Source organism: Vitis vinifera, chromosome 2, assembly GCF_030704535.1.
Source record: "Vitis vinifera cultivar Pinot Noir 40024 chromosome 2, ASM3070453v1".
In the NCBI taxonomy this organism is placed as follows: Eukaryota; Viridiplantae; Streptophyta; class Magnoliopsida; order Vitales; family Vitaceae; genus Vitis; species Vitis vinifera.
Genome location: NC_081806.1, coordinates 10,593,447 through 10,733,756, shown reverse-complemented (window position 1 = coordinate 10,733,756; position 140,310 = coordinate 10,593,447). Strand labels below are relative to the sequence as shown.

Here is a 140,310-nt window from a genome sequence, read left to right as displayed (position 1 = left end):
AACTCAACGTTTGAGGTCACTTGATTAATCATTTTCAATACTTGGAATAAGTTTAAATTTTTTCAAGTTGAGTTGGGTTTGGGTTGGAGTAGGGCCAAGATTCGGACAATCTAACCCTAATCCAAATTTAATTTAATATTTTTATGATATTTATAATGTATATTATCCTATATAATAATATTTGTTTTTTAATTTAAAAAATATCATTTTTTTTTAGAAAATATTTTATATATTAATATATTAAATTTTATTAAATAGAATATGTGGATGAAATTTGAATCATATAATCTGATCGACCTAATAAATCCATGTCTAACCTAATCAACCTCAATGTGAAGATTCTTCACATTCCTCATACCATTTCTCACATTTTTCATATTTTCCTCAATTTCTAACTACTTCATCTTTTAAATTAATTTTAGGATAATTTTCATTAATTTTAAGTGTAAGTAATATGAATAAACAATATTATTCATTTGAGGTGGAGAAAAAAATTCTTGAAATTAAAATATGAAAAATTTAGAGAATACAAAGAATATGTGGAGTGGTACGAAGAATGTGAGACTCGCATTTTTCATACCTTCTTTTTATTCTTTGTACCATCTTATTTTTTGGGGATAATTTTTATCCATTATAAGTGTAATTAGTATGAAAAAAATAATATCATTGCTATTTGAGGTGGAGAAAAAATTATTAAGACAAAAAATGAAAATTTTGGAGGGTGTGAAAAATGTGGGGAAGGGTACGAAGAATGTAAAGATTTCTCCAATTTTTAAGTGTTTTAGTTTTTTAATTTTTTGAAGATAATTTCCATTAATTCTAAGTATAATTAGTATGAATAAACAATATTATTGCTATTTGAAGTCGAAAAAAACTTTTTAAAATTTAAAGAAAATGAAAATTTTGGAGGATTCCTCTTATTCTTCATGTCATTCCTCACATTTTTGGTATCCTCTTTAATTTTCAAGTGTTTTATTTATTATTTTTTATGATATTTTTTATTAATTCTAAATATATTTGATATGAATAAACAATAGTATTGCTATTTGAAGTAGAGGAAAAAAAATTTAAATTTTAAAAAATGAAAAATGTAGAGAGTACGAAGAATATGAGGAATCCTCATACACATTCTTCGTACTCTTTCTCACATTCCTTACATCTTTCATATTCTCTCCAATTTTTGAGTTTAATTTTTTTTTTTTTGGAACTATTTACATCAATTATAAGTATAATTAGTATGAATAAACAATATTATAGCTATTTGAGGTGGGGGAAAAAATTCTTAAAATTTAAAAATTGAAAATTTTGGAGGGTATGAAGAATGTGAGGAAGTTTATGAAGAATGTGATGAATTACCCTCTCTAATTTTTAAGTGTTTTATTTTTTGAACTTTTTTGACAATAATTTCCATCAATTCTAAGTATAATTAGTATGAATAAACAATATTATTGATATTTGAGGTGCAGAAAAAAAATCTTAAAATTAAAAAAAAAAAAAAAAAAAGGAAATGTAAAATTTGGAGCTCACATATTTCATACCCTTCCTCACATTCTTCACATCCTCTTCAATTTTCAAGTATATTATTTGTTTAATTTTTTGAGGATAATTTCCATCAATTCTAAGTGTAATAAGTATGAATAAGCAATGTTATTGTTATTTAAGGTAGAGAGAAAATATTATTAAGATTAAAAAAAATGAAAAATTTGGAAGATACAAAGAATGTGGGGAAAGGTTCGAAGAATGAGAGGATTACTCTAGTTTTTAAGTGTTTCATTTTTTAATATTTTTTAGAATAATCACCCTCAATCACTACACAAAAAGTAAGATATGGTCACGTAGTTTTAGGAGAGGTCAGTAAAATTCACAATGAAAGAGTATATATAGTTGTATAATAATTTGAGTCCTAACTAATGAAATGTGGTGTGAGTCCTATATCTGCAAGAATAATTAAGTCATAGTGAAAAGAATTTCTTGTGAGACCTATGCTTGTGAGATGAATATCTTGTCGGGCCTACAGTTATGGGATTAATTGAGTTGCAGGTAATGACATGGACTATGGTTGTGGAAGTGATTAGAAGCAGTTATAAAATCCACTTTTGAAGTAGGAGAAAGGTGGCTACTACTATATATGGCTTAGTGGACCTGTTGTCATAACATCACTAGGTATACTTCTTAACTTGCATTTTTCTTTCGCTTACCCCACTACCAAACCCATTTCTACTTGCTTGCCAAAACCATTGCTAGTGCCAATGCGAGATTAAGAACTCTACATTTTTGCTTGCTTGGTATTTTCTTTTGATTCACTCATTGTTCTTTCTACCAAATATCATTTTATTATTATTATTTTTTTTATTTAACTCTCTGGTTTCTCGCTTCTCACCTACCATAGGGTTTTCTAGGGTTTTAAATTGTTAGGGTTTCAAGCAAAGGATTATGGCTTTTAGTTATGACTTCTCCATCAACTAAATATTGCTTTTGTCATAACCGATCGTCTTGCAATTATGCGTATTGTTCAAACTTGTTTTGGGATTTTTTAATTTTTAGTTCACCTCTTTTTATGCGTTTAGTATCAAATGCTTGTTCAAAAAACTGTATGATGTAGGATACTAGTACCTTGCAGAGATATTACTAACAACATGTATCCAACTTCTGATTATATGAAACCTTGGTTGTACTTGGAGGTTGAGAATTGTCTGTACTCTTAGGGTGTTGTTTTGATATTGATTCCTCCAAATATAGTTTTTTGAGGAATTGTGTAGTATCTAGGATTATGGGTGTCTCATTTTCCCATTACTTTATATGATTTCTAAGAGAATGGTGTATCACCATCCCAACCCAAAGTAGCTCAGATTTCCAATTAAAGGTCATGGATTTTGAAGGATTTTCTTCTTTATGCCTTGGTACTCTTAGAATAAGAGGAACTCTCTTTCTTTCTCTGAGTGACCCATGCTTGAACCAAATTGACTACCCACATCTGCCAGGCTTTTGTCTATTTAATCTAAAATTTCAAAAGAATAGTGTATTTGGTAATTTGTTACTAAATAATGTAACGGTTCTTAGAATTTTATTTCTCATTAATTGAAGCTCCAACAAATTTAGGAAAATGATGGTGTATCTTGATCTCGAGTCATACCAACTAGTTGAAACTAAAGAGAAACTAGTAGTAGAAATTAAATAACTTAAGAATGGAAAAGCAAAAGGAGTTTCCCAGATTTACATATACAACAAAAGCCAAAGGAGAAAAAGAAAAAGAAAAAAAAAATCAAAATCCTTTTGTCCTTCAAAGCCCTTTAAGTTGTCCAACTAGTCCAATCAAGGTTGTTCATTTCTCAAATGTTGTGGCCAATGACAAAAGCTATTTTGAAGGATTCCACATCAATTCTATTACTGCAAAATTAGAAAACTACAAGTTAGGGCCAGAACATCAATCATGGTTTTTAGGGTCTGTTCATTCTAGTCTTTGGTCCAAAGGCAAGTTCAATATTCAAGAATCAAGATATTAGGTTGGCTACAAATTTAGAAATTTGGGCCCTTGAATGGAATAGATTGAAGTGTATTTTCCAGCCCTTATCTTATTATGAGTTATGGGATAACAAATGGGAAGAAGTAGCATATGATAGAAGATTACTTTGAAAACCTGATAATCTATTTGTTGATGAGTTGCTACAAATATGTCCAAATTAGTTCAATTTAGTTTGTTAGCTTATTTTTGAATTATGCATCGGTTAGCCTATTTATTAGGAAGCTTGTTGGTTAGTTTATTTTTCCTACGTTTTCTTTTGCTTTAGTAATCTTGTATATTATCAAATAATGTACTAGTCAATTAATTAATGAGAATTATTCAATGTAGTTTTTTTTATCGACTCATTCCTTACGTTAGCTTTTATGTTATCAAAGCATCCTTGAATTTAACGCGAGTTGAGGGAGACAATGGTCCAAATGGCCATGATTGGAGAAAGTAGGGGCGATGGCTTAGAGGTTACCTCTGGAACCTCTAAACCAACCCCTAAAAATGGTCCCACTGCGACATCAAAACACGCGTCCCTTCAAATAAAAATACATAAGTTGAATGGAAAAAACTTTCTTCAATGGTCTTGGTCTATACAGTTGGTGATTCATGACATGATAAGCTAAGAAGATCAACACGTGTGCCTATTAGAAATCCAAGGTACGTGTAAGGAGGACAGACTGTGCATGGGAAGATGGATGTGCTGTCAAAGACTTAGTCCAAGTTGTTCTCAATGTTCACATATTTGCAAAGGAGTGGAAGGAGTGGGTCATGCAGTTATAATTACTTATTTGCAACATGTTGAGTAGTTGTTTCCTTATTTGTAGGAAGTGGTTGAACTTTATGTATTTAAATTCTATCAGATTCAATAAGAAGGCAACAAAGATTTGATCCAAACTCTGTGGTTTATTCTCACCCGAAGAGAATTATATTCTAGCTTTGACTGGGACCTATCATTGGTATCAAAGCCATACATCATGGCCACCAACAAAGAAAGAATCGAGAATTTAGGAAGTGGGTCTTGGGGGGCTTCAAGCTAATTTGAGCAGAATGGAGTTGGGTGTTAATGACAAACTACATCAACTAGAGAATGCTATCAGTAAGATCTCTGAAGTTTTGAGTACAAGGCAAGACCCAACCTCTAGCAACGTCAATGAACGCAGCGGGCAGTCTTCTTATGGTCGTTCTCGTGAAAACACAGAAGGACGGCGACCAATGTTTTCCTCTAAGTTGGCCAAGCTTGAATTTCCCAAGTATTCTGGTGATGACCCAACAGAATGGTTTACGCGTGTCGACCAATTCTTTGAATACCAAGGCACTTTGGAAACACAAAAGGTGTCTTTGGCTTCCTTTCATTTGGAATGGGAGGCAAATCAATGGTGGCAGTGGTTACGCAGGGCTTATCATGAGGAAAGGAAGGAGGTGACGTGGGACATTTTTGTAGAGGAATTATGGTCTCGCTTTGGTCCAACAGATTGCGAAGACTTTGACGAGTCTTTATAAAAAATAAGACAAACAGGATCCTTGCATGAGTACCAAAGAGAACTTGAGAAATTGGGGAATAGAGTTCAAGGGTAGACTCAAAAGGCATTGATTGGCACATTTATGGGAGGTCTTAAAGCTGAAATAGCATATGGGATTCGGATGTTTAAGCCAAAATCCTTGAAGGAAGCCATCAATTTGTCTAGTATGCGAGATGAGCAGTTGAACAGTCATAAGACGGCTACACGTCCATTCAGTAGGACCACTATTGGCTCTTCTCCAACGAAAATAAAGACCCTTTCACCAATGAAACGACTCACTTGGGCTGAGATGCAGAGGAGGCATGCTCAAGGCCTTTGTTTTAATTGCAATGAGAAATTTGCACCAAGGCACAAATGTAAAGGACCGCAGCTACTCTTGCTTGAAGGAAACTACGACGAAGAGGAAAATGACGAAGCGGGAGCTCACACCCACCTTCGAGGAGAACCTGAAATTTCACTTCATGCTCTCACTAGGTGGTCAACAGCTAGAACCATGCGAGTCTCGGCTAAAGTGGGACCCTATGAATTGATTGTTCTTATTGATGTGGGTCAACCCACAATTTTATCAATGAGAGGATAGTTGAACTATTGCAATTACCAATGGTGCCAACTGAACCCTTTAATGTGAAAGTGGCTAATGGTGATCCTCTAAAGTGCCAAGGGAGATTTGAAAATGTTTTGGTCCTATTGCAAGGTATTCCATTTACCTTAAGTACTCTTTATTCATTACCATTGATTGGGTTGGATATGGTGTTAGGAGTCCACTGGCTTGAACAATTGGGCACGGTGGTTTGTGATTTGAAAATAATGACAATGGAGTTTTCGTGGAAGGACCAGTGTCATCAACTAGAAGGAATTGACAACCAACCAATTCAGCCTACGAAATTCAAAACAATTTCAAAAGAGATAAAGCAGGGAAACTTCATATTCGTCGTCTGTCTACATGCAGCCATGGAAAAAGTGCCTCAAGGAATTCAACTAGAAATGCAGCAGTTGTTACAAGAATTTGAGGACATTTATCAAGAACCAAAGCAGCTTCCACCAGAAAGGGAGATAGATCACCACATCAATCTCAAAGAGGGGACTGAGCCAATTAATGTCCGGCCATACAAGTATGCCTACTTTCAAAAAGCTGAAATAGAAAAGAAAGTTCATGACATGTTAAAATTAGGGCTCATAAGGTCTAGCACAAGTTCATTCTCTTCACCTGTTCTGTTAGTAAAAACAAAAAAAAAAAAATGGAACTTGGCGTTTTTGTACTGACTATAAAGCCCTTAATGTTGTAACCATCAAGGATAGATTTCCTATTCCAACCGTTGATGATATGCTTGACGAACTATATGGGGCAACCTTCTTTACCAAACTTGATCTCCGATCAAATTATCACCAGGTATGGGTACACCCATTAGACATTCACAAAACTGCCTTTCGTACACACAATGGTCATTATTATGCCCTTTGGCTTGTGTAATTCTCCTTCAACTTTTTAGGCTACTATGAACTCAATATTTCGGCCATATCTTCGAGAATTTGTGTTAGTTTTTTTTTTTTTATGATATTCTAATTTATAGCCCCAATTGGATCATGCATATTGAACATGTTAAAAAGGCTTTTGAAATATTAAGGCATCATAAATTTTTCATCAAGCTTGGAAAGTGTGCCTTCGGCCAGGAAGAAGTTGAATATTTGGGTCACATTGTAACTCCACAAGGTGTCAAGGTGGACCAAGGGAAAATTAAGGCTATGCTTAATTGGCCTAGACTCACTAATGTTTCTGACTTGTGAGGATTCTTATGCCTTATAGGTTATTATAGAAAGTTCGTCCGCAATTATGGAGTTATAGCTTGGCCACTCACCAACCTCTTAAAAAATGGGCAATTTAGATGGACGGAAGAAGTAGAGGATGCATTCAAGGCTTTGAAGCAAGCAATGACTTCTATTCCTACCCTTGCTATGCCTAATTTTAATGAACCATTTGTCATTGAATCTGATGCTTCAAGTGCTGGCATTGGAGTAGTGTTAACTCAACAAGGGAGACCCATAGCATTCATGAGCCGAGCCTTGGGAATCACTAAGCAATCATGGTCTACCTAGGCCAAAGAAATGCTTGCCATTGTTCAAGCTATTCGGACTTGGCAGCCTTACTTGTTGGGCCGAAAATTCTACATCCAAACTGACCAACGCAGCCTCAAGTATTTAATGGAACAACGCATAGTGACGCTAGAACAACAAAAGTGGGAATCCAAATTGCTGGGGTATGACTATGAGATCACTTACAAACCGGGAAAGGAGAATTCTGCTGCTGATGCTTTGTCAAGAGTAACAAGCGGCCCCAGCCTTAATACTCTTTTTGTCCCTCAAACATTTTTGTGGAATGCAATCAAGAAGGAAGCCAACGAGCATCCCTACATGGTCCGAATTGGCAAGCTTGCCACTACAAATCCTGGAGCACCCTACAAGTGGCAAAATGGTTTGGTATGTTACAAAAACCATGTAGTAATTCCTCCTAATTCCCAACTTGTCAATCAGTTATTGCAGGAATTCCATGACTCACCATATGGAGGACATTCTAGGGTATTAAGAACATACAAGCGATTGACACAACAATTCTATTGGCCATCAATGCATAAGGTGATTCAACAATATGTAACCTCATGCACTGTTTTCCAAAAGAATAAAGCAAAAACTTTATCTCCAGCTGGTCTTCTTCAACCATTGCCCATCCCTTGCCAAGTTTGAGACGACGTCACCATGGATTTTATTGAGGGATTACCACCATCTAATGGCAAAAGCACTATTTTGTGGTAGTGGACCGCTTGAGTAAATCAGCTCATTTTTTAGCTTTTTCACATCCTTACACGGCAAAAATGGTAGTTGAAAATTGTGGAATGGATTGTCAAGCTTCATGGCTTGCCAAAATCAATTATTAGTGACAGAGATCCCATTTTCATAAGTCACTTTTGGGGTGAATTCTTCAAAATGTCGGGTACTAAGCTGCACATGAGCTCTGCCTATCATCCCCAAACCGACGGTCAATCTGAGGTAGTTAACAGGTGCGTCGAGCAATATCTTCGCTATTTTGTTTCTCAACAACCTCGAAAATGGAGTTCTTTTCTTCCATGGGCTGAATTTGGTATAACACTACATACCACTCCTCTATTGGGATGACCCCTTTTCAAGCTCTTTATGGGAGGCCACCACCAAGTATTCCAAACTCTCAAGTTGGAGCATCTTCTATGAATGAGGTGGACCAAACATTGGTATCTCGAAATGCCATTTTACAGCAACTTAAGATCAATTTACATGCAACAATTAATCGAATGAAACAAGTGGCAAATTAAAAAAGAAGGGACATAGAATTCCAAGTGGGGGATTTGGTATTCCTTAAACTCCATCCTTATTGCCAGCAAACTATCTATAGGATGGCATACCAAAAGTTAGCTAGTCGCTTTTATGGCCCATACCAAATTGAAGAAAATGTTGGAAAGGTAGCTTACAAACTCAAGTTGCCTGAAGGTTCCCGAATTCACCATGTTTTTCCTATTTCACTGCTTAAAAGGCAAGTAGGGGAGACTAAGGCCACCAGCACTAAGTTGCCACCCCTAACTGATAATGGTGAGATTATTATGGAACCTAAAGCTATTTTGAATACTAGGCGAGTTAATAAATGGTCAAGTTTTGTTGAAGAAAGCCTTATCCAGTGGAAAAAGCTTCCAAAAGAATATGCTACGTGGGAAAATACCCAGGAGCTGCACAACAAGTATATTAATTTGAACCTTGAGGACAAGGTTCGACTGAAAAAAGGGGACAATGATAAGCTAAGAAGATCAACACGTGTGCCTATTAAAAATCCAGGGTACATGTAAGGAGGACAGATTGTGCATGGAAAGATGGATGTGCTGTCAAAGACTTAGTCCAAGTTGTTCTCAATGTTCACATATTTGCAAAGGAGTGGAAGGAGTGGGTCATGTAGTTATAGCTACTTATTTGCAACATGTTGAGTAGTTGTTTCCTTATTTGTAGGAAGTGGTTGAACTTTATGTATTTAAATTCTATCAGATTCAATAAGAAGGCAGCAAAGATTTGATCCAAACTCTGTGGTTTATTCTTACCCGAAGAGAATTATATTCTAGCTTTGACTAGGACCTATCATGACAAAAGAAATATAGGCTATTTGGATGGCACTTTTTGGCAACCTAGTATTGATGATCCCTCATACCAAACTTGGGATGTTCAAAATTTCACAATGATGGCATAGTTGATCCATTCAATGGAAAACACTATTGGTGACACATATCTTTTTTATCTTTCTGCAAAGGGAATTTGGGACACCGTGAATCTGACTTATTCGGATTTTGAAGATATGTCTCAAGTATACAAATTACGTAATAGAGCTTAAAACTTAAGACATGGTGAACACAACGTTACTCAATATTTCAATAACCTTAAGAAACTTTGGCAAGAATTGGATCTATTCCATATCTATGAATGGAAAGATCTCGAAAATGTTTCTCTTCATAAAAGGATGTTGGCGAAAGAAATGGTGTATGACTTTCTAGCAAGACCAAATAGAGAATTGGATGAGGTTCGTGGAAATATTCTTAAAACAAAGTTGCTACCTCCAATTAAAGAAGAATTTGTCAAAGTTAAATGAGAGGATAGTAGAAAACGGGTCATGCTTAAAGAATTACCATCTTTATCAACCAAGGCCTCGACTATAGTTGTTGCCCATGGATCTGACAATTGTAGAGACATATGCACCAATAAAAAGAATCAACATAGTGTGACCATTGCCAAAGGTCCTACCATACAAAGGAAACCTACTAGAAGATAAATGGTAAACCTACCAATTGGGTTCCCAATCGACTTTGAGAACGTGATGGAAAAGGGTTCCAAGACACCACTATTACAAAGTTGAAGGAATGTGGCAATCATGTTACTCTAACAAAGGCATTGGAACAACTTTACAAAATCCTTTCAAGACCTTAGACCTCAAGCACATCCTTGGTAGCTAAAAAATGCATCTCTTTAACTACATTTAATGACTTAACGGAGAAAGGTGAACCATGGATTATTAACTCATATGCTTCTGATTACATAACTGGTTGTGAAATCTTTTTTCATCATATATCTCATGTCCCAGTAGTCATAGAGTACGAACTATTGATAGGTCATATTCAGCTATTGTTAGTATGGGTACAATGAGGATTAGTTCGAATATTATTCTCAAGGATATGTTTTATGTACCAAATTTACACCATCCACTTGTGTGTTTCAGGATTGGACTTCGGGAAAGAAGATTAGCAATGCTAAGTGTTAGCCCAAGGGTTCTCCTAATTGCGTTTTGATGATAACAAACCATGGTTAAGTTTCTAATTGGTTTGAATTATAAAGAATTTCAGGTGTTAGTTTGAAAATTCATCAAATGACACAATGGATGCAAGATCAAGACAATTGGAAGACCCTTTAATAATAGGAAACATATGTAAGATGAATGCATGGGTGCACTTAGGATTTCATATCTTTTCATGCATCTTTAAAAACTCGATTTATGCATTAAAGTTACATTTCCATCAAAACCCGAGTTTTATCAAATGAAACTTAGGCAAATCGTTTCAAAATTGGCATATTAATTTACCTAAAGACCTTGCCTACCTGTTCGAAGTGAAAAAAACAAAAAAAAAGATAGGTTTTCGGGCAAAAAATAGTGAATTGGTCGAGGCACTAGCCAACTGGCTCAACTGGTTAGGGTACCGGTTGACCAGTTATACCTACTCGATTAAGGTCCGGTACGGAGATGCAAAAAATTTCTCTCTCTTCCAATAGCCTTGCATTCTCAGTCGATGGTTTTGCATTCCTGGTTGATGGTTATGCCTTCCCGATCGAGGTCGGACCAAGGTCTGGTTCAGGCCTAACAATCATCTATCGTGCATTTATTTCCAAACGGCTAGTAAACTAGTTGACCTCCAGCTCGACCAATCAAGGTTGTTTTTTGGAATTTTGGCTCCCAAGGCTAGAAACCTATAAATTGAGAGCTTCACTTCATTTATGAGCAAGAGAACACCTGGATTTATTTGTTTACCTACTTGTTCTTGACTCAAAAGCTCTCATTCTTTCCTTGGTCATTAAATCTCCATTTACATATTCTTTAATGCACCTTTATGATTCATCTTAGCATTTGAGTTGTATTTGAGCCATTGTTGAGCTAAGTTGAGATATTTAAATTTGTTATTTGAGTATTAGAAGCTTCAAGTGAGTAGAGACTTGAAGGGATTGTGTCAGAGCTCATTGAAGTCAAAATCCAAGTGTAAAGGTGTTGGAAGCTTGGTTGAAGCTTTAAGTATAGTGGTACCTTCACTCAAATAAGAGCTTGAGGAGAGTGGATGTAGGCAAAGGGTGTCGAACCACTATAAAATCTGAGTTTGCTTCCTCTAACCTTATCTCTTTATATTTGTGCTTCCTTTGCTTGAATTTGTTGTGTTTGAAAAAGATTTTTTAAAACCTAATTTAGTCCCCCTCTTGTGTGTTTTTCTTATTAAAATTAGCCTTTATTTTCTCACTGAGGAATTTTTTAGATTATATTACTTCGAGAAGGCTCTCTCTGCGAGTGGTCATGTTCAAACGTTTGTGAATGATTTTTCGCCTTCTTGAGAACAACAAATTATGCTCTTTCACTTTAGGCTAGGTTATCCAAATTTCATGTACTTGAGATATTTATTTCCTTTTTTTGTTTCGAAATAAGGATTCATTCCAATGTGAAGTCTGTCAATTAGCTAAACATAAGCATGTTTATTTACCACCTCAACCATATCAAGCCTCGAAACCATTTTTTTTAGTTCATAGTGACATTTTTGGTCCATCTCATGTGAGTAATATTTCTAATGAAAAATGCTTTATTACATTCATTGATGAATATATCTTTTTTTTTAAAAAAAAAAATTGAGGCCGTCAAGTTTTTCAAAATTTCAATTTCATGATTAAAAAGCAATACAATGAAAACATTAAAATTTTGTGTATTGACAATGGAATGGAATACTTTAACTCTATTTTAAACAATTTTCTTAAAAAACATGGCCTTATTCATCAAAGTTCTTGTGTTCACACGCCATAAAACATTTGTTACAAATTGCCCGTGCACTTTTGTTTCATTCAAATGGTCCAAAGTGTTTTTGAGGGGATGCAATTCTCATAAAATGCTATTTAATCAATTGTTTATTGACACAAGTTTTACAATACCAAATGCCCTTAGATTTTTTGTCAAAATCTTATCTTTGGGTGTTTTCCGTTTGTTTATGTCCATGATCAAAATCATAGTAAATTGGACCCTCGTTCTCTCAAGTGTGTTTTCTTAGGGTATTCTACTACACAAAAGGGTTATCGGCGTTATTCCCTTGACAAAAGAAAATATTTTGTGTCTAGCAATGACACCTTTGAAAATCAACCCTCTTTTTCAAAAGGCATCCACAAAAAGATCAAGATTTTTGTCCTGCTATTTCTAGCCCAAATTCTAATGACATCAAGATTGAGCCCTCAAATTCAATTTTCATAAATTAGGAGCATTTTTAGGAGCCCTCACTACAATTGTAGCTGCCACCTAATCTTTTAATTTCCTCAAATTCAAAATCAAATTCCCCACATTTGCTCTTGCGTGACCAGCCCATACTTACAACTCTTAAAAATTAGCAATCCTTAACTAAGATTTTTGAACTAACCCAACCAAACCTTATTCAAAATTCTAATTCAACCACAAAAAATTAGGGTCAATCTCCTATTCAAAAGTTGGTTGTAGCTTCACAACATCAAGATAACATTCCCCTTCAAAATTCAACTGCAACTCCATAAAATCAGGTTCCATTATCTCTTCAAAATTCAACTATAGCTCCAAAAACTCAAACCCCAAATCAAGTTTTATATTTGGTGTTTGACCCAAAAAATAATGTCCAAAATTTATCTTCTACTTCATCACCCTTATCAATTTCTGCTCCTAATATTCAGGCTCAAAATGGCATCCAAATTTTGAATGATTTTCTTTGCCTTACTCTCATGCTGGATCCCACAAAGTCCTCTACCAAAATTCTTTCAAAGATTCTACCAAATAGCATCACAAATTCCTTAAGTCCAACAAACTTGGCTAAACCAATTCCTAAAGGTCAGGAGCTCCAATTGGCAATGGGAGATCTAAGTCAGCTAATTCAATTGTTTCCCTTGATTTGCTCTTGTAAGAGAAATTCAAGGAGTGAAACAAATATGAGAAATCCTACCTATCAAAATTCTGACCCAAAATTAGGTACTACCACAACTCTTTCTGATCTAGTTGATTTAGATGTACTTGTGATAGTGAAAAAATGTGTGAGATTGTGTACAATTCATCTAATATCCAAATTTGTAAAGTATGATCACCAATCGAAGGTAGTGCAAGCTCTTGTTACTAATTTTGCAAGAACAAAAATCCTAAAAACTATACACGAGGCTTGGCAAGACCCAATGGGAAAGAAGACCATATTAGAAGATATGCATGCATAGGAAAAAAAACCAAACTTGGGAGATTATATAGAAACAAAGGGGAAAAATATTGGTTGGATGCAAGTGGGTATTTACAATCAAGTACAAAGAAAACGGGTTTATTAAACACTACAAGGCGCGATTGGTTGGGAATGGGTACAAGTCGACTTTTGGGATTAACTATTAGGAAACCTTTGCACCGGTAGCAAAGATCAATGTAATCTGGGTTCTCTTATCATTGGCTGCTAACTTGGACTGGCCACTTTAACAATTGGATGTCAAGAACACCTTCCTAAATAAAGATTTTAAAGAAGAAGTGTTTATGGATTTACCTCCAAGTTTTGATGAAAATAGGAAAAATGGAAAGGTGTGTTGCTTAAAGAAGTCTCTATATGGATTAAAGAAATCACCAAGAACTTGGTTTGATTGATTTACCACAACGAACTAACAACAAGAATACAAACAAGCTCATAGTAATCATACACTATTTTTTAGATAAAAGAGTAGGAAAATCACCATTCTCATTGTCTATGTGGATGATATAATTCTAATTGAAGATGATTTGGAGGAGATGGAAAGACTGAAGAGAAAATTTGCATCAAAATTTGAAATAAAACACTTGGGATGTCTGAGATACTTTCTTGGTATGGAGTCGCCAGAAACAAAACGGGGATTTCAGTGTCTTAGAGAAAATATGTCTTGGATCTGCTGGAAAAAAAAAAATCGGAATGATGTGCTACAAGCCAGTGGACACTCCAGTCAATCTAAAACATTAAACTTGGGATGAATTTTGGAAATCCAGTTGATAAAGGAAGATACCAACAACTTGCAGGGAAACTAATCTACCTGTCACATACTAGACTAGACATTGCATTCCCAGACAGTTGCATAAGTCCATTTATGCATGCTCTTTCAGAGAACCATGTGAAAGTGGTACATCGGATCATAAAATATTTGAAATGAACGCCTAGGAAAGGCTTATTCTTAAAATAAATAAATAAAATAAAATAAAAATCATACAATAAAGGCCTTCATAGATGCAGATTAGGCAAGCTCAATCAATGATTGAAAGTCCACATCTGGATATTGTTCATTCATTTTGGGAAACCTGGTGACTTGGTGAAGTAAGAAACAAATAGTCATAGCTCAAAGCAGTGCTAAGGCGGGACTAAGGTTGGTAGCACATGGCATATGTGAGGCGTTATGGCTAAAGTAACTTCTAGAGGAGTTAAAAGTGACTGCAAAATTGCCATTAAAATTATTCTATGACAACAAGGCTGCCATCAACATATCACACAACCTAATCCATCACAATTGGACCAAACATGTGAAGGTCGACCAACACTTCATTAAGGAAAAAATAGAGGATGGAACAATTTGCACAACATATGTGCCAACTTCAAAGCAAACAACCGATCTCTTAATTAATGAAAGGTCACTTTAAACCGACGTTTGAAAAATTAGTTGACAAACTGGGAATGTACAATTTGTACAGTCTAGCTTAAGGAGGAGTGTTGATGAGTTGTTACAAATATGTCCAAATTAGTTCAATTTAGTTTGTTAGCTTATTTTTAAATTATGCATCTGGTTAGCCTATTTATTAGGGAGTTTGTTGGTTAATTTATTTTTCCTACGTTTTCTCTCTCTTTAGTACTATTGTATATTAACAAATAAAATACTAGTTAATTAATAAATGAGAATTATTTAGTGCAGTGTTTTTTATCAACTTTTTCCTTATCTTACCTTATACTATCTGATATTGATAATGACATTATGTTAAAAATTCCAAAAGCAACATTAGGCTTTAAGAAGATATGGATAGAAGGAGATGTTTTTTTTTAGCCTCATGATAAAATAAATGTTATGTCATAATGTAAACTTAGCTGTGGATTAATTCCAAAATCAAATGGAAGTTATAATAACCAGGTATTTTTAGGTCACGTCAGAATTTCAAGTTTGAAAACTCTTCTAATTGGTGATGGTTGAAAAATAAAAAAACAATTTGAGAACATGTGTCAATTTTGGATTGGCAGAATTCGAAGGATTTTAGTGGTCAACCAAGTGAGTTGAATTTTGTGTCATGTCAGCTTTATAGCAGGAACTTTTTTAAGATTATGGAAATCGAAATTTACTAAAAGAAAAAAAATGAAAAAATAAATAAAAATTAAATAATATAAAATTAATAATAAATTATAGAAAATTAAAATATTTTTGGTTTGTGTTTGAAAATTTATTTAGTGAAGTGAAGTTGAAAAAAAATGAATTAAAGAAACAAAATGAATTGAGAAAGAAAAGAAAAGTTAAAAAATTAAAAAATAAAGGAGAAAGTGGGAGTTTAGGGTTGACTTGGAGTAGGAAAGTGTCGCTCGCCTTCGATTAGCCATTTCAACCGTTAAACAACCTCAGTTTTGCGTGAATTTTTAGAACACTCTACTCAACATGAGGAACATTCATACTACGTTGGATTTTGATTTCAAAATGTCAGATTTTTCGATTTGTGGTAGGGTGGTTTAACCTTAAAACCTCTATTTAATGTTTTTTCTTGGAAAAAATTATAGATTTTGTTGTTGGGAGATAAATAGGTAGTATTTGTGGCATTTGAATGTGATTATTGATATGAGAAATTTTATTTGGTGATTTATGGATTTTTCTTTGGAATTTTTGTGATGTTGGGATTATTTAATTGTGGAAAAAAATTGTTGTGTTGGGTGTCTAAGATTATCAACCTTGTTAGGAATAAAGGAAGTTTATATGGTTGTGGTATAAATTGTGTTTCTTTTGATATATGGATTATTGGGAATTTTCTTTGATGTTGGTGGTGATTTAATTGTAGAAAAATGCTTGTGTTGAGTGTTGGAATTATTGAGCATGTCTACATTTAATAAAAATTGTCTTGGAATAATTGTAGATAATGATATGTGAAATTATTGCATTTCATATGCATCATGGTTGTGTGAGGAAAAACAAACATTATTGAAAGGTTGCATGAAATGGAAAAAGCAAAAAAAAAAAAAAAAAAAAAAAATGATGATAAAAAGTAAAGGCTCATAAAAGGTGAATTAAGAAAGAAGTGAGATCCCTAATATGAAAGACACAAAAGTTTACCCCTGGAAGACTCCAAATAAGAAATGTATTTGGGTTTGGACGCAATCCTTCGGTGAAAGCCCGAGAACAACAGTGCATTGTATGACTATGTGTCACATTCTCACATGAATTTTATTTAATCGTTGAGAATTGTTGAAGTGATATAATTATATCAAATAAAATGCTTGGGTTGTTTATTTTATGGTTGGATGTCTTATTTTGTGTATCCTTGAACCTTAGTAATACTAATTAACCCCCTGGGGCATAAGGCACCCTATTAAGCAATATGGAAATGTTCATCATTTTTTTATTGAAACTTTTTAGATGTAGATATTACTCCTAAGGACCAACAGATACAATAGGGAGGACTTCAAAATGCCTTAGGAGATTTTGGAGCAGCTTAGAGGGTTTTTAATATTGTTGTTATATTTGTTTATTTTGGAACTTGTACTAGTAGACTATTAAACTATATATTTGTACCTAGACTTTATTTTAATTAAATTTGTTTAAACTATGGATTTTTATTTCAGACTTGGATTAAAGACCTTGATGATATTTACTTTCTCATGTTGCTCTTGAGTATTGGTTTCTATATTGGTGAATTCGAACCTCAGTTGGAAGAAGTTTTGTTTTGATTTAAATTGTGATTTATTTCCAAAAAGAAAAGAAAAAATTCTAGGCCATTTTGGTTGACTGCCAACTTGGACTAGGAGAAACCCTTAGGGTCAAACCTTAGACCTAGGGTTATGGGTCAAGTTTTGGGTTGCCCGAAATTTGGGTCGTGACAAAAATCCATTTAACTAGTCATTAAGACTTCGACTTTTGTTGCTTTTGAGTAGATTTCATGTAACAAATATGTAAACTAGGTGAGAAGGAAAAAACAAGAACACATAATAAACTTTTCATTTGGTGAATTTATTGGACATCTTGGTTGTTGAGAGTGAGTTAATCCAAATGGTTGCCCTGCATGGGAAAGCATGATGTGTACTACTTGATTATCGGGAAATTAATCTCATATTTATCTTGGCCCTAGCCTAGTGAATATCGGCTTAGATAAGTTGGTATACAACATAAGGAAACTTTCTTGGAGAATTGGATAAAAATTGAACAAGTAGTTAAAAATAATTCTTAGTTCTTCAGAATGTAACTTGTGTAGTGTAATTAAAACTGAACCAGTAGCTTTACAAGGTTTTAATTTAATTTTACTTCAAAAAATACGACTAGCAAGTGTTGCATGAGATGAAAAATGATGAAGATGGTGCCTTGGTTAGGATTAGACTAAGTAATTGGTTGCCTTAGTGCATGATATGGAAGAAAATCCAAGTGCCTCCTGTAATATTTAACAACCCCCAAAAAATTGATTGTGGCAAAATATCAATTGGAATTCCAAGATTCTCTTGTCAAATGTCAGTAGCCACTCCTTGTTGTGACCCATTTTGTTTTCAACCATATCCTATAGTTGCACTAAGCCTTCCTTTTAGCTGAGATCAATGGCCCCAACTAAAAACTCATCTTTTTGTAGTGAATTCTAAGTATAATTAGCATGAATAAAATATTATTGCTATTTGAAGTGGAGAAAAAAAAAATCTTTAAAATAAAAATAAAATAAAAAATAAATAAATAAATTGGAGGGTACAAAGAATGTGAGGATTATGAGGAATTGTTTCTCATATTCTTCATATCCTTCCCCACATTCTTTATACTATTTCTCATATTCTTCGCACCCTCTCCAATTTTTAAGTGTTTTATTTTTTAAAATTTTTTGACAATAATTTTTATCAATTCTAAATTTAATTAGTATGATTAATAAACAATATTATTGCTATTTGAGATGGATAAAAATTATTAAAACTAAAAAAATAAAAAATTTGGAGGGTATGGAGAATATAGGGAAGGGTATGAAGAATGTGAGGATTTTTCATATTCTTAGTACCCTCTCCAAATTTTAAGTGTTTTATTTTTTAATGGTTTTGAGGATAATTTTCATTAATTCTAAGTTTAATTCGTATGATTAATAAACAATATTATTGTTATTTGAGGTGGAGAAAAAAATTATTAAAACTATAAAAAAAAAAACAAAAAATTTGGAAGGTATAAAGAATATGGGAAAGGGTATGAAGAATGTGAAGAATCTTCACATTCTTCATGCCCTCTCCAGTTTTTAAGTGTTCTATTTTTTTAGGATAATTTCCATTAATTCTAAGTATAATTAGTATAGATAAACAATATTATTACTATGAAATGAAGAAAAAATTATTCAAATTTAAAAAAAAAAAAAAATTGGAGGATACAAAGAATACGAGGAATCCTCACATTCTTCATGCCTTCTCCAATTTGTAAGTGCTTTATTTTTTAAATTTTTTTATCAATTTGAGGATAATTTTCATCAATTCTAGGTTTAATCAGTATGAATAAACAATATTATTGTTATTTGAGATGAAGAAAAAAATATTAAAATTTAAAAAATGAAAATTTTTTAGGATACAAAGAATGTGGAGAAGAGTACGAAGAATGTCTCTTCAAAAGACACATTTCCACAATTTTTTTATCAATCATACACGTTAAAAAAATTGAATTTATACTTAAGTGTCTTTTGAAGAGATGTCTTCCACAATTCCACAAAATTGAATTAATACTAAAAGTGTCTCTTGAAGAAATACTTCCTACAATTTTTATATCAGTCACACAGTGAAAAAATTTGAATTTATACCTACAAAATTGAATTTATACAAAAGGTGAAGAGACACATTTCTACAATTTTTTTATCAGCCATACACATCAAAAAGTTGAATTTTTGTCAAAAGTGTCTCTTGAAGAGACACTTTCCACAATTCCACAAAATCGAATTTATATTAAAGGTATTTCTTGAAAAAACACCTTCCACAATTTTCAAATTAGCTACATAGTGAAAAAAATTAAATTTATACTAAAAATATATTTTCAAAAGACACCTCCCTCAATTTCACAAAATTGAATTTATACTAAACATGTCTCTTAAAGAGACACCTTTTATAATTTTCATATGCCCAATAAAAAAAAATGGATTTAGTGTCTCTTCAAGAGACACATTCTACAATTTCACAAAATTGAAATTATATTAAAGAATAGACACCTTCCATAATTTTCATATGCTACACAATAAGAAAAATTGGATTTATATTAAAGGTGTCTCTTCAAGAAAGAGACATTTTCCACAATTCCACAAACTAAAGGTGCTTCTCGAAGTGACACCTTACACATTTTCATATTAGTCATATAATGAAAAAAAAATATTGAATTTATACTAAAGGCATTTCTTTAAAAAACACCTTTCACAATTTCACAAAATTAAATTTATACAAAAGGTGTTTATTCAATATACACCTTTTCCACAATTTTTTACGTAAGAAACCAACATGGTACAAAATGCCACAAAATTGGAATTATTTTTTCATATGTTGTTGTTTAAAAAATTATTTTTAAAAGTTTGATAATTTTGTCAAAAATCCCTAGTTAAACATTAATTTATTGCCTTCTCTGAATGCTCAAAACTCTACTTTTCTCAGCAAAAATGGATGTAACTACGATCAATACATGGAATGACTTATCAATAAGTTGGCATTGGGGTTTAAAAATATGAAGAGCGGGAAAGAAGCTTAGGATGAAAAACACGAGGCTCCCTCTCTTGGGATTTTTTTATGGTCCTTGGAATTTTGTTTCCCATTATCCAAATCAAAATAAAATTAACTAGAACCCTGCTTTAGTACATAAATAACAAGCTTTACTGAGTAACCGGCTACTTTATTTGCTGAACATGCATGTTTGATTATGCATTGGGAAATTTTGCCTGTTCATATCTCGTTTACAATGATCCCACCACCATTACATTCTATTTGCTGAAGTTCACCCATCTGGGCATACACCAAGTAATTTCAATTTTCATTGACGCATCATGGCCAAATGGTGGGTTTTTATTGGCTATGCCATTGATACAGTTTGTAGCATAGCACTAGGCCACATACCTTCATTATATTTCCATAGATTGATTCCCATGCACAAGAGTCAACAATCTCATACATGGATAGGGAGAACACGCAGGGGCTGAGCCTTCTGTAAGGTGAAGCCAAACTTTTCTTCCATGTTCATATTCTCTGGTGTCAGCCCATCTTCAAGCTTCCAGTCATTGGAGTGAATGAGTGAAGCCAACATCAATTGAACCATCCGGATACCTAGTAGCAACCCCGGACAGATTCGCCTACCGGCACCGAATGGGATTAGCTCAAAGTTCTGGCCCCTCACATCCATATCCGATCCCAAGAACCTCTCTGGCATAAACAAGTTGGGGTTCTCCCACAGATTGGGATCTCGGCCTATAGCCCACACATTTACAAGTACTTGTGCATCCTTTGGGACAATGAACCCACACATTTCTGTGTCTACTTCGACTTTGCGTGGGAGTAAGAATGGAACCGCTGGATGCAATCGGAAGGTTTCTTTCACCACTGCTTGCAAGTATGGAAGTCGGGCGATGTCTGATTCTTTTACCAGTTTGTCTTTACCTATGGTTTGACGGAGCTCTGCTTGAACTCTCAACAGTGTTTCCGGGTTGTGCAATAGTTCTGCCATTGCCCATTCCAATGTGTTCGCAGTTGTATCAGTCCCCGCAACAAATAGGTCCTGCAACTCAGCGTACACACAAATTTCTCTTCAAGTATAAGTTTTATTTTTTTCTACTTCTTTCTTTCCTAGTTATTATTCAATGACTTAAAAGAAGCTTGATGTGATGCAAGCTTAAATCAAGTCTATTTAGTTTCAGCTCTTCACTTGACTTGAGTCTTATAGTTTACTTAAGCGTGATTTAGACCTTAGCTCATACTTAAACCCTTGGGATGATTTCAGTTTTAGTTTGATTTGAACGTTGACGTGACTTGGATTTTGGAGTGACTTGAATGTTGACATGATGTGAATCTTGATATAACTTGAACCTTGATGTAACTTGATTTTGGGGTTTAAGTTGATTGAAGTAATATGACTCTAAAATTAATTAATTAATTAACTAAGCTAATAAATTTTAACTCAAAGATTCATACACAAAGTAGGAATGATTGTCTAATCAAATATAAAAGAAATATATCTTAATATTCTAAATACAATTAAGAAATAATGCCAAAGAATGTCTATTAACCTCTATAAATAGAGGGGCCTATTTAACTATCATAAAAAATAAAAAAAAGAGTTAACACACATTGGCGTACGTATGGCGATTTCCACACTTGAAAGAGTAGATGAAACCTTGTCTCAAGAATTCAAGTTCTTAGAAGTATTCAAAGATTTAAAGATCAAATTTGAGATATCTTTAATATGGGATTAAGCATTTGCGCCCTTGGTAATCATTATTATTCAAGCTAAGGTCTAAGCATAGGTCTGAGCCTAGACAAAGTTTAAGCACAAGCCCAAGACAAGTTAAGGTTCAAGCACATATCCAATCAGGTACAAGTCCAAACCAAGCCAAGAGCCAAGCATAAACCCTAATCAAGTTATAGTCTAAGCACATGTCCCAACCAAGCCAAAGTGTAAGTATACCCAAGCCAAGCCAAGTTATTGTCTAACCACAAACTCAAGCCAAGACAAGTTTAAGTCCAAGCCCGGCCAAGCCTAAGCTTAATCTAGGCGAACGTCCACACCCAAGATATATAAAGTTTAAACTAAGGTCAAGGCCCTAGCAAAGTTCCTTAGTAGATCTAGGATAGTATAAATATTACACTCACAATCCTATAAGGTCATGTTAAAAATTAATTTGTTCCTTAAATATTTCTTTCTAAAGAGAAATGTATGTTTACACTAACTAACAATTATATATATTTTTTTTTTAGTAAGTGAGGGCAAATATATATATATTCTTCATTTAAAAAGAAGAAATTTTTTTTTGTAGGATCCTAATTGCAAAAAATTTATAACACGTGACGAATTTTAATTGATCACATTATGAAGTAATTATGAACAATTGATTCTTATTAATTTGAATATTTGTTAAATTTCAAAAAAGTTTTTCAATCTTCTACGCACAGTATTAGGATAATTCATGGCGTGTGAAGAATCGTGGAAGAAGGGAGAGAGAGAGAGAGAGAGAGAGAGCTAACCAGTAACAAGTGGTCAATATGAGTTATATCAAGAAAATTATTGCTGTCTTCACTGATGTTGAGAAGAGTATCTAACACATCGCTGCTAGCCATCCAACCCTGCACTTGTCTTGACCGCAGACGTTGCTTGACCTTTTTATCCAACACCTTAATCATCTTTCCAAAATGAATTGCCATACGACGCCTTATACCCTGTGGATCGATCTTCCTAACAACCGGAAAATAATCTGCCAAATTGGGTTTCGCAGCTTCTTCCATCATATGCCGTACTAACTCCTTAAACTCCTGCACAGTATCAGAACTTGGTTCTACCAGATCCACAGAAAAAGTGGTGTTTGATAACAAGTTAAGAGTAGTTCTGAAAGCTTCTTGGCCAATATCTACTACATCACCAGCCTGGCAGCTTTGTTCAACATTGGCTAGAAGGTCTTGCACTTTCTGGTGGCGGAGGTAGTTGCTGGAGTCTAGTTTTTGATTCGTGAATATGTGTGAATTGCATATCTTCCGAAGGGTTCTCCACTTTGTGGAAACGGGTAGCCACACCATGGAGATCTGGTTGTGGTTAAGGGCTCGGAGGGCATCAGGAATGGTTCGGTTGCAGAAGGACTGGTCCTTCTTTTGGAGGACTTCTTTGGCCATGGTTGCAGATGTGATGACTACTGTGGTTACACAGCCAAGCTTGAGACTCATCACGGGGCCATAAATTTTGGCAAGGTTAGCCAGGGATTCATGGGGTTTGTTTCCAAGGTTTAAAAGGTTTCCAATGATCGGAAATGGGACAGGTCCAGGCGGAAGCTTGCCAGCACCAGATTTGCTTCTTCTAGCTGAGACAACGATGTAAATTGAGGTCCAGGCGACAAGAAGACATAGCAAATAGCTCATCAAGTCCATCTCTCTCCGCGCCTCGTCCCAGGGAGAAGGTTTAAATTGAGGTCCAGGCAAAGAGATAAATAACTCTATTTGTTACCCATGAATTGTTGAACACCACATAGTGGTATGATTTCTCAACATTTATAAAATCAAGCACATTTTTAGCCGCCTTGTATGCTTCACTGATTGATCTGCTTAGAAAAGTCAAACAATCATGTAAAATAAAAGGGAATAATCCATCAAATACGATCTTAGAGATGGAATTACATAATAGAAAGCTTGTGAATGTGAATTTATGGGCCAAAAATAGTCAACAACGCAAAAAAGTTGAGTAGGTGAAAAAGAGAAAACGGACAAGAAGGTCCCATCTAGAGAAGTAAAAAATATTTAAAATCCCAGACTAGCAATGCCAAAATGGGCAGCTCAGCGGAGGATAATGACAAGCCTGACCAAAGATCACATGAACTCAGCATTTGACCCAGTACTAGTCATCAATGGCTGGCAATCCAATTTCACCTACCAAGGATTCAAATAGGGAAGTCGACAGATCTTCCTCATCCTCACAATTCCAGGTAAATTGTTTATACATATTCCTATTTCCGATCCACACTCAAAATGGGGTAGGTATGAGATCATGTTGCCTCGCTTACATTGAATTCTTCGAATTAACGGGTGTGTTGGACCCAAAATAATATGGTTCGTTATATTATCATTTTACATGACAGTCATTTCACACCTCAAACCCAAAAGCTCAAAGTGAAAACGACATAAACATTCATATTGTAATTGGAAATTTACCAATTACAAAATTCCTATTTAGAGTAGTATGACAAAATTCTAAAATCTTTAAGTATCAACTTTAAAAATAAAAATAAAAAACTAATACATCAACCAAAATGCTATTGTCCAAATAACTCTAAACTCAAAATAATTCAAATGAGAATTAAGCTTTAACATCTAAACAATGTCCAAAATAAAGAGAGTTTAAACAAATGTCCTAATAAAGCCAAATTTCCTTCCTAACGGTCATTCCTCGCCCGAACTAAGATTACTTGGAAGATTATCAACAAAGAGGGATGAGTTCAAAGCCCAATAAGGAACATTAATACAATTTCATGGATTAAACATTTTCAATCATGTTTACAAATAGAAGATATAACATATACTTATTTTCATAAAAACTTCTGAGTTCAAAATGCTAATACATTCAAACTTTTCAACAAAACTTTCTCATAGTCATTTCAAAACAATTTCTCATCAAAACCAAATTAAATGCATTCAAAATATTTTTACTCTGGTTATCAAATAACAAATATGGGGTCCAGTTATGTAGGACTTTACAAATGAGTGGTTAGTTTCAAATTTGTTCCATTTAAGGTGAACAAAACCAAATGTCAACTATTATAATTCGTTGACTAGGGCCATATAATATCAACTATTATAACCCGTTGATTAGGGTCAATAATCTCAATAATTATAACTAGGGCCATAAAATCTAGAGTCAAACACTTTATTTCATTAATTCAAACTTACAAAACAAAATATCATATCTCCTTTATTTTTCACTTTTCATAAATAAACAAAGAAAAATCTCAAAAAAAAAATAGTAATAATTTCCATACAAAACTCATATTTGATCCATAGGAAAAGATAAAAATAATATTTTTACACATTTCAAAATACAATATAAAAAGAAAAAAAAAATTATAAAAATTTGATTTAATTTCCCTTACCTTGAAGAAGCACTCAAAAACTTGAAGTATTTAGTTTGACGAATTTATTCATCACCTAACATAATATCATACAGAGTTATCTAAAGGTTAAAATTTGACAATCCTAAAAATATTTTATTTAGTATTAGGGATTCTAATTAATTTCTCATGCTAATATTATTTCTACCCAATATTATTTTCAACTTACTAAACAATAATAAATTAATTTACTGAGTTTCCAAATTATTGTAAAATTCATTTTCTTTTCTAATCTTACCCTCCTTATTTATTTCTTTATATACTTAAATTAAATTAAAACCTATACAAGAAACTATTATTATTATTATTATTGTTATTATTATTATTATTATTATTATTATTATTCCCATAATCCAACTGTAACTACAATTCTGCCCTCACACCCCATTATATGTATATATATTATTATTACTATTATTATTATTATTATTATTATTATTTTTACTTTCAAAGACCCAACAACACCATTACTCCAAGCCACCAACTACACCTATTATTATTATAATAATAACACTTTTTTTTCTTCTTTTGTTTCTTCCTACTTGGACATCCACACGCATCCTTGGTTTTTTTTTTTTTTCTTTTAAACCCTCTACTACACGACACACATCTACATTATTATTATTTTCTCTTCACCGTTCTAGAAAATCACGCTACTCTTATTTTATTCATTTATTGTTATTTTTTTCTAGATCTAATCATTTGAGTAATCAAAATTTGTCGATCTCCATTAATAAATCAAACTATGTTCATAAATTTTTAATCTTTTTGACCTATAAATTAATTAAATAAACTTTAATCAAAATTAAGATATTTCAAAGAATATCTAAAATGTTCAAAACTAATTAACGAATATAAAATATTAATTTAAAGATTAAAAATCTTATCTGAAAAATTGATCTTCAAACCCTAAACCTCCAAATCTTTAGCCCTATCCTCTTTGATCTTTCTGATCTCTGTGTAAAAGGGTTTTCTGAATAGAGAAGGTGGGAAAAATCTAATTTATATTTAGGGGTTTTAAATACAAAAAAGACCTTTTTACCCCTATTAAATTACTTTAATTAATTAATAATTTCTAAATTATGATTTTACCCCTAAATTGGGTTTGGGGCATTACAATTGCATGTCATGTCAATTACTATAAGCAAAATGAAGTGATACTTTGATATTTTTCTAAGCTTCTAATTAAGTTTAAATTGAAAGGAAGCTGCCATTAGTTGCACTAAATCAAAACCATCTAGGGGTGGTAATTTGTGTTGGAAGATTGTGTTTGTATTGTATTGTATTGTGCCGTGTCAAAGACTAGAAATTTTACTAAAAAAGTTATCCCAAACATGGCAAGAATTATAATCGAGTTCAAACACAAACTCAAATACTACCTAATTATTAAACATGTAATGCAACGTGTAACTCATTTAACTCATTTAATAATGAAGTCTTCCAATTTTTATAATCAAGTTGAGTTATGTCTTGTACAAGTCTATATGATTTTGTCTCAACCAGACATATTTATAATTTAATTAATCTATTTATTCAAAAATAAATTTAAAATGAATAAAGTATGAGTTAAATAGTTTAAAATTAATTATAATTAAATTAATCAATACAATTATTAAATGAGTCGAATCAAATTCATGCTATTCAGATTGACCCAAAAACTATATATTTATTATATAGGTTATATAAGTTGACAGAAATTTCGCCCAAACATAATGAGGGTTTGAGTTATGTTGGTAAATCATAACAAACCCTTTCACCTTAATCCTATCATTAAATTTTCTCCACAATCACAGCAGTTGAATTGTGACTATGACTGCAGCAATTAAACTATTGCCCCTTATAACAATAGAGAGTTGACCACAATTGTGAGTTTTTATTTTTGTTTGTTTGTTTTTGTTTTTATTTGTCTTTTTTAACACTTACATGTGTTTTTTAAAAAAAATCTAAAAAAAGTTGTAGTTATGGATCTATTTCTGATAGTACAACATTTTATATTCACATTAAAATTGTTTTTTTTTTAAAGGATCTCAACACAAATTTATAAATTATGTTTATACTAAAATTGTCTTTCAAAGATGATTTTACTTCATACCTATTTACATTCGAATCATCTTTTAAAAAACGATTTCAATACAAATTTATAAGCCATATTCATACTAAAATGCCGTTTTGAAATTTTGATTTCTATATGGAAAATCATTTTTGAGAAAGACAATTTAAAAAATGTTGTATTTTTGTAAATAGTTTATAAAATATTGTTTTTAAAATAATAATATTTAAATAAATAAAAAATTCTACAATTGTGTGCTCTCAATTATCGTTTATAAATGTTTCCTTTTGCACTCATAATGACTAAAAACCAAAAATTCATAAATATGCAATATTTGATTGATATAAACCTAAAACAAGCTTTAAAGAGAAGAATTTATGAATCGCATAAGAGTGTAGGCAAATTAAAAGCTACAACATAAACAAGTCTTTAAACAAAATTTGTAAGTTTAGTTTGTAGGAATGAAAGTCGAGCCATGAGTTAGAGACATGATAAGAGATTCCTCTAACCTATTTTGAGTGAGAGTATGAGCAACAAGATACTAAAACAATAATTCTAATTAGTATATAATAAATGGTAATCAAGAAATGTTTGTAAAGAAAGTTTTCCAATATTATCAAAATGAAAATTTTCTTATAAAAGAATCCAAAAATTGTGTTCTAAATCAGAATTATTTGGGCAAGTTTCTCAATGAAAACACTATTAAGATACAGGATCATCTAATGGAAATATCAATTAAAACCATAAAATAATGTGATAACAAAGTGAGTGAATAAGGCTACATGCCCCGTGACTTCTTTCTAAAACGGTTGAAATTTCTTAATAATTTTTAAAACTCACATTCAAAGGTATCTTTAGCAAATTTGTCTGATCCTTTAATCAAAAGGGTTTCCCAATAATTTGCCCTCTCACATGGGCTTTCTCAACAAATAGAAAAAATTTGAACAACTTGTATAGTATTTCTTTGCTAGATTTTGTCACTCCAACCTAATTTTCCCAACAAGAATAGTGTAATATGAAACTAAAAACACATGAACTTATGAAAGAAAAAGAATGTTGATATACCCAGTCGCCTTCAAAAAATAAAAAATAAAATTTTGATGCCACATTCATTGAATAAAAATTTTCTTTAAACAATCCTACCCAAGGTCCGCACTGGAGTGCCCCGCCCAATGGAGAAAACCCTGTCATGGGCACGGGACGCATTGGGCTCCTTCTTAGGCAAGATAACCCTTACCTCGGCTTGTTGCGGTGTACCAGGATCCTTCATCATCCATTACAAATTTTCAGATTTAGTAATGAATTAATAAAATAAATAAATAATTTTTTGTTTCAATGATTTTATCTACTTTAAAAAAGATAATGATTTTTAAGAATTGTACTTTAAAACAATTGAAGTACTAAAATAATGTTACTAGCTTAATTTTTAAAAATCTAAAAGTAATTTTTATGAAATAAGGTAAATCCATAATTTTTACTTAAGAATTAATATATTTTACATAGAAATTATTATTATTTTCCATTTTTAAAAATAAAAAATAACAAGTGTATTAAAATGAGCAATAAGCAAATAATAAAACAAAATAAAATGGGCAAAGAAATAAACATATTTTACTGAATTAAAGAAAATTGATGTTTAACTCTAAAATCATATATTGATGAAGAGAACACTGAAAGGAAAGCTCTAGGGTATCAAGGTAGTACCTATCAAACATGTCATCTATGTGGTTGAAAGTATATGATAAAATCTAAACTATTGGATGAACACAAGCAAAAATAATTGGATCAAAGTAAAAAAGAATAAGACCATGTAGAAATAATAAGTCTAATGTGTTAAATAATGAGACTAAGTTGCGAAGATAATAAGTCTAATGTGTTAAAGAATGAGACTAAGTTACAAAGTAATGAGATTGAATCTGGTATAAAGCAATGAAACCTAAATACTTACATGGTTTTTCTTGGTTGATCACATTTTTCATTATGTATCAAGACTCCACTTGAAAAAGGCAAACTTGGTGATGATATTAATAAGATGGTCAAGGGTATTGGTAATGTCAACTATGATCAAAGTATGTAAAGGTCTTCACTCTGCACAAAACACCATTTATGTCATCGATCATATGTCAACTTATTAAATCAACGACTTGTGGAGTATCACCTTTGATCCTCAAATTTACTTTCTCCACAATATATTTATTATCTTTAGAATTCACCATTTCCCTTCTTTAAAATCTCTAATATGTTATTCTTAGGATGTGCTTTCAAAGAGCACTATATTTGTTGTGCTCAAGTAAGTGCACCATGAAGGTTCTGCATACTTGGGAGGTGTAGAATCTTTGTATGCTTTCCCAATTAGGCATTTCTATCTCTATGAATTCCTAGGAAGTCTCTCATACATCATAAATGTCTTAAAACCTACAAAATTCTCACAAAATGCATCAAAAGTATTTTTATATGGTACTAACAACAAGAAGTTGCATTGGGCAAAGTATAAGTGCCTCAAAAATTCTAAAATAGGCTCTTTAGAGCTATCCAAGTATTGAGTTTGAGTTCTCATCAAAGGTATCTAATACATGTGTTGAGTCAAATAATTTAGAATCAAGGTAAAAAATCTACCAATTTGCAGGATACCCAAAAGGAATGAAAGGTTATTACTTTTTTAGTTGGGCCAAATAGAAGGTATTTTTTTAGCATAAATATCAAATTCCTAGAAGAAGGCTATGTTAGAATAAAGCCTTCAAAAGCATGACATGATGTCAAAAAATGCAAATTTATTATTTAATAATATTCTAGTTTCATTTTTATCTATCCTTCATCCATGCATTATACCTTATGAGCATTCTGGCCTAGCATCTTTTATATTGTACATGAGTTAGATGCATTAGGAATTGCACAAAATATCCAAGTCATGGGTTCCCTGCAAGTAGATAATGTTCACAACTACTTCATGGACATAAGCAATCCATTTTAGGCTATAGTTTACTTCCTCCTAATTGGAGAGGTAGCCAGTATTGGTCATTGGAAGGGACTTCTCATGGTGAGTGCACTAGTGTGTACGATTACATATTAGATAGAACCTATGGTGAGTTATAACGTAAGGCTATTGGTTAGTTAGGACTTCGCCAAGCTACTATAATGTATTGTCTTTCAACCTTGAGATAATACTAAGTTTGTGTTGAAGTTCACAATGAATTTGACCTGCAAGTAAGATCCTAAAATGATCATATATTCCTTATAGATTATGAAGGTTGATAGCAATACATATTCTCAACATAAGCACTATGATATCTCATGGACTTTGAGATAATGTGTCATCTTAGGTGATTCTAAGGATATGTGATCATGAAATTTATGGTTGCGGTAATTCCTTAAGTAGAATTTAACTTCCACTCTCATAAACTAAGATATGTCAATTAATCACATAATAGGAGTGTTAGCTCAAGGGTTCTCCTAATCGGGTTTTGATGATAACAAACCATGGTTAAATGACTAATTGGTTTAATGGTTAAGAATCTCAGGCATAAACTCGAAAATTCATCAAATGACCAAATGGATACAAGATCGAGACGTTTGGAAGACTTGTGATCATAGGAAACTAATGTAAGATGAATGCATGAGTGCACTTGGGATTTTCATACCGTTTCATGCAACTTAGAAAACTCAGTTTATTCTTTAAAACTTCAATTTCATTAAAAATCGAGTTTTAACAAATGTACCTCAGGCAAAATGTTTTAAAATTGGCATAATAATTCATCTAAAAACCTTGCCTAAGTGTTAGAAAAGAAAGGAATTGAAAAAGATGGGTTTTCGGGGCTAAAAGGCTCAACTGGTCGAGGCTATGGCCAACCGGCTCAATAGGTTGGGGAACCGATCGAACGGTTGCCCTTGTCCGGTCGAGGACCGGTCGAGGGATGCACAAAAAGTTTCTCTCTCTCCCAGTGGCCTTCTCTTCCCGGTCGAGGTGATTTTCTTCCTAGTCGAGGTCCAATCGAGGCAACGGTAACATGTCAAGCATTAAATGCTCCAACAGCTAGTGAACCTGTCGACCCCTAGCTCGACTGGTCGAGGTTACCTTCTGCTATTTTTGGCTCCCGAGCTTAGAAACCTATAAATTGAGAGCTCCACTTCATTTATTCACAAGACAACACTTGCAATCAATTGTCTACCTACCTATTCTTGACCAAAAAGCTCTCATTTCTTTCTTAGTGCATTAAATCATCACTTGCATATCCTTTAGTGCACTCTTGTGTGTCATCCTAGCTTTGTCTTGTATTTAAGCTATCCTTAAGCTAGGTTGAGGGATTCTTTCTTGTAAAATCTGAGTGTTAAAGCCTTCAAGAGGTTTGAATCTTGAAGAGATTGTGTAAGATCCCATTGGAGCCAAAATCCAAGTGTAAGAAGATTGGAAGTTTGGTTGAAGCTTCAAGTTAGTGGAACCCTCACTCGGTTAAGAGATTGAGGAGAGTGGACATAGGCAAGGAAGTGTCGAACCACTATAAAACCCGAGTTTGAATTCTCTAACTCTATCTCTTTATTTTGTTTATATTGTGCTTGAACTTGTTGTGATTGAAAAGATTTTAAAAAACCCAATTCACCCCCCCCCCCCCCCTTTAGGTGTTTTTCTTAATTAAGCATAGCCTTTATTTTCTAAATTGATATCAAAGTTAAACCTCTTGTTTTTTTAAAGATTTAATCGTCTAAGAGGAAATGGCTATTCCATCAAGCTCATCTCAAGTTGAAAATTTTTCAAAACATAGAACTCCATTCTTTACGGGAACTGACTATCCCTATTGGAAAACTAGAATGACTTGGTATTTGCAATCTATTGATTTAGATGTATGAGACATCATTGAAGATGGCCCAACTTTTCCCACTAAACTAGTTGATGGAGTTTTGGTTCCAAAACCCAAGCAAGAATGGAATGAGCTTGATAGAAGAAACTTTCAATTAAATGCTAAATCCGTTTTTACTTTGCAATGTGCTATGGATAGAAATGAATATAATATAATATGTCAATGCAAATCGGCTAAAGAAATTTGGAAGTTGCTTGAAATAACTCATGAAGGAATTAATCAAGTGAAAGAGTCAAAAATTAATTTACTTGTTTTCAATGAAAGAAAATGAGACTATTGTTGAGATGATTACTAGGTTCACCGACATTGTCAATGGTCTTGAAGCTTTGGGAAAAACATACAAAGAATCCGAGAAGGTAATGAAGATATTGAGGTCTCTCCCATCAAAGTGGCATACCAAGGTCACCGCAATTCAAGAAGCAAAAGACTTGACTAAGCTACCTATGGAAGAGCTCATAGGGTCATTAATGACATATGAGATTAATTTGACAAAGAAGTTACAAGAGGGTGAAGAAAAAAAGAAGAAGAGCATAGCCCTCAAAGTTATAACCAAGGAAGAAGAAGATCTTGAAAAAGAAAAACCAAGTGATGAAGATGATGATTTAGCCCTCATCACAAGAAAGCTCAACAAATATATGAGAGGTGAAAGGTTTAAAGGAAGGAAGTTGACCTCTAGAAAAGATCCTTCTAAAAAGGAATCTTCATCCCATGGTGACAAGGAGAAATGGGAAGAGAAAAGAGATTTGATATGCTTCAAGTGCAAAAAACCGGGACACATTAAATATGATTGTCCTCTGTACAAGAGTGAAGCCAAGAGAAGAATGAAGAAGGCAATGATGGCCACTTGGAGTGAAATTGAAGAATCCTCCAAATAAGAAAAGGAGAAGGAAGTGGCAAACATGTGCTTCATGACAATAGATGATCTTGATGGGGTAAACTCTAACTTTAGTGATAAAGATATGCATGATGTTTTTGAATAATTATATGAGGATTTTGAAAAACTTAGTTTGAAAAATAATTCTCTTAAAAAGAAAATTCAAGAACGTGAAAAAGAACTTGAAGAAGTAAAATAAAAATTTTCAATTGTTGACATATCTAAAACTCATCTTGAAAAAGAAAATGAGATTTTGAGAAGTGAAAATGAGATTTTGAAAAAGAAAAATGAATGGTTGACCTCCTCTCTTTCAATTTTCTCTTGTGGACAAAAATCTTTTGAAATGATCTTAGCTAGCTAAAAATGTGTTTTTGACAAATAAGGGTTAGGATTCAAATCTTCAAAAAATCAAAAGTATTTTAAAAACTACTTTGTAAAAGAATCCGCAAGTGCAAGTCCTTCTACCACTTGCAACTTTTGTGGAAGAGGATGGCACATTAGTAGTACATGTCCCTTAAGAAATGGTTCTCAAAAGATTTCAAATGCTAAAGCTAAAAAGGTTTGGGTTGAGAAATTCAAGGTCACTAACCCTCAAGGACCCAAAAAGATATGGGTACCTAAATCAACTTAAATTTTATTTTATAGGGTTCAAAGAAGGATAAGTGGTTCTTGGATAGTGGATGCTCAAGGGGATGAATCTAATTTTGTTTTCCTTACAAAGAGAAAGGGAGGATACATTACTTTTGGAGACAAAGCAAAAGGAAGGATCATTGGTCAAGGCAACATTGGTAATGGCACATCCTCTCTTATTGAAAGTGTTTTATTAGTGGATGGTCTAAAACATAATCTTTTGAGCATAAGTCAACTTTGTGACAAAGGTTTTAAAGTGATTTTTGAAGCATCTCATTGTATCATCAAAGATATTCAAAATGATAAAACCATCTTCATGGGTCATAGATGTGATGATGTTTATGCAATAAATATTTCAAAATATAATGGTCATGATAGATGTTTTTCAAGCATGCATGATCAAAGTTGGTTGTGGCATAGGAGGTTGGGACATGCTAACATGGACCTCATTTCCCAACTCAACAAAGATGAACTTGTTAGAGGCCTTCCCAAAATAAATTTTCAAAAAGACAAAGTTTGTGAAGCTTGTCAAATGGGAAAGCAAATCAAAAACTCTTTTAAAAACAAAAATTTCATTTCAACAACTAGGCCTCTTGAATTGTTGCATATGGATTTATTTGGTCCCTCTAAGACACCAAGCCTTGGCGGAAAATCTTATGCATTTGTTATTGTGGATGACTTCTCTAGATACACTTGGATCTTATTTTTAAGTCAAAAGAATGAAGCCTTTCATGAGTTTTCAAAGTTTTGCAACAAGGTTCAAAATGAAAAAGGTTTTACAATTACTTGTATAAGAAGTGATAATGGGAGAGAGTTTGAAAATATTGATTTTGAAGACTATTGCAATGAGCATGGTATTAACCACAATTTTTCGGCTCATAGAACTCCTCAACAAAATGGGGTAGTTGAAAGGAAAAATAGAACTCTTTAAGAAATGGCTAGAACCATGCTAAATGAAAACAATTTACCAAAATATTTTTAGGCCGAAGCGGTTAACACTTGTTGTTATGTTTTAAATAGAATTTTATTGAGGCCTATTCTTAAGAAAACTCCCTATGAGCTTTGGAAAAACAAGAAACCCAAACATTAGTTATTTCAAAGTCTTTGGGTGCAAATGCTTTATATTAAACACCAAAGACAATCTTGGAAAATTTGATGCAAAATCCGATGTTGAAATTTTTCTTGGTTACTTAACTTCAAGCAAAGCCTTTAGAGTTTTTAACAAAAGAACCATGGTTGTTAAGAAGTCCATCCATGTTATTTTTTATGAATCTAACAATTCTCTCCAAGAAAGAGAGAACTTTGATGATGATTTAGGCTTGGAGACCTCCATGGGAAAATTACAAATTGAAAATAGAAGGCAACAAGAAGAAATTGTAGAGGATCCCAAGAAAGAAGAATCACCTTTGGCACTACCTCCTCCTCAACAAGTGCAAGGTGAATCAAGCCAAGACCTTCCTAAAGATTGAAAGTTTGTCATCAACCACCCACAAGATCAAATTATAGGTAATCCATCTAGTGGGGTAAGAACTAGATCATCTCTTAGAAATATTTGCAATAATCTTGCTTTTATCTCTCAAATTGAACCTAAAAATATAAAAGATGCTCTAGTTGACGAAAATTGGATGATTGCTATACAAGAAGAGTTGAACCAATTTGAAAGAAGTGAAGTATGGGAATTAGTGCCAAGACCTCAAAATCAAAGTGTTATTGGAACTAGATGGGTCTTTAGAAATAAAATGGATGAAAATGGCATAATTATAAGGAATAAAGCAAGATTGGTAGCCCAAGGTTTTGATCAAGAAGAATGGATAGATTATGAAGAAACCTTTGCTCCTGTAGCTAGATTGGAAGCCATTAGAATGCTACTTGCATTTGCATGTTTTAAAGACTTTGTTTTATATCAAATGGATGTGAAAAATGCTTTCTTAAATGGCTTTATAAATGAAGAGGTATGTGTTGAACAATGATTCCCCAATTGGTGTTCTACTTTGATTCAGTCCTCAGACGAGAGTTATCAACAAAATTTATAAACCTAATTCACCATATACTAGGGTAGCATAGCTAGCATAGCATAATGGTTCTAGGATCGTCCATAGGGATGGGTTTTCATTTCCCATGTGATATTAGTTTAAAGTACTGAAATGGTGGTTTTTCTTTTATGAGTTAGTTTTAAAAGAAAACATAATGATGCTTGAAAAATGGGATGCGAAATTTCCTTCTAGCTTGCGAAAATTTCACAAGGGGTTGCGAAATTCACGAATGTTAGATTTCTTCTTAGATTCTCATCCTTGCATACTCGATTGATTTGGCAAAGGCTTCGAAGCTCTCCAAAACTTGGATTCCTCATGTAATTTGACTTCAATCTTGCTTTGCCATAGACTATACCAAGTTCTCCCCCATTCTTGACTTGTTTTAATGATCAAAAAACTACCAAAAACACCAAAACTAGCCAAAATTTGATTAGTAACACTTGCAAGGGTCCTTAATGTGCCAATTGAGTTAAAAGGTAATAAATACTACTCAAAAGTGCTTATAAGAGTTTATAACAAGCTATAAAAGAGCACTTTTTGAGTAGTAATCACTCTTCCCAACCGACATATTGCTAGTCCCTTAGCAATGAAGGAGAGATAAAGAAAAAAAATAAACAGTAAAATAATTTACAAAATCATGCTAATCACTCCAAAAAATCATAAGTGGCATGATATAAAGCATACTCTCACATGGGACATTAAAGAAGCAAAACTCAACCTTCAATAAGAGCATATCAAATATCTTACCTGATCATAATTCATAAACAATATGTATTATACAAATTTAAGTATTGAGAGGATTTCCACTCTCTTAGGCTCAATCATTACTCTTCCATATAAATCTATGTGTTAAGCTTATTAGTTTCCGAATATAGTACTCTGAACTAATCTCTCCCCCCAACCTAGTTCTTTCTCAGACTTAAGAAAACTGACCTAATTCCAATATGTTAAGAATGCACCTCTTTTATTTCATAATTTTTTTTTCATTGTAGGAGTGTAATGTTAAAGGTATTGTGTTCTAAAGTGTCCATGTAAGGGGGATCCATCGACGACTCCTAACCAATCAAGGTTTAGGGCATCAAGCTTTAAGGATCTTTTGACCACTAACTCCTCGGATTTTACCCCGGACTTTTGAAATTGAAATTTAATACCTAAGCTCCTACAATATGTTAAACTCCACCTATTCATCCTTGTAACCAGCATTGAGGTCGGTGACTCCCAACCAATAAAAGCTTAGGCACCAGGTTTTAAAGATTTTCACCATATACCCCTCGGACCTTGCTCGGGTTTCAAAGCAAGTGTAACACTTTATTCTTTCTCTTTTTTTTCAAAAGCTCATTGGCCTTTTATAAAGTGTCCCAACACTATTAAAACGAGGTCAAATGTACCAAGTCTAAATTTTTCTAAGTTTAGGAGGTTAGATAGTTTTTCAACTTATAAACGGAACCTAAAGTGCACAATGTGTGGTAAGATTAAAGTGGAAGAAATAAGGTTGAATTCAATAGGAGTTTCAATAATTCATCAACCTCAATAAGCATAATACGACTCTAATATTCAAATAAAAAGGTAGGAATCCGATTTCTCCCAATTCATTTTTAGAATTTTTCCTTAATAATCATGGAGAGTAGATTAAAAACTTTTAAAATTAAGCAAAAAAAATAAATAAATTAAGCAAAATGTACTAAATTAACAATATAATTTAACTTATTAACAAAACTTCCTTCCTTTACTCTTCTCCCCCCAACCAAAATCAACATTGCCCTCAAGGTGGTAAGAGCGATTGTAAATAAATAGGGAAAAAGTGGTACCTCCTGAGTGACATTGAGTTTGAGTCGTATAGGAGAAACCACATGATTCAAAAAACAAAAGATTAATGAGTAAAGGAGATAGAAAGAAAGAAAAAATGTTGAGTATAAACAAAAATGATATGTATATATTACTCTGAGAAAGTACAATGAGATATGATCATGTAATACATCCAATCCTAGAATATAAAATATCAACACAAGTAATAATGTCTACTAATATACTAAGTAAATACAAAATAAAGAAATGATCAAGTAGTGGGGTTCTCTGGTGGAGATCATGGCTCTGTGGCTGCCTCGTGAGTGGTCTGAGGCGGGACATCGGCTCTGACGATCTCCTCAGCTGGAGTCGTCTCCTCAGCTGGAGTGGTCTCCTCAGCTGGAGCTATGGGCTCTGATGGTCCCGGAATGTCAGTCTGAGGTGGTGGTGGAAGTCCTAGATGCTGTTGAATCTTACGAAGGATAGCAGTAGGCTGGTCCTACTGAGCACGTATGTTTGTCATCTACCGAAATAGAGCATTGTGCGTAGTGGTTAGTGTCTTGAACAAATGTATCATGGCACGAAACTCCGTGGCAAATATGGTAATAGGAACCTCCGATGTAGGAGGTGCAGTTGGTGGAACAAGAGATGTAGCAGAAGGATCAGTAGAGGTGGCCTTAGGCATAGATGGTGCAGCAAGGGTGGGTGGTATAGACTATGAAGGAAGCTAGTCCTGCTGTGCCTACTCAGCCTATGCTGGCATTGGAGATGCTGGCCTGGGTGGGGCTGCTTCAGGTGCAGAATAACTCGCTAACTATGTCCATTGGTCGAGAGTGAAATGCTCTCGACAGTGGTGGCGGCGCTCAAGGTGGGGCTCAATAGGATAGCCCATATGCTCCAATATATGGCAGAGCAGCCTCAGAAACAAAAATGGAATAGCGTCGGCTCGCTATAGCTTCTTCCTGTGAACTTTCTCCTTAAATTAGAGGAGAGCGGCCATAATCAGGTGATGTGGCGCAAAATAGAAGCCCTCAGATATCCTGAATAACGCATCCAAGATGGCTCCTCGCCTTTACACTAGATGCTGAAGAGGGACATTGTTGGACCGCAACAATACATCTACTAGGAGCATCCCAGATAGAAGCTCCTTACGTAGAAGAAATGAATCTCCAAAAGTCCTCCTGGATAGGATGCGGACCATCTCTCGCTGACATATAAGGGACCATGCCTGAAATGTTCTGGATCCTCTGGCTGATATGGAATATAGAGAGCCTCAACAATGTGCCTAGTCTCTAAGATACCCTAGCACCTATCAATGCTGACATGAATGGTGATGGGACTCTGGGCACCCTGAGTAGTCATGGACTGATAGATGTTCATCGCCACTCTGGGGTAGAAAAACTCCCTAGGAGTCATAAGGCGCTCTAGATGATACCTTTGGAGCAGTCCAAATAAATCCTGAAGCTCCTGCTACTGTTGCATAGCCTTAATGTCGAAATAAAGCTCGGAATGAAATGGCATGCCTCTACAATCTGAATTGCCCTCAATGGGTGGCGCGGTGACCATAGGCCTCTTGATGATGGCTTCTGGAGCAATGCCGGAAGGACGCTAAGAATCCACTAGGGCCTGAGAATCAAGCTGCGCATGCCTAGATGTCTCTCCAGGGCCTGAGGTCCTGGCTCTCTTTGGTGGAATGCGGCGCCCTCAGAAGTCGGTGGTCTCCAGGGCCTGAGGTCCAGGGGGTGGAGAAGTCGGTGGTCTCCGTGTCGAGTATCGGCACTGAGAGGGGCTAGAGGGCACGCTGCCCTCAGAAGATGGAACAGTCGAGGCCTAAGAGGCCTGAGATGAATCCTGAGGAGCGGAGGCGCTTGGCCTAGCCTCACGAGATACTGAAGGGTCGAAATGGTCTCCTCTGATGCACGCCATGGCTGAAATGGGGCGAAAGGCGGAGGTCTCTTCTTCAAATGGGTGGTGGCGAGGCGTGGAATGGAGAGAAAACCAATTCGCAAGGTGGCGGATGGTTTTTCGCAATAGGGAATGGGTTGTGCAAAATAAACAAAGGCTTTGAAGGTCTTTAAATAGGATTTTTAAGTGACCTTTGGCTTTCCTACTGACCATTGGGTTTCACAGCCTCTTTCAAATCTCGCATGGGTTTCGCAAGGAAAAAACGGGTTTTCGAATTGTTGGTAGCCCTTGCGAAATTTTCGCAAGCTAGATTTGGGGTTGCGAAATTTTCGCATACCCTACGAAATGCTCTATTTTTCCATCTGCTTTGGAAACCACCTGCATTTGATCATCAAAAATTAAATTAAGTCATAATAAAATAGAATTAAAGTAAGAAATTTCAATTTAAAACATATACTAAATCAATAAAACTTAAAATTATCATTAAAGCAAAAATTATGGACTTAGTGTCTTCTGACAGACTAAGTCCATCTAACCATTTGTCTTTTTAAGCTTGATGTGGTTCAAGGAGGTTGATTTTCTCCTTGTCTCGAGAAAATGGCTCCAAGAATGGCTTGAGACGTTGGCCATTGACTTTGAAACTCCTGGTACTGTTGAGTAGCTCTACTACTCCATTTGAATACACTTGTTGGATAGTAAACAGACCTATCCACCTTGACTTCAACTTTCCCGGGAATATGTGAAGCTTAGAGTCATATAGCAAAACTCTTTGTCCCTTCTGGAATTCTTTGTGGGAGACTAATTGATCATGTCATCTTTTCAATCTTTGTTTTGCAATGTTTGAATTATTGTAGGCGTCATTTCTCAGTTCCTCCATCTCATTAAGGTCTATAAATCTCTTTATGTCGGCTCTGTTTAAGTCCATGTTGAGCGTCTTGATTGCCTACCAAGCTTTGTATTGCACTTTAAGGGGAAGATGACACACTTTACCATAGACTAGGCGATAAGGAGACATCCCAAGAATGATCTTGTAAGTTGTTATGTAAGCCCATAGTGAATCATGAAGCTTAACAAACCAATCTCTTCTGCTCGTATTCACCACTTTCATCAGTATGTTTTTAATCTACCGGTTTGCTAACTCAACTTGCCCAGAAGTTTGAGGGTGGTAAGGTGTAGCTATCTTATGCTTCACCCCATACTTGGCTAAGAGAGTTTCGAACGATTTGTTACAAAAATGAGTACCCTCATCACTGATTATAGCCTTAGGTACTCCAAATCTAGAGAATATGTTCTCTTTGAGGAATTTGAGAACAACTCTGTGATCATTGTGTTTGCACAGGATCGCTTCAACCCATTTAGAAACATAATCCGCTCCTACACATTGGAAAAGGTCCCATGAAGTTAATGCCCCAGACATCAAAAAGATCAACTATTAAAATGGGGTTTAAAGGCATCATGTTCTTACGTGTTAATTTCCCAAGCCTCTGGCATATGTCACAGCTCCTACACATGGTGAGGGCATCTTTGAAAAGTGATGGCCAGCAAAAACCTTATTGCAATACCTTCATAGCTATCTTTTGAGAAGTAAAGTGGCCTCCACATGCGCTTTCATGGCAATGACTGAGGATCCCCCGTTGCTCTTGCTCAGGGACGCACTTCCGTATTATTTGATCCGCACAATATTTGAATAGAAATGGCTCTTCCCAATAGTAGGCATGAATTTTTTTGCAAAGAAATGCTTCTTATCTTGTGTTTTCCACTCACTTGGAACTTCTCCAGTAATTAGATAGTTAGCAATATGAGCATACCAAGGAACGGCTTCTATCAATATGAGTGACTCCTTTGGAAAATCATCATTAATGGGCGAACTATGGGAATTATGTGCGATGGCTAGCCTTGACAGATGGTCGGCTACCACATTTTCCACTCCTCTCTTGTCTTTGATTTGAAGATTGAATTCTTGAAGCAAGAGAATCCATCTAATCAGCCTCGCTTTTGCATCCTGTTTAGTTAGTAGATATTTCAAAGCCGAGTGGTCAGTGAAAACCACAATGAAAGACCCTACTAAGTAAGCGCGGAATTTGTCTAAGGCAAAAACTACAACCAACAATTCTTTCTATGTGGTTGTATAGTTTCTTTGCGCTTCATTCAACGTTTTGCTTGCATAGTATATCACATAGGGCTTTCCATCTTCTCTTTGCCCAAGAACAGCTCCTATAGCAAAGTCACTGGCATCGCACATCACTTCAAAAGGCAATTGCTAGTTGGGAGCTCTCACCATTGGAACGGTTGTCAGCAATAGCTTCAGTTCTTCAAAACTCCGTTGACATCGACCATTCCATACAAATTTAGCATCCTTTACCAATAGCTCACAAAGAGGTCTTGCAAGTTTAAAAAAAAATCTTTAATAAACTTCCTATAGAACCCAGCGTGGCCAAGGAATTGTCTTACTCCTTTGACAATTGTTGGCAATGGCAACTTGACAATAAGTTTAACCTTTGCTTTGTCCACTTCAATGTCTTTCTTTGAGATAACATGCCCAAGGACAATCCCTTGGGGTACCATGAAATGGCATTTTTCCCAGTTAAGCACCAAGTCTTTCTCAATGCATCAGTTCAGCACAGCTTCCAAGTTGACTAAGCATTCGTCAAATGCACTCCCATATACGGTGATATCATCCATAAAGACCTCCATAATATGCTCCACCATATCACTGGAAATGCTTAACATGCATCTTTGGAATGTTGTTGGTGTATTGCATAAGCCGAAAGGCATTCTTCTATAGGCGTAGGTTCCGAATGGACATGTGAAAGTGGTCTTCTCCTGATCTTCAACAACAATTTCTATTTGAAAATACCCAGAGCAGCCATCCAAGAAACAATAGAATGGATGGCCTAAGACCCTCTCAAGCACTTGATCAATAAACGACAATGGGAAGTGGTCCTTCCTTGTTACAGCATTCAACTTTCTATAATCAATACACACCCACCAACCTGAAGTGAGACGTGTAGAATTTTCTTCTCCCTTATCATTTTACACCACTGTGATCCCTAATTTCTTAGGCACAACTTGCGTAGGACTCACCCATGGGCTATCTGATATAAGGTAGATAATACCGACCTAAAGTAGCTTAAGCACTTCAACTTGCACCACCTCTTGCATGTGAGGGTTCAACCTTCTTTGGGGTTGACGAACTGGCGTAACTTCTTCTTCCATGTATATATGATGAGTACAGACTAAAAGGCTGATCCCTTTTAGATCAGAAATTTTCCACCCTATCACCTTCTTACATCTCTTGAGGATTTCAAGTAGACAATCCTCCTGAGTTTTGGTAAGAGATGAAGAAATAACAACAGGGCTCTGCTTGTTCTCTTCCAGGTATGCATACTTCAACTCCGTGGGTAATGGTTTCAAAATAAGCTTTGGGGGCTCCTCCTTAATGGCTTCTTGTGTCTCATCCTCATTAAATAAAAGGATAATTTATTTCTTCAACTTTAAAGGAGGCAGAGTAGCAAGCAAATCTACGAGTTCAGGTAACCCTTCATCAAGATCCCCAAAACTCTCGTTCAAATCTTCTAGCATCTTTTTATCACAATGCTCTTCCACTAGGTTGTCAATCATGCACACCTCTTCTGGTCCTTCTTCTTCTGGATGGAATTGTTTATTGCACATATAGAAGATATTGAGTTCCAACGTCATGTTGCCAAATGTAAGCTACATGACTCCATTCCTACAATTGATGATAGCATTTGATGTAGCTAGGAATGGTCTTCCAAGTATGATAGGAATACAATTAGTTCCTTTAGCAACCGGGTCCGTATCAAGAACAACAAAATCCACTGGGTAGTAGAATTTGTCAACTTGAACTAGGACATCTTCAATCATACCTCTTGGAATTTTCACAGATCTATCTGCTAGAGATAGAGTGATTGATGTTGGCTTCAACTCTTCAAGTCCCAATTGCTTGTAGACAGAGTAGGGTAGCAAATTCACACTTGTTCCCAAGTCCAACAAAGCCTTCTCCACACACGTCTCTCCAATCATCATTGAGATGGTAGGACAGCTCGGACATTTGCATTTCACTGGAGACTTGCACTGTATAATGGAACTTACTTGCTCAATTAAGAAGGCCTCTTACTCACATTTAACCCTCTTTTTATAGTGCATAAGTCCTTCAGGAATTTTGCATAAGTCGGAACTTGTTTGATCATGTCTAGCAAAGGGATGTTAACTTTCACTTGCCTCAAAACTTCAAGAATTTCTGATGCGTTGTTGATTCCCTTTTTGCCATGCAAAGCTTGGGGGAATGGTGGAGGCATGTGCTTCTTTATCATTTCTTCTTGGTTGATGGTCTTCTCCGATTTTTCATTCACAGTAGCTTCAAGGTCTTCCTTCTTTGTACTGTTCCCTTTCCTCTTTCCTTTGATTTCCTCCCTCTTCTCTTTCTCTGTTTCATGTTCTGGCTTAGATGTAGGCAGATCAACCTCTTTACCACTCCTTAGAGTGATCACTACTTTGACTTCCCTCATCTGTGAAGATTCTCTCGCTTGAGCCTTCACTTCATGGATACCCTTGGGATTTTGATGAGGTTGAGAAGGAAATTTTCCTTTCTCTTGCACTGTGTTGAGATTGGTGAGCCTTGAGATCTAGTACTGGAGATTATCTATCTTCTGAGATAAATCATTTTGCTTCCCGTCCATCCTTTTGTCTAGATTGGCAATTTCTTGCCTGAGCTGAGCATTGATGGATTTCTGGTCTCCAACAAAGTCTCCCACGACCTTTCTAAGATTCACATTGGCTTGTTCAATATTTGAGGCTTGCAAGGGTGCTTGGCCAAGTTACATGTATTGGGGTGCCCTTGGCTTCGAAGAGAAATTCGGATGGTTCCTCCAATTCGAATTGTAGGTGTTGCCATATGAAGCATTGTTATTGGGCTTAAATTGTCCAATAACATTTGTTTGATCCCCAAACATCTCTCACAGCTGGCATCATAGGAAATTCCTCCACCAAGTGCTCAAAAAATTGACAAATTGAACACGGCTTAGTTTGCACTGGTGTTTCTAAAATGACCTGCACTTCTTGTATCTTCTTTACTTCTAGCTCCTCCAATCTTCTTGCCATAGCTGCAAATTTCGCTTTCATATTGGTGTCTTCATTTAAAGTATACATCCCAGCCTTAGCATTAGAAGCATTAGGTTGAGACTTCATTCTTCCCACTTCTCTAGCATTCGGTTCATCCTATCCTCTTGAAACTTCAGCCACATAACTCAAGAAATCCATGGCTTCCTCCGGATTCTTACTCATAAAGTCTCCTCCGCACATAGTTTCTAAGAGTTGCTTCATTGAGGAAGACATACCGTCGTAAAAATAGCTCACCAATAGCCATGTATCAAAGCCATGGTGAGGACAAGCATTGATAGCTTTCATGTATCTCTCCTAATATTCATAGAATTTCTCATTCTCCTTAGCTGAGAAGTTTAAGATTTGCCTTTTCAAGTCGTTGGTCCTATGAGTCGGGAAAAATTTCTTGAGAAATGCAGTTTGCAAATCAGTCCAAGATCGGATACTCCTTGGCCTTAAAGAATTAAACCAGACCTTGGCCTTAAAGAATTAAGCCAGACCTTAGCCTTGTCCTTTAAAGTGAAAGGAAATAGCTTAAGCCTCATCAAGTCGATTGAAGCTCCTCCTTCTCGGAAAGCATTACAAACGTCCTCAAATTCCTTGATATGCGCGTAAAGATTCTCACTTTCCATCTCATGGAAAGTAGGTAGAAGTGGCACGATATGTGGTCGGATCACTAGCTGCTCTGTAGGTGGCACTATACATGATGGTGCACTCATACGAGGTGGATGCATGTGGTCCCTCATGGATCGGTATGCGTTGATATTCTCCTCTAGAGCATGTTGACTATGTTGATCTTCAAGTGTAGCTTCCATGACTTTCGCACTCAATTCCAACTCTATTTCGTGAGGATTTTTTATTTTCACAAGTCTTCCCTCACTATCTTGTATCCAATATGGCATGCACAACTAGCAATAACTGAAACAAAAACAAAGAAAAACAAAAAGAAAAACAATTCTAGAAAGAAAAAATTAAGGTTAACTAAAACTAGATAAAAAAATAATAAACTAAAAACAGAAACAAATAAAAAGAAACAAATAAAGGATTAGTAAAAGAAAAGAAAAATCACCAAACTTGTGATGAAGATCACAAGTGTTCTGAAAAAATTATATCACTATGAAGTGGCACCATCCCTGGCAACGGCGCCATTTGATTCATCCCCAATTGGTGTTCTACTTTGATTCAGTTCTCAGACGAGAGTTATCAACAAAATTTATAAACCTAATTCACCATATACTAGGGTAGCATAGCCAGCATAGCATAGCGGTTCTAAGACTGTCCACAGGGATGGGTTTTCATTTCCCACGTGATATTAGTTTAAAGTACTGAAATGGTAGTTTTTCTTTTATGAGTTAGCTTTAAAAGAAAACATAATGATGCTTGAAAAAGGGGTTGCAAAATTTCCTTCTAGCTTGCGAAAATTTCGCAAGGGGTTGCGAAAATTTCGCAAGGGGTTGCGAAATTCATGAATGTTAGATTCCTTCTCTGATTCTCATCCTTACATACTTGATTGATTTGGCAAAGGCTTCAAAGCTCTCCAAAACTTGTATTCCTCATGTAATTTGGCTTCAATCTTGATTTGCTATGGACTATACCAAGTTCTCCCTCATTCTTGACTTGTTTTAATGATCAAAAAACTACCAAAACTAGCCAAAAATTGATTAGTAACACTTGCAAGGGTCTTTAATGTGCCAATTGAGTTAAAAGGTAATAAATACTACTCAAAAGTGCTTATAAGAGTTTATAACAAGTTATAAAAGAGCACTTTTTGAGTAGTAATCAAACAACCACCCAGTTTTCAAAGTTTTAACTTTCCTAATCATGTTTTTAAACTTAAAAATGCACTTTATGGTTTGAAACAAGCACTTAGAGCATGGTATGAAAGATTGAGTAAATTTCTTTTGAAAAAGGGTTTTAAAATGGGAAAATTGACACAACTCTTTTCATAAAAACCAAAGAAAATGTCATGCTCTTAGTACAAATATACGTTGATGATATCATTTTTGGAGCTACTAATGTCTCTCTTTGTGAAGAATTTTCTCAATGCATGCATAGTGAGTTCGAAATGAGCATGATGGGAGAACTTAACTTCTTCCTTGGACTTCAAATCAAGCAACTAAAGAAAGGAACCTTCATCAATCAAGCAAAGTATATAAGAGATCTCCTCAAAAGGTTCAATATGGAGAAAGCCAAAACAATGAAGACTTCAATGAGTTCATCCATCAGACTTGAAAATGATGAAAAAGGTAAGTCCGTCAACTCAACTATGTATAGAGGCATGATAGGTTCTTTGCTATATTTGACCGCTAGTAGACCTGACATCATGTATAGTGTATGCTTGTGTGCTAGATTTCAATCTTGTCCTAAAGAATCTCATTTAAGTGTCGTAAAATGAATTCTTAGATATTTAAAAGGGACAATGGACATAGGCCTATGGTATCCTAAGGGTGATAATTTTGAATTAATTGGATTCTCGGATGCCGACTTTGCCGATTGTAAAGTTGAAAGGAAAAGCACTAGTGGCACTTGTCATTTCCTAGGACACTCACTTGTTTCATGGCATAGTAAGAAGCAAAATTCGGTAGTTTTGTCAACGGCGGAAACCGAATACACAGCAGCCGGTTTATGTTGTGCACAAATCCTTTGGATGAAACAAACACTTAGTGATTTCAATTTTTTTTTATAACATGTTCCTATTAAATGTGATAACACTAGTGCCATAAACATTTCAAAAAATCTGGTGCAACAATTTAGGACTAAGCATATAGAGATTAAACACCATTTCTTAGAGACCATGTACAAAAGGGTGACATTACACTTGAATTTGTAAGCACAAAAAATCAACTTGGCGATACTTTTACAAAACCTCTAAGTGAAGAGCAATTTGTTGATATTAAAAGACAACTAGGGGTGATTTCTTTATGATCAAATGATTACTTGATGAATTCTTGATTGAACATACCTTATGATTGCGTGAATTTCATATCATATGCATCATATAGAAATAATCTTAGGGAAAAGGTCAAATTTTGACCAAAAATCAAAATTTCCTTGGCATTGGACATCAAAAATTGGGGATTTCAACTAAAAAGAGCAGGGGCGATCACGAGACAAGAAAATGCTAAAAAATTGGAGCGTTGACCATTGACCGTTGACCGTTGACCAAGCGATCAACCGATTGGTCAGGGCTGGGAATTTAAAAAGGCCCCCGCGCATTATTTTTTTCATTGTTCTCCTCCATTCCTTGAAAACTCTTCACATACCTGCTTCTAGACACCATTTTGGGTTGGATTTTGGACTGATTGAAGGTCTTGGAGTTGATTTTGGGACGCTTTTGAGGCTAGGGTTTCAATCTGAAACCTAGGGTTTTCAATTTTGGGAGCGATTTCTCTTTGACCGTGCGCCTTAAGCTAGGTTCAATTTCATCTCCGTGTGTTTAGGGCTTCTGGTTGGATTTCATCTTCTCTCATTTGGGTTCGTTCTCTCTTCAGACCTCATTTTCTCCATTTTCCGTTCTTTGGATGGCACCTAGGAGAGAGACAGGTACCTCTAGGGCTCAAGGCAAGTGCCCTGCTAAGCCATCTCAGCCTGAGTAGACGGAGGCTCGTCGAAAGGTGAGGTATGACACGGCCCTCTTCAGATCCGTCAAAGATTATCAGCGATACAAACAAAAATTTGTCCAAAAGAAAGTCGTTCCATGGAGAAGTATCAATTTCTCCCAACTTCAGCACTTCGGGTTGAGAGACTCTTTAGTCGGATGGGATGGCTGCCAGTTGTGACAATTTTTAAGCCAATCTTCCCGACTCTGATGCGGGCATTTTATTCACGGGTGACCTATGGACTTGGAGGACCGGTCATGTCCACGGTTAGAGGAGTTGAGATTAGACTGAGCTCGGAGAGTATTTGCCGCATTCTCGACATTCCTTCAGTTGGACTCCAGGTGTATGAGTCCAAGGTTTGGCCCACTATGCCAGGATTCGAGCCTAGAGAGGCTATTCAGAGGTTGTACGGACTTGCAGATGCCTAAGGGATGGGAAAACCATCGGCACACAGCCTAACTGTGTCCAGTCGAGTCCTTCATCACATGATCTGCTCCATCTTATTGCCACGAGGTGGACATCGAGACGAGGTCTCCTACTTTGAGGCATTCATTGTGGACTTGATTATGACAGGGAGACGGATTCACATGGGGTATCTGATGATGATGCATATGATATCCTGCGTTGAGAGCACAACCCGAGTACTCCCCTACGGCCGCTTCCTTACTTGAGTACTCAAGGATGTCGGGGTCGATTTGAGCAGAAAGACAGACTTCGAGGCCCCTACTAGTTATGACACTTACGATGAGCAGTCCTTAGGGCGAATGAAGTTCGAGAAGGCACCCGATGGCTCTTGGATTAGAAGAGCTGAGCGTTCTCCAGCACAGGCCCTAGGATAGGGATAGATGCATCCCGGAGTAGAGAAAGAGGTCGAGATCAAAGAAATAGAGGATGGGTTAGACCCTCAGAGGGATTTTGAGTAGAGAGGGCCCGAGCTTGACATTCCTCCTCCACCTCAGTCAGAGGGTATTCATGTTGAGGCCACTTTCTCAGAGCCTATGATGACTGAGTCGTCTTATACAGCGGGACCATCATCTCAGCCATCATTCACCGAGCTTCCTCAAACAGAGATACCATCTCAGGTACCTCACGCTCCTGATCAAGTGCCTTGGATGGATGTATCAACTCAGATCAGCTCTCTTGTGACTCGTATGGAGGAGCTTGCTTTAGTCCATGATACTCGATTCTACTCTATGGAGGAGCACATAGATCAATATCAGACTAGCTTCACTTCTCGATTTGAGCACTTCCAACTAAGATTTGAGCGTATAGAGGAGCGTATGGATCAGCAGCAGGCTACAGTCGAGCATCTCCAACAAAGTATTGAGCCATTGAGAGTCGCCAAGCGAGTCAGCATGAGGAGATGATGGCTTACCTACGCTCTGTGTTTCCTTCTCCACCCCCTCAGCCTTGAGTTTATCTAGAGTTCTTCCTCAGTTTCTTTTTTATGTTGCCAAATAGGGAGAAATATCTAAGAGACCCTCATGCATATCATTGTCATATCCATCTTGATTAGCATATATGTTATGTTTTCATGTACATGTGAGGTTACCATATATATATGATATGATATTTTCATGCTTTACATTGTTTTCTATTGAAAATTGATTGATTGATTCATGATTGGTTTGAGGAGAAGATTTTCTTCTCTCCTAGATAACCAAGGTTTGTCATCATCAAAAAGAAGGAGATTGTTAGCCTAAAGGTTCTCCTAATCGGGTTTTGATGATAACAAACCATGATTCAATGACTAATTGGTTTAATGGTTAAAAATCTCAGGCATAAACTCGAAAATTCATCAAATGACCAAATGGATACAAGATCAAGACGTTTAGAAGACTTGTGATCATAGGAAACTAATGTAAGATGAATGTATAAGTGCACTTAGGATTTTCATATCGTTTCATGCAACTTAGAAAACTCAGTTTATTCTTTAAAACTTCAATTTCATTAAAAATCGAGTTTTAACAAATGTACCTTAGGCAAAATGTTTTAAAATTGGCATAATAATACATTTCAAAACCTTGGCTAAGTGTTAGAAAAGAAAGGAATTGAAAAAGATGGGTTTTCGAGGCTAAAAGGCTCAACCGGTCAAGGCCATGGCCAACCGACTCAACTGGTTGGGGAACCGGTCATTTGGTTGCCCTTGTCCAGTCGAGGACTGGTCGAGGGATGCACAAAAAATTTCTCTCTCTCCCAGTGGTCTTCTCTTCCCGGTCGAGGTGATTCTCTTCCTGGTCGAGGACCGGTCGAGGTCCGATCGAGGCAACGGTAACATGTCAAGCATTAAATGCTCCAACAGCTAGTGAACCGGTCGACCCCTAACTCGACTGGTCGAGGTTACCTTTTGCTATTTTTGGCTCCCGAGCTTAGAAACCTATAAATTGAGAGCTCCACTTCATTTATTCACAAGACAACACTTGCAATCAATTGTCTACCTACCTGTTCTTGACCAAAAAGCTCTCATTTCTTTCTTAGTGCATTAAATCATCACTTGCATATCCTTTAGTGCACTCTAATGTGTCATCCTAGTGATTCATGCCCAATTGGTGTCTCAGCTGATTCGTGTCCAGCTGGTGCTCCTTGATTGAGGGAGTAATCAACAAAATTTATAACCTATTACACCATATACTAGGGTAGCAAAGAAAAAACTACTATAGCATAGTGGCTCTAGGATCGTTCATTGGGAAGGGTTTTCAAATTACAAATGATACCAATTCAAAGTGAATTGGTGTTGTTTCATTTCAAAGTTAGCTTAAGAAATAAAACACAAACTTTGGTTGAAAAAGGTTTAGATTTAAACTAACGGCACAGCAAGTAATGGAAATTACTTATGAAGAAAAACATTCCTTGGAGATTTAGGTTCACAGGGGAGGTTCCTCATGCAAAAACATAGCTCTGGTCAGATGGTTCATTTCCTCGCATTAGAGAATTAACATATAGTTAATTCTCTAATCGGTGTTGTACAAATGCATCCCTTAATTAGATTTCAGCTCTAATTCCCTCTCACTGATGCAACTTGCAATGGTTCGTGCCTCTCACTTTGCATTTACCATTCAAGGTGATCTTTAACCTTGGACTTCCATTCTCAAGCTCGCAAGAGATAACTAATGGATGTCTCCTTGGAATCCAAAAGCTTACCAAGTGTTGGCAATTCTAGAAAATCCTACCTTCAAGTTACCTCCCAGAGGCTCGCAAGGGGTAGTGCATCTCCATGGACAAAGATCACTTGTCTTACCAAGTGTTGGCCCAGGTGACTCCAAGGTGTTTTAAGTTAACTAAAAACATAGAAATCACTAAAGGATCACACTTTCTCTTCATTCATGGCTAAAACCACAAAGCTACTAATTCATGCACTTGGAACCTTTCCCGGCAACCTTACCTCCAAGGAACTAAAGGTTTAGTTACTCATTCTCTAGGGGAACTTCCTCAAAGAGTGCATAACTAGTAAATGAAAAATACAATCAAAGTGAGAAGGTAAGGCAGAGCAAAGGCTCTGTATTTTACTTCCTTTCAAACTTTTACAAAAGGTTCCTTCTTTTTTTAGAACAGGCTCCCGAGAGCTAATTGTATGAAAATTACAATAATAATTATTACATTGATATTTACCCTTTTTCCTAGCTTAATAGCTAAGGAATCCTATAATTGGTGGCTTAAAAGGAGAGTTTTGGGATTTAGACAACAAAAATCTGAAGAAAAATATCCAAAAGTGTCGGTCGCAAATATCGGGAAGCACTAAGGACCATTTCGCAGGTGAAAACGAGGTCTGCGAGATTTCACAGACGCACAAAAAGGGCTGCGAAATCACTTCGCAGCAAAAGGCTGATTTCGTAGCGCTACGAAGTTGGCTTTCAGCTTGCGGTGTTCGGCTTCCAACGGTTGTAACTCCTTCATTTCAGCTTTGAATTGTGCACCATTTGAAGCATTGGATTGCTGACTTCCTAAGATTTGAAACGACATATAGCATGCATAAATTGGACTTCAGGAAGTGCTCCAAAAGTGGCTGACATGACTGTCATCAAAAATTGCTTCATGGCAAATTTTTCTTTGCTTCCCCTCCTTGCATTCCGGATTTGCTTATGGCAAAGGACTTCAAAGCTTTGGTTCTTCATGTTTCTGAGCTTTCCATTGCTTTGCCATGGATTCCAAATAACTCTCCTCAATCTCATATTGCTTTGGTGATCAAAAAGCTATCAAAACACCAAAACTTAACACAAATTGATTAGAAGTGCTTGCAAAGGTCCTTAATATGTTAATTGGGTTAACAGGCAATAACTACTACTCAAAAGTGTTTAAAAGGGTTAATTACAAGCTATGAAATAGCACTTTTTGAGTAGTAATCACTCCCCCCAACCGACATATTGCTAGTCTCTTAGCAATGAAGGAGAGAAAAATAAAAATAAACATTACTATAATTTACAACATCATGCTAATCAAAAAAAACAATTCTCAAGTGGCATGATGTTCTAACTCTCACATGAAACATTAAAGAAATAAAACTCAAACTTCAACAAGAGTTATCAAAAACTTTGCTGAACACTATTGATCAAGGGAATGCATTATGCAAATTGAAGTTTTAAAATCATTTTCACTTCCAAAGAACCAAACTTTATTCTTCCACAAAAATCTAAGTGTAAGATGATAGTTTCCGAATATAGCATGCTAAACTAATCTCCCCCCAACCTATCTCTTTTCAACACTTAGCAAACTGACCAAATTCAATAGGCAGATAACACACTTTTTTTTTTTTTTTTTAGAAGGTACAAGGCTTAAGGGGTATTCTTTTCTGAATTGTCCATGTAACGGGGGTCCATCGATGACTCCCAACCAATTAAGGTTTAGGGTATCAAGCTTTAAGGATCTTTCAACCACTAACTCCTCATATTTTACCCCGGACTTTTGAGAATGAATTTTAATACCCAAGCACCTACAGTATGTTAAACTCCACCTATTCACCCTTGTAACGAGCATTGAGGTCGGTGACTCCCAACCAATTAAGGCTTAGGGCACTAGGTTTTAAAGATTTTCACCATATACCCCTCAGACCTTGCTCGGGTTTCAAGGCAAGCAAACATTTTGCTTTCTTTCTCTTCTTTTTTTTTTTTTCCAAAGGCTCATTGGCCTTTCATAAGGTGTCTCAATATTATCAAATGAGGTCAAAGGTACCAAGTCCTAAAATTTTCCTAAGTCAAGAGAGAAATAGTTTTTCATCTTATAATCAGAATCTATTGTGCACAATGTGTGGATAGCTTAAAGTGGAAGAACTAAACTTGATTTCAATAGAAGCTTCAACAATTGAACCACTTTAGTAAGCATAATCCAAACTCTAAGTCAAATGAGAAGCAAAAGTTCAGTTTCTCTTGTTTTAATTTGAAATTTTTTCCTCATGATCCATGGAGATTAGAGTAAAAAGCAAAAGACTACAACTAATTTACTAACATAACTAAATTACCAAAATAACTTAGCATACTTCCTTTAACCACATGTTTCAAAAAGAATAAAAGATGTGAGCAAAGGAAATAAGAATAAATTAATGCTAAGAGTTAACAAAAAATGCTAGACTTGTATTACTTTAATTCATGTGAGTACAATCGGAAAGAAAACAATACAAGTAATCCCCATATATGATATCAAAATGATGGGATTTCATAAAAGACTAACAAAAACGAAATACATAAAAGAAATATATAGTAGATATATAAATGATCAGATGGGTGGATGATGCTGGAGTTGATGGCTTAGGCAGATGGCTCTGCCTCTTCAGTAGCTGATTCAGGAGGGGCCTGAGGCTCTGTGGCCTGTGAGTGTGGCACTTCAGTGGTGGGGGTGAGATGCTCAGCAGCTGATGGAAGACCGAGATGATGCTGGAGCTGCCTCAAGATGGCAGTATGCTGAACCTGGGTGGTCAACATCTACTCCTGGCGAGCTCAAATAGTTGCCATCTCCTGAGCAAGGCTGCTGCTCTAAGACACGGTAAGGGTCTGCAGTATGTGGCATAAATCTCTATACTCTGAAATGGGAATGGCCATCCTTGGCTCAGCTGAAGTAGAGGGCTCTGATGAGGCTGGAGTAACTGGAGGGGCTCTGGATATGGTAGGAGAAGCAATAGGTATACCCTCAGGTATATGATCTGGAGATGCTCTCCTGGCAGCTGGTATCTCAGCTGGCTGTGGGAGCTCTGGCTGCTCAAATCTATACGTTGTCATATTGGTCCACTTGTCGAGAGTAAATACCTCTCAGCATATACGCTTGCGCTCCAGCTGAGGATTTGATGGATAGCCCAGATGCTCCAAAATCTGACACAGCAGCTGTGGAAAAAGAAGTGGAATGGCATCAGCTCGCTGCAACTTCTCCTTATGCACCTTCTCTTCAAAGTAGAGAAGGGCAGCCATAATTAGGTGGTGAGGGCCAAAGAAATATCCCTCTGAAATCCTGAACAGGGCCTCTTAAAGAACTCCTCTACTCTGAGTCCAGTGCTGTAGTGGATATATGTTGTGACGTAAGAGTGCATCAATGAGAAACATTCTCGGAGGAAGTTCCCCCCTCAATAGATGTGGATTTGTGGAAGCTCTTCTGGACAAGATATGAACTATTTCCAGCTGAGAGGGACTAGTCCATACTCGGTAATCCTCAAAATGGCTTGGCTCGTATGGTATATGCAGGGCCTCTACTATATGGCGAGCTCCTAAAATGCCATGTCATCCATCAATAGTAAAATGGATTAGAGTAGGATCTCTGACCTGCTTAGTAGTCATGGACTGATAAAAATCCATGGCTACTCTGGGATAGAAGAAATCTCTTGGGTTCAGCAGATGCTCCATGCGATATCTGCGCAGTAAGTGGAATGAATCTACAAGCTCCGACCGCAATTTGAAGATGGTTGTGTCAAAGTACAGCTCAGAGTGAAATGGTTGAGCTCGGCAATCCAAATTCCCTTCAATTGGCGGTTGAGTCAGCATCGGACGCCTGATTAGCACTTCAGGAGCTATCCCATATGGAATTTGGGATTCTGAAAGTGGCGGTTGGAGCTCTTGAAGCTCCGCCAGAGGCTTTGACGACGGCGCCGAAAATGGTGCCAGAGAGGGCTCTAGTGAGGGAACCGGGGACTGCTCTGTTAAGTCTATGGGCTCTGAGCTTTCGACCCTGCTCTCTTTTGCAGGGGACGGCCCCCTGACCTAGTGAGATAACACCTCGTCGGAGGATTCTGTGGTGCGAGCTTCGCCGGAGGTGAAGTAGCTTTTGGCCGCGGAGGTTCAGAGGTGGGGCCTTGAACAGGCGCCTCTCGCAGGACTCGTTTGCGGTTGGAAGGAGAGGAAAATTTGGCTCCTCTGGTTCGTGCCATATCGGATTGACGAAATTTGGCCGGAAGTGATGACCGGAAGAGATGACCAGAGGTTCGCGCGTCGTCGGGCTCGGGCAAGGAAATGAACAAATGGTTGCTATGGCGTTTTCTCTTTCTGAAACCCTTTCGCAACTCAAATGACCAGTATTTATAAAAAATAACGGAATATTAAAGGTCATTTTAAGTTTCGCAGAAGAAGGCCGATTTCGCAGCAAAAGGGAGGTTTCGCTAAAGAAGGCTATTTTCGCAGCCCATTTCGCAACCCATTTCGCAACTGCGAAATGGGGGTTCCTGTGCTGCGAAGTGGCACTCGTGTGCCAAAATCGGTTTCGCAGCTGCGAAATACCCTGCGGAATGGAGCTTTAGTTGCGAAATTGGGAATTTTCACGCTTTGGAGCTTCGCAGCCGTTTCGCAGCTGCGAAATGGGGGCTCCTGTGCTGCGAAGTGGCACTCGTGTGCCAAAATCGGTTTCGCAGTTGCGAAAATTTTCGCAGAGGAATCAATTGAGTTGCGAAATTGGTTTCGCAAAGGATGACCGCTTTCGCAGGGACACGTTGATTCCGCAGCGGCTTCTTTTAGGTTGCGAAACGGTTTCGCAGCGAAGTGCTAATTTCGCAGAGGCTGTGAAATCTCGCAAACCCCTGTTTTTGCCTTGTTTTTGCCCTGTTTTTGCCCTGTTTTTGCTCCGTTTTTACTCCGAAAGACTTCCTTTCAATTTCTTTGCATTTTCTCCTACCTGAGATCATTCAAAAAGACTAAATTACATATAAATACACAATTTAAGATCAAAAATTAAAATCAAAAGCATGGATAAAACTTTGAAATTTACAAAATTTACAAAAATTTTGGACTTTTGTGAAACCAAGTCCATCAAACCCTTATTTGCTTAGGCTTTTTGTGGCTCAAGGAGGTTAATTTCCTCCTTTTCTGGTTTGAATGGCTCCATGAATGGCTTGAGATGATATCCATTGACTCTAAAGGTGTCCTTGCCATTGGAATTCAATAATTCCACCACTCCATTGATATGTACTTGGTGAATAATGAAAGGACCTATCCACCTTGACTTGAGCTTTCCAGGAAAGATATGGAGTCTTGTGTCATAGAGTAGAACTCTTTGTCCTTTCCGAAATTCTTTGTTGGAGATTAGTTGATCATGCCACTTCTTCATCCTCTATTTTGCAACTTTGGAATTGATGTAAGCATCATTTCTTAATTCCTCCATCTCATTAAGGTCTAAGCACCTCTTTGCTCCGGCTCTAATCAAGTCCATATTCAACTTCTTGATTGCCCACCAAGCTTTGTATTCAACTTCCACAAGGAGATGGCACGCTTTTCCATAGACAAGACAATAGGGAGACATGCCAAGAATAGTCTTATAAGTTGTTCTATATGCCCACAATGAATCATGAAGCTTAACAGACCAATCTTTTCTGCTTGAATTCACCACTTTCATCAATATGTTCTTTATTTCCCTGTTTGCTAGCTCAACTTGCCCGGAAGTCTGAGGATGATAAGGTGTAGCTACCTTATGCTTCACTCCATACTTGGCTAATAAAGTTTCAAAAGGTTTGTTGCAAAAATGAGTACCTCCATCACTGATTATGGCTTTGGGCACCCCAAATCTTGAAAAAATGTTCTCTTTAAGAAACTTGAGAACCACTCTGTGATCATTTTGTTTACAGGGGATTGCCTCAACCCATTTAGAAACATAATCCACCCCCACCAAGATATAAGAATTACCAAAAGACATTGGGAAAGGTCCCATGAAGTCAATGCCCCATACATCGAATAGCTCAACTATTAAAATGGGGTTCATAGGCATTTGATTTCTTTTTGTTAGCCTTCCAAGCCTTTGACATCTATCACAACTTCTACACATGATGTGGGCATCTTTGAAAAGAGATGGCCAAGTAAATCCTGATTGCAACACCTTCATGGCTGTTTTCTAAGAGGCAAAGTGACCTCCACATGCATTCTTATGACAATGGTTTAGAATCCCTTGTTGCTCTTCTTTAGGGACACACTTCCTTATGATCTAATATGCACAATACTTAAAAAGGAAGGGCTCTTCCCAATAATAAGCATTAATTTTTGCAAAGAAGTGCTTCCTATCTTGTGCATTCCACTCTCTTGGAATTTCACCAGTAACTAGATAATTAGCAATATGAGCATACCAAGGAGTTTTTACTAGGAAGATAAGTGATTCCTCAGGAAAGTCATCATTAATAGGCAAGGCATGGGAATTATGTGATATAGCTAACCTTGAAAGGTGGTCAGCTACCACATTCTCCACTCCTTTCTTATCTCTGATTTGGAGATCGAATTCTTATAACAAAAGAATCCATCTAATCAACCTTGCTTTTGCATCTTGCTTTGTCAATAAATACTTCAAGGTTGAATGGTCAATGAAAACAATGATGAAAAACCCTACCAAATAAGCACGAAATTTGTCCAAGGCAAATACCACGGCTAACAATTCTTTTTCTGTAGTTGTGTAGTTCCTTTGAGCTTCGTTCAATGTTTTGCTTGCATAGTAGATCACATAGGGCTTTCCATCTTCTCTTTGGCCAAGCACAGATCCTATAGCAAAGTCACTAGCATCACACATCAGTTCAAAGGGTAGTTGCCAATTAGGGGCCCTCACTATTGGAGTTGTTGTTAAAAATTTCTTCGGTTGATCAAAGCTATTTTGACATCTTTCATCCAATATAAACTTAGCATCCTTAGCTAACAGCTCACAAAGAGGTTTTGAAAGACTTGAAAATTTTTTTATAAACCTCCTATAGAACCCTGCATGGCCAAGGAACTGCCTTACTCCTTTTACAGTTGTTGGGGATGGCAATTTGATAATAAGCTCCACCTTTGCTTGATCAACTTCAATGCCTTTTTCGGAGACGATATGGCCAAGGACAATTCCTTGACGTACCATAAAATGGCATTTCTCCCAATTAAGTACCAAGTCTTTTTCAATGCATCTGTGAAGAACCGCTTCCAAATTGACTAAGCATTCCTCAAATGTACCTCCATATACGGTAATGTCATCCATGAAAACCTCCATAATTCGCTCCACCATATCACTGAGAAAATACTCAACATACATCTTTGGAATGTTGCAGGTGCATTGCATAAACCAAAAGGCATTCTTCTGTAAGCATATGTTCCAATTGGACATGTAAAAGTGGTCTTTTCCTAATCTTCCACATCAATTTCAATTTGAAAATACCCTGAATACCCGTCCAAGAAACAATAGAACGGATGGCCAGAGACTCTCTCCAACACTTGATCGATAAATGGCAATGGAAAATGATCTTTCCTGGTTACAGCATTCAACTTTCTATAATCAATACACACCCTCCAACCTGAAGTGAGGCGTGTAGTAATTTTTTCTCCTTTTTCATTCTGAACCACAGTAATCCCTGACTTCTTTGGTACCACTTGAGTAGGACTCACCCAAGGGCTGTCAGATATAGGGTAAATAATACCTACTTGAAATAGCTTCAGCACCTCAGCTCGCACCACCTCTTGTAAATGAGGATTCAATCTTCTTTGAAGTTGACGAATTGGCTTAGCTTCCTCCTCCATATATATATGATGGGTGCAAACTAAAGGACTAATGCCTTTCAAGTCAGATATTTGTCATCCTATTGCTTTCTTACACCTCTTGAGAACTTCCAGTAAACACTTCTCTTGATGACTGGTCAGAGATGAAGATATTACGACAGGACATCGATTATTCTCTTCAAGGTATGTATATTTCAGCTCCACGGGTAAAGACTTCAAATTGAGTTTTGGGGTCTCTTTCTCAGCAGTTGCTCCTTCTTCTTTATTGAACAAAGGTAAAATCTCTTCTATCCTCCTCCAACTTTGTAAAGTAACAAGCACATTAGGGGGTTCAGACAAACCTTCCTCAAAATTCGCAAGACTTTCATTCAGCTTGTCTTACATATTCTGATTACAGTGCTCCTCTACTAGAGTGTCAATAATGCACACCTCTTCTGGACCCTCTTCTTCTTCCGGAGTGGTTTGCTTTTTAGACATATAGAAAATGTTGAGATCAAGTGTCATGTTGCCAAAAGTGAGTTGCATGAGCCCATTCCTACAGTTGATGATTGCATTTGAGGTAGCAAGGAATGGCCTTCCAAGGATGATAGGAACTAAATTAGCTTCCTTTATAGTAGGATTTGTATCAAGAACAATAAAATCTACCAGATAGTAGAAATTATCAACTTGAACCAAGACATCCTCAATTACCCCCCTTGGAATTTTTACTGATCTATCTGCTAGAGATAGAGTTATTGTTGTTGGCTTCAACTCACCAAGTCCCAATTGCTTGTAGACAGAGTATGGAAGCAAATTCACACTTGCTTCCAAGTTTAACAAAGCTTTCTCCACTACCTTTCCTCCAATCATGACTGAAATGGTAGGACTTCCCGGATCTTTGTACTTCAAAGGAGACTTACATTGTAAGATTGCACTTACTTGCTCAGTCAAGAAGGCTTTCTTGTTTACAGTCAACCCTCTTTTGATAGTACATAAGTCCTTTAGGAATTTTGCATATGTTGGAACTTGTTTAATCATATCCAGCAGTAGGATATTGACTTTCACTTGTCTCAATACTTCAAGAATTTCAGATGCATTTCTAATCCCCTTTTTCCCATGCAATGCTTGAGGAAAAGGTGGAGAAGTTGATTTCTTCAGCATTTCTTCCTTCAGAAGTTCCTTCTCTGGATTTGCATTCATTGTTGAATCATAGTCCTCCTTCTTTTCACTGATCTCTTTCTTTTTGTCTTCCATTTCCTCCCATTTCTTTGTCTCTTCTTCTTCCTCAACATGTGGCTTGGGTGTTGGCTTCTCAATTTTTTTACCACTCCGTAGAGTGATCAAGGCTTTGACATCTTTCATCTGTGATGATTCCCCCTCATGGCTTTCCACTTCATGGACACCCTTGGGGTTTTGGTGGGGTTGAGAAGGAAATCTTCCCTTTTCTTGCACTGTGTTCAAATTTGTGAGCCTTGAGATTGAGTATTGGAGATTATCTATCTTTTGGGATATATCATTTTGCATTCCATCCATCATTTTGTTCAAAGTACTCTCTACTCTATCAATTCTTTGATTAAGTTGAGCATTGATGGCTTTTTGGTCTCCAACAAAATCTCCCACTACCTTGCTGAGATTCACTATTGCTTGTTCAAGACTTGAAGATTGTTGAGATGGTTGATCCGGCTGTTGGTACTGAGGTACTTTGGCCTTCCATGAAAAATTTGGATGATTCCTCCAACTTGAGTTGTAAGTATTTCCATAGGGTGCATTGTTATTGGGCTTGAATTGTCCAACAACATTTGCTTGATCTTCAAACATTTCCCTTTCAGTTGAGATTGTAGGGCATTCCTCCACCAAGTGTTCATATGATTGACAATTAGGACAAAGCTTCACTTGCACTGGTGCTTCAGCAACAGCTTACACTTCATGCATCTTTTTCAGTTCCAACTCCTCCAATCTTCTTGTCATCGCTGCAAACTTTGCTTTCATATCATCATCTTCTTTCAAGGTATACATCCCAGCCTTAGCATTGAAAGCACTCAGTTGAGACTTCATCTTTCCCACTTCTCCTTTTATTGGTTCATCCCATCCCCTTGAAACTTCAGCTACATAACTCAAGAAATCCATAGCTTCCTTCGGATTTTTGCTCATGAAATCTCCTCCACACATTGTCTCGAGGAGTTGCTTCATTGAGGAAGACATCCCATCATAAAAATAGCTCACCAATAGCTAAGTATCAAAACCATGGTGAGGGCAAGCATTTATAGCTTCCATATATCTTTCCCAACACTCATAGAATTTCTCATTCTCTTTAGCTGAGGAGTTTGAAATTTGTCTTTTCAAGCCATTTGTTCCATGAGTCGGAAAAAATTTCTTGAGGAATTCAGCTTGTAAGTCAGTCCAAGTGCGGATACTCCTTGGCCTTAAAGAATTAAGCCAAATTTTGGCCTTATCCTTTAAAGTAAAAGGAAATAACTTAAGCCTCATCAAGTCAATTGAAGCTCCTCCCTCTTGGAATGTATTACAAACATCTTCAAATTTTTTGATATGTGCGTAGGGATTCTCACTTTCCATCCCATGGAAAGTTGGTAGAAGTGGAACAATATACGGTCTGATCACTAACTGCTCTGTAGGGGGCACTATACATGATGGTGCACTCATACGAGGTGGATGCATGCGGTCCCTCATTGATCTAAATTCATTGAGATTGTCTTGACGACCTTGGTGACTATGCTGATCTTCAGGTGTAGCTTCCATGATATTCAAGCTCAATTCCAATTCCTTGTTATGAGGTGTATCACATTTAACAAGCCTTCCTCCACTGTCTCGTATCCAATTTGGCATACACAACTAGTATCTATCTGTAACTAAAATGAAAATAAAGGACAACAAAAGAAAAAAGGGCTACAAAAACAAAATAAAACTAAGCTGAATTTTAAAAGATAAATTTAGATTATGAATAAGTAAAAAAAAATTGAGAATTAATAAAGCGAAAGAAACGTTACCAAACTCGTGATGAAAATCACAAGTACTCTGAAATAGTATCACTATAAACTTGACACCTTCCCCGGCAGCGGCGCCATTTGATTCATGCCCAATTGGTGTCTCAGCTGATTCGTGTCCAGCTGATGATCCTTGATTGAGGGAGTAATCAACAAAATTTATAACCTATTACACCATATACTAGGGTAGCAAAGAAAAAGCTACTATAGCATAATGGCTCTAGGATCGTTCACTAAGAAGGGTTTTCAAATTACAAATGATACCAATTCAAAGTGAATTGGTGTTGTTTCATTTCAAAGTTAGCTTAAGAAATAAAACACAAACTTTGGTTGAAAAAGGTTTAGATTTAAACTAACAGCACAGCAAGTAATGGAAATTACTTATGAAGAAAAACATTCCTTGGAGATTTAGGCTCACAGGGGAGGTCCCTCATGCAAAAACATAGCTCTGGTCAGATGGTTCATTTCCTCACATTAGAGAATTAACATATAGTCAATTCTCTAATCGGTGTTGTACAAATGCATCCCTTAATTGGATTTCAGCTCTAATTCCCTCTCACTGATGCAACTTGCAATGGTTCGTGCCTCTCACTTAGCATTTACCATTCAAGGTGATCTTTAACCTTGGACTTCCCTTCTCAAGCTCGCAAGAGATAACTAATGGATGTCTCCTTGGAGTCCAAAAGCTTACCAAGTGTTGGCAATTCTAGAAAATCCTACCTTCAAGTCACCTCCCAGAGGCTCGCAAGGGGTAAACTAGTGCATCTCCATGGACGGAGATCACTTGCCTTACCAAGTGTTGGCCCAGGTGACTCCAAGGTGTTTTAAGTTAACTAAAAACATAGAAATCACTAAAGGATCACACTTTCTCTTCATTCATGGTTGAAACCACAAAGCTACTAATTCATGCACTTGGAACCTTTCCCGGCAACCTTACCTCCAAGGAACTAAAGGTTTAGTTACTCATTCTCTGGGGGAACTTCCTCAGAGAGTGCATAACTAGTAAATGAAAAATACAATCAAAGTGAGAAGGTAAGGCAGAGCAAAGGCTCTGTATTTTACTTCCTTTCAAACTTTTACAAAAGGTTCCTTCTTTTTTTAGAACAGGCTCCCGAGAGCTAATTATATGAAAATTACAATAATAATTATTACATTGATATTTACCCTTTTCCTAGCTTAATAGCTAAGGAATCCTATAATTGGTGGCTTACAAGGAGAGTTTTGGGATTTAGACAACAAAAATCTGAAGAAAAATATCCAAAAGTGTCGGTCGCAAATATCGGGAAGCACTAAGGACCATTTCGCAGGTGAAAACGAGGTCTGCGAGATTTCGCAAACGCACAAAAAGGGCTGCGAAATCACTTCGCAGCAAAAGGCTGATTTCACAGCGCTGCGAAGTTGGCTTTCAGCTTGCGGTGTTCGACTTCCAACGGTTGTAACTCCTTCATTTCAGCTTCGAATTGTGCACCGTTTGAAGCATTGGATTGCTGAATTCCTAAGATTTGAAACAACATATAGCATGCATAAATTGGACTTCAGGAAGTGCTCCAAAAGTGGCTGACATGACTGTCATCAAAAATTGCTTCATGGCAGATTTTTCTTTGCTTCCCCTCCTTGCATTCCGGATTTGCTTATGGCAAAGGACTTCAAAGCTTTGGTTCTTCATGTTTCTAAGCTTTCCATTGCTTTGCCATGGATTCCAAATAACTCTCCTCAATCTCATATTGCTTTGGTGATTAAAAAGCTATCAAAACACCAAAACTTAACACAAATTGATTAGAAATGCTTCCAAAGGTCCTTAATATGTTAATTGGGTTAAAAGGCAATAATTACTACTCAAAAGTGTTTAAAAGAGTTAATTACAAGCTATGAAATAGCACTTTTTGAGTAGTAATCACCTAGCTTTGTCTTGTATTTGAGCTATCCTTAAGCTAGGTTGAAGGACTATTTCTTGTAAAATTGGAGTGTTAAAGCCTTCAAGAGGTTTGAACCTTGAAAAGATTGTGTAAGAGCCCATTAGAGCCGGAATCCAAGTGTAAGAAGATTGGAAGCTTGGTTGAAGCTTCAAGTTAGTGGAACCCTCACTCGATTAAGATATTGAGGAGAGTGGACGTAGGCAAGGAAGTGTTGAACCACTATAAAACCCGAGTTTGAATTCTCTAACTCTATCTCTTTATTTTGTTTATATTGTGCTTGAACTTGTTGTGATTGAAAAGATTTTAAAAATCCCAATTCACCCCCTCTTTTAGGTGTTTTTCTTAATTAAGTATAGCCTTTATTTTTTCAAGGAGGGTCTATAACTCTAGCATGGTGGAGGTAATCTTGAGAAATTGATAACTTTTATCTTGTTCAATTACACACATTATTCCATAGGGAGACGGTATACAGTGGGTGGCAAGTCATAGACCCGAGCACTTTGCGTCTCATTATAATATACATAGGGTATTAAAAAGCAATTGACTCTCTATGGTGAGATGTTGAGTTAATTTTAGAATTGGATTTTGAAAGAGCCAATCATGTCATTTGGGTCTAAGTGGTCCCTACTCAAGCTTATATACCTTGATATCACGATTTCTAAGGATTTCATTGGTCTTTAGTTCACTTATTGATGGGAAAAACTCGAATCTGTCTGTTTCCCAAATCCGGATAAGGTTAGGAACATGCTTAACTATCCTAGGCTTTTCTAAATCCTATGCACAATGGAAAATTTGCATTTCTAAACTTAAAAAAAAATTAAAAAAAAATAGAAAGTACTAACGAAAAAAATACCTTAGTTTTGAATGTTCCCGAATCGAATCCATGTGGTGAAGATGAAAAAGAAAGTAGCAAAAGTCTCATAAACCCAGAGTCTTTCACCTAATGGATTGAACCTTGATCTTGACACACTTACAATGATGATGGAAAATATGGTAGAGGGTATGGTTCTCTCTTTCTCTAGAGGTGGAAGATGGCTCTTTAGAAAAGTTATGGAAAAACAATGAAAACTTTAACCCTTAGGAGGTATTTGTATGGTTCATAACTGGGCTTAAGTGACTTGAACTCACGAAGGGCTTGAGTCACTTAATCTAGCATAAAATGGGTCCTAATTAATTCATTAATCCAATAAAGTCTACTAATTAATCAATTAGTCTAATCTAGAAACCTTGTTCACTTAACCCTATGTCACATAATTACCAAAATGCCATTATGCACAAAAGTGAACCTAGAGTCAATCCAACCCTCATAACCCATGCCAATGGGTTATATGAGTTTAGAGCAGGAATTATTATGACCCATTAGAGTACTAACTCCCTCATAATCCAATTTTGAAGTTGATTCAACATCTCACTACAGAGAATCAACTGAATTCTAGTATCCCATGTAAATAACAACGAGATGCTTTTGCTCAAGTTTGTGACTTGCTATCCATCACATTCAATCTCCCTAAGAACTGGTGTTCATAGTCTAACAAAGTGAAAGTTATTAGTCTTTCAAGACTCCCTACTATCCTTGAGTTATAGATCCTCTTATTAAGTATTCAACTAACATGTCTTAGTTCCCTAAGAGTTAATGTCAAGTTCCACTTAAGCAACTACTATGGTCATAGTTTTCATGAGCACACATCTTGAGGATCACCTTAGGGGACACTCTATCTTCATCTCATGAGATATCATAATACCTATATTAAGAATACCTATTTCTACCAGTTTTTATCAATAGTGACCCCATCCATAAGGAATATATGATGAACTTACAATCTCACTTATAGACCACAGTCACTACTAACTTTAGCACAAGCTTAATAGTCTCTCAATGAGAGATAATACAATGAAGCAGCTTGGTAATGTCATAACTACTTGATAGCCTTAAGTCATGACTCACCGTAGGTCCTGTCCAATGTGTAACCATGCACATTAGTGCACTCATTATAGAAACTCATCCTAATAACCAAGACTAGTCATCCTTCTAATAAGTAGGTAGTGCACTACAACCTCTAATGGGTTGCCTAGACCTATGAATCGATTGTGAACAAGTCATAATTGTAAGGAACCTGTGACTTGGATTTTCCGTGCAACTCCTAATGCACTTAAGTCACATATAATACTAAAAATTCAGTAAGAGTGCTTATAAGGTGTAATGCATGGAAATAGGATAAATAAAGGTTAACTGGAACTTTATTAAAAAAATAATAAAAATCTACACATTTAATACATCATGTCATGTTTTTAAGGGTTTTGTTTTAATACTTATGTGCATAAGGGTGTTTTGGTAGATACACACGATTACACATGAGTAAGTGAATGATATTTCTAGACTGGGCTAGTTAATTAATTGGAGTTTTATTAGGTTAATTAATCAATTAAGACCGTTTTTGGGCTAAATTAAGTGACCATAACCCAAAGTGGGCTTAAGTCACTTAAGCCTATGGGAATCCTATAAATACCCCTTTACTTAGACTTTTACTTCTTCCATTCTCTCCCACATGTCTAGAAAGAGAACTCTAACCTCCAATCTCCAAATATTTCCATTATCTTAGTGCTAAGATGATTAATGTTATATTTTGTATAAAAATAGGGGCAATGATTACATCTTTAGATTGATTTCACCATTAAAAACACTCTTCAACTAAGCAATTGTATGTCATCTTATGTATGCAGGGATTTTTTATATTTTCTTTTGAGTTTTTTATGTTTGCAACTATATTTCTTGACACTATAAGGAAAAAGATATATGATGACATTTATAATGAGTCACTATAAACATAAGGTGTCACTACAACATAGTGTCACCTTATTCACTGACACCATAGAGGGTACCAATTGGTGACGTATTTGGAAGCGACACCAAAGCAGATAAATGGTAATGCATTCAGAAGCGACACCATATATTTTTAGTGATGCTTAATTTGATATAGAGTTGTGTGAGATATATAAGGTGTCATATTAAATGCATCATCTTTGAGTTATGGTGTCACGTTAACTGCATCACATTTAAGTTATGGTGTCACGTTAAATGTTTATGGATGATATGGTTTTTTTTGTTGATTAGCTTGTAGATTTTTGTAACGCTTATTAATAAATAAGATCAACCAGTGTAAATTTTGTCCATAAATATAATAATCATATTATATTTAACTTATATTTTCATAATGCGTATGGATTAACCTGTAATACATTACATCATCTAGTAATATTTGTATATCAAATGTTCACAAAATGATAGTACATCAAACACATCAAACCCACCAAAACTAAAAAAGAAAAGTGAATACACATTAAAACATGATTTAGAAATGTTAAGCATCACAACATTCATGTATACCTGCATTTCATATGCATAAAACTAGCTAACCATAAAATGACACAAGAGTTGCATTCAAAAACCCAAAATTCTCAATTCCAAATAAAATAGCATTCATGTCCTATAATGTATGGCATAAGAGTCACATATGTGAAACCAAGGTTGGTTAATCTCGGTTTTGATGATAACAAAATAAGGTTTGGAACTAATGATTATTTTTCAAGTGTGATTAGGCAAGAAGATTTCAAAAGTGGCAATCACAAAGACAAAATCAAGCCAAAGAGAAATCAATAAGAAGAAGAAGACCTCAAAGAGAAGTGTTTTTCAAAACCTAAGCTTCATAGGATCTCTTTGTAAGATTGTTTGTGCACTAGGTTTTTCATGCATTACATTCTTTATTTATGCACCAAAATCATCCAAGAGTTATTTTGCTTTAAATATTTTAAAATCAGATGATTTCATGTTTTCAACTAAAACCTTGTGTCAAATGTTTTCCAAATTTGTTTAAAAGGTTTTAAGTTGAAAATGATGGTTATTGAGCCAAAAACGTCTCAACTGGTTGAACCAAATGAGAAACCAGTCGAGGGGTGCAAAAAAAAACCTTCTCTTTCTTCCAGAACGGTTATTCAACCAGTTGAGGTTAAGCCTTAACTGGTCGAGGTCCGATCAAGGGGCGGTCAAGGTCCAACGGTTACCTGCCAAACTTTAAATGTTAATGGCTAGTCAACAAATCGACCCCCAACTCGACCAGATGAACCCCAACATCTATTTTAGCCTCTCTTTTTTCTTCTATAAAAAGGCTACAATCTTCATTGTTTCAAGAGTTTAACCTTCCTAAACCTTTTTTGAATATATTTGAGCCTTGGGAGAGTGCTTTTTAGTGTACCATTGTTCTAAAACTTCCATATCTTTAGTGCACCATTCAATCCTAGTTTTCTTGTATCATTTGAGCCTAAAGTTTTGTATTAGAATTTTGTCAAATTATTTATATATCTTTGAGAGAAAGAATCTAAGTGTGAGGTATTACTTAGGGATTCTCAAGTGTGGGGTATCACTTGAGAGGTTGTTCAAGAGTGGGGTATCTCTTGAGGATTGTAAAGGGTGCTTAGAGCCAAAAGTCCAAAAGGGTAGATTGGAACCATAATCCAATTGTATTTCTTGAAGGTTTGGTTTGAAAGCCTTGAAATAGTGGAACTTCAAGCTTAGGATTGAAGCTAGAGGAGGGTAGATGTAGGCTGAGTTGCGCCAAACCACTATAAAAATCTTATGTTTGCATTCTCTCTTCCCTACTCTTTTAATTTATATTTAATTATTTTTATATTGTTTTATTATATATTTGCATATAATTGTCTCTTACATTCACATAGTTTGAATTTTGAAAAATAGACCATCACCCTATTCACCCCCCCTCTAAGATGATTACCTTAGGTTGAATTAGCCTAATTTTTCTAACAACATCTAAAAACTGAAATCTTTTTTGCCTCTTTTTCCTTTCTTTTTATTCTTCATGTTGTCCTCCCAAGAGTGTATACCTACATTTCATAGTTTAATGAGTTTTAGAGTTCTTATTGAAAATAAAAATGTGTTGTTATAAAAAATAAACAAAGCAAAGTACCAATGTTTTCCTTTTTTCTTTTTCCCATTTTGATATAAAAATAGGTCATAAAGAATAAGTAATGTTATACAATACCAATGGAAAATTCAATCATATAACAACTAAGGGACTCACCATGAATTATCACGATACATCAACATCATTCATGATTAGTTATAACACAAAAGTAATTCATTCTCCTCTAATTTCATCAAAATCTACTAGAGAATATGTTTTTTGTCATCAAACTGAAATCAAATGAGAATAACATTAATATCACAATAATTGGAAGTATGAAACTATGTACAATTCATTAAATGAGTATAAGAGGTTTTTGATGGTATATGTGTATGAAGGCATATATAGGGTTTGTTTGGGCATCAAGAAATTATTTAACCACAATAAAAGACTATATAAACCTTATACAGAGATCATAAAGTAACGTTGGGATCAACAACTAAAGAAAAGCATTCATTCAGCAATTTATTAGTTGAATTTATGTTTCCAATACGATCAAGATAACTTTTGTAATAAGTCGACTATTATTAGAGGTGTCATGGATGTTATTGATTAGAAAGTTTTAAAAAGCAAGCTTGATACAATGAATGAAATGAAGTTGTTTCGTGATCGATTGGGAAGTTTTGGAAAAGACCTTGCTTATTCGTCACGTGAAGTACTTTAGCCTAGTAAAAGATAATTTTAATTTATTAGTGTGTTTGTTCTTTTTCTTTAGTTACCTACTTACTATTTAATATTTACTTTTATGTTTTAACTTTAAAATATAGATTATTATATTTTTAAACTTGCAAATGTTTTTTTTTTCTTATTTTAAATGTGAAAAACGATAACTAGATGAATAGTGGAGGTTACATGGATACAATGCACCACATTTGCAAAAGTTGGTCATTTAAATATGGAGCCAAACTACATTGTTTGCTGGATCTGAGAAGAATTGGAGTGTCTTTGAATGTATACATATCATAAGAAGGAATAGATTGGAACATCAAAGGCTTAATGATCTTGTAAACATTCATTACAATTTGCGGCTAAAAAATCGATATAAATGCTTTCTTAGGATATGCTTTTCATTTTTAGGTTCTACAACAAGAAAAGAACCTATAATCCCATTGACTATGTATGCATTGATGAGACCGATTTTTGGATAGTTGATGAGGATGAGCCAGTAGAGCTGGATGTTGAAGAATTGAAAAATCTTCTATATAAAAATGGTCAATTCCAATAAACAAAGTGGAAGGTTCAAATTCTCATATTGGTTAGTAGAATATTTAAACATATAAAAGTTCAATAGTTATATTTTTTTTCCTTCAAAAATGATTTCTTGTTAATATAAATTCAATATTTTTGTAGATGACGAGAATGGTGGTGGCATGGTTGTAGAAGAGTTTGATGTGGTGAACTTTAATTTTCCATATGCTCATTTTGAATCTCCACATCCCAATTTTCAAAATGAATGAAGACGTGAATTTTATATTTATTAATATGAAAAATTATTCATGAATACTCAAACATTGATATGTTATATTTTGAATAACTATTTAAGTGTTGTGGTTGACATTTGTATTCTCTATTATGGATAATGTGTTAACAACTCTTTAATAATTTGGTCATTGTTGGTTTATTGCTCATATTTGGATGTAAGGTAACAATAGTTTGATTATTTGATAAATATTGGATTAATTAACATTAAGAATGTATAACAACTTATATTATGTTAGAGATATGATATATGATGATGATGACTTTTACAAGTAAAAAAATTTGTGAAAAAACTCAATAAACAAAGTAGATGCTGTCAAAATTTAAATATAATTTATTATTTTTTATTTTTTTATTTTAATAATATATAAAATATATTTATGACGTCACTGGTTCGATCACTAGTCCGACCAATAAATTGTGAACTAATAACTTTTCCGTTTCAATAACCGGTCCGATTCTGAAAATATTGTTGGGAACAAACAATATCTACTCTCTAGCTTAAAAAGGAGTGTTGACATATCCATACAAGTTGTACAGCCTGTACATATCGATTGACAAATTAAAAGGACTTATTCGTTTCATAAATCAATTTGATTTGATTCCAATTGTATAGTGTAATATTTTTTAGTTGTAGTTTCCTTATATAGCTTCAATCATATGCTAAAATTTTGCATGTAATTTAATTGGTTTTTGTGTGTGTATATATACATTGCATTCTAAGGACATGATAAAAATTCAATTTAATTTTGCACACTAAGTAGGTATTTAGTGAAACTTAATACTTATTATTTAATTACTCAAGTTGGCTTTAAATTAAATTACTCTTAAATTATTAACTAAAAATTTATTACTTATTTTTTTCTTTAAATATTAAGATTATTTAGAGCCCGTTTGGCAGTGATTTTTAAAAGTGTTTCTACCCTTAAAAACACTTTTAAGTGTTTTTGGGATGAAAATAAAGTGTTTGGCAAATTTTAAAAAACACTTTTGAAAATCTGGAAAAACACTTGAAGTGATTTTTAGAGAATCACTTGACAGGTGTTTTTTTTAAAAAAACACTTCAATTTTTTTGAAATATTCCAAAAATGCCCCCCAGTGATAAATCAATTAGAAAAATCTTTTTTCTTTTTTAGAAATTAATAGGTGGTCATATATTCTTTTACTTTTAAAATTATCTTTTATTCAATCTTTTTTTTTTAATTGATTTAGATGTTTTTTGTAAATATTTTTTAAAATTTTAGTATAGTGATAAAAAATTATTATTTTTAATTAGAAAAGTCTTTTTTTTTTTTTTAGAAATTAATAGGTAATCATATATTATTTTAATTTTAAAATTATCTTTTATTCAATGTTATTTTTTTAGTGATTTAGATGTTTTTTCATTAATAAAAAGTTTTTTTTGTTTATCATACCATTTTTTTTAATTAAAATTGTATGTCCTTTTTGGTAATTTATTAATATTAAAAGTGTTTTTATATTTATACAATATATTATCAAAAACACTTTAAAATCATCTTTTCTGATTATCATAAAAGTGTTTTTCACAGAAACACTATAGCAGAAAACACTTCAAATAAAAACACTTCTACTAGAATCACTACCAAACAGGCTCTTAATTGAATTAACTAAAAATGTATTTTAAATAATTAAACTAACATATTTATTCTCATTAGTTGTAATTAATGTTTATTATTAAAAAAATTAACTAATATTTATTTTCATAAAACATAAATCATGAATGTGGAGACATGATTATTAAATATATTCTCATTAAATGTGGGCAAATAAGACAAAAAAAAATGAGATTAAGAATAAATTAAATATTTTAACTTAATACTTAAAATCATTTTTAAGTTTTAAGTTATGATATTAAGTTATTTTACTAAACATGATTAATTTACCTAATAACTTAAATTAAGTTACTAAACACTTTAAATCATTAAGTTGATTTATCAAACACCCTCTAAATATGAAATAAACTTCATTTGACATATCCAAAGAGATATCAATATTTGTATGTCTATTACACGAGATTCTCCATCCATTTTTTGTGAAAAAAAATCTTATGAGAAAGATTTTCATATTTAAGCCTCATTTAAGATTTTGATATCATATCATATCATACATATACATCTGAATTATCATCCAGTTCTTTAAATTGTTAGAAGATATAAAAATATCATGGTACTTGCCATTAGTGATTCAATAATTTCCAAGATTCGAATGCAGGCTAAAGAGATTGGGAGTTGAGCGCAAGAGTAAGCTCTCATAACTCCAAATCAAAGCAAAGCAAGACATGAAACATCTTATAAACAAAACTAAGCTAATCAACTTCCTTTCAGTTCAAACCTCTCATTAAAATAAGACATGCAATCAAAAGTTGAAGCTCCTAAATCAGTGACATTATAAGAAATGCTGTGGAAGTCTCTGAAATGAGAGAATCTCACCATAAAGTTGTGGCTTCTTCATCGGGTTGTGGCTCAAAGCTTGATCATCAATGTGCTCTACCAGCAATGCTATTCTACAGCTCCTTCCTTGCTTAGCTAAATTTATAACTCATTTTGAAGAGCAGCTTGATTTCATCATCCTCTCCACCCTGTTGCCAAAATCAAAGAAACAGAGGTCAGATGCAATAATGTATATACCCTTGAAACATTCTGGATGCACTGACAGCTCATATCTTCCACTATTTCAGACATAATGAGAAGACAAATAAAATAGGAATACACTAAATTATAAGGGGAGAACATTTGCAATACACATGCATCACCAATGCAACTAGTTTCATTGATACTAACATATCAAAGATCAGGCAACTGCCTAATAGGAGCACAAATTGACATATCAAACAGAAGACCAAGTATTGGCCAATTTCATTGTGCCAGTTCTAATTTCTTGGTGTCTGTATTAGGTGTAATTATCAGCAGATTCTAACCATTAGGTTCCTCATTATTTCTCAAAGAAGAGGTTCTTTGTTCAGATCTGAAGCTCTAAGGATTTTTAATAGGGAGTTCTTGTGTAGCCTCAAATCTAGAAAATCAAAGGGCTCCACAGCCTTCAGAGAGACGGAGAAGCTGAAAAGAAGCAAGTTGAATCCGAAAAAAAAACTGCATGGAATTTAGCCATGATTGCACCTCTTTCACGCACAACAGAAAATAGGATGCACCAGAGCCTTGCCTGTTATCATCAACATGGTAGAAAGATGAAAGAACAGTGGCATATCTATCTCGCCTGTTATCATCAACATGGTAGAAAGAGAAAGACTAGTGGCATCTCTATCAATTGGAGGTAAACATAAACCTCAACTCAACAATGCATTAGACCCAACAACTTGGAGCTGTTTATGAAAAACCATCGTCACCATCCACCTCAATCTATTTTCGGAAGAAGTATAGTCACATCATCCCCAATTTGACCCAAATTCCTGTTTATCCTTTTCTAACCCTTGTGGTGTTGGGTGATGGAAATCTCAAGTGATATCTTTCACCCTTTCTTTCTTTGTCAACCTACATGAAACTGATAATGCATGATATAGAACTTCATTAGAACCATGTAAATTTGTTACTAGATGCAACTACCAACTAAGATCATGGCCAACCCATTCATATAACATGTCCTTCCCAAGAGCTAGTAAAAAGGAAACTTCATAAAGCCTTAACCTTTCTTGAATAAAGTCTTTAATAGACAACTTATTAACTTGCCCTCTAGAGTCCATATGCTCCTTGTGATGCATATGATAGTAGGTAAATCTAGGAAAGACAAAGTTGGACCTTAATCAATACCATGTTTTAGATTTTGCATAGGTGGTGATTCATTCTTTAGTATCTTTGGTAAGTAAGCTACTAAAATCAACCAGTATCTGCTGCACTTATTTGAGCTCTCCTGCAATTTATTTTGTAATCGGTTCCATCACATCTCACATTCTAGATTCATCATTGACGATCTCTTCCTCCTTGCTAGGAACTTTGAATTACTTCTTAATGACAGTATTTGATAGTTCTTCTAGTTCCAAGCAGGATTGAAAATATCGGTCATATCCACCTCGACACTTACTGCGATGAGTTTGATACCATATATGATCCTATATACAAACTCAACACTAAATCGGCGAGCCTGATTGACTAGGCTAAGATTCCAAGTTAACTCAATCAAATCGGTTAAATAACAAAAAAAATTCTGAGTCAAAACACATTTTTCTTTTCTTTCAAATCATAATAGAAGATCAAAAAATTTTCATAAAAATCAAAGATTCCCCTTTCAACTTTGAACCCATCAATCTCATTCGCAATGATGAAGATCAAAGAAAAATAAGAAAAAAAAAAAATTAAACCCCACCCATGGCTCTTTTGGAAGTCTATGAGAGGAGAAACCACCAAAGGAATGAAGGCATTCACTTACCATAATCAAGTACAATAGAGTGCGAGACTGATTTTTTCACCAATGAAGTCGGTGACCATGATTCAAAGTGGTGGGTCTTGTGGTGGTGAAAGTGGGTAAGGTGGGAAAGGTGGGTCTTACAGTCACCGCTTGCTCTCCCATCTGCTGCAGGTTCTTGCAGTGGTAGTGTGGGTGGTTGCTTGCTCTCCCCTCCCATTGTGGGACTTGACTCTTTCAATGGTAGGATGGTTGGGTGGGAGCTCAAAGCCTCAAAGATAGGGAAAGTGAGAGTTGACCCACCAATTGGTAAAGTAAAATGGTTTTTTTTTTATAGGCCACATGGGATTTAATGGTAATAATATGGATTACATAAAATGCATTCATATGGTATGTTTTGCCATGGAGATTACATTTTTTATTTATTATAGTATATAAATTTTTTCTCACATAATATTCTAGAATTAAATTACATTACAAATTTTTAAAAAAAATTATAATTATAAAGTAATTATTTAATAACATGTTTGCATTAGAAAATTTGTATGGTATAAAGATTATACTTATATTAAACATGGAATTGATTATTGAATTGTATGTCTTTTAGTAAAAGCATCATTCTGTTTGAAATAAAATAATTTTCAATTCTTAACATTATCAACTTTCAATAGATACTTTTATTAACTATATAAACAATGTTAAATGTAAAACAATTTTGTTTTTCTAATTTTTTAAGCTTATTTAACTGTAATTATTTTTTTTATAATTTACAAAATATTTTTATAATTTTTTGAACTTTTTAATTATTTTATTTTGTGTAGTCTTATATGTTGTTAAGACCAATATGCCTCAAAACCCTCCAAGTCAATGACTGAAACTATAACTTTGAACCTTGTTCTAAGGATGATGATTTTTCCACCACATTGCTTAGATTGTAGAATTCCCTTGGGTGAATAGAGAATCTTCTTACTTCCATTACAAGAACGAGTATTAAGTGTTCTCATGGCCATCATATTCAACTCTTTCATCAGAAAGCCAGACTTACAAGGTTATTTAATAAATTAAATGTTACTAAACAAACAAAACCCTCAAAATAGAGTTATCTACGCATGCTATATGATAAGGATGTGGATGCTTCTTCATCTTTAGATTAAGCTTCTCAATAAGTTCTCATAAAAGCTATTTTTGGAACTACTACCACCATCAATAATCATAATGCATAGTTTCTCATCAAGCAACACAAGTTCGAAAAATAATAGTACATTATCAATCCTCATCTTTGTTTGCCATTGGTATGTTCACCAATTGTTGCATAAAAAATTATAGCCTTCAATTATGGTTGCATAAGTTGTTCCACTCCTCAAGGAGTACCTTCAAGCTAAGAATTATACCAAAACTGAGACAAGACAACCTTAGAATGGTTGTCTATAATTAAATAGATGGGTTAGGGCTTCCATCTTTCAGGATTTACAAAGAGGAACAAGGAATAAAAATTATTACAATGGGGAAAAGTAAAATAAAATATAGGAAAACAATTAAAGAAAAAACTTTAGAGTCTCATAAAGGCATTCTAGTAGTCTCGTCTTGAAGAAAAGTAATGGAATCGCACTGTTGAAAATTACAAAGCATGCAAAAAAACTCAATATTAATGATTATCAATCATTTTTATTTTTTTTATAGGTAAGCTCATATAATATATATATATATATATATATATATATATATATATATATATATATATATATATATATATATATATAAACGCCTCAAAATATATAGGGAGTATACATCAGCCACCTAAAAGGTTCACTCAAGGGAGATGGAAAGAAACAAAAAACAATCACATGCCCTCACTTAGAACCTAGCCAATCAATAAAGCTAATAAGAGAAATAAGTCTCATCTACAGATGCGCCCTAAACCAAGACCACAAATTACAAACAAAAGAATTTTTCATTCTTTGAACCGAAATCACCGCATTATCAAACACTAGCAAGTTCCTTTCTTTCCACACCATTCCAAAAGATACATAAAGGGGCCACCTTCCAAGACTTCTTACAGGCTTTACCCACAAAGGAACCATGTTACCCAAGGAGAGTCTCCTTAATCGAATAAGAGAGAACCCAAGCCACACCAAAGAAAGAAAAAAGCAGTTGCTATAGGATTCATGTCTTTACACAGTGAAGGAGAATGTGATCAACAACCTCTTCTTTAGTGTGGCAAAGAAAACATCTATTTGCCAAAGAAAACCTCCTCCTTTGGACTTGATCCAAAGTTAAGGTTTTCCCCTATGTCACCTCCCACGCAAAAAAAAGCCACCTTAGGTGGCACACAAGATCTCCAAATGATACTTCTCAAGAACATGAAAGGGTTGTCAAGCTCCAAAGCATAGTAGTAGAGAGACTTAACCAAAAAGCTCCCATTCCTCGAAACTATCCACATCACCCTATCAATCATTTATTAATCCGATTTTACATCAATTACCCTTATTTATGGGATTTAGAAAACCATAAAAACTAAATAAAACTATGAAAAAGTAATCACGACCTATGTAGTAACTTATTAGGACTTTCATAAAACCATTAATTCTTCCAAATATTTAAAAGAATGACAAAAAAACTCTATGTTTAGAATGACATAATATAAAAACCACTTGTGAAGTAATAAGGGTTTCTAACAAAGAAAACTTGTAGATTCCAAGGACTCAATGTAAATTTCCAAAAAAAAATTAATTTAAAAAATAAAAAGTCTAAAAATATTGAAACTTCATTTAAGGAGAAATTTCCAATAAAAAAAGCTTTATAAATTCTAAATGCAACTAAAATATCAACCACTAACTAATTACACTAGAAAACATCAAAAGTGCAAAATTACCCAAATGTCCTTGATAGAGTATTTTAGGACTTTTTTATTTCTTTTCGTTCTTTTCTTGAATGAATCCTGAAGATCCATCCTCATCATACCCCCCTCCCAGTTACAGTCAATGGAATATAACATAGACAAAGATCCTAAATCAAGGGACTTTCTTTCTAGACCAAAGGACAAGAGAACAAATGAAGTTTTTTAGTGCTTGAACAGTTTGTTCCACATCTCCCAAAGACCTGTGATTTCTCCTGCCAAATAATCCATAACAATCACAGTGATGCATTTCTTCACACCTTCATCTGATTAGTAATGAAGCCATACTGAAACTGTCATAAGAATTCTGATGTTTAAGAGTTTTTGAGTCTTCTCTATAGAATTTTTATGGCTGCCATTTATTTCCCTCCTGCAGATTTGAAGCAGAGGATGGACAAGCACAGAAATGTGCATAAAGCACTTTTAATGCCTAATTATATGTTAGTAACATTTTTGTCTTCTCTAAGTCTGCCCATTGTATTTTTTTCTTTTCTTTTTTTCAATCAGAAATGAAATAGAATCACATATAAAATAAGTCATACAAGGATGGATGAGCTTGGAAAATGTACAGCAGAAAAAACACTAAAACAAAAAAAAACAGAAGGGCCTAGAAAATCTCAATGGGCAGCACAGATGTAACAGACTCCCTCATTCCACAGCTAGAACAAGCTGCTCCCAGTCCCATGACATAATATCAGGAGGAACCCCAGAGAATTCATTGGATACAAACATCCTAAAAGACCTAAGATATCATATGCTCTCGCACAAATCACCCACTGATCTCCTCATATCCTCAAAAATCTAACATTCCTCTCAAGCCAAATAAGCCAACAAGGTGATTAGAATAAAACTCAATTTCATAAATAAAACAACTTGCATTAAAACTAATGTATGCTTTTCAATAATTTAGATTTCCTACTTTGTATTTTGATGTAAATGAATTCTTAATTCAAGCACTTTACATCTCACTAGAATTCAGGATATATGAAATCATATAATACCATCACTGCTACTGATGCTTAAAACCATGGATGGAACATATTTGAATGTGACCATTTTAAGGACAAGACAAACCCATAATTGGTAAATAGGCAAGGTGGAGGCCTTTTCCAAAAGATTACAACTGGAAACAATTTGTTGAGATACATTGGATAAGAAAGATGCAGCAGTTTCTCAGTTAAATCCCTTTGTTCCTCCTTATCCATTAAAGGATCGGAGTTGTCCCCTGCAAGCATGACTTCGAATCCTTGGGTACTAGTGAGGGTGGGCATTTTTGCGTGGGCAACTACATGGGAGAGGACGTTAACTTTGGACCAGCTTAAAAGGATGGGATGGTAAATCTGGAAAAGATGCCTTCTGTGCAAAGGACAAGAATTCATATCCTCTTTCACCTGTGGTAGCTCGTTTTTGCTTTATTTGGGATCGAAAGGGTGATGTACTCCACAATAAGAGAGGCCCTTTTAAGCTAGCATGAATCTTTTGTTGGGGAAAAAAGGAAGAAAGACTAGCTGCTCCTTTGTGTTTATTTTTGGCCATCTAGAAAGAAAAAAATAGGAGAACTTCTGAAAATATTGAAAAAATGGATGAAGCTATCAACCAATGCTTCATGAATAATTTTTAGGGTTGGGTTACAGTGTACATAGGTGATAGCTCTTTGTCCATGTTAGACTTCATTGATCGGCTGAGCTCTATATGAGATGGGGAAGTTTTTTTATCATCCCTCAGCTTTGGTTGGCCTTTTGGCGCCTTTGTATATAACATGTATAGTTTTGAGCCCTCTTTTATTAGGCGCTATTAATATATTTTAGCTTTTCCTATCAGAAAGGAAACAAAGTGATAAACACTCATAAATAAATAAACGTAATTAGAAAGACAACCACGATGAGTGCATTCATTAGCATTTTCTTCTCAATTTAAGAGGTTACTTATTCTACTATGACTACTCAGAATTAACTTGAACTCCACCAAGATCCACATACCAAGGCTTCAACAACTAAGTTCTGAAATAGGACTATAATCAAAAAGCAAACAAACAACTGATTCACCTAAATTTAGAAATTCTGTGATTCCAGAGACTGGAGACAAGAAAGGGTTAGGACTTCAATAATAGAAAAGATGCCCACAATTTTTTGACTCCCAAACCAAGATGGTCAAATAGTGTATAAAAAAAACGGCATCTCATTGTCTCACCTCAGTTTGTGAACTCCAGCAAGAAAAGCAAGCCTTATCTCTTCAATTTTTGCTTCAAAATATTTGCTCCAAACCTCTCAATCCTTCAACCTATACAAAGAGTCTTATCTTAAGTTAAAGTTGCTTAAAAATCCCAGAAATGATGAGCTGATCATATTACATCAACAAACTACATACTGAACAAAAAAAAAATACAACTACGATGCAGGGTTCTCACTCAAAATAAGTCTTTTCTTTACTTTTGATGGCAACTTATCAGAGTCCATCACTATTTTCCAAGGTTTAAAACTAAGAAATCAACTCATTTCATAATGAGTGCCTGAGTTCAAGGAACTTTGTACACTCCAAAACCAAATTTATTACGCAGAATTTTATGCAAGTCCACAAAACTTTAAATATGCTCCATTCAGCACCAAATGTTGAACAACAATTTTTGAAATGAACTTAATTGCAGACAAAGTAAGGATCTCAAACATAGAAGGATTACCCAAACCTGTTGCTTTGAAACCCTAAACCCTAGAAGATGATAGTAGATACAACTTTGATCCCTTGGCTATTCCTGACTACCTGAACTTCTCAAAGAACAAAAAGTTAATAGTTTAGCTTTAGACTTCTAAGGAGGCAACATCCAACTCTATGCATAAAATTGGCATACATCCCACATATGCTCCTCTCAGGCATTGGACATTATCTAGTGTAAGTGGGAAGAGAACAGCTTTGGCTCCTATAATATATATGAAGTCAAGCAGTGAAGATTCTTGCCCATTTGGACCTTGATCTCTTTCGTTTCTAGGCCAGTGCTTCTGTTGTATCTTATTGGATATTGGGTGAAGTTGGCCCCATCCCATCATACTATCCACTTCATGATGCATGTTGGAGCTCATCTCTTGAATCGATCAGGAAGCGTTTGATGGCTGCTCACTTGGTAACCCAGGGAAGTGGGCTCTTAAGCAAGCAAAGACCACAACTACAACACTAGTGTTGCCTCATCCAGATCAGATAAAGAGGTCTAAAGAAATCTATCGATGCAAAGGTCTATGATCCTGGGCAGACACATCTCCAACCTTGCAATAAAGAAGATTGTTCTATGCACATAAGCCAAAAACAGCAGATGGTTCTTCAAGGTTTTATTTTAATTTTTAAATTTATTTTTTTATCAGACACATACTAGATCTTTTCTATTAGTTAAAAAGGGAGACATTTTTCTACAATATTTCTTTTTTAATAGAACTTCAATCAAGACAAGAGAACTTACAACCTCAGCCACCAAAAAAGGTTACAAAAACTGAACATGAACAAACACTAATTACAATTCAATGAGGCAAAAAATCTCCATCAATAGATACCAAATGCTTAGCTCCTTGTTTAGCTAAACAGTTCACCACTTGATTGCAAAAGGGAGGAACCAGGCAAAATGGAGCATCCCAACTCTATAACAATGTCAAATATTTGGCATAACCACCTATTAAGCCTCCATGAACATCTTACCTTCTTTGCCAACCACAAAATGACAACAACAGAACCTCCCCTCCACTACAAGATTGGACAAGCTCAAAGCTTTTACTTGCACAAGCCCTCCAAAAAAGCAACAATCTCAACCTCAATAGCAAAATCCTCACTTGCAGGTTTAAAGTAAGCTTTTATTTCTGAACATTGATGATCTCTGATCGCTCCATCAATCCCAAGCTGCCGTAAGTACCCAAAGAGCATCCATCAAAGTTCAACTTGACTACTCTCTCAGTCGGCAGGTCCTTAAAGGTTGGCTAATCTTTTCTCTGAATTTTGTATTGCTCCCTTGAGAACTTCCTTCCAATAGCTTTAATGCTTTATGATTAGCAAATATACTTACCAGCAAAAGAGGAGCCTTAGGAAATCATTTTCCTACCTAGTTGTTCTTTACTTTGGAGTTGATACTTTCCTCTTTGCATCCTTTTTTCCATCTAGTCTTATATATTCCCCTTTAATAGTACTTATTTCTTAATTTCAAATTCTCAACAAATCCAAATGCCTTTATTTAAAAAACTTAAAAATAAAAATAAAAAATAAAAAATACAACAACCACAACCACAACCACCACCACAATCTGTTTCTTTTAAGGGCATCATTTTCAATAGTCAAATATTTGCTTAATACTTCCAATCAAAGCTATTATGAAGGTGCTTTGTGATTAAAAATGAAGTGGGTAACTTATGTGTGGTGCAAAAATATAACCAATTTAATTATCTAATGTGGAAAGACCCAAAGACATGATCTAAGAAGAGTTACGAACAATTTTAATATATTAGTCAAGGACCAATTAATCAATTTTGCCATAGATTAAAAAATTCTTGTAATTTAGTAAAAGAAGAATTTTGTACCATATAATCATAAATATTTGAACAAGCTCAAAGTGACCAAGTTTACATAAAATGTGTCCTACATAAAACTTATGTAAAATGTGGATGATATTCTGCAGTTTTAAGCTATCAGAGTGGCCACAGTTGCATGAAAACAATTTCTTGCATTGATCAAATCTCAAAACAATTAAGAAACCCAAATAAGTACAAAATCCATCTCATAATGAAAGATTTAGTGTGCCTACTTTCTTTTATTCTACAATATAAAGAAAACCAAATATGAGATGCTCACATGGAAATCTCATCAACTAATTTTCATAGCAATATCCCCATTTGATATATAGAATTTTAAATTTTCAAGAAAAACCAAAAACAAAAGACTCGCAATTACTGCAAGGGCTAATTAAGGTAATTAGGAATAAGTTCATTTTTTGAATCCAAAGATAAAAAGAAAGAATGTGCATCATGTTTCAAAGCATCAGCAGAGTTGTATCCGTCATGGTCGTGGTTGCAATGAGTCCAATACGCAGGTTGGTATTATCCAGTTTAGCAAGAACTCGGTTCCAACTCAACCATGAATCACTTGACTCGTCCAACTTGCAGGATGACTTAGAATCATAATTCAAATCTAAATGAAAATGGAAGGAAAAAAATAGATAATCTCTACATATCTTAGAGATTTCCCTCATCGATCAAGAAAAGATGCCTCAATGCATGAGTAGGAACAAGAAATTCAAACTAATTTATTTTCAAATAATTATTTTTACCAATCACCTTTTTATCATTTTCATTTTTTATTTTCAAGATATACCAATCATCAAAATTTGGTATTAGTTGTAAAAATGAGTATGGAGATGTTGGATTTTTTATTCTTAATATTATCACAAACTAATTCAAATGTGTGATTTTATAACTATTTAGATAATAACAAACATGATAAATGTTTATTTTATTAATTTATGGAGTTCATCTAATTATAATTATTTTTCTAAAATTGTTCGTTTTAGAATGTTTTGAACTTTTTAACAAGCATATTATGTGTATCATCTAATAGCAATCCAATATACCAAGACCAATATGCCACAGGACCTGCCAAATCAGCAATCGATAACATGACTTTGAACCATGATGCACATTGAACATCAGGTTTCCAAGTACAAACATCATCTCCTCCAGCCAAATAATATAGGAACTATCGAGACAGTGAAGTTGGATCAAGCTTCAACACTTTGGATGGGTCCATTGCCACAGCCCCAAACAGCTTTCTTGGAGGAATCTGGAGTGAAAACCAAATGTCTTTGCAAGTTGTCTAATACCACAAAACCATTCTATTGCCTATAAAATGTCAGCTTGAATCTACAAGCCTCAATCCTGGATCTCCCTGCTCATTGGAAATACAACTATACCCTAGCATACCTAACCTCTTCAGTGTCAAATCTAAACAGCCGACAAGGTAAAATTGTGCAGAATGTACAACTATAGAGGACATACTTAGGAGATTACCATGTAAAAGGATCATTAATGTCAAAGGAGTGATGACTATCACATGATCTGAACATGTTCCCTGAAACATCGAATAATTTCTGGGAAGTATACTTGTTTCCATCTCATTTTCAAGTGAATTACACAGTTGTAATTGAAGTCTTAATACAAAGGTCCAAGGACTGTTAAGCATTTTCTCCTATATGCCCATAGAAACCAGTGACTTAACACCTGACAATTAATAGGTCCCTACTAAGAGAATAAAACTAGCATGATAAGATGATCTTGAAACATTTAGCTTTAGATTGTCATGTCAAAAGCAAGTGTTTACTTTGACGAGCAAGAGAGTTTTTATTAATAGGAAAATCCAGATAATATTAATAAAAGTGCCTAAAAAAGACTAAAAGATCACCCATTATGCAGAGAAAGGATTATTGCTAGCAAAGATAGTTAAATGGGGGCCATCTGGTAGTAGGTTATACCACTGTAGCACTTTCCATGTGAAGTATATGTCCTGCATATGATGACTGAGAACAATGATTCCAGTTTAAGAGTTGGATGCTTCAAAACTTAAATATCAAAATTTTAACCTCACTAGCAACAGCACTAAATAATTGTAATCACTATCATCCCTATTCTAAGCCAGCCACCATATCATAACCACAAAAGAGAGACTGCATGTTCCAATTCCACTACTATTAAGCAACCATACCCACATTATCTATACACATCCTGGGCACCATATTTTTCTGAATCTTTAACAAGTGCAAATTTTGGTAACATATCACAGAGATCTCACAGCAGAGAAAATCTGCATGGTTGACTAGTAGGTTATAAAGGAAATAGTATTCTCCCATAACATTCAACAGCAAAATGCATGCTTTACTTCACATTTTCCATTTTAGTGAGATTTGGGCTTCTCATTCTTCCTCAGTAAGCTTCAACAAGCAATATGTAAGAATGAGTAAGAAAATCAATCATACTGATTTATAGAAAGAAAAAATGTAAGGATCACATAAACAGCTCAGAAAGAATATCTCAATGCTTATGACCAGACACAAGAGCTGCTATACACAATCAATTAAACTTGGGATTGTATTCTGAATAAAAGTGACACTGTGAAAGGACACAATAAAGAGCATGGCATGACTGCAACATGCGTCCTCCCAATCCACAAATTGACTTCAAGAATATCAAACATACCAAAAAAAAGGCTCATTACCTGGTGTTGGTCTCATCAAGCAGAGTCTTGAGAAGGGTGAGGTGGGTAGAGTCCTAACAGGCATTTCTGAATGAAGTGACTGCTCCTGCTTCTGGAACCTGTACATTTGTGCTTGGCAGCCCAAGACTCCTATTAGTCTAACAGACCATGGTCCCTAGTAACAACCCCACCCACAGAAACTAGTGATATCGAAAATCCATCATGCCTCCAAAAATAAAAGGACCACCACAGCATCACATCTCAATTTCAAAAGCTCCAACAGGTGGGAAAAATATCCCTAACCTCTTCAATCTTCAGATTATAACATTTGCTCTAAAAATTCAGTCCTCATTGGTCTTCAACAAGGAATCTTATGAGCCAAAATGGCAATTTCTACAAGTTAAATGCAATGCATCATAAATACCGAATAAATAGGCTATTGCAATCTGCATATCATTGTCAAACAAGACACCAAACATGCGGTACAGTTTCATGTATCCCTAAAAGTAAACATAAATCAAGTTTTATTTCACTCAAACGCCTGAAAATGAAGTACAACATAGATCTATTTTATAAGAGCTGTTATTTGTGTTTGTATGATTTTAAAGAAACTTTTTTGGCTTCCAAAAGAGATTAATACAGAAGTAAAGAACAAGGTTGCTTCTCAAGCAAGCCTTTTCTAGCTTATTCTGAAAGCTTTTTCTATCTAGAGTCCATCTGGGATAGCTTCCAGTTTTTTACTTTAGCTAGAAGCTGAAACCAAATCAAAGTCATAATTTTTAAAGGGTAATATTGGTATTATAAAAGTTTCATTAAACATGAAAGAACTTTTTGCATAAACCAAAATAGAGCTTATACAGGAAGCATCATTTTCCTGACTTCTATATATTTTTTTCTATTAACATTTTCTTGACTTCAATATTAAGCTCTTTTTTAAGTAGTAAACTCTTTAAACAAAATTAGCTAAATAAATATAGAAGCTCATATTGAACTTTAAAATAAAAATAAATAAATAAATAAATAAAAATCTTTTGACTTCTTAAAAGTCAATTCAAACAGGACCTTAATGTAAATTTCATAATCCTGAAAAGCCTCTTTGGAATCATTGTCTCACTTTCTAGCAAAAAGTAGAAGCCATAGCCCAACTGTTTCTTGTTCCAATGAATTATAGATATAGAAGAGTTTTATCCAATTTGAAAAAAAAAAATGCGCTTCTTATTAAAGCAACAACAATCACAAGGACCATTTCCATTTCTATGATATAGAATCAAAGTGTATGTTAATAATGTTATATTATTATTCTTTCTTTTTTCCTTTTCAATTTACTAGTTACTTTGCTGGACAAAAAACCAAGAAAAAGGCCCATTATTTATAAATCCTATAATAAATTTTGCCCTTCAGAAATAAACTTCAGCACTTGCATCCACAGAAAAGATCTATGCAAACCGAGGGCATAGTTTGAGGCAAAAAAGCATTCAAAACACAGTTCTAAACTTACACTTCATATTGAAGTTCAGTTACAGATGAAGTGGAGTTCACTTGTGAATTTCAAGTTTCTATTTCTTTTAGTCTTATTATTATATTAGAAAAGTTTGCATTTCTTTTAGTTTCTAAATAATATTCCTTTCCTATACCTATTCTTATTTTTGCAAGGGCAGGCAAAGAATTAGAAAAGTTATCCTCTCAGAGAAGGATCATAAGAGTCTATATGTATCTATATGGTCTTTCAAAGTGAAGGAAGCGAATTTTAAAACGAGTTTCAACACCTATTATGCTGCATTTGAGGGTGTATTAGATTTCTCCCTAAGTGTGATTGCTTCGCAAATCCTAGGTGTGATTACCAAGGACTTCTTTTCTTCTTTTTCCTTTTTTTTCAACCATCTTTTATTCTTTTCATCTCCTTCTATAACCCAAGAAGTATGGTGCTGGCCATTTTAAAATCCAGCATCAAATATAGAAAAAGAACATAGTTTTGAAGGTAAACCAATAATAAGAGATGATTGATGCTAGTAGTGTGAGTAATAAAATTAGATATATTATATTTGTTTATAGAAAACAAAAACATCATTGGAATGAAAATGAAAAATTACATATAAGGATTAGAGATCCTTTATACAAGAGTAAAGGAAAGGAAAGTAGAAAAAGTCACCAAGGAATAACTAACAAGACAAAACCACAGAAAAAACCTAGCCCCAAGTAAGCTGAGGTGGGAAGGAATCCCTAGCAAGTTCAACAAAAGAGGAATCACCCCTCTTAAACTATTTTTGCATTTCTAATTAGCTAATCTCAACTTCCACACAAGGGGAACCATGTCCTTCAGTAATATCACAAATCCATTTATCATACCTTCTAGTAAAGAGCTCAGCCAAGTTGGTCAATCCAATACAAATAAAAAGCTGGTAACTGAGCCCCATGATCTTTGAATAAGCCTCTGAATCCACTTGACCCAGACTCTCCAAGGACCATCCCCTAAAGCCAGCTTTAGGCAGCCCATAGGAGATGAGTCCACTACAACACAGACACCCTGCCCCCCCACCCCCGCCTCTGAGTGGCTAAACAAACCTTCTTCCATAAAAATAGAACTGATAGAAGTGCCAGCAAACTCTTAGGTGGTAGAAACAGTAAGAAATGTCAAGAGATACTGACCCACATCCCATCAACTAGTTTTCATCTATCCTTAAAAATCATATTATTTTCCTTAAGCCAGATTATCAAAAAACAGCTAACAATGCAGATGTCACAACAACCTGGTATTAACTTTCCTTCAAAAGCCTTAATAGGAAAAAACCAACACATCTAGATATCTTATCTAAAGAATTTCACTTGGTAACAATCCCTGACAAAGCTCAAAGGCAATAGGACAATGTTGAGTTTATTCTTCCAAGTGATGCAATTGTAAGTCAAAATTATGCTCATCAACAACAATAATATAATTACATAGAAAACAAGTTTTTTTTTTTTTTTGATTGGCAAACACAAAAAACATATATTAGAAAAGGGCCCCTTGAGGCAGGCCCAAAAGCATACAGGGAGTATACAAGAGGCGCCCAAGGGCACAAAAAGAAGCGGAAATACAATACCAACCCTCACCTAGCGCCTAGCCAATCAAAGAAACTGAGTAAAGAGAGAGGACCATCATTTACAACCGACTTAGTCCACAACCAAAGATTACAAACAAGAGAATTTTTCAACCTATGCATCGAAAGCTCCTCATTATCAAATGAGATACGAAAGCCCCGTCTCCTTTTCTTCCTTTTATCCTGCAGCCTGAAAGAAGCCCCCCTCTCACAGCCCTAAGAATAAGCCTACTAAAGGCCTCCATCCCAATCACAAAAAGATAGAGAGAAAGTGGATCCCCCTGACGCAAACCCCTTGAACTGTTGAAGAAACCCGCTAGAGTACCATTGATTAAAACCGAAAATGTTGCTGTGGAAATGCACCAAGATATCCAACCAGTCCACTTCTCCCCGAAACCCATTCTTTGCAATATCGACAACAAGAAATTCCAATTTAGGTGATCGTAAGTCTTCTCTATATCCAGATGCAAAACACCCCGCTCTCATTTCTTTTCAACATCGAGTCTATTGCCTCATTGGCAATTAGGGCAGCATCAAGAATCTGTCTTCCTTCAACGAATGCATTTTGCGCTGAAAACACCACCTTTCCCACGACCTTCTTAAGCCTATTAGCTAACACTTTTGCCAACATTTTATACAACCCCCCTACCAAACTTATCGGTCTAAAATCCCTAAGATCCTCCGCACCCGCCTTTTTAGGGATAAGGACCAGGAAAGTCGAGTTTAGACTCCTTACGAATCTGCCATACTCATGGAATTCCTTCAAAAAGCCCATAACCTCTTCTTTTACAAAATCCCAACTAAATTGCCAAAAGCTGAGAGATAACCTGTCTGGACCAGGAGCCTTGTCCCCATTCACATCTGAGAGGGCAGAGAAGACCTCTTCCTCTGTAAAGGCCTCCTCCAACCTAGCTGCCTCCTCACCATCAATCCTCCCCCCCCCCCCCCCCCCCCCTCTCCTCCCTCCCCCTAATTTCCTGCTCCTCTGTTAACCAGGTTCCATTAACCTTTATCTTAGACAATCAATTTTTCCTTCTGTGGGAGTTGGCCATCTTATGAAAGAAACCAGTATTTTTGTCTCCCTCCTTCAACCACACTTCTCTTGATTTTTGCCTCCATGAGAACCCATTTTTCAAAATCCCCTTTTGCTTCCTTTCTAGCTTCCAACTCCTCCATAGATAATATACGCCTCTTCTCCTGATTATCCCAGAAATCCACTTTGTCCAAGGCCAGTCTCTTATTCACTCCCACCTTCCCAAAAACATCCTTGTTCCAAGATTTTAAGATGACCTTCAAGGCCTTCAATTTCTCTACAAGGATGAAACTGAATGAACCACTGAATCTTAAACCTTACCACCACCCCTTCAGCAAATCCTTAAAACCCTCCTCCTTAAGCCACATATTTTCAAACCGAAAGGGGATAGGCCCCCTCCTCACCCCTCCCCCATCCAATAGGATGGGAAAATGATCCGACACTGGCCTAGGAAGAGTACTCTGCACCACCTCATTAAAGTAGCCCTCCGAGTCCTCCGTCACCAAAAAACGATCAATTCTTGACATGGTTTGACTGTTCAACCCTCCACTCCAGGTAAACGGGCCCCCCTGAAGAGGGAGGTCCCTCAACTCCAGATCATCAATCACCTCCGAGAATCTTCTCATTGAAGAAGACACTCTGCCTCCTCTTCTGCGCTCATTCGAAAACTTGATCATATTAAAATCTCCTCCAACACACCATGGATCATTCCAAAGCCCACAGATGGCCCCTAATTCTTCCCAAAATAATTCTCTGTATCTTCTCAACGTAGGACCATACACTCCTGAGACAGTCCATCTGAATCCATCTTCAACATTCTTAAAACGACAAGAAATGGAAAAAATACCCACTTCCATTCCCATCAGCTCTAACACCCTATTATCCCAGAATACTACCACCCCTCCAACTGCACCCCTGGCATCCAAAGCTCCCCACTCCAAAAATCTCCCCACCCCTAAAGACATCTCAGTCATTTTAGTCTCCTGAAGGCAAACTAAATCCACATTTTGGGATCTAATTAAGGCTTTAATTAGTTTCCTCTTATTTCTGTCATTCACCCCTCGAACATTCCATGATAAAATTTTTATCTTCATTTAATACACAAAGCTCTGTCCCCTCCTCTTCTGTCCGACCCTTTCTTTCTGCTCTCTCCATCGTAATTAATCGAACATTCTAACTTTTTTACTTCCCGATCAAACCTAGTTAATCCTAGAGTTCCCTTTTTCTTGCCTTGATCTCTTCTGGTTTTCAATCTTAGCAGCAATTTTAGGATTTTCCCTTCAACGCCTTCAGTCGAGAACCCCAACGACTTACTGAATTCCACCAAACTACTTTCATCCCACTTATTCCCAAGATTCGCCCTTTCTTGCATCTCCTCAACAGCATCCGACATATTACCCTTGGACTTTTCCTCCACCGAGTCCATCACCCACAGGCTGCCATCCTTCAACACTACGCACAACGGGGCTTGATACCCAACACCATCAACAGTCTCATCCAATCCCGAAGGGCCCCTCACCACCAAAGCCCGATCACACCCGGAAGAAGGAGTAGAAGAGAAGAAATCCCGAACCCCCCCATCCTCAACGAGATATGGCTCGTACCTGGATGCCTCGGCTGTCAGCGCTTCGTCGGTTATTAGCGACCTAGACTTCATCGGAAAAGCCTCTGAAACCCTCCAATTCCCTCCGTGACAGCAGGCGACCCCCGCGTCATCTCTAACACCAGCCCGCGAAGCCTCCTCTATAGCCCTAGCTTCCATTTCCGCTTCATCAGAGAGAGAGTGAGCCCTAACTCCTTTTATCCCCTCTATCGCAAGTCCACAGCCCATCTCGGCCATACCCTCCCAGCCCACCAGCAAGCCCTTGATATAAAAGGGCCTCTCCTCACAACCCATCTGCCAACCTTTTAAGATAATGGGCCTTGCATCCACCGGCCCAAACACCTAGGCTACCTCACAGGCTGGACTATTTCTTTCCCCCCCGAACCCGCTTCTAATCTGGGCCTCCCTAGAATCAGGCCCAACTTTAGTAACGACTGGCCCCAACCCAACACCACCCCCTTTGACCACTTTACCTACTCCCTGACCCCTATTCCCTAGCCTATCCTCTCCATTAGTCGCCTCCAAACCATGCCCCCTTGCAGCGGGATCAGGAGAGAAGACTGTAGCTCCTTTTAAGGAGCTTCCACAGGGCGGCTCACTCTGAACTCCCGCCTGTGCCACAAGCTACGCCTCCTTCTCCAACACGCTTCCTCTACACACAGCACCTGACCCACTCCCTACTTCATCTTCAACCTCTGTATCACCCTTCCCGCGCACGCTTCCCACCGGCACCACCTGAGAAAACCATGGCAGGATTTCCCACCACAGCTGGACTGAAAAACACCCCGATCCCTCCACCAGCTGGACGGAGGTAGGAAAATCCCTTCCTACCACCTTCACCAACAATCTAGCCCATTGCAAATCAGCCATAAAATCCGTTTTTTCATCCACTACAATGAGACCACCACAGCCATCCCCAATCAATTTAAACACCTCTCGGCTCCATAGATGAAGGGGAAGACCCACCACTCTCACCCAAGCCTCGTTAGCCTTGGCTTCATTACAAAAACACCCCACCTTCGGATGCCATTTTTCCATAAATAATACATTGTCTTTCACCCTTCTCTTCCCTCTCAACAAAACAAGCTCGGCTTCACTTAAACATTCAAACTCAAAGAGCAAAAGCCCTCCTCCCAAAACAACTATGTTCAATTTTCCTTTGAGGAGCCAAGCTTGACCCGCCCAATGTTTCAGATAATCCAACTCGAGGGATGGATTCACACCATTTTCCCATCTACCCACTAAACAGCGATCCAACAGTTCAAGTCTTTCTAGCTTCACTCTCCTTCCCAACTCCAACCAGACCTTATCTCCTAATCTACCCGTTCTTTATTTTGCTACATCCACATAGGTCCTTGGTTCTAGTTCCTTTTCCTTCTTTTGCACCTCACTATACAGAGAAGTCTTCAAGCCTCCAATGGGAACTACTCTTGCCTCTCTCAACTTCTCTGCCAAAATATTCCACCCTCCAAACATCCCCTTCCCTTTTCTAGAAAAATTAAGCAAAAACGTTTTGCCTCTAAATCACGAACAGAGCAAAGGAGAAATCTTCCCACCTCATTTGAACGACTCTCCAGCCTGTACTTCCTTCCCTCCTCCTCCCAAGCATGGGACCAGCCTTTTTCATCTCTACCTTTGCAACAAGTCTCAATTCCAGCCAGCAACCTACAGAGACTTACATCCCCAAATCTGATCCAAGATGTTATTCCTTTATGTCTCTCCCAAATGCACCCTCTCAACTTACCACCTACTTCATCAATCAAAATCTCAAAAGATTTTGACTCCACAGCAAACCAAACTCTTCCACCCCTAGGAACTTCCTTCATTTTATCCAAACAAGAAAAACACAATCCGCCCAGGAAGATAGTATCACATTATTCCATTATTAAGCTAGAAAAATATTATAAAATCCAGGAAGGTGAGCTTCATTGTAAAAGATGAGAGAAGTGATATCATGCATGCACCTGAGCTACTACTCTATGACCCCTGTACATAGAAAACAAGTTTATGAGTTCCTGTTTTCCAGTCATTCCTTTTTCAAGATTTTCCATATAAGCATATCCATCTGGTCTCATATCACTGCCGCATGTCTATTTCCATCTATAAATCCTGCTAGTCTGGAATTCATATCTCACAATGGACACTACTATGAATACTAAAATCAAAAGAATCTAAGTCAATATATAGCCATATCCATGGGAACATATAGACAAAACCCTTATTTGAGAAGGAAGGAAACAAATATATTCTTTTCCTTATAAAAGAAACAAACGATATATATTTTGTTTCCTGAAAAGCCATTATTTCAATATATATTTTGTTTCTTGAAAAGCCATTATTTCATTTTATTAATCAAATCTATATTTAAAATTCTAAGTAAACTCCCAATCGACCCATTTTGTGATTGCCCCATGAAGTTGGGTTGCTAGGCCCATTGACTATAATTGCCCAATTTCATCATTTGACATCCCCCATGAGCTTTCCATGGAATATAATTTGAATGCTTATAGCTCAAGAAATAATGAAGCTCAACAACAGGGACATACTAAATGCTTTACAATTCCAGTTGCCATTCAGACATATCATTAGTATGACAAGGCTATGGCAACATACTCTTCAGTGGCAAATTAAACACACGTGATTTCCATTTAGATAAATGCAAGTTCACACCATACCAATACAAGAACTGAGAGGCTAAATTGCAGCAATATCCTACTACTACATTTTGCATGATTTCTGCATTGTGCCTTCTGTTAGTTTGGCAAAATCCAAAATAAATCACATCTGGATCATGTAAAATTTTCAATAATGTTGAGGCAACCAAAAGCTTGATGTGTGTCAGGTTTATACTTTATGCTAATAGCCATAACAATATTATACTTGAATACTTTCACAACACCATGAGTAATGCATAACATTTACAGCACCAGTACAATGGCTCATGTCATCACATACATGTGACCATATGGCCAATGCAAAAGCAAATGAGTCCACTTGTATGCCCACTGATTTCCAGAGTGCATTGTATATGTGTATACCATGCAGGCATGACAACATACATGCATTTACTCTATTTATCATACATGTGTACCCCATATCGTTATTCCCAGGCACGTATATGCTACAATTGAAGTGTATCTTTCAACAAGTCTCTTCAATTTATCATTTTTATACCCTTATTTCATAGTTACATTTATCCCACTCTATAAGAATCCCAAAGAGGGCATGCTATACAAAAATAAATAATAGTAATAATAGAGCAATACTCCCAAGGGCGAGAAACTCAAAGTAATCAAAACACAAAATTACTTTTAAGAGAGTATTTGACATACATTGAGAAATTATTCCACCTTGAACCCATAGACTATAAAAGAAATTCTATACATGGCACTCCAGAATTCCCCAACCAGAAATTTACCTCTACCATCCAATAGTAAGCAAATCCGAAGAAGGCAAAGCAGGATCGAGTTCCCAATAGTCTTGTGAAGGGTCCAAGGATCCCTCCCCACAAAGCTTCCTCGCAGGAATCTGATGTGAGAAACATCAAAACATCATCTTCCTCAATCCATCTAATAGCACAACACCCAATCTCCTGTCTCTTAAACCCCTCAAACTTCTCAAGATATGTCATGCTTAAACCATTCATGCATCCCACTATAACTTGTTAGAAACTCAACTGCATCATGGCATCGGTAGTCTCTTCCCAAGTTGCTTGCTATACAATAATAATAATAATAGTAATAGTAAAAATAGAGCAATAATAATAATAATAATAGTAATAGTAAAAATAGAGCAATACTCTGATAGACAACAAACTCAGAGTGACCAAATCCATAATTACCTTAAGAGAGGATTCGACATACAATGAGAAGATATTCCACCTTGAACCCATAGACTATAAAGGAAATTGTATACACAGCACTCCAGAATTCCCCAACCAGAAATTTACCTCTGCCATCCAATAGTAAGCAAATCCGAAGGTAGCGAAGCAGGATCAAGTTCCCAATAGTCTTTTGAAGGATCTAAGGATTCCTCCTCACAAAGCTTCCTCGCAGGAATCTGATGCGAAAACATCCGAATATCATCCTTCTCAAGCCATCTAATAGCACGACACCCAATCTCCTGTCTCTTAAATACCGTCTTAAACCCCTCAACCTTCTCAAGATATGCCATGCTTAAGCCATACATCTCACTGTAACTCGTTAAAAACACAACTATGTCATAGCATCGTTTGTTGCTACCCGAGTTTCTTTCTTCTGTACCCAAAGCCTCTTGATTATAAAGTGCCCACACAGACCCCTTTTTCGGATAAATTCTATAAACTTCCCGGGCTGCCCTTTCACAATCCACAACATGAGAAAAGAAATTCACAGAATTTATAAGAGTCTTCTTAGCAACCTTAAACCTCCCACAAGATACATGAAACCCCAATTTCTCCCAAAAAATCAACCCCTCATCTCCATTGTCCTGAAGATCCAACCAACTCATCTTCATCTGAAAAGGATTTACTGACACAACTTCATCAATTAAACCATAATGCCTTGGCATTCCATCATCATCATCATAAATTGCCCAGACTTGCCCTTTCTTGAAACTCCTCTCCACTCTATCTTTATCAAAATCATAAAAATCCGAATCTTCTACTGTCATTATTTCAAAATCCCCACTCTTCCACGCCCCTCGCCTCTCAAGTTCTAAACCGTCACCCTTTGAAGCCCTGCGTTTCTGAATTTCTAAACCCCCACCACTTTTGGTCCTGCTGCGGCTCTCTTTCACTTTGTCCTGCACCTCCTTCTCTTTCTCTTTCTCTTTCTCTTTCACCTCATTCCTCTTTTTCTTCTCTTTCTCTTGTTCCTCCTTTAACTTCTCCTTCTTCTTCTCCTCCTGCGCCTTTCGTTTGGCTTCCATTTGCATTTCCGCCAAAGTCATTTCTCTCCTTACCTTCGACCTCTCCAAAACCTCATTAACACTGCTCATTTTCCTCTTTGAACCCACAGTTCTTGGCTTCCGAACATTTTCTGTATTCAAATCCGCGTTTTTAGATTTACCAGCGGTCGTTTCAACATCACTGCTCATCATTTTCCGAACAGAACGCACATTTCTCAACCTCCCAACCCTGCTCCCGCTCTCCTTACTCGCCAAAACCTCGTTGTTTTGGTTCTCCACCTCCAAAGCCAAGAAGCTCTTCTTACAGCTAGGGCACATTAAATTCTGCCCAATGTACTTCCTCTCGAACTGATGCAACAACCTGCACGTCGAACACGCCGTCCAAAACGTCTCCGTCGCACCACCACCGCCATCTCCGGCGGCAGCGGACTGCATCGCGATGCGAAGCTTAAGGTCATACTCCTTCCGGCGAATCTTATCAGAGAGGCATCGAAAGGCTTCGCCAATGAGTTTGAAGGCCTCCTCGGAGGCAACAAAGGGGTTCTTGTCGGGGTGCAAAACAAGGGCAAGCTTCTTGTACTGCTTCTTGATAGAGTTGATATGAGAGAAGGGCTCGACCTGGAGGATCTTGTACCAGTCCGGAGAGTCGCCGGCGCCGGAGCGCTTCCCGCCCACTCTGAGGATCTTGAAGGCGGTGATCATCTCGGAGACACCGTCGAGGTCAGGAGAGAGGCGCAGCGCCTTCCTAGCGTATTTTAGCGCGGACTTGAGTTTCGATTGCTTGTACTTTTCCTCTGCCACAGCTTTAAGCGTTAGGGCTTTTTCTCGCTCCATTTTTTGGAACTTGGAAGGTCTCTACAGACGAAAAGCCAGGTTAAGGGAGTTATATGGTCTGAAATGTTTCGGACCTTTAAGCCTTGTTTGGCTCCGCCTTTTTAAATTTCTAATTCAAAGTCATGCTCATGATTCAAATTTTGGAAACATGTTTTAAAAAATAGAAAATAATCAAAATTGTTTAATGCTATGAAATTAAGAAATGTTCCAAAATAGTAGAAACAAAAAATATATATACATAGTACAAATTACTTTTCAAAATTAATTTCTATTTTTTACCTGGCTTTTCTATCATATTAAATTGTAATAATTATATATCAAAGAAAAAAAAAATTAGAACCGAAGCCCTTAGAACTCTTCATAAGTAACCAAACATTAGGGTATTGACCGCACCACAACCAACACTGACGACAACCATTAGATGATTATGTATAGAAGATATATAAATATGATAAATATATAAAATGATGTAATCCATCCTTAGGTCAAAAATGATATATAATTTTTTTGTGTTTATTGAAAGAAAACTATATAATAGTTCAACATTTGAAATTTTCTTATTTATTAGCATTAAAATTGAATAAAATTTATTATTTTGTTGATAAAAATAAATAAAAAATATAATTTAAATTACAACTAAAAGATCTTAAAAAAATAATATACAATTTAACTCTATTTATATGTATAATTTGAAAGTTACATACAATATACGATATTAGATGCATGCTTATGTTACTATATTCATGCTTTGCACAAACAGACCTTGTGAACTTGAAAGTTACACTTGGTATAGATCTCTACTTCTTTATAAGATGTCCACATGATGGATTTGATTCTATGGTCAATATTCAAATGGGTGAAAAGATGTTCAATAAGATAATTCTCCGAGCATTGACCCAAAATGCAACATTTTAAATAAAAAAAATTCATAAAGTAAACTGATTTCTAAAATAATGTCCAATTTAATACATTTGTATCACGTAAATTGTCACATCATAAAACCATAGTTGGTGACTACAATTTTATTTTTTTAAAAAGATCAAAATCGTAGTTATCAAGCACGATTTTAATTTTAAGTTTAAAACCGTAGTTGGTGACTACGGCTTTAACTATTTTTAAAAGTAGTCAAAGTAGTAGTCACCAACTATGGCTTTAACTTTAATTCTAAAATCGTAGTTGGTGACTACATCTTTAACTACTTTAAAAATAGTCAAAGCCGTAGTCACTAACCACCACTTTAACTTTAATTTTAAAATTATATATATAAAACTATGTTGCTTGATTTAAAATATTTAACTTTAATTTTTTTAAATAAAAATATTATATTATTTTGATTTTATATTGACTAAAAATATGTGAGTGGTTTAATAAAAATATTTAACTTCAATTGATCTCATTATTTAAAGAATAGTAATATATGAAATTAAATAATTGATGTCTTTAATTTGATATAAAAATATTTTTGTTTAATTTTATTAAAATATTTGGCACTATACTCAATATAAATATACTATTTTATACCCTCATAACGAAGAATATTATATTATTTTGTGACTTTGTGCAAAAATTAAAGCCAATTATGCATTTGTTCAAAATATAATATGACTTCAAGTGGGTAAATGATTGGAAAATTAATTAAATACAACAAAAATATATTTTTTTCCATTTTTTTCCTTTCAAAATGGGATCGAAATGGAATGGAAAGGCTTAAAATTTTAAACTTAAAATGCCAACCTAATAGAATTTGTTTTTCCACTTCTTAAAATATAGAATTGTAGAAAGAAAATACCTTTGTTTTTTCAATCAATTCACTATTTAGTTTAACTGTTTTGGTAAATAGATGAAAATGCTTTTGGAATATTTTTGTAAATTCATTGAGAATAAGAAAAATGTTCCTTATTAGGTACTAACGGGAGTTTTGGGCAAAAAAGATTTTTTTAAAACAAAAAATTCATAAATTAATTTTATTCTCAAAATAATTTTCAATGTAATGTGTGTCTTATTCATGTGGGTATTCACATCACAAAACTGTAATTGGTAATCACAATTTTTAAATTTCTTTTTAAAATAGTCAAAATAGTAGTTGGTGATCATAACTTTAAATTTAAACCTAAAACCAATTTTTTAAGTTCAAATTTTAAATCATGCGAATGTTCAATTTTTTAAGAATTATTTTGATTGGAGGTTTAGATTGTAAATTTTTTTTAATGCATTATTTTTTCTATATCAATATAGTGTTGTTGTAACTAATTAGCTATAAATATAATTAGTTTAAATTTAAACCTAAAACCAATTTTTTAGATTGTTAGATTGTTATATGTAAGTGGTATATATATATAATTTCAATTTAAGTTTAAAATTTATCATATTTTCATTTAAATATATAATAATTTGTTCATAATAAAAAAAAAGTTAACAATATAATGCAAATGAAAATAAATACAAAAACTAAAAAACAATCCTCAATGAGTGACACATGATGGGGTCTTCCTCTTTCTCTGCAGACGCCTATGATATAGAGACATCTTTGTGGAATTTATCTGTGCAATCTGTCATGTCTCAGTATGTATAGGTTGAGATGGAGTTGATGGAGGCAAGACTCGATGTCTACGTGGACCACGACGTCTCCTAAGTGGACATACATCTAACTGTGTAACATGTGTAAGGGTATGATGCATGGTAGTCTCTATGGGAAGAGGTGTAGGTGATGGTAAGGTGGTAGATGGTGGGGCGATCTCAGGTATAGTGATCTATGATATGGTAGCATCTAGGAGATGTGATATAGGATATGGAAGAATGACATCTGGTGTAGTGGTAGCTGGTGCAATAACATCTAATATAGTGGACTCAATGAGATGAAATATAAGTGATGATGGTGAGGTGACATGTGGTGTAACGGTCTTCTTGAGAAAAGGTAGAGGTGATGGTAGATTAGTAGATAGTGGGGTAGTCTCTGGTGTAGTGGCCTTTGTGGGAGAAAATACAAGTGATGGTATAGTGGTATCTGATACGACATGCTCTAAGGGAGAAGGTCTAGGTAAAGGTGATGGTAGGAGTGAAGGGGGAAGTGTGGAAGCCTCAGGTGCAAATGGGGTAGATGATGTGGATGGTGCTAACATGGTCTTGGGTGGATGCATAGATCGTCGAGGTTGTCGACCAGCTCGCCCATCATCTCGCCTACTACCTCTCCCTCAACCTCGAATAGGCTGCATCTTAACTGTAGTGGCTGACACAAGTGGTCTCATGGATGGGTATGATGATGTAGGCGACTGACGGACTGAATGTATGTGATGTTCCTCTTTAATAACATGCAAAATATCAATAGCAATCCAATGAATGTCGTCTAATGCACTTGAAGTAGGCCCAACAGATCGACTAGCAATCTCAACCATACCAGTGATCTAAAAAAAAAAAAAGTTAAATAGATGAAGATAATTTTTTATTAATTATAATTTAATAAACCATTTCTAAATAAAAAAAAATCTTACCAACAACTGAGTATTTGCTGCTGTACTATGATACCTCATCTGATCTCTATGGAGGAGGGGTGTGATCAAACGTTGTGTAATACGTCGGTACCACTCCATATATGGATCATGAAACTGCATAGCACCCACCATAGGTGGTATCGTCGCAATATGCTCTGCACAACTGGCCCATAAGGTAATATACTATGCATAAAATGCCCCCCAATCATACTTATGTTGTCCTCGCCTATCCACGGAATGGAGGTCTTGCTCTATGGAATAAGATGGAGGTATCCCTTGTTAGAGGCCAAACCGTCGCAACACTCTCTCTGGTCGATGCCACTCAACAATGTCAAAGCAGATAAGAGGTGACATCGTTCGCTAAATCTCCTGGTCTACTAGAGATATCACCGCAAAATAGGTAACTAAGTCTCCCATGTAAGGCTCCCATAAAACCTGTTAAAATCAACATTTGACATTAATAATGTTAATGTTTATATGGTTAACAATAACACATTACATGTTATATGTACCTGGTCATGGGTCTGTGCATCTAATTGGTCTCGATAAAATGTCAACACATGTGATGGGTTTTGAGCCCATGATAAACGTACTCTCCACCTACATCCTAACGGATCAGTTGGTAAACCCTCATCTAACAATGTCTCATCCTGTAATCCCTGGTCTTCATCCAATAATCCATGGTGTACCCCAATAGGACCTTCAGTTGGTAAATCATCGGCTGCATCATGATCTAAATGTTGGGTTGCTGGAGGGGCTGGTGGTTGACCAAAATCAAGTCGACCCACGTGGAGTCTCTCGCAAGACCAAAATTGGAAAAAATGTAACATTAAAATTTTACTTAAATTATAAACTTAAAGCAACTAGAAATTTTAATCTAATGTGAATAATTAATTATACCTGTAATAGTGTGACACATCCAGCAATATAAGTGGCACCATCCAAACTCGCTCAACACAACTCCCTATATAGGTGTGCTAATACTACATTGCCTCAACTATATATGGATGTCTGAGTCAAGTCTCTAAGCAATGGGAGATAACACATATGGATGTAAGTACCCTTTTTGTCTATAAATAGCGTTGAACCTATGAGTCCTAATATGAAAGCTCGTGCATACCGCTCTAATGTGGCATCATCTAAATCAATTAGTGGATGAGAGAACTGGTGACATAGCCATCGTATCGATATCACTGATCCTTTAATCTCATATGTAGGGGGAGTCACTAATTGGAGCCAAAATATGTGCTCTAATGGCACATATTCAATATGATTTGTGTACCAAAGGACATTCAAATCACCCAACTTGACCTAAATCGATGATAAGGCCCTAGCCATGAGTTTAATTTGTACTTTTGAGACTTATCTCAAGTTCAAGGGAAGAAAAGGGTGCAAGTTGAATCACTTTAGATTTTGAAAGATCAAGAAAGGGTTAAATGAGGAAATAAATGAGTCAAGACTCATGGACCATAAGGAAAGACAAGAAAATGATATCATGAGTTTGGAAGATGAGAAATGACCATTATGGAGTAAGAAAAAAGGCAAGAAAACATAGGAAATGAGGCATAAAGCAAGATTCAGCTACATTGAAATTTAGAACTCAAAAATCTGATGGTAATATATACTCTAAACTGGAGGACAAATTTAGAGTACTCTTTGGAATCCATTTTTTACATACTATATATTGTTTCGAAAATCGGGAAGTCAGGAGTCCAGCGCTTTAAACAGTGTGCAAATCAGAGTTGAAATGAAGAAGTTATAGCCATTGGAAGACAACTGCACCAAGCTGAAGGGTCATTTCGAAATGATTTCGAAATTCAACTTATGAATTCAAAATCCAACTTATGAATTCGAAATCCACTTCAAAATGACACTAATTTCAAATTAACCCACTACCACTTTGATGTTTCACCTCCTCCACCTCGGGAATTGCATCTAAGGCACTTCATCCGCCCTAAGTGGACCCCACAAGACTAGAAATCACCATTAATAATTTTTTTAATTATTTTTAGGAAATTATTTTGTAATAAGAGGCCAATGAGAGTGTGCCACATGTTAGGTAATTGGTGATATTATATAAACACTCTTAATTCTAGGTTTTAGGGATTTTGGATTTTTTTCCAGAGAATTTGACATTGAAGGTGGAAGAAGACGAGAACTTTGGTTTGTTTGTTTTTTCTTCTTTATTAAATATATTGTTTTTAGTTTCTTTTAATTCAGATTATGGATTTTTACCCTATTATGGATTGTGAATGTGACATCACCCCATGAGAGGCTAAGAGCCAACTTGGGGCTTAAAACATGAAAACCTAAGGGCTAAGGAACCTATAGGGACAATGGGTAAATTATTATAACAATGAGATTAATTATTGGTTGGGTGACAATTTATCATTTTTTTTATCCTATCCTTGTGAGTTAGTTTAGGGAATGATACGGTAGGTTATTACCCGATACTAGTGATTTTTGGTAATTCTTGATCATTAGTTATCCCCGTCTTCCCTATCGTTATTTGCCCCAAAACAAAGCTATAAGGAGTAGGAAGGGTTAAAAAGTCAAATCTTAAACTAGTAATCAATCTCATTCATTTGATGGTTTTAGGAATCTATTTTAAAAATGGGAAATTACTTAAAACCCTAATATCATATTACTTAAAAGACCTTTGTTTTCTCTAATTTCTATACCCTAGGTTGGATTGTGGAAAACCCCAAACTTGAATCAATTGAATTTAAAATCAATATTCATTTTGTTATTAATTTAATTTCGTTTACTTAGTTTCACATTATTCACACATTTTTTTCACTTTATGATTTAAACAAAAGCAATTCATTTATTCTAGTATTGACAATTTCCATAAGCCAATCCTTGAGGACGATACCCGAAGTACTGCAAAAGTCATAGTGATTATTTCTCTAGTTTTTCTTAACTAGAGTTGCTATGTAAAAAGGTTAAGTATTTTGGTACAATAGAGAAGTTTGGTCAATCACCCTTAAAAGTTCATAACATAGCAATGACCAATCTATGTCACATGTGCCAGTAATGGGAAGCCCATGAATACGAAGTCCTAATATAATAACAACATTCTGTAAAGTAATGGTCATCTCTCCAACAGGTAGGTGACATGTGTGTGTCTACGACGCCATTTCTCAACTAGACTAGTGATCAATCCCGAATCAAGTGTAATGTGTTCAATACGGTATACACCATAAAATCCAGATGGAATAATATAAGGTCGAAGACGAGGATCCATCTCCCACTCTTGCATAAACCTAGATATATGTTGTCGACAAGTCAAGACTGAAGCAAGTTGTAAAAATAAAAATAAATCATTTAGATAATAAACTGAAATTTTTTTCATTCTTTAAAGAGATATTATGTGCTTTCATATACATACCTGGCCAGAGTCAACTAAATGAGACATGTGTCTATCCCGTATAACCAAAACAAACGTATCTAATGGATCTAGATCGAAACTATGTCCTCTATACTCCATATCTGTAACAAAATTGTGAAGATAGATAAACAAGACTTGTTGTTTTTAAATAAAAAAAATATTTCTAATGGAAAAGTTATAAAAATTTATGGAGTTTTCCCTATATTAAGTATATATCAATTTGATAAATTTAAGTAGATCAATTCATTTATGACCAATAAACAAGTTATACTAGTCTAAATTAAAATTAGAGATACAAATACAATGGAGCATTTTGTTAACATTTTTAATAGAAAATTTCAAATTTTTGACAGAGTTTCCCCCTATAGTATGGACATTATTCCAAATACAAATAACCTGATTATGCAAATAACAACAATATTTATAATCAAACTAAAGCTAATAATTGCATAAAGGTATTATCATAGTAGCTTACATCATAATATCCAAGAAAATTACATGCATACATCACATGGTCTAATCAACTCTATTACTATTTTGACAAGAGCGACGATTGTGGCCACTTTGTTTGCATAACCCACATGTAATAGAAGTCTTGCTCTCTCTAACATCCATTTCATTATGCAAATGACTTGATTTAGGTCGTCCACTTGATGCACGTTTCATCGACTCAGAAGGCACAATAATCGGACCATCATAAGAAGGCCACTCATATACATTGAAAATGGGATGGAACAAGGGTGCCCAAGTATTATAGTATGATTGTGTACTGTAGTAGTATTGAACAAGTAGTCTAAACTCAACTTAACGAAAATGACATGCTACTAGAATATGGCTACATGGAATCCATATATGAGTGTTTTACCACACGTGCATGCATACTCCTGTAAGTTGATGCGATATGTTCGACCACCAATTGAACTACTCTTAGTACCTCTATTAGTCTTCACATGGAATTGTCATTGGATGTGATCATATAAAACAATCTCATGAGATCCCGTCTTAACCACATTTGCCTTAATCTTAGCATCAACATATGGATTGTATTCCTCATTTGAAGCAAGTCGATTAGCACCTTGATCACTTCTCACAACAAAGTAACTATTTAGCAGAAAAAATGTCAATTAAACCAAAGTAGTGATGGGTAAGCTACGAGCCCCTTTAAGCACACTATTGAACATCTCCGACATGTTTGTAGTCATGATGCCATACCTTTGACCTCCGCCATGCGAGAGCGCCCATTTCTCAAAAGGGATTCAACCATTGTTATGCGGCTGCATTAATCCTCCCAATTGTGTTCATATGTTTATTAAATTTTTCAATCTTGGTTGCTTAAGCTGCTCTGTACATCAGATTTTTCAATATTTTATCCTTGAATCGAGTCATAAATTTGTTGGCAAGATGACGCATACAAACCCTATGATACGCATATGACTCACACCAACCAAGATGAACATCGCTCATTGCAGCCATAATGCCTGGATGTCAATCTGATATAACACAAAGTCCCCTCCTATGAGTTCTTGTTCTAATACATGCCAAAAACCATCCCAAACTATCAATATTCTCACCCTCTATTAGGGCAAAAGCCAATGGGAATAACTGATTATTTCCATCACAACTCATAGCAATCATTAAAGTGTCTTTATACTTTCCATACAAATGTGTACAATCAATATTGAGTACGGGCCGACAATGCTTGAATCCTTCAATAGATGGATGAAATGTCCAAAAAAACTCGTTGAAATATCTTTGTATTCTCCATAATACCAGGAAATGTTTTTGAAATTACAACACATCCTGGATTTGCCAGCTCTAAGGCAATGAAAAAATGTGGCGGCTCTACATATGACTTATAAAAATCACCAAATAAGTTTGTAAGCGCTTTAAGCTTCGTTTTAGATGCCTTCTTGTATGATATTTGGTATCTTAATTTCTCCAAAATACTTGCTTGAATAGCAACCACTAACAATGTGAATTGTGTCTTAATCATTCCTTGGATATAAGCAGCAACCAAGTTGGAATCTAATTGTTGATGGTCCCGATTCAAGCTAGGATTTACACATTTGTGCATACCATTGTATTTATTGATTGTAAATGAAGTTGTACCTTTTACAACAATAGCACGAAATTTCCATGGACATTGAGATTGCTTAGCCTTCTTGCATCTTAAGACTAACAACTTTTTAGTTGACGAAACAACAACGTATTCTTGGTGTGCACTAATAGAGTACAACTTCGCAGCATGTCGTAAATCTGCTTTTGAATTAAAAACTTGGCCAACCATGAACTCTCCACCTGAGTTTCCAATATTAATGTTCCCCCATGGGGTCCAGTTACTTGAAACGACATTACCAATGTTTTCTACATTATCAAACTACAATGATGGTGCCGAGTGATACTGAACAGGGGAAAACTCCATTGGGTCCTCAGGATCTGGGTTATTTGACATATCACAACCTTCCCCATCCACGGAGACATATCTCCCTTGTTCACTTTCCATTGCTTTGTAAAGAGATAAGAAGGGTGAAATAACATTAACATTATTGTTTTTCTCATCAACAAATTCGAACACCCCATGGCCATCATGTTGAACATCTTCTGCTCTCTCACTTTGATCATCACCTTCTTGGGATTCACATTCTTCTTCATCTCTATTTGCTCTACACTCATAAGTCATTGCAACTGGGGCACTACAAGGTCCACAACCATACTTAAATTCCTCAACATTATCATTTTCTCCAAGTAATAAATGTGTGGAGTTATCCAATAATTGCCCCCTCACTCGTGGTTGTACTGGCACTTATTCAATATACAATTCAATTTCGTCCATTCCAAATGCATTAACCAATTTCAACATTTGAGATAAACTATTATCATCCCATATTGGACAAGGTTGGAACCTATTTCCCTTTTTAAAGGATACCCACAGTTGAAGACTAATTGAAATTGTTTTTTGTCAATGTCAGTTCTCGAGTATATCATAGATAACAAGTGTTCATAGGTTGAACTAACAGGCACATCCAAAGGCACAATTACAACTTGATCCCCAATATACTTTACATCTGTTTATGTCCTCAACTTTTTTCCTTTACAAAAGCAAATCACAAGAACAATAGATTCAGACATAATTTATCTACAAAAAAATACAATATCAAATGTTTTAATAATCAATGAAAATAATAGTAAGTGTTTATGATTTGAACTTAACATACTTGTTTATTAAAATAATTACAAAAACACACATACAAGAATGTTCAAGAGAAATTGCATATAATCTTTTAACATGTGAATACACAATTATATAATAAAACACCTTCTTACACATTAAAGGGAAAAATATAAATCACTTCATAATAATCAATTTTTTTTTTTAAATAGTTATCTATGATACAAGTATATTCATAGATAAATGTTTGATAAAATTTTAATTTAAAACTTAGATAGTGGGTTATAAATCAATAAATGTTTAGTTAAACAATTACAAGAATCTCAAAATTAAATAAAAAATAATCCACCAATGATTTTTTTTTTTTTGGATAAAATACTATATATTAAAATAAAATTAAATGTTATCAAGTATTAAATAATATTTAATTTAAATAATTATGTTGTTATTCATAAATCACTTGATATTTGATTAAACCTAAAAGTCGAAAAAAATTAAAATCTCAAAATCAAATAAAAGTAACTCATCATAGAAAAATATATTAATAAAATATCAAATACACAATTATAGAAAAAAAAAATCAATTATGTATATATATATTGAATATTAAAAATGAAAACAAATAAATATTTTATAAATATATTTAATATTAATTTTAAATATAGGAAAAAAATCATTTATAAATTAATTTAAATTTATAAATCTATTGAATTTAAATTTTAATTTTAATAAAATTAATGTCAACAGGATGACCCTTCTCAAATAATCCACCAATAAATTTTTTTTTGATAAAATATCATATATTAAAATAAAATTAAATGTTATAAACTATTAAATAGTATGTAATTTAAATAATTATGTTGTTATTCATAAATAACTTGATATTTTATTAAACCTAAAAGTCGAAAAAAAATGTAAATCTCAAAACCAAATAAAAGATAACTCACCACAAAAAAATATATTAATAAAATATCAAATACACAATTATAGAAAATAAAATCATTTATATATATATATATATATATACATAAACATTATTTGAATATTAAAATACAAAACAAATAAACATTTTATAAATCATTTATAAATTAATTTTATAAAAACAAATAACCAAAAGGTGAGAAATGCTTTTAATTTCAAAATCAGATAATGCCAAAATGTGTTTAGGGAGGGGTTGGGAATCCTCCTTTGACACCCAACTCTGAGTGTTTTATTTTGGGAGGAGCCAACCTAAAGCACCACGGAACTGAAATCACATAACAAATCTTCAATTCAATTTTTTTTCCCCACCAATTTTGACAATTATTTAAAAATACAATTATTTTAAAAAATTAGTTAAAATATTAAAATATTTTTTAAAAATTACTATCTCAAATTATAAATTTTTTAAAACTAATTTTGAACTGTATAAGACAATTCTATTACATAGTCAGAATTGAATTAAAACAACACACCTTTCTTATTATCTTCCTTTTCAATGTAAAATAAAATTCTCACACCTTGAATTGAATTCAGTATCACATGGTCAGAATTGTGAAGCCACTTTTGTTGCATGCCCTTTTTGAAAAAAGAAAGGTCTTTTCAATATTCAGATTTTTGTAGCTTCTTTCATGTTCATTATTGTCCCTCCTCAAAGTAACCCACAATTCAATTATAACCAACTCACCATTGACCCATAACCGCAAGCTAGATTGGTTGGGATTTCATTGTTTGTCAACTTTGTTTTTATCCTCTCTCTCTCTCTCTCTCTCCCTCTCACTGTGTATCTATATATATATATGGACTTCAATGACAGAGACCACACACAGAAACCCTAAAAATGGTGAACATCATTACACTGCAGAAGTCCCTTCTCCAAACCCTCATGAAGTTCAACGAAGTTGAACCCAAAAAGGTGGAGATCAAGCCAGGAACCGTCATGAACTTCTAGGCCCCTGCCAAACCAAAAACGGAAGAAACCTAGCAACCGAATGTGGTTCTTGTTCATGGTTTCAGTTTGGAAGGGATACTAATGTGGATGTTCCAAGTTCTTGCTCTCAAAAGCCATTGTTCATGGCTTTGGTTTATATTTTCAATAACTATTTTTTAGAATTGTTTTCGAACCGTTACCAAACAAAACCTTAGTTTCCAACAAACAACCCAATGGTGCCTAATCTAGTGTCAAAGCAAGATATCATGCACTTGCTTACACTACACGTGAATAACATCAATTAGTGTACTTTACATGAAAAAATATAAATAAATAAAAAATTATTTTTCATGCTCACACCAAACAAATTACCATTTTTCCTTCAATACCTTCCTAATGCGTTCAAAACCATGGCACATAGGAATAAGCTAGAGTCTACTCTCCACAGTAGATGCACCACACACATCAATACCTAAAACAACCAATACTAAACACTCAATCCTAGAAGCAATACATCTCACCTTGAAGAGCATAAAGTGGATAAACATTAACTTTCCAATTTTTAGGATGCCATATATATACTTAAAATAGACAAAACCCAAAGGAGAGCTCAAGTACACAAATCCAAATGTTACTGCAAAGAATCAAAGTTCTTTTCAGTAAATTGTCCTATTTTTTTTCCTTAAAAATGGTTCAAGAGGACTTAAAAGGTCAAACTGGAGTGTTCATAGCAACCCACTTCAGAAATACCACTACTAAAATCTAAGCTAATTCTATGTAGCTAGCAAATTTTTCCACTACAAGTGGAAAAAATTGAGAATGGAAATTATTAGGGTTTTGCAACAGTTGAGGTTTTGATAATACACAAGTTTATCCAAATAAGTTAAATTCAAGGTTCACCAACCCATGTACACACAATCCATTCAAGTAGTGCACCTGAAAACAAAAAGAAACCTCATCTAAACAAGCCAATCAGGACACTTTATTTTTTAGGTACTGATCCACATACTATCAATGAAGTCAAAAAAAAATTTATTTATTTATTTTCAAAAAGAAAACCTGAACCACCATGGGACCACAAAAACAAAAGGCTTAAGAAGCATATACTTCGTCTCCAAGCTTGATCACAACTCTCTTACAAAGGTTCTCTCATTCCTCTCTGTCTTAGTAGTTCAAAAAAAACTTAGAGGAATCAGCCTCCATATTTGCTTGTGCTTGGCTCCCATAAAAGCAACATGTCAACTAAGAAAAATCTCTTTAACTGAATGGGGAAGGCCCCAAGAAAACCAAACTGTAGTTTTAATAGGAGCAAAGCACACTTGAAGCACAATCATTCCCAAGTAAAGTGAAATGCAACTTAGTATCAATATCAATTTTATAAAATATTAGCCAATTGTGAATCCAGACAACAAAAATTTTAAGATTCCAAACATTTTAAAGAAGCATTCAACAACAAAGTAATGAAATTATATAAATTTTAATACAGAGTAAAAAATTTTAAGAACAAAGTGTTAAAAAAGGAAAAACAAAGTAGACGAGGTGTGCCTCTAAGAAAGTGCACACCTTAAGCAAACAAGGTATTATAATTAGGAAGTGGTTGAGCCTTGGCTAACAATTATGAACTAGACAAAGAGAAGACTTTATTTGCAATGGATGAGGATCTGAATAAAGGATTTACTTTTCTCATTGCAAAGGCAACATCTATTAACTGAACTTCACTTTTCCTTATAAGTTGCTCAATAGTCAAAATTTTCTCCCATTCTATTTCTCATGCCAAAAAAAAAAAAACACACTGAAAAAAAAAAAAGGAAAACTCATTTTGCTGGACACACTTACATTCCAGATCAGCTTAAAAAGGAAAATTTTGAGCTCACTAGAAACTAGAGACAAGTGGAGTACTCCTATTTTTTCTATTCCTATAACAAAAATCACCGCTCATCCCCTTCATTTTTGGAGTTCTTAAGAGTGGTCCCCTTCATTTTTAGAGTTTTTTTTACAATGATCCCTCCATTTTTAGAGTTCTTAATAGTGGTCTCCTCCATTTTTGGTATCTTTAACAAAAAAATTCATGGTGACCCTTCATTCCATATCTGTTTTCTTTATAAAAAATAAAAAATAAAAAAACTTTTTTCTTTCTACTAAGCTCACAATCAAAATAAAATAAAATAAAAAATCAAACAAATCTTTACCAAGCTCAAGATGAAAATAAAATAAAAAAATCAAACACATCTACAACAACAAACTAAAATACATGAAAACCAAACAGATTTACAAAAATAAAAATAAAATAAAATTTACGTAAATTGAAAAACTCATCAATCTTACCTAACTAATGACAGAACAAGATGAAAATTTGAAAAATTTTGAATTTGAGCCAAGGATGAACCAAAGAGAACCAAATGCAACAGGAAGGACGAAACCCTAAAGGTAAGAAACCTAACAAGAAAATGAAGAAATCTAGCAGGGAAATGAACGGAAAAGAATAACTTGATTCAAAACCATAGTTACCAACTACAGTTTTGACTGATTTAAAAAAATTCAAAATCGTAATTGGTGATTACGGTTTCTTGACCTGGACTCTTACGTGGCACAAACGCACTGGATTGGGCATTATTTTCAAAATCAATTTACTTTATGGATTTTTTTTTTAAAATGTTGCATTTTGGGTCAAAACTCTAATTCTCTTCTTTCTCATCATGTACAAGGCATTTGAAGCCTTTATATATATATATATATATATATATATATATATATATATATATATATATATATATATATATAACTGTGGAACCTTCAATGGCCAAGTTCTTAGGACTTTCAATGATGACCAAATCCTATGGTCTTAATTGCGCCTGCAATAACCAACTGATCGATTGATTCTTCGTCGTTTATCACATCAAAACAAAATCTATAACGTAATTCAACTATTTTAAAGTAACTCTTGTCCGATCAAAAAAGGTTTATAGCAAAAGTTACGATAATATAGCATTCTTAGGTATCATCCATTAGGATTGATTATTTCCGATAATTAAGGCATGAATTGGGGAACAAGAAATGATTGTGATAAAGTGAAATTGGATTGATGATTCATGATAAAAATTCAAAATAACAATGATCTCAAATTGAAAGGAACAATAAAATATAAAATAAAAGGAAATTAATAAGGAAAAAACTCTCGAAGTTAGGATTTTTTAGAAAACAATCTCTATGGTGAATCGATGTTGAAATCTATTTTTCATCAAGTTAGATTAAAAATCTAAATTATCATCTAAACCGATTTTTGATTTAGCTTTAAGTCTAGATCTAATTTCTATTCAAATTAACCATATATTCAATTCATCTTAAATTATCTTCTAATAAACACATAATACAACTATTCAATCTCATCAAAACTGCCGTTAAGAATTTAATGAATCTACCTAGTTTGCATTGTAGTAGTCATCCAAGAGAATTTGAAGAGAAAAATCTTCAAAATTCAATTAATCAATCAATTGGATCAAATTACCTTTGCAATTAAAACTCATTTCTCTAATTCACCATAAATCTTACCTCTAGATCTTCTTTCCTCCAAGAAAAATGAGATTTAGCCACTCATTCTTGGAGATTTGGTCTCACAAGGCATGTTTGGCTAGTGAGAAAATAAAGGAAAATGAAAGAAAATAGAAAATTCTATTAAAAGAGAGAATCTAGAAAATTCTACAATCAAAAGTATCCAAAAGCTTTTACGTGAGAAATTCAAAATTTTATTTATACGCTAAGGTCAAGTGGACACTAGGAAACTTCTCATTGGTCTTCTAGAACCTCCCAAATTCACAAATCTGGAGTTTAACATCAAAATCATGATTTCAAGATAATCAATTTTGCATGGTCGTGCAAAATCAGGAGAGCAATAGAGCAACAACAACTTTCTGAACCATTTCGCATGATTGTGCGAAATTTTTACATGTCCATGCGAAATCAACTTAGGCATCCTCTTTATACTGTAGTCGATTTTCCTCATTTGGTCCATTTCGCATAGTTGTGTGAAATTTTCACATGATCATGCGAATCTGAAACATTTGATTTTTAAGCTTCCCTTTGTCATTTCTTCCATTTCCTTCTTTTGAATCCACCTTAACTACCTCCAATTAGCTCAAATCCTAGTCCAAACCAATTGCGTTACTTTTCATTATGCATTTGGATCATTATCAGTATTATTTGCTCTCTTCAATTTGATTTATCTCTTTTGTCACCAATTTATCAAAATCATACCTTGAAATAACTTCCAAACTTCATAAAACTTGTTAGTAACTCTTGAAAGGGTAACAACATGTTAATTGAGCATTTTAGGCATAATTACTACTCAAAAGATGTGAAACTCATGAGAATTAGTATATAAAATATGTTTTTTTTAGTATAATCACCAATATCAAGTAAATCAGGGTATCATCAGTGACAAGATTCAAATTTGGAACCATGTGCCTCTTCATAGGACCACATGTAATGCCCCAAACCCAATTTAGGGGTAAAATCGTACTTTAGAAATTATTAATTAATTAAAGTAATTTAATGAGGGTAAAAAGGTCCTTTCGTATTTAAAATCCCTAGATATAAATTAGATTTTTTCTACCTTCTCTATTCAAAAAACCCTTTTACATAGAGATCATAAAGATCAAAGAGCATAGGGCTGAAGATTTTGAGGTTTAGGATTTGAAGATCAATTTTTTAGGTAAGATTTTTAATCCTTAAATTAATATTTTATATTTTTTAATTAGTTTTAAACACTTTAGATGTTCTTTGGAATATCTCAATTTTGATTAGAGTTCGTTTAATTAATTTATAGGTCAAAAAGATTAAAAATTTATGAACATAGTTTGATTTATTAATGGAGATTGACATATTTTGATTACTCAAATGAATAGATGTAGAAAAAAAATGATGAAAGATGCGTAGTAAGGATTTGGCATGTTGAAAAAAAAAAAAAAAGAATTGCATGGGGTATTTGTTAAGTTTTAGTAGGAGATTTAAATAATAGTAATAATAGTTTAATGCAAATAAATATTCTTAAAAGATTTAATTTAGGTAAGTTAGAAAAGAGAAATAAATTATTGTTTGGGAAGTTGAAAATAATATTGGATGGTAATAATATTAATATGAGAAATTAATTAGGATCCCTAATACTAAATAAAATATTTTTAAGATTGTCAAAATTACATATTTAGATAAATAATCAATAATCAATATTGTATATGATATTATGTTAGGTGAGGAGGAAATTCTTCAGAGTTAAATACTTCAAGATTTTGAGTGCTTCTTCAAGATAAGAGAAATTAATGCAGATTTTTATAAAAGAGAATAATTCCTTTTTATATTGTATTTTGAAATGTGTAAAAATATTATTTTTATCTTTTCGCATGGATCAAATGTGTTTGTATGGAAAGTATATTTGAGAATTTTCTTTGTTTATGAAAAATGAAAAAATTTGGAGATGTGATATTTTGTTTTGTAAGTTTGAATTAATGAAATAAAGTATTTGACTCTGGTTCCTATGACCCTAGTCAACGTGTTATAATTGTTGACATGTTCGGCCCTAATCAATGGGTTATAATAGTTGATATTATATGGCCCTAGTCAACGAGTTATAATTATTGACCTTATGGCCCTAGTTCACAAGTTATAATAGTTGACCTTATAACCCTAGTCAAAGGGTTATAATTGTTGACATTTGGTTTTGTTCACCTTAAATGGAACAAATTTAAAACTAGTTACTCAATTGTGAAGTCTCACCTAATTGGGCACCATTTGTCATACGATAATCAGAATAAAGATATTTTGAATGTATTTGATTTGGTTTTGATGAGAAATTGTTTTGAAATGGATATGAGAAAGTTTTGTGGAAAAGTTTGAATGTATTAGTATTTTGAACTCAAAAGTTTTTATGAAAATAAGTATATGTTATATCTCCTATTTGCAAGCATAATTAAAAATGTTTGATCCACGAAACTGTATTGATGTTCCTTATTGAGTTTTAAGCTCATGCCCCTTCGTTGATAATTTTTCAAGTACTCTCAGCTCGGGTGAGGAGTGATGGCTAGGCTGGGAAATTTTTCTTTGTTAGGATTTTGGTTCAAACTTTATTTTGAACATTGTTTAGATGTTAAAATTTAATTATTGTTTAAATTATTTGAATTTGGAGTTATTTGGACAATAACACTCTGATTGATGTGTTAGTTTTTTTTTAAAGTTGATACTTGGAGATTTTAGAATTTTGTCCTACTACTCTGAATAGGAATTTGGTAATTGGTAAATTTCCAATTACAATATGAATGTTTATGTAGTTTCCACTTTGAGTCTTTGGGCTTGAGGTGTCAAATGACCGTTATGCCCTTGAAGTGGGTTTTGGGGTTTGACATCACACCTCCCACATTTTGCCCTTAAGCATTGTATGGATCTTATACATGAAGAAGGGACAAATAACTCCTCTTTATTTCCTAGATATAAACTTTCAAAGTTTTCATGAACCTAACACCCTAAAAGGAGAGATGTCAATATGAAAATGAGAGAAATAGTAACAACTTGTTATATTACTAAAATGATAATATTTGCTTAAGTAATATAGAGTAATGATGCATTGTACTTAAATGATCATAAATGTATTTGTTATCGTCATTATTTTTTATTCATTAATTTGCTTATTATGTCTTTATTGATTATATTATTTTTTTTGGCACCCTTAATACTCTCCTTAGAGTTCTTAAAGTTTGATATTTTTTAAATTAAAGGAGCATATATTGAGGAGAAGCATTTTAACAACATTGGTCTTATTATCATCAAAAAGGAAAAGATAATTAGACCAAGGTTTGGATAATATCATGTTTTGAGGATAACAAAATAAGGTTTGGATCTAATGGTTCTACTTAAGGGTGAAGCAAGAAAATCTCCTTGAAACCATCAAGAAGAAAATACATTGAGCAAAATAACAATTTAAGAAGAATGAATAAAAAAGTTTATCAAATTTATCATTAGGATACTTATGTAAAATGATGGGTACACTGAGTTAGGATTGCATATTTTTTTTAAACATCAAAATATTCATCCATAAGTTTTTAATTGGTTAATTTGGATAAAAATCTTTTTGAGAGTGGAAAGCCCTGCTTAGCTTAGGAAACTACCTTGAATATCAAGTTTTTCATGAAATTTTTTTAAGGTTTCATAAAAACATTATCAACTTCAATGAAGTATCTTAAACTTGAAAATTTCTCAAAATATTAGTTAATAAATTGTTACAAGGTGGTTTATATTCATATAACTAAAGATATTAACCCTAAAACATGCATGAACTTCCAAAAATATTGGGTCAAAGCACATGTGGATGACTAGATGGTCATCAATTGTCATGCAAATGATGAAACAATCATTCACCTATCATGTGGCCATCTAGACGACCATCCACTTGTTTTATTTTGGTAGTTTTAGTTATTGGAAGCCTTGTAGACCATCATGCAATCATTCACTTGACAATGTGGACCACTAAGTGGACATCCATTTCTATTTTTTGGGATTCAATGGCTCTTTGTACCTAATTAAATGTTCTAACAATTTGTATCCAAATGACCAAGTGGACGTCTAATTCTAGGAGACTTATTTCTAAGGACTATACTTCATTTATAAAAGAGAGAAGAGTTTTAAACTATTATTCAATCATCTTTTGAGCTTTAGGAAATATTTCGAGTGCATTAGGGTTAAACCTGCATTCTATTTTTAGTGTACCTAATCATTCCTGGTTTTCTTTATATCTTTGAGTAAAAAAAATTGTAAACTAAGAATTTGTATTGAAAAATTCATTTTTTGTAAACTTTGTAAGGTGAGTTCAAGTGTGGGGAGGAAAATCTAAGTGTGAGGTATCTAAGGTTTGTCAAGTGTGGGTATCACTTAGGGAATTAAAGAGTGAATTATTTTTTAAGAGTGAATATAGTAGAGGTAATCTTGAGAGATTGGTAGTTTTCACTTTATTAGATTATAAACATCAATTTATGGAAAGTTTGCATGTAATAGTAGGTTATAGACTTGACAAATTAATTACATTAGATATCAATTTATTTATTGATCTAATATAATATCATATAATAATAGAGTATAGTTGACCCTTTATAATTAGATATTGAATTAATCGATTAAAAAGTTATGTTTTTTTTTCTTAAAAAAAAAGCTTTTATTTAGTTGCAATATATAAATTGACAATGATGAAATAATGGAGATATTTTGGTATTTATCAGGTTCTTATTGATTTTTTTTTGTCAATTTTTAGAGAATTCTCGATTTTTTAGTCTAGTCAAAGTTGACCTTTGTTCTCTCTTGGCTTGGTCAAACACCGTCTCTTAATGCAAATGAGATATTCGAACCCAAGATAAATGTTCAACACCTACATAGCGTAACCACTAGGCAAGTTTGCCCTTCAATTAATGTAATACATTAAAACACTAAAACATATATATATGTGTGAAACCAAGGTTTGGTTAATCTCGGTTTTGATGAAAAAAAACAAGGTTTAAAACTAATGATTATATTTCAAGTGTGATTAGGCAAAACAATTTCCAAAGTGGCAATCACAAAGACAAATCAAGCCAAGAAGAAATCATGAAGAAAAAAACCACCTCAAAGAGAAGTGTTTTTCAAGACCCAAGCTTCATAAGATCTCTTTGTAAGGTTGTTGGTGCACTAGGATTTTCATGCATTACATTCTTTACTTATGCACCAAAATCATCCAAAATTTATTTTGCTTTAAATATTTTAAAATTGAATGATTTCCTGTTTTCAACTAAAACCTTGTGTGAAATGTTCTCCAAACTTGTTTAAAAGGTTTTAAGTTGAAAAAGTTGGTTGTTGAGCCAAAAACGGCTCAACCGATTGAACTGGATGAGGAACTAATCGACCCCCAACTCAACTAGTCGAGTGGAGCAAAAAAAAACCTTCTCTATTCCAGAATGGTTGTTCAACCGGTCAAGGGTGAACAAGAACCGGTCGATCCCCACCTCAACCAGTCGAGGTCCGATCAAGGGGCGGTCGAGGTCCAATGGTCACCTGTCAAACATTAAATGCTAATGGCTAGTCAACCGGTCAACCCCTAGCTTGACCGGTCAAACCCCCAACGACTAGTTTGAATTTTTTTTCCTCTATAGAAAGATTTCAATCTTCATTGTTTTATGAGTTTAACCTTAAACCTTTCTTGAATATATTTGAGCCTTAGGAGAGTGTTTTTTAGTGCACCATTGTTCTAAAACTAGCATATCATTAGTGCACCATTCAATCCTAGTTTTCTTGTATCATTTGAGCTTAAAGTTTTGTACTAGGATTTTGTAAAATCATTTGTAAATCTTTGAGAAGAAAAGTCTAAGTGTGAGGTATCACTTAGGGATTCTCAAGTGTGGAGTATCACTTGAAGGGTTGTTCAAGAGTGGGGTATCTCTTGAGAAGTGTAAAGGGTGTTTGAAGCTAAAAATTCAAGAGGGTGGATTGGAACCATAATCCAATTGTATTGATTGAAGGCTTGGTTTGGAAGCCTTGAATTAGTGGAACCTCAAGCTTAGGATTGAAGCTAGAGGAGAGTGGATGTAGGTTGAGTTGCGCCAAACCACTATAAAATCTTGTGTTTGCATTCTCTCTTCCCTACTCTTTTACTTTATATGCAATTGTCTTTATATTGTTTTATTATATACTTGCATATTTATATTGTTTTATTATATACTTGCATATATTTGTCTCTTACATTCACATAGTTTAAATTTGTAAAAAGAGACCATCACCCTATTCACCCCCCCTTTAGGGTGATTACCATAGGTTTGGATTAGCCTAATTTTTTTAACAATATATATACATAAAATTCATCATAAAAACAAAATATTAAATGAATATTTTAATAAATTAATTAATTTTAACTATTTTATTGTTGAATTTCATTTAATTAATTACTATTAGAAAATTTGAGCTAATTCAACCTAAGGTAATCACCTTATAGGAGGGATAAATAGGGTGATGGTCCCTTTTTTCAAATTTAAATTATGTGAATACAAAAAACAATTGTATGCAAATATATAATAAAACAATATAAAGGCAATTGCATATAAAGTAAAAGAGTAGGGAAGAGAAAATGCAAACACAAAATTTTTATAGTAGTTCGGCAAGTCAGCCTACGTCCACTCTCCTCTAGCTTCAATCTCAAACTTAAAGTTCCACTAATTCAATTCTTCCAACACAAACTAGTCTTCAAGTAATACAATTGGATTATGGTTCCAATCAACCCTCTTGGACTTTTCGCTCCAAACACCCTTTACAATTCTCAAGAGATATCTCACTCTTGAATAACCTCTCAAGTAATACCCCACACTTGAGAATCCTTAAGTGATACCTCACACGTAGACTTTTTTTCTCAAAGATTTACAAATGAAGATAAGAAATATTCTCACAAAATCCTAGTACAAAACTTGACACTCAAATGATACAAAAAAAACTAAGATTGAATGGTGCACTAAAGATATGCAAGTTTTAGAACAAGGTGCACTAAAAAAAAACACTCTTCCAAGGCTCAAATATATTCAAGAAATGTTTAGGAAGGTTAAACTTTTGAAACAATGAAGATTAGAGCTTTTTTATAGAGGAAAAATACCAAACTAGTTGTTGGGGGTTCGTCCTATCAATTTCCGATTCGACTAGTTCACTAGTCATTAGCATTTAATGCATGTCAAGTGATAGTTAGACCTTGGCCGCCCCTTGACCGATTGAATAAGTGTTCTAGAAGAGAGAGAAAGTTTTTGTACCTCTCAACCAATTGAGCTAAACAAGTCGATCAATTCCTTATCCGATTCAACCAATTCCTTATCTAATTCAATCAAATCCTCATCCGATTCAACAGGTTGAGCCGTTTTTGGATCAACAACCATCTTTTTCAATTTAAAACCTTTTAAACAAGTTTGAAAAGTATTTGACATAAGGTTTTAGTTGAAAATATGAAATCATCCAATTTTAAAAGATTTAAAACAAAATAACTCTTGAATGATTTTGTGCATAAATAATGTAATGCATGAAAAACTTAGTGCACTAACAACCTTACAAAGAGATCCTATGAAGCTTAGATCTTGAAAAATACTTCTCTTTGAGGTCTTCTTCTTATTGATTTTCTTTTGACTTGATTTTGTCTTTGTGATTGCCACTTTGGAAATCTTCTTGCATAATCACACTTGAAATATAATCATTAGTTTCAAACTTTATTTTGTTATCATCAAAACCGATATTAACCAAACTTTGGTTTCACAATTACTAAAAATATAAAAACTATCTAATATTTTTATATCATTTATCTATTAATTAAATATTAAAAAATATTATACTTACATCATCTTATTTTATATAAGTAAATACATTTGTATTAAATGAATCATTATTTTAATACTAAATATATTTTAAAATTAGACATATTATAATCAAATGTCACAATATTATTATCGCATAATATTTAATGTAACTTAATAATGAATGTATACTTACAAAATTCATATTTCTAATTGATGCATATGATATTATTATTGAATATGACAAATTATATCATTCATATATTAATTTTTTCAATAAAACAATTTCAAAATGTCTATTATTGATTTTTATATTATTTTTAAAGTTTTTTTCAACATTTTTATGAGCTTTAATCAATTTTCGCTTAATTGATATTTTATGTCAAAATATCCACCAATATTTACCGATATATCCGTCAAATCAAGTTATTGATATATTCATTACAATCGATATTTTCATCATTGTATATAACTAACGACACATGACTAGCAACATTACCAGTAGAGAAGAAAAATGAAATTCATTCATTAATTTTCTTTTTCAAGTAATAAACAAGTAATTGAAAGTAAGAAATATTAATTTTTTTTAGAAAAAAAGTTATTTGCTAGTTTTCATTTCTAGACCAACTTGTAAGCATATGCACATCTATTAAAGTGTTCTAAGCTAAAATCACTTATCCAAGGGTGGAAACCCATCTCTTATTCTTTTGGACCTTTGCTTATCTAAAAAGTATATTATATCAAGTTAAGCCCTAAATTATTTTATCAAATTCCAATTACCAAAAAAGTCTCCAAAGTAAAACTAAACATAAGCTTCAAGAAAATTTGGCTTTCTCTTACCACTTCAAGAGAAGTGGGTGATATTGATAAGTGTTCTATTTATCATATTCATATCAATTGAATGTATAACAAAAAGACCAAATAATTATATTTGGACATCTAATTGGTTGTATATGAATCTTATGGATATTTTTACAATATATTTATATTTTTAAGAAATGGTACATTAATGAGTATTTAAGGGATCTCATCATAACCGTTAATTTTGTTTATCAACAAACTCTCAAGAGATTTCGTCATAATGGTTAATTTCATTTCTGGACAAACTCTTAGTATACCATAATTGTCAAATACCTTAGGCTACATTTGTTGTAGAAAAATTTGAGAGAAAATATGAGTGAAAGAAAATAGAGAGGAAAAATTGAAGGAACATGAAAAATAGATATAAAGTTAATAAATTATTTTATATGTTTCTTTAAATTTATTTCATTTATTTTCATCTATTATATAAAGATTAAATAATTTAAAAATACATAAATGTTTAATTAATTTTCTTTCGTATTTTTCATAATGAAACCAAACATGATAAAATAATTTTCCTTAATGTTTTTGTTCTTTCTTTAGTATTTTTCTAAAATCAAACATAACCATAGGAATCATCCAAACAAATTTCTTTTAAATATTTTATTATTTATGAATTCTCTTTCATTTTTTATGATTTTTTTTTTTTAATGATGATGAGTAGAATTCAATAGATTTTTGGGTCGTTTGAAATTGTTTCATAATAATATATTGGAATTATTAAACTTGTAGCATATCAACATCAATATTGAAGTTACAAAAATATGTAAACTAGTGAATGAATTCCTAATGCATTAGATTTCACGGCATGACAATCAGAGCTTTTACCTGTATTATTTTACTCAGAAAAAAAAAAAAAAAATCTCTTATTAAAGGTTGCCCCTAATTAATATTAATTGGAGAATTATTTCCATATCATTAACTTTAAAATATGCCATTTCAAATTAAAAAAAAAAATAGAAACAGTCCTAATTTTAGGATTTATCCATAGTTCTGTCCCATAATCCAAAGAGTGCAAGGCGTTGGGGTCTGGCTCAAATGGTAGAGGAATGGGGAGGGTTTGTGTAAACGCATATGATTGTGCTCATAGAGTCATGTTTGAATGAGTGGAGCTCATCATTAAAAATAAGTCTCTTGAGTGGTCTGGAGGAGTTTATCCTACTCGACGTGTAATTTTCTTTGAAGCCCGCTCAATTTGAATGGCTAAAATTAAATGAAAAAAGAAGAAGAAGATAGTTTTATATATTGTGCTGATAGAGTTGTGGGTTCACAGGTTGTGTTCTAAAAATTCCTTGGCTTGCTGCTCATCCCATGGTTTTAAAATTTTAAAAATGTTTAAAAGGAAAGAAAAAAATATTATATTATATTTATTTCTTAGAAAATAATAAGAAAAATATGAAAAATGATAAAAATAATAATAATAATAAATTTTTATATGTGAATGTCACAAAAAAGGTATGAAAAATAAATAACAAGAAAAAGTTTTTTAAAAAAAATTCTAAAAAATATTTTAAGTGAAAGGTAAAATTTTTTGGAGAAAGTATATTTTTCAATGACTTATTTCTTTCCCTCATTTTTTTTATTTTTATAAATATCAAATAGAAGGAGATTTTATATACTTTTTTATATTCTTTTCTTATCTTTTTCATTTTTTACATGTTTTCTTCCTTGGACAGTTCACAAACCAAATATGGTAAAAGAAAAAGGGATGTGAAATATTAAAATAACTCCATATAAAAAAAATTAGGGTTTATTTAGTAACTATTTTCTAGAATAATTTCTTATTTTCTAAAATTAAAAATTAAAAAACATGTTTATTAATAAAAAATTATTTTTTATCCAAAAATCATTTTTAAAAAACATCTTTTAATTATTTTTTATTATTTTTACTTATTTTCTAAAAAATATTTTAAAAAATAATTATAAAACATATAGAAGACAAAAATTATTTTTAAAACAAATTTAAAAATATTAAAAACAGATTAAAAACATTTTACATTTCAAAATAGACTTTTATTCTATAAAGAATCATATAACAATTATCAAAAATTATTCTTAAAAACTATTTTCGAAAACAATTATCAAACCTACCTTCAATTTTCAATGTCTTAACTCTTCTATATAAGCAATTAAACTAGAAAAAATACAAATAAAATTTTGCCTTATCCTTTCTTTCTTTCTATTTTTTTTTTTAATTTCCTTCACTCTTATCTTATTAAAGGTTACCCCTAATTAATATTAATTGGAGAATTATTTCCATATCATTAACTTTAAAATATGGCATTTCAAAATAAAAAAATAGAAACAGTCCTAATTTTAGGATTTATCCATAGTTCTGTCCCATAATCCAAAGAGTGCAAGGCGTTGGGGTCTGGCTCAAATGGTAGAGGAATGGGGAGGGTTTGTGTAAACGCATATGATTGTGCTCATAGAGTCATGTTTGAATGAGTGGAGCTCATCATTAAAAATAAGTCTCTTGAGTGGTCTGGAGGAGCTTATCCTACTCGACGTGTAATTTTCTTTGAAGCCCGCTCAATTTGAATGGCTAAAATTAAATGAAAAAAGAAGAAGAAGATAGTTTTATATATTGTGCTGATAGAGTTGTGGGTTCACAGGTTGTGTTCTAAAAATTCCTTGGCTTGCTGCTCATCCCATGGTTTTAAAAATTAAAAAATGTTTAAAAGGAAAGAAAAAAATATTATATTATATTTATTTATTAGAAAATAATATGAAAAATATGAAAAATGATAAAATAAAAAAAATTATATTTGAATGTCACAAAAAAGGTATGAAAAATAAATAACAAGAAAAAGTTTTTAAAAAAAAATTCTAAAAAATATTTTAAGTAGAAGGTAAAATTTTTTTGGAGAAAGTATATTTTTCAATGACTTATTTCTTTCCCTCATTTATTTTTTTTTATATATAAATATCAAATAGAAGGAGATTTTATATACTTTTTTATATTATTTTCTTATCTTTTTCATTTTTTACATTTTTTCTTCCTCGGACAGTTCACAAACCAAATATGGTAAAAGAAAAAGGGATGGGAAATATTAAAATAACGTCCATATAAAAAAATTAGGGTTTATTTAGTAACTATTTTCTAGAATAATTTCTTATTTTCTAAAATTAAAAATTTAAAAACAAGTTTAGTAATAAAAAATTATTTTTTATCCAAAAAACATTTTTAAAAAACATCTTTTAATTATTTTTTATTATTTTTACTTATTTTCTAAAAAATATTTTAAAAAATAATTATAAAACATATAAAAGACAAAAATTATTTTTAAAACAAATTTAAAAATATTAAAAACAGGTTAAAAACATTTTACATTTCAAAATAGACTTTTATTCTATAAAGAATCATATAACAATTTTCAAAAATTATTCTTAAAAACTATTTTCGAAAACAATTATCAAACCTACCTTCAATTTTCAATGTCTTAACTCTTCTATATAAGCAATTAAACTAGAAAAAATACAAATAAAATTTTGCCTTATCCTTTCTTTCTTTCTATTTTTTTTTTTTAATTTCCTTCACTCTTATCTTTTTCCATTATTTTTATGCTCCGCATAAGAATATTTTTTCTTTTCTTTTCTTCTCTGTTTTGGCAGAAATCATTTAACTTTGTAGCAATTGTGGCCGTCCTCAGTGGTTTAATGAAAATCAAGGAGGGAATCGGATTATTATGGTTTCCACCCTGCCCACCTATGACGATGAAGAAGAGAACACACATTAACAGGCTAGGCTCTAATACATTGGAGAATTAGACCATAAGATAAAAATAAAAATAAAATAGTGTCGCCACGTTAACCAATAAAGAAGCTCCGCATGCAGCAATTTTTTGGTACCAAGCATTAATGAAAGAGCTCAAATTTTCGACCATAAAACACAAGCCCCGATCAAGTCCACTACTGCAATTCAAACTGACCCAACAATGCTCAGTTCATGAAAGTGAACTTGATCGATGTTGCTTCAGACCAAACCACTGTTGTTGAGCAATGAAAATGGAAACGGAAAATTGAGGTTGGTTTGAAAGGTCGTTCAAGAAATCCAGGGTAAGCCTCTTACCAAGAAAATGTTGTCTTCAAGAAATCAAACTATTAAACAGTCCAAGCTTTTAAAGCCTTACTTTCTCCATAGTTATCAAATGTAAGCAAGCACACTGAATTTCACAGTGAAGTGCCGAGAAATAATGACATTAACCGATTGATGTTTTAACTGTTGTGTAAATTCTGTACAGCAAATTAGATTTTCACGTGGAATAATTAGTCTATATATGAAAGAACCCAACTTTACCTGTCGTGTGGTAATGGCTTGGCTTGTGGAACTTTGACGAAAACACAAATATGAAGAAAGTGCTCCGGATTCATCAGGTTGTTAACCACCCAAGAGAAAGGTATCTCCAATTTTGGTTCAATCCCTTGGATGCGGACCAGCTTCAACTTGGTTTCAGCATCATCAGATGGGCAGCAACACTCCACATTTTCACGCTGTTTTTCCTCAACATCTTCCTCATTTCTTGTGTTGCTTTCATCGTCTGAAGGGGCTCTTGATTCTTCTTCAAGTTCTATTCTGGATATTTCCTCATCAATTAAGGTTTTTTCCACAAATAACTCTGGAAGAAGAGCTTTCACCGCATCACGTAAGGTGAAGCATTTGTCTGCAGCCCCACAAATACAAAAAGCACACTCAATTCCTAAATCATGTCAATGTCAACATTTGGCATCATACACATAAATGTTCCCAGATATATGCAGCAAGCACCAGCTAAATGGGTCCAGAGTATGCATGTGTGTGAGGATGTGTGCAAGGGAATAACTTTATCATGTATGGTGTACCTTCAAGCAAGACTTCCAAAAGAACCCCAACTAGAAAGATAGGCATTCTCAGTAAGCCTCACTCACCACAAAGGAAATAAGTAACTAAATACATTATGTCATACTAATGATTTTAAAACCATTCCATTTTTAAGATATTCTATTCCCTTCTTACAAAGTGACCAGCCATCTACAGTAATATGGTTGGTAGATTCTTGAGGAATGCACTTTTCCCAAACTTTCCTCACCTTAATCTGAGGAAAATGGGGAGAGAAATCTTTTACCAATTTTCCTTCTTCTTTTCTTAGTATATTTTTTCCATTCACCTTTTTCCATGACATCCAAATATAAGAAAATCATTTTCCTCAACATATTTTTCCCTGCCTTAATACTTTCTAGGAACCAAATATAACCAAAAGGATTGGATAGTCAAAATTTAAGCCTAATATCAAAAGATAGAAGCATGTCTTACAGAGCCTCCCTCACATCTGATGATGAACAGCCTGGATAAGCTACGCCAGTGCACTAACATTTTCTAGCTATGCCTAATCTGTCCGGATGGTCATTCTTTTCTCCTTATATATATATATTTGTGATTGGCCTGTCCAGATGGGAATCCTAATTCCCCAACAAACAAAGTCTAATATAAAATAGTAAAATAAGATTTGTTTTTTTAAAAAAAAAAAATAAGAAAAGAAGTACAAAACCCTAGCAAGAGATTCCTCACATCAACCAAGGCATACCTGAGTTTACCTTCTTCTCTGTGAATCTCAACAGGTCGGTTCATGTAAGAGATTTGGTCCCAACTATCAATTTGAGGTGCATCTTCTAAATCATCAAAATCCTTGCTCACACTCCAAACATACAAACGAACTGGAATTCTACCTGATAACAGCTTAAAAAATAAGACCAAAAAATATGCCCAAAAAAAAAGGGGGAAGACAAGAACACATTCACCAGAAGTTCCAATGAAAATAAATAACACTCACAATTTCTTTACAAAAACATAATTAAGAAGAAACTTTCATAAAAGTTGGGTGGCTAAGCCTTAAAATTAGACACACACTGAAACGAAATCTAGTTGGAAATGAAGCATTCAAGCTATAAGTGGATTGCTGTGCATTGGTGAGCTTTGATTGGCTTCATGGACAATTGATAAGGGTTGCATGGAGCTGATAGATGAAGAAGTGCTCTAAAAGAACAGGTCAGGTGGAACTAAAACTTGGAGTAGTGAGGGATTTGTGGAATCTCATTTTTAATATAAGAGAACCCAGGTAGACCTTGCAACACCTTAAGCTTTTTTTTGATAGGTAAATTTTTTGTCCCCATTGGGACTTTAACTTGGAACCTCCCACAAACCCTCCCCAGCCCATGACACCTTAAGCTTAAGCACATTATTACACAGATTTCATTAAAAAATTATTTTTTTTAAAAGGGACAATCTTTTTAATAAACTTATAAACGTTACACGAATAAAAGCAACCATTATATGATACCTAACATCTTTAAAGTTACAGCTGTATTTAAGCTTATTAACTTGACTGAAAGGCTATCGGATTCATTAAAATTTTATGAAATGATTTTAGATATCAAATGATATGCTCAACAAGAAGTAATTTTGATCTAGTAACTTGATTTTTCAGATAACTTCATAAAGTGACCAAAAATAAAAAATCAAGGTTTATTATAAACATTTTTAAAATTTTCTGAAGTACTAATAAATGTGTTTGGAAAGTAATTTCAAGTTGCAAAATGTTAGTAAAAAACAAATAACTAATGTGCCAGAGGTAGATTTCTTGTTCCAATAGTCATAATCTCAATGAAATTACAAACGGAGGTACATTTGTCTGAAAGGTCAAGCAGAGCAGAAAATAAGGGTGTTCTGTTTAAAAATGGAGTTGAGATGTGAAGGGGCTAGAAAGAACCACACAGCAAAACGCTAATATATGTGCACCACAACATAATGCTAATATATTTGCACCTCATGTGCATCATCTTGAATGCTCCCCAAACAGATGGCTCAAGGAAAAAGGCTGGACGCCCACAAGTATATTGACAATGAACTCAGCATACTCGTAAAAAAAGAAAGTATGTGCATTGGTTTTCTGCTTTATTTCCTTCCCCCCACAAATCTCCAAACCCAGTGCGTTCATCACCTTCCCAGAAGAAGCAATCAAGGTGGGAAGGATGGGATAGAAAGAGAAAAAACCCCATTTTAATAAGAAATGGTAGCAAAAAGGTTTCTCCACTTGTAAAATTAAGAGAGATTCTGTTACCTGTCTTGACTGGTCCACCAGTATCCGTTTCACCGGTGTTTGTTCGAGATTTTAATAAGTTTGAATTTGGTTTCCCTACATACTGATCTCCAACTTTTTCAAGTTTAAGCTTAGATGAAACCCGTTGGTAGGCCTCCATATTACCTGCAATGAAATATGTGTAAAAATGTTGGAATATAATCAGAGAGACAAGTATATGAGAAATACCATATTCAACAACCAAAAGGTGATCAGATAACGATCACTCTTTTAATAGGGAAAACCCAAAAGTATTCCTGAATGAAATTCTGAGAGCCCACATATAGATCAGATTTCCATTGTAGCATTTTTTTTTTTTTTTTGGGGGGGGGGGGGGGTAGGTAAATTTTTGCCCCATTGGGACTTGAACCTAGAACCTTCCACAAACCCTCCCCATCCCTTTACCACTTGAACCAGGCCTCAAGGGCTGATTTCTAGTGTAGCATTCATGCCTTGTTGCATTATGATTCCCAATTCTGCACATGTGGGCATGTCTGCATGTGGGTTGCATCATACAGATGTGTATATATATATGCAAACAAGTGTGCAGATGCACACACACACATATAAATCAAGATATGAGAAATGGGCGTTTAACAACCAAAGCAACATGCTACTCTTGTGTCAAGCTAATTCATGTTAAACCAATCTTTTTTTTTTTTTGGTTTTGCCCCCACTAGGACTCAAACATGGTACCTCCCACCCAATCACTTACCGGGTGCACCCCCTATTTTTGGCATTTCTTAATTCAATTTGCCTTTGTCTATCAAAAAAAAAAAAAAAAACTATTATTAATATCTTTTTTTGTATAAGAAAAACATTTGTCGAAATGGGTCTTTCAAGAGAAGCAATTTCCAGTTAAGAAATCCAAAGAGGTAGAAAAGCAGTCATTTGCATCATGCGTCTTCCCCGGTTTCATTGATCATCCTCCCAACTCGAACCAACCCCTGTAGGAGATGAAAACAAAGTCTACAGATGGACTAGACCTTTACTGACTCAATTTGGTTAGAGAGAAATGATTGGGCTTGCAAAAGAATTTTGGTAATGTGGGTCTAAAATACCATTTTCCATTGGACTCTGTTGCATGAGCTCTTGTTAGTCTTCCTCTTTTATTGCAAAGCTAATAAGATCCATGTAATCCCGCAAATCATTATTCAGGCCCTCCCAATTTTGAGCTTGATTTGTAACTGTATATGGAATGTGCGACTGTGATTCAGCATAACTTTAATCAAGCTCTTTTTCCTGTTTGGATCCTGATTCTAATCAAGATTCAGTGGCTAGGTTAGAAATATTTTCAGGTATTTCTATCTCCAAGTTCAAAAATCTCCTTTAGTATAATGTTTTGCACAAATAAAAGTTCCAGTAAATATGAATCTGCTTTAGAATAATTTCCTTTGACAAAGTTCAATTTAGCAAACATTTTCAGTTTTTGGAATTTCGAGCCACTCTAACTCTCAGTGTCAGGTTACAAGTTCCCTCTTGTCATTATAATTGTGAAAAAGGTATGTCTATAAGCCAAAATGTTGGTGTATGGAGAATAATGGACCCTTGAAAAACAAATTATTTTTATCTGTTATTGTTTTCTTCTGGGTCCCATGCCCAGAAGGTGAACTCCATTCAATATTTCTTGAACCTCTCAAACCATAATGAAGAAAATTATTCCCACATTGATACAAAGTTCAATGGATTAAAAAGGCTTATGATGCTTTAAAGACATTTTCAAATCAATCAAGACTAAACAACTCTTTTTTTGAACACGGCAAGGGTTAGATACTATCTGTTTGCCTATAATATTAACTTATCACATGAACCAGATCTAGCCTCAAAATTCAAGATAATGGATCACTCTCTGCCTCCCTATAGCATGTCCAGTTTCTAATAGTCCAGGCAAAGAAATTTCCACAGGCAACAGCAACTGTCAAACAAACACTATTTTAGGATTATGATAATCCCATCAAGCCATGCACTCCACAACTCCTCCATAGAGAAGGTTTCCGCAATGCCACTTGACAAGAATGCATCTATCAAAAATTCATGAAAAGAGAAAAGCATCTAAACAGAGGATCAAAGGTTCAACAAGATCAGATCCACATGCTCATTTGGATTTGTTGCAAGCAAGAATACCTTACTTGAAAGCTGAAGAGTGAAAAAATCAAATTTATTACTACAGAGCTTCATACTGCTCTTTTTTGGTGGAAGATTAACAATGGTTAATTCAGAAACATGAGAAATACATTTGATAAATTGCCTATCTCTCTCAATCTAACTTGCTCAAATCAATTACAGGGAGAATGAGTTAATGGACTGACATACATTGCTGCTTATGCATAGTGTTGACTAATACTTGTACAATTGATGTCTTTATATATAACTGCAGTTAATTTAGCAGAATGGAAACATTGAAATATTGCAATCAAGATTATATGAGCAAGTGAATCCAACCAATTATAGCGAATTGAGTAAGAACTGCAAACTCTTGGTTTAAAATGGCAGCAAAATCTGACATAAAACATCCATAAGAATAATTCTTCAAGTAACACACATTTCAATTTTATCTGCTCTTATGAAAAACAATAAATCTCCAATTTTTTCCAGTCTTAAGTTATGACATCAAGACAATTGTATCTCTGTGTGTGTAGACACAAAACAAAAAATGCATTTGCTCCTAATCAATAAGCAAACATACCTTACTAATCACCCAAAAAAGAAGAAGAAGAAGAAGCAGACATACCGTTTAACACAGAGTGCCAGAGCTCCATCTGATCAGATTGTGACATGTTCATTACATTCTTGCAGTTCCCATTGACTATATATGCTGCCTGCAGACATGATTAAGTACTGTGAAGAACAATCTTAATAAGATATTCATGTTGTTCAGTGCATTTCCAACAAAGACTAGTCATTCCCTGCCACCCACCCAGAAAAGATTTAAAAAAACCAATAAAATAATAATAAAGGGGATCAAGGGAAATAAGTAAAGTGAAGTAAAATGCTAGCCATCTGAGGCAAAGGGCTTTCACCACGATAAATTTAAGTGTTCTATCTTCCTAGTGAATAAGTTTATCCTATTTCATTCCCTGTCCACCTTTTTCTCCTCAAGATTGGGTTTTATCCCTACCTAGCTTAGGCACCATGAGGGTTGAAAAATTAATAGTGTTGATTGTTGAAGATGACACGTATATTGGTTAAGTATTGAATAGGTAAAAATGTGTATATTTGTATTGCCTTACTATAGTCAGGTTATCGCTTTGTTTTTCACCTATTGTTTTTTGAGAGCAAGAATCTTGAGTAAGCACTAAATAAGAAATCTTATTATAGGCTCACATGCAAAAATTACTTGGTTCAATCATCACTTCTCGGGATGTTCAAGCATCAAGAATATCTGTTCGGTATTGTGTGCTGCCACTTATGCAAAAATGCTACTGGTCCTTCCCTCATGATAAGGAAACATATTAGCATGTTCTCAAGGTCAATATAGGTCTACCCAGTTATATTAAAAGGCAAATAATAAAAATAGCAATGACAGAAAAAAGAAAGGAAAGAAAAGGAAATGGAAAAGACACATTGAAATCCATATTAAATAAACTATATCATTGCTCCATTCACCATTAAAAACGCAACACCCACCAAATATGGATACTGCGAGACCTTGAAACCAACCCAAAAATAAAAACAAGCACACAAAAGAAAAAGACAACTAACCTCTTTCAATGAGTTAATAAAGCTCCACTTAACACTATCTTCACCTTCGCATGGAGTCAAAATATTACCGGGGTATCCTCTAAAATGTACCTACAAAGAGAAATCCAAGCACTGAGAATCAACCTACAAAAGTAAAGAGATACATATGGTCCAAATGATAGAAATCAGATTTATTCCTCATCAGGTAACTATAATAAGGTTTAAAATCTCATTTGCAGTTTACTGAAACCATTTGACCATTTTCCTATACCTCACCCTTTGAACATTTTCCAAAGAGAAGAAAATGGAATCCGGAAAACTAATCTCACCCTCTGGTGCCGTTGCATTAGTTCCGTGGGGCCTTCTCACTAAGGCACTGGCTAACCCTTTCAGCCCTGTACTTGCCCTTTACCACCCTCCTCTGTGGATTGTCCCACACTTTCATATCATCACAGCCATTTCCCACTAGATCTTCATTTGTAATTTTTTTTTTTTGATAAGTAAATCTTCATTCGTAACTTATTTTAAGCACACATCATTTTGTTTAAACTAGGGATATTAAAAGCACAAACTATATAACTTGTAGATAAAAAATATTACTCACCTAACACAATCAAAACTAGGGATATTAAAAGCCCAAACTATATAACTTGTAGACAAAAAATATAATTCACCTAACACAAGCTTCCTGTCCAGCTTGACCTTTCCCTTCCCAGGCAAAGCTTAAATTTGGGCTAGGTTGGTCAGGTTAGAATTCAACTCGACCCAAATTGCTAAATTGCCCAAGAGCCTATGCCATGCTGCTGTAAGCATTAGCATTTATGGAGCCTAATCAGATGCTTAGAATTGATCAACAGCAGCTCCCATCATTCTCCTTGGTAATTTCAATATTTCATACTTCAAATTAAAACTTGCTTCCCGCCTCTTGTCAGAGTAGTTTTGAATATGGATCTAAAATCGTATTTTGTCATTATTTTGGTGGGAAAACACTCCTTGAAGTACCAAACTTTTTTGATGGTTTGAAGATAATTTTTTGTCACCATAAGCAAATTTGCTTCTCATAAAGAAAATTTGAAGAACATAATTTTTGCTACAATCAGCAAATGAACATGTAATAGTGGAATCACAGAGTCCAAACAAAGCTTAAAACTGTAAATTATTGATGTTACCACTTCAAAAGAGATTATTATAACCCTTTTTCAAATTGCATCAATGCAGCTGTTTTGATGGTTTGAAGACAAATTTTTGTTACAGTCAACAAATCAACTTCTAATAGAAAAATAAGAAGGAAGGGATGAATTTTTTAAAGGATAGTTGAGATCAAAATTTGCATCCATTCAACAGTTGTGATGTTTTGAAGATAAATTTTTTTGTACCATCAGCAAAATCAACTTCAAACAGAGAAAATTTGAAGAAGACAAATTTTTGTTACCATCTGCAAACTAACCACTAATAGAAGAAGAATCACTAGATCCAAAGCTTAAAGCTGTAGATTATCAATGCTACGAAGAGATTCTTGCAACCCTTTGTCACCTATGCAACTATTTTGGTGCTTTAAAGATAAATTTTTGCCACCATCAGCAAACCAACTTCCTCAGAATAATTAAAGAAGAAGTTAAGGGTTTGCTTAAAATTAGATTTACGCTTAGCAAATGTTCGAAAATGGATTATTTAGAATTGCTTCTAACAATAGAGTATTTTTTAGAACAAATTTGACTTATTTTCACATGTTCTTTGTAGGGTGTTTCTAAGGAGCAACTGAAAACATGAAGAATAGGCCTAGTATTTTTGCATACACAATGTTTTAAAGGAGAATAACTCCACAAAACTGTTTTTCATATTTCAGTAGTTAATTAGAATTTTGTTCCTAAAACTTCTTTGTTCTTTTTTTGATAGGGAAATAAAACCAATATATTATCAATGCCCAGCATAAGCACACCCAAGTACACAAGTTGTATGCAATGGACATCAAAAGGCAAAACACAAAAGAAATGGCAATAAAACAAAAACCCCTTCATGAAGATCCTAACTACTCTATATAATATAATATGGTTAGGGAACCCTCATCTATATTCAACCTAACCTACAACAAAAGGTTACAAAGAAATATAAGTTTTAGTGCTTAACCAAACATTTCTTTGCTTTTAAATGTTCTCTAGTTCCTCTCCTTCCATAATGTTCAAAATACACACAACCTCTAGACCTTTCAAATTTTGCCCACAAAAGAACCATACACCCTAAAAGGGTTTCTCTTACCGAACTTGTCATTGCCCATATAATCCCAAACAAGGAAAATACCAAATTCCAAAAACACCCTAACTCTAACACAATGCAAAGGATGTAATCTATTGATTCTTCATCTTTCTTACTAAGAAAACATTGATTCACCAAAGATCATCCTCTCCTTTAAAATTGATCCAAGTTAAAATCCTCCCCTAAGAAGCTTACCATGCAAAGAACCTACTTTAGTTGGAACCATCAAATTCCAAATAGCCCTCATAGAAAACACTTCCACTATTTCCTACCACCAAAAAGTGTAGGGGGATTTGATTGAAAATTTACACTTCCTTATATCCATCCATTCCATTTTATCTTCCTCATCCCTTCTCATAGTCTTCCTTTCAAGCCTTGAGAGAAAGGCTTCAACCCTTTCCATCTCCCAATCATTTAAATTCCTAGAAAAACAAGGGTTCCAATGCCCTCCCTTGCATTACTAATCCCATATATCCACCACCCAAGCATCTTTTGTAAAAGTTAGGAATATAATAAAAATGGAAAATACCCTCTTAGAGTAGAATCACTACACCATTTATCTTTCTAGAACTTCACCCTTCCACCATTGCCAACCCTGAATGAGATTCTAAAATTAAAATTCTCCCAACCTCTCATGATGGTCTTCCACAATCCAATGCCAAAACCACCCCTACTATCTTGGGAACACCAACCACCCTCCTCTCCATACTTCTCAATGATAACCTGCTTCCAAAGGGACTCATTTTCTAAGGCAAACCTCTAGATCCACTTGCCTAGCAATGTCTTATTAAGGGTCGATATCTCTCTAATACCAAGATCTCCATAGCATTTCTCTTTGCAAGTGATCTCTTATCTCACCAAGTATGGTTTTTTCTTTAATGAACCCCTACCCCACAAAAAGTCCCTTTAGATCTTCTCAATACTTGAACTAGCCTTCTTAGGTAAGACAAACATAGACATATGCTAAATGGGCACGCTTGACATAGTGCTCTTGATGAGAGTAAGCCTCCCCCTTTTAGAAATATATCACCTTTTCCACATAACTAGCCTCTTATGAACTCTCTCTTCTATCATATTCCAAGCAACCCTCGATTTATAGTGGGATTCTAGAGGTAGACCCAAGCACAAGACTAGGAGTTCACCCTTCCTACACCCCATCTTGGCCACCCGTTCCTCCAAGAACATTGCCCATTGGAATTAATCCACTTTTCTCCAAATTTATCTTCAAACTTGAGTTGGCTTCAAACCACATAAAGATCCAACTTCGAGAAGGTACTTCCTCTTGACTAGCTTCACAAAAGATAAAAGTGTCCTCAACAAATAAAATATGGCACACCTCCACTCCTTTGCTTTCCCCTCCACTTACAGACTACAGTAACCCCTAAAATATATCCACCACCAAAAACAGTTAAGGACTACTATAAAACACTTATTTTTTAGAACTATTTCCAAAAAAATTGTCAAACAAACCCTAAATTTTTTGTTAAAAATCAATATCTAAGAAAAGAAGAATCAAACATTCCAGACTAAACTTGAAGTAGTAAATCATCAATGCTACCAACTTCAAAAGAGATTATCACAACTATTCTTTTAGTCTAAACACCCAAAGATTATCACAGCTCTTTTTTCAGGCTAAGAATCAATTAGTGTCTCACCAAAAAAAACTAAAAATACTTAGTCACTACTAACATGAATAGGAATGCTACCAATAACGAGGTTCTAGTAAATAGTGTGCCCATATCAAAGCAACTGAAGGATCCTACGAACCAATGGTAACTTTTTTTGCATGGGCTCACAACCATAATCTTAGGTTTAGGGAGAGGTATTCTTCTCCAACCAATTAAGAACCATAACCTCACTACAAACCCACAAGTGTAGGAGACAGACAGTGTGTGGACACAGCAATGTTAAAGAAGTGAAACTCAAGAAAATAGCATGATATTAAATAAATTCTATACCGTCAAATTCCAAGGTCTTTCTTGTTCTGCACATAGAAGATCAAAAAGAACTCCTGTTGGTATATGCCTGTAAGAAGAATGTATAGCCTTAGTCAATATTTTTCATCCCAAAGTAAGGAAAATTATTATGCAGGTTTTAATATATCTTGAGTTCTTTTAATCATTATGCAGCTAGACAACTATGGAAAATTATTACTTGTCCAACAGCTTGACCATCAAAACAGACTTTCAAAGAGCATGAGAAAATAAAAGTAAATTATTTGGACTCTCCATTTGAGGAATTTGACTCAGGACAGCACTGTTTCATTAGAGAGTTTCACAGAAAAGTAACAAAAAAAGGAAAGGGCACTGAAGGAAATGCCACCAATCCACACTCCAGGCATGCAATTCAGGGATTTGCCTCAGTTTCAAATGTAAGTAAATAGAAAAGTGGGTTCTGTATTGAGTAATAAAATAGACAAGCGTAAAAGAGAAAAAAAAAAAAAAAAGAAGAAAAAGAAGGGGAAACAGACAGGTTTTTGCTCCTAACCAAAAATCCAAGTTAAACCTTCCGGAACTCTCCCACTGCCAGTAAACCAATATTTCTATGTTGGGCCATTTCCTTTAGTGTCAACAGTGTGTTACTTTCATCCACAGATACAATTTTTTTAAGAGGTGAGATAGAAAGTCATGTATCAATATCATTTATATGAAGGAAAATACATCATACCATTTGAGTGCCAAACCTTTATACTCAAACCAAATAGTATCTACACCAGGTGGAAGTGTGCTACTGAAGTGTGGCTTGAGTAGAGGAAGTAACAAAGGTAAGTACCCCATCCGAGGTGCTAAGACCTGAAATCACAAAATAAGTCAACATAAGCAACTAAGAAAAATTAATGTGGAAAGAAAGAAACAGTTTCCACAATTCAGGACCAGTTGAATGAGATTACGAACTCTTTTCCCCATTCAACTCTTTCATCTTCACTCAAAGGTAACCCTTCAACATGGTATATAATACCACTGGATCATTTTTTGTTTCACTTATATCACTTTTTTGTATGTAATAGAGATCTTTTAGGTTTATCTCAACTGAGAAATCATTACCTTAAGAAAAAGAAGAAAAAAAATAATCCTTCAGTCATTTTCAAGCTTTAAACTTATAAAAATGGCATTGCCTTGTTAAACATGTATTGATTTTTTGAATCACCCACTCCATCAGGGAAATTAGCTGAAAATTATAATTTTTTTTCCAATAAGAGATAGTTTTCCCTAAGAAACCTAGGCTTCTTTTGGATTTCAAAATAAGGTAGGGAAAAGGAGGAAAGAATTAGAAATTAAATTATAATGAAACATATGAAACATTGGTACATATTTTAAACTCATTCTCTAATAAAATAAAATTGTAGAGAGATGAACACAAAGAGCTTTTGAGATTGCTCACTTGCCCTAATTTCCTAATAATCTGTCTTAATGCTTAGTCTGTTGAGGTTGAGGATTAAGAGATCAATGATATGCTTCAAATTATTAAAAAAAATATCTTCAATTTGAAGAAAGAATAAGATTTACTTGAAGATTGATTGAAAAATTGACAGATATTGTAATGAAATCGGAAAGAGAGAGAGAAGAGAGAGGAGTTACAAGAGCAGGAGAAGGATGAGGAAGAGTGGTGACTTCGGATTCATGGAGATGAATCTGGAGGGGAATAGCCCCTTCCCAAACATACTTTTGTGCTTCTCTGCCCATAGCTTCTACATCCATCTCTTCACCTCTTCTTCCCCGGAACGCACCTACGCCCTTCCTCTTGCACGGTCCTTCACTCCTGATACAAGGTTTTGAGGTTTTCAGTTAATTATGACATCTCCATTTTTTTAATAATAAATGAATAAATTACATATCTATACAAGTTTATATATTTTTTCTTCCCAAAATACCCGCATGATACCATTATTGCCCCTCATATCCCACATTTTTATAATTTAAATGAAATAATCATACTCAATTTACCTTAAAGATCATAATAAAATTCACCTTTATATTATTTAGTGGTTATATCCAAGGTTTGAAAAATCGGTTGTTTTCCCATTTTTTCGAAAATATCGGTGATTTATCTCATTAATTCTATTTTAAAAATTACTTAGCACTTCTCTCTTAATTTTTTTATTTATCCTTTTAATTTTAAATATTTTTATTTTAAAATATTAAAAATATAATTTTACTCAAAAATTGCAACAATATAAAAAATAATAATGAAGCCTAATATTTTATGAATAAAAATTAAGTTGATAAGATAAATTATTAATAATTTTAATTATTTAAATGAATTAATATTAATAGAAAAAATTATCACCACATATTTATAATAAAATTTTAGAAATTAAATCATAAATAAAATATTTTATATAAATCAATTTAATTTTTTATTTAAAATGTAATAAATCAAATTTTAATAAAAATATTTTTTAATTTTTAAAATAAATGGATATAAATATATTAAATGAATTTAAGCTAATTTTTTATAATAAAAAAATTGATAAATATTATATTTAATCATATTTTTATTAATTATATAATTTATATTTACAAAATAACTTTAATATATGTATTTTTACTTATTTTATTATTTTTAAAAGGTTTTTAAAATATTTTTATGAATTTTGAACTATTTCTATTTGATATTTTTTAAATATTTCAGATATATCCATAAAATCCAATTACCGATTTATTCGTATTTACAGATATTTCAAACCTTTTATAACTAATTAAATTAAATTTATTTTACTTATTTTACACTTTAAAGTTCTTCTGCATTGCAATCCAAATTTGCAATAGTTCCATGACTGTTCACAGAGAAACCGTAGAATTCTAAACTTCCAGCAATAGCATTCCCAAATTATAAAGCAATGACAGTTAAATCCCACCCTCTGTTTGGTTACTAAGAAAATAAACAAAAAAATAAGTATATAACTATATAAGATAACCAGATTTTAATTCCTATGTTATCTCTCTCACTTTCTTTGCTACCAAAATTCCATAACAAACACAAAACTAAAAAATAGAAGACTGAGATCAACTAAGACAAAGAATCATATGAATTTTAGATAAAGTGCCATTAGAAGTTGAAATTTTCATAATTCAAAATTTCCTTTCATTTTGAGATTGTTTTCCCAGCATCCAAACGATTGTATTTAGCCTAGAAGTCCATTGATTGAAATGGGAATAGAGATTGAAGCACTACCTTTTAACAGAGAGATCAAACCGATCGCAGCGTTTGGAGAATAAACGAGTGAAAGAACGGGGGGTTTCTTGTGCTCTGTCAGGTAAACATGGGCTGGCCCTCTGTGGGCCCAACTTTTGACTTATTGGGCAGCAAGTGGGCCGATTTCTAATACATGCCATCAAATTTTGGCAACTATAGCTAGGTCCGGTTTTGAATGCAAAATTAATTTAATTAGGTTTAAGCCCATTTTGTTTTCACAAATTTGGTAAATAATTAAATTTTTTGTGATATATTTTTTTAAAAAATATAGTAACTCCAATATTAAATATACATACTCTTATATAAATAGTATACATCCATCTTATATCTTTAAAAATTATTTTTAAAATTTAAAGTAATAATTTTTTTAATACTTTCATTTATTGAAATAGTTTTTAAAATTAAGTATCTTTTTATCGTAAATCTCAAAGAATTCTTAAATTTTATTTAAGAGTTATGAATTTTTTTCTATTTTTTTTTTAAAAAAGAACAAAAATATATCCAAACCATATTGAGAGAATGTTTGTTTTTTTACTTAATTCTAAATAGAACCTTAATGCTTAATAGCGTTAAATATTATGTTGTTTGTTTTTGTAGTATTTTATTTCTATTAAATATTAAAAAGTAAAAAAAATCAACATATTATTTTTTCTATTTAGAAAAAGTTATATATTTTGGTTTTTTCTATTTAGTAAAAAGTTTATAATAAGTCATAAAAAAGTAGAAAAACAAACAACCCAAATTCTAAAATTAAATTGCTTTCAGCAAAAAGCTAAAAAAACAAACATCACCTTACTTTCAAACTTTAAGTTGTTTGTTTTTCTATTTTTTTCATGATTTATTATAAATTTTTGGTTAAATAGAAAAAGATAAAATATTTGGTTTTTTTAAAATTGAAAAAATAACATATTAGTTTTTATTTACTTTTTAATGTTTAATAGAAATAAAATATTACAAAAATAAATAATCTAATATTTAATACTATTAAACATTATTTAATTTTAAGTTTTATTTAGAATTGAGTAAAAAAAAAAAAAAAACAAACAAACACCACCTTAAGGCTTGTTTGGTAACTGATTTCAAAAATAATTCTGAAAAATAGTTTTTAAGAATAATTTTTTGAAATTATGGTCTAATTTTTGTAGAACAAAAGTTTATTTGGAAACCTAAAATATTTTTTATATCTAGTATTTTATTTTTAATCATTTAATATGTTTGTATAATTATTTATTAAAATAGTCTTCAAAAAACAAATAAAAATAACATAGTACTAAAATATGTTTTCTAAAAATACTTTATTTTCTATTTTTAACAACTATAAAATATAAAACAGTTTTTTGTTGTCAAATGTTTTTTTAATATTTTTAAATATGTTTTAAAAATAATTTTTATAGCCAATATTTTTCTTTTTAATCATTTAATATATTTGTATAATTATTTCTTAAAACAACCTTTAAAAAATAAGTGAAAACAACATAATACTAAAATATGTTTTCTAAAAATATCTTATTTTCTATTTTTAACAATAAAAAATATAAAAAAGT

The 140,310-nt window shown here is 34.2% G+C and overlaps 4 protein-coding genes and 1 pseudogene across 10 annotated transcripts; 1 reads left to right on the top strand and 4 right to left on the bottom strand.

Moving 5' to 3' along the window:
- Positions 1–20,376: 20,376 nt before the first annotated feature.
- LOC100254114 (geraniol 8-hydroxylase) lies at positions 20,377–23,818 on the bottom strand. Its single transcript, XM_002276525.4, has 2 exons — positions 22,737–23,818; positions 20,377–21,273 (listed from the first exon to the last, which is right to left on the bottom strand). The coding sequence occupies exons 1-2, from the start codon at positions 23,625–23,627 to the stop codon at positions 20,668–20,670; spliced, it is 1,497 nt and encodes a 498-aa protein (XP_002276561.1). The 5' UTR covers positions 23,628–23,818; the 3' UTR covers positions 20,377–20,667.
- A 5,569-nt stretch (positions 23,819–29,387) lies between these two features.
- LOC100264257 (uncharacterized) lies at positions 29,388–96,465 on the bottom strand. 7 transcript variants are annotated; one of them, XR_009464901.1, is made up of 6 exons: positions 94,608–96,465; positions 94,077–94,373; positions 84,967–85,338; positions 79,927–80,016; positions 72,914–73,062; positions 29,388–29,495 (listed from the first exon to the last, which is right to left on the bottom strand). XR_009464901.1 is itself a non-coding variant. In XM_010664663.3 (2 exons), the coding sequence occupies exons 1-2, from the start codon at positions 96,377–96,379 to the stop codon at positions 94,340–94,342; spliced, it is 1,806 nt and encodes a 601-aa protein (XP_010662965.1). In that variant the 5' UTR covers positions 96,380–96,465; the 3' UTR covers positions 93,948–94,339. The 7 variants fall into 7 exon arrangements, 1 of the variants encoding a protein (XP_010662965.1); XR_009464899.1 differs by lacking the exon at positions 29,388–29,495 and having other exon boundaries at positions 72,628–73,062; XR_002031702.2 differs by lacking the exons at positions 29,388–29,495; positions 72,914–73,062 and adding an exon at positions 76,089–76,265.
- Positions 29,440–48,635, top strand: LOC132254751 (uncharacterized; annotated as a pseudogene).
- LOC132254750 (uncharacterized) lies at positions 88,477–90,029 on the bottom strand. The gene is made up of 3 exons (XM_059741101.1): positions 89,405–90,029; positions 89,115–89,332; positions 88,477–89,007 (listed from the first exon to the last, which is right to left on the bottom strand). Exons 1-3 carry the CDS (start codon positions 90,027–90,029, stop codon positions 88,477–88,479), a joined length of 1,374 nt encoding a protein of 457 aa, XP_059597084.1.
- Positions 96,466–124,625: 28,160 nt separating the features above from the next.
- On the bottom strand, positions 124,626–137,376 carry LOC100249011 (autophagy protein 5). The gene is made up of 8 exons (XM_002276568.4): positions 137,149–137,376; positions 136,238–136,362; positions 135,529–135,595; positions 131,339–131,428; positions 130,368–130,455; positions 127,619–127,762; positions 126,096–126,227; positions 124,626–125,185 (listed from the first exon to the last, which is right to left on the bottom strand). The coding sequence occupies exons 1-8, from the start codon at positions 137,266–137,268 to the stop codon at positions 124,818–124,820; spliced, it is 1,134 nt and encodes a 377-aa protein (XP_002276604.1). The 5' UTR covers positions 137,269–137,376; the 3' UTR covers positions 124,626–124,817.
- Between the last annotated feature and the right edge of the window lie 2,934 nt (positions 137,377–140,310).

Excerpts from the sequence above, each read along its gene's own strand:
- LOC100254114 (XM_002276525.4), bottom strand. The coding sequence starts at position 23,627 with ATGGACTTGATGAGCTATTTGCTATGTCTTCTTGTCGCCTGGACCTCA. Across the intron at positions 21,274-22,736 it reads ATATTGACCACTTGTTACTG|GACCTATTTGTTGCGGGGAC; the intron begins GTTAGCTCTCTC and ends GCTGAGTTGCAG.
- LOC132254750 (XM_059741101.1), bottom strand. The coding sequence starts at position 90,029 with ATGACTGAGATGTCTTTAGGGGTGGGGAGATTTTTGGAGTGGGGAGCT. Across the intron at positions 89,333-89,404 it reads TATGTGGCTTAAGGAGGAGG|AGAAATTGAAGGCCTTGAAG; the intron begins GTTTTAAGGATT and ends TCATCCTTGTAG. Across the intron at positions 89,008-89,114 it reads CAAAAATCAAGAGAAGTGTG|AGGAGCAGGAAATTAGGGGG; the intron begins GTTGAAGGAGGG and ends CCTGGTTAACAG.
- LOC100264257 (XM_010664663.3), bottom strand. The coding sequence starts at position 96,379 with ATGGAGCGAGAAAAAGCCCTAACGCTTAAAGCTGTGGCAGAGGAAAAG. Across the intron at positions 94,374-94,607 it reads CTTACTATTGGATGGCAGAG|CAAGCAACTTGGGAAGAGAC; the intron begins GTAAATTTCTGG and ends ATTATTGTATAG.
- LOC100249011 (XM_002276568.4), bottom strand. The coding sequence starts at position 137,268 with ATGGATGTAGAAGCTATGGGCAGAGAAGCACAAAAGTATGTTTGGGAA. Across the intron at positions 131,429-135,528 it reads AAAGACCTTGGAATTTGACG|GTACATTTTAGAGGATACCC; the intron begins GTATAGAATTTA and ends TTCTCTTTGTAG. Across the intron at positions 125,186-126,095 it reads TGAGATTCACAGAGAAGAAG|ACAAATGCTTCACCTTACGT; the intron begins GTAAACTCAGGT and ends GTGGGGCTGCAG.